The sequence below is a fragment of the Tenrec ecaudatus genome, chromosome 2, assembly GCF_050624435.1.
Source record: "Tenrec ecaudatus isolate mTenEca1 chromosome 2, mTenEca1.hap1, whole genome shotgun sequence".
NCBI lineage: Eukaryota > Metazoa > Chordata > Mammalia > Afrosoricida > Tenrecidae > Tenrec > Tenrec ecaudatus.
The window spans coordinates 52,716,485-52,842,058 of NC_134531.1; the positions used below are offsets into that span (position 1 = coordinate 52,716,485).

The 125,574-nt window shown below is 43.1% G+C and overlaps 1 protein-coding gene and 1 pseudogene across 1 annotated transcript; both read left to right on the top strand.

The window, feature by feature from the left end:
* Positions 1-30,487: 30,487 nt before the first annotated feature.
* Positions 30,488-112,762, top strand: MAP3K1 (mitogen-activated protein kinase kinase kinase 1). Its single transcript, XM_075541048.1, has 20 exons — positions 30,488-31,019; positions 75,845-75,995; positions 77,671-77,871; positions 80,179-80,379; positions 81,723-81,839; positions 82,218-82,366; positions 85,378-85,499; positions 86,558-86,639; positions 86,758-86,941; positions 91,564-91,842; positions 97,513-97,634; positions 99,504-99,595; positions 99,829-100,018; positions 100,169-101,450; positions 101,970-102,122; positions 102,756-102,918; positions 105,228-105,359; positions 106,161-106,303; positions 106,940-107,071; positions 110,134-112,762. The coding sequence occupies exons 1-20, from the start codon at positions 30,532-30,534 to the stop codon at positions 110,281-110,283; spliced, it is 4,533 nt and encodes a 1,510-aa protein (XP_075397163.1). The 5' UTR covers positions 30,488-30,531; the 3' UTR covers positions 110,284-112,762.
* Positions 88,148-89,585, top strand: LOC142440790 (DEP domain-containing mTOR-interacting protein pseudogene; annotated as a pseudogene).
* Positions 112,763-125,574: the final 12,812 nt, after the last annotated feature.

Here is a 125,574-nt window from a genome sequence, read left to right on the forward strand (position 1 = left end):
TATTATATACTTAATAATAGGGAAATAGACTTATGTACAAATATTTATATGTTAAGTATTAAGATAGCAGATGGACATTGGGCCTCTAGTCAAGTACTCCCTCAATGCAAGAACACTTTGTTCTAATAACCTGGCATTCCATGATGCTCACCTTCCGGACATGATCTCTGAAGACAAAGTGGGTGCATATGCAAATGTGGTAAAGAAAGCTGATGGTGCCCTGCTATCAAAAGATATAGCATCTGGAGTCTTAAAAGCTTATAGATAAACAAGCAGTCATCTAGCTGAGAAGCAACAAAGTCCGCATGGAAGAAGCACACCAGCCTGTGTGATCATGGGATCAGATATCAGGCATGAAAGATCCAGAACAAAAAATCATATGAATGAGGGGAAGGGAGTACAGAGTAGAGACGCAAAGTCCATCTGTAGACAATTGGACATCCCCTTACAGAAGGGTCACAAAGAAGAGAGTCAGGGTGCAGCATAGCACCAATGAAACACAACTTTCCTCTAGCTCTTTGATGCATTCTCCCCCTACTCATCCCCCCCACTATCATGACCCAAATTCTACCTTACAAATCTGGTTAGACAAGATAAGATCTGGAAACACAGGGAATCCAGGACAGATAAATCCCTCAGGACCAACAATGAGAGAAGTGACACCAGGAGGGGAAGGAGAAGGTGGGGCGAGAAAGGGGAACCGATCACAATTATCTACATATAACCCCCTCCCAGGGGGACAGACAACAAAAAAGTGGGTGAAGGGAGACATCAGTTAGTGTAAGATATGAAAAAAAATAATTTGTAAATTATCAAGGGTTCATGAGGGAAGGGGAATGACGGAGGGAGCGGAAAAATGAGGAGCTGATCCCAAGGGCTCAAGTAGAAAGACAATGTTTTGAAAACGATGATGGCAACAAATGTACAAGTGTGCTTGACACAATGGATGGATGCATGGATTGTGATAAGAGTTGTATGAGCTCACAATGAAATGATTTTGTTAAAAAAAAGCTTGAAGTTAAACAAGCAGCATCCAGCAGGAAGGAAAATAACCCTACATGGAGGAAACACACGAGCCTGTGTGATTATGAGGTGTTGATGGGATCAGGAATCAAAAGATCCAAAACAAACAACTATATTGATGCAAACAAGGGGGTTTGGAGTCGAGACCCATAGCCCATCTGTAGACAAATATGTACAAATGTGCTCGATACAATTGATATATGGAATGTTATAAGAGCTGTAAGAGCCCCCAATAAAATGATTTCTTAACAACTAAACAAAGATGCACAGTCAGAAGTCTTTGACACATTTGAGAGATCTCCTGCAAATCTACAGCCTTTCCTCAGTTAGCCACTGCTCCTCACTTGGCCCTTCTCTAAAACAGCACCTATCTTGTAGCACTGAAGAAGCCGAAATGAAGTCATAGTAGAGTGCCTTGTTCCTGGGGGAGCGCTGGGGGTGCAGTGGTTATGTATGGGGCTGTTAATGGCAAGAGCAACATTTCAAAACTACTAGCCACTCCAAGGGAGAAAAACAAGGTTTTCTGAAGTGTTAGTCTGGGAAACCCACAGGGTCAGTTCTACCCCGTCCTATCGAGTCACCATGAGTCTGAATCCACTCCATGGCAGAGCATTTCGTTTTGCGTAAGAACAACAAGGCTCTCTACTTGAGGCAGTGTCAAAACTCAACAGCAATTCCACCCCATCTACATAGGGTCTCACTATGAGTCAGAACTGACTCGATGGCAGCGCGAGTGTGCATGTGGTGGCGGGCTCAATGGGCTCGAACATGAGAACGGTGAGGAGGGCAGTCTAACTATGCACCCTCCACTCCCAGTGGGTCCCATGTTCTCATCTCACACTCTTTAGTTAGCTAAGTCAGGCGTTGGTGTTCTGCATCCACAACTAGACCATCATCTGGTCCCACTGTCACATGCATATGAAACCACTGAAAATACCATGGTTTGGGTCAGGTGCACCTTAGTCCTCAAAGTAATATTGCCGTTTCTCAATCATCTGAAAAGGGAACACTAGATCTGTTCAACTCACACAATCTAGGTAAAACAATATAAAATCAAGGTAAGCACAGGCCTACAGATAAGATACACAAAGGAGCATATGTGTGTCTGCGTGCAGGGTACACTGTTTCTGTCAGCGAAGGTAAAGTCAAAAAGAGGCGTTGACTCTACAGGAACGTGCTGTAGGGTTGGGAGAGAGACAGTTGATTGCCAGCCATATCTAGAAGCACAATCTTGGACATAGTTGGCTTTTGTTTGTTTTTAAGTAAAATTATTTACTACAGATTAGTAAGTAAGCATAAGGAAATTCATGCTTACCATGCTTAAATTGTCTGATTACCCTTTATTAGTGACCGAGTTCAGAAACTCAAGCAGTCACTCGTGGGGGTGGGGGACACACAGTGGGGTGGCCCTGAGTGCCTCAAAAGCAGTCACACTTTTGTATCACAGATATTTCCGACAGTGGACAGTAATTGTGTTAGGCTCCTGGGACACATTCCTAGGGAAATCAGCTCTATTTATCGATGGACATGAGAGTAAAGCCATCTTTCCTAGCAGAAAAAGGCTCATTCCCATGGAAAGGCAAAATTCAGCAGTGCAAGTCAATAGCGCTATCCCACTAAAACGCATGCAACCAAGAGCTAGAGCAGCGGTTCTCAACCTGTGGGTCATGACCCCTTTGGGGGTCGAACAACCCTTTCACAGGGTTGCCCAAGTCTTAACAGTAGCAAAATCACAGTTATGAAGTAGCAATGAAAATAATTTTATGGTTGAGGGTCACCACAACATGATGACCTGTATTAAAGGGTCACGGCATTAGAAAGGTTGAGAAAAACTGCTCTTGAGCTGAGCCCAGGAAGAAGCCACCCTTCTATTTCCACCACCCTCCATCATGCCTGCTCCCATATGCTGTGCAAGCTCATTTGCTGCCTTGAAATGTTCTTTTGCCCAGTTGTGAACCCTACACTAAACTCAATGTCTTGGTATTGATCAAGAGTTCACAAATAACTGAATTCACGTGAGTGAATCCCTTATTCCAGCAACATTAATACCTACCTCTGCTTATGGAACGGACATGAAAGAAGTGGTTAAATAGCCCCCAAATCACAAATACATCAATTAGTAGATAGATGTACATATAGGGAAGGTGTGTTAATAGAGCGTGCTAGCAACAAGGACAAATATGAACAGTTCCAGTTACAAACACTCTATTGAAACCAACTTCCTATTTCCCAGAGCAGTGGTTCCTAAACTGGAGCAAATCCTGGGATCATAAGCATCTGGAGCAGTGATTCTCAGCCTTCCTCATGCCGCGACCCTTTCATGCAGTTCCCAACCTCAACCATAAACTTATTTTCGTTGCTACTTCATAACTGTCATTTTGCTACTGTTATGAATTGGGTGACCCTGTGAAAGGGTCGTTTGACCCCCAAAGGGGTCGAGACCCACGGGTTGAGAACCACTGATCTAGAGTGAGCTGAGCCCCACTCCCATGGTTTCTGATCCAGTAGGTCTTAGAGACAGTCTAATGGTGTTTCCAGGTGCTGCTGCTGCTGCTACAGAAGCCATATTTTGAGAACCACTGTTCCACAGTATGTATCTACACATATCTAGTACATAAAAAAACAGGAGCCCTGGTGGTGCAGTGGTTACACAGTGGACTGCTAACCACAAGGTGCACAGTTTGAAACCACCAGCCAGCTGTTCTGAGGGAGAAAGATGGCCCTTTCTACTCCCGTAAAGAGTTGCAGTCTCAGAAACACACAGGGCGAGTCTACCCTGTCGTAGAGTGTCCCAGTGAGTAAGTGTTGACTCAATATGAGTGAGTTTGTGTTGATTTGGAGTATATAAAGATGCTCAAAGAGTAAATGTTGGATCTTTGACAGTAAGCTATTCACATCTCTCAGCAGTTCTAGAATTTTTTTAATTGCATATTAAAGAGAAATTAACTAACATTCTAAATTATCAAGGTATCATAAGGAAAGTAGCTAGTGTTGGGGATTAATTCTCCTAACTTTCTTTTGTTTTGTTCGGGGAAAAAGGAAAAATCTGGATCGTTGACAATATCAAAATTAACAAAGGCAAGCGAAGCCATGGTAATCCTCTTTTCCCTTCCTGACAGAGTCGCTTGGAGAGCATGTTGTATCCAGACTCGTATCATAAAGCCTTGTCTGCCAACTAGACATGCGAGGCAAAGCTGACATCATTAGCGAATTAGCTAGCATTTCACACCAATTGCTTTTCCTAAAAGGCCAGACCACATGGAAACAGAATCAAAAGGTGATGCTTGAAGTTTATTTATTGTCATTATAAAAATGCAATGTGTGTCCCAAATTATGTACACCATTATATTAAAGTCGTGATAATCAGTGCATTCCATCAGCATAAATGCTGCCATCTTGGGAGGCAGACATTATTATCGTTGCTTTGTAGATGGAGAAACTGAGGCAGAGAAAGTTCATGCTGCATGCATCCAAAGCGGGGCAGAAGCCGGTTCAAAATGCTGCATGACCCGTGTATAGGCTATCGCTTTGGATTTGGGGCTCTTCCACATCAAGAAACACAAAAGCACACCCCTGGACAAATACAGTAACATTTAGAAAAAAACAGGTTTTGTTCAACCGGAATAGCTTTATTGTTTTCTTGTTACCCCCGTCCCCCAAACTGAAAACAATTTCACAAACTAATCATTTGTATGCTCGTAGGGTTACCACTAATTACCACCACCTGCTCTGTGCTCTTTCCACAGTGAGAGGTTGATGAGGCCTCTCTTCGTAGGTTATATTCTTTGCTTTTAATGAGCAGGTTCGTATTTAACCCCATCTAAATATACAGTGAGCTTCTAGAATTCCTAACAAATGTGGCTTTCCTTCTGTTTACATAAATTGATAGTCAAATTCGCAGCAAAGGTTTAGGAAGCAGTTAAGTGGTCTAATCCTCCAGGCTTTCCCTAAATGGCATCAAAGGCGATACCAAGTGTGAACGTGTGCAGTCAAATCCTTCATGAATTTGTAAATTGTTTTAAATAAAGCCCTTCAATGAAGCCTTGCTAGGGAAGCTTGCTCTACCAATTTGTAGCAAAGCAGCTGTTGTTTGGTTTGCTTCATCAGCTTCTTTACACAAGAAAATCTGGAAATGAATCATGTAGACTGGAGAGACCAGATTGCTTGCTGGTAAATATTTTTGTATAATTATCTCATGCGAGATTTTAAATTTCAGAAAATGAAATGCTGTAAAAGATCACTCACTACAGAGAAAGGGGGAACCAATGTCAATGATCAACGTACAGCCACCACCACCCAGCCCCCAAGGTGGATGAACAATGGCAACCCGAGTAAAGGGAGACAGCAGATGGTGTAAAATATGAAAATAAAAATAATTTCTAGGGTTCACGAGGGTGGTACGGTGGGGGGGGGAGGGAAAGAAAGAGGAGCAGATACCAAGGGTTCAAGCTGAAAGAAAATGTTTTGAAAATGATGATGGCAACATATGTTTACCCAATATTACTCGATATCCTCTAGAACTTAAATGTCCTTTAAATAGAGACAGGAAGCTATTCTGTCAACAAAAATATTTCAAGACTTTCTTCTTACTGAGCTATGTCTCCATTATAAATACAGAGTGAGAAATAGATGAAGCTTTCCACACCTGTGAACAGTTACAGACTCAAAAACTCACAAGGGCAGTTCTTCCCGGTCCTGTAGAGTCAACAGGAGTCAGGATTGACTTGACAGCAGTTTGAGTTGTTTTTTATTTGAAACACAGAAACAACAACCTGATGATGCTGTGCAAACATCCTCAACTAGGAGACTTACAATCCTTTGACCCTGCAGAAACCAAAAAATTTAAAGATGAAAGAAAGGAGTTTGTTTATGAAAATTCTATCTCCTGGTATCCTTATCCATTGTTTCCTCTCCTGAAAAGACAGAAACAAAAAAGAAACTTCTTTTCCCTATGCCTTCCTGCTCTAGATTGTATATTACAAACTTAGCTGAAGTAATCCCTGAAAAAGATGGACGCGTGAATGGATGAAGGTTGGATTTGATTCTATGAGGTAAACATCCATGTCTTATTCCAGTCTGCGTGATTTACACATCCACGAGCAATATTCTTTGTCTCAACACGAGCTGGTAACGACATTTATGCTCATACCATGAGAGTCAATGCAGCTTCTTCTTGAGTGAGGTTAGCTAAGTTGTGAAAATTTTCCCTCCTGTATTGAAGCTGCACATATTTCAAGGCACTTTGACCGAAACACACATTCTAATAAAATGTGTCAATCTTTCATGCTGGTTATTTCTGTGGATAGCTTAAAAAATAAGTTAAGGGGGAAAAACCTGCATTCACGTCTATCCCAACTCACTGCAATCCTGTGGAACAATGTAGAAATGCCCCACAGGACTCCTGGATCATTCCAGAAGCAGGCTGACACATGTTTCTCTCAGAGCGTGATCGGTGGTTCCAATGGGAGACCTTTCAATTTGCGAGGAAATACCTAATCCCTGCACTGTGAGGGCTCCTTATGCATAGCTTAATGAGTCAAAACAATCGTTTCAGAACCACTTTAATAAATCAAATGATATACATGATGTCATGCTTTGGGATCATACTCAAGATGTCCTATTACTTTCTATTCTAGCAAATAAAAGATTTAGAAAAGATGAATTCTGAATTTCACTGTTAAAATTTTATGTCAAGGAGCTCTGATGGCCCAGGTAAAGCACTTGATTGCTAACCAAAAGGTCAATGGTTCAAGCCCACCAGCCACTCTTGGGGGAAATTTATGTCAGGCTGTACCCTTAACAATTACAGCCTTGGAAAGCTCATAAGGCAGTTCTACTCTGTCGTGTAGGGTCTCTATGATTCCCAATCAACTCAACAGCAATGGGTATAATTCTATTTGGTTCTTTTTACTTAGGATAATTAGAGTTGTTGAGACAGTTAAAGTTTATTGTGACAACCTGGCCAATAAGCATATGTGGGGCAGATGGATAAATGGCTCAGTAAGCCTCACCTTTCAAGTTCTCAGGTCTCTTGCTTTTGATGGTTGGACCAGGGTGCAGCTGCCTTAGTCAGTTCTGTGCTTTAGCTTGCAAGGCTCACTTCCTGCAAGACATGCCCAAGCCACATGGACCTACCCTGATGCAGCCATGGGTGCTGGAGCAGCCGTGTGGAGACCCCTGTCAGCGCTGAGATACTTACATGTTCACTGATTCGGCTTTCCTCCTGCAGTTGGCGTCATTGTGTGTATTTTGTGAGATCGAGGAGGACTTTATGGATTGGTGTCGAAAATATGGGTTAATGTTGAACCTGTGGGCTTGGGTAGCACTGAGTTGGGATGTTTTCTTGATGTGTACTTAACCTTTATATCTTATGCATGAGTTTCTGTGGATTTGTTTCTCTAAAGTACCCAAACTAACACAGTTTGTTCTAGGGATCTTTTTTTTGAGGGGGGGGATCTTTTTTTAAAAAAAATCAGATTAAAGTATCATTATTATATAGTATTCCCAAAGGAGTCCTACGTGGTGCAATTGTTAAGTCCTCCACTGCTAACCAAAAGGTCATCAATTCAAATTCACCAGGCAGTCTGTGGGTGAAAAGACTTGGGGATGGCCTGTAAAGATGGTTGTTTTGATAGGTACAATCAATTCTCTTCCCACTCATAATGATCTGTGTACAACAGAGCAAAATGACTCCTGGTCTTACATCAGTCTCACAATGGTTGCTAGGATTGAGTCCATCATTGCAGACTCTGGGTCAATCCATTTCATTGAGGATCTTCCTCTTTTTCACTGATGCTCTACTTTACCCAGCATGATGGCTCCAGGCATGGACCCTGACAACATGTCAAAAGCAAAGTAGGCAAAGTCTCACTAGCCTCCTTTCTAAGGAACCATCTGGCTGTGCTTATTCCAAGACAGGTTTGTATGTCTTCTGGCACTGCATAACATATCCAAGAAGTTGAGAGTATATGACACAAGGAGTGGAATTGCTGATGTCAGGGGAATCTTGGCTGAAACACAGAATACCAGAAAAGTGTCTATATTTTGTGACTATAGAAATGCATCCCACTGTGTGCATAAAAATAAATTATAGATGGAATTGCAAAGCATGGAAATTCCAGAATTTAATTGCTCTCATGAGATAACTATAAGGAGCTCAAGAGACAGTTTTTCTAATGGAACAAGAGGATAGTACTTAGGGAAAAAACAGGAAAACTACGCATCAAGGTCGGATGTTTTCACCATACTTATTCAAAGCTGAATGCCAAACATATAATCTGAGAAACTGAATTATGTGAAGAACTCAAATTTGATTGTTTTTTTCCGCAGTCCATGGTACTGTCAATATTCTTTGACACCATAGTTCACATGCATTGATTCTTCTTCTGTCTTCCTTATTCAATATTCAACTTTCACACACATAGGAGGACTGAGATGTGTCCGATCCTTGGCTTTGATCAGTCACCCCTTAGTCCTCAAAGTCACAACCTTGCCTTTCAACACTTTGCAAAGTCTTATGAGCAGATTTACCAAATGCAATTCATCTTTTGATCTCTTGACTGCTTCTTCCATGAGCATTGATTGCAACTCCAAATAAAATAAAATCCTTAGCAACTTCATTCTTTTCTCTATTTATCAGAATGTTACCCATTGGTCCAGTTATGAGGGTTTTGGGTTTCTTCACATCGAATTGTAACCCATACTACAGACTGTAGTCCTTGATCTTCATCTGCAAGTACTTCAAGTCCTCTTCACTTTCAGCAAGGAAGATTGTGTCATTTTCATGTTGCTGGTATTAATAAGCCTTCCTCCAATCCTGATGCCACATTCTTCTTCATATAATCTAGATTCTCTAAATATTTCCTCAGCATACAGATTAACTAAATATGGTGAGAGGATTCAACTCTGACACACACCTTTCCTTATTTTAAACCATGCAGTATTTTCTCATTCTGTTTGCACACCTATCTCTTGATCTATGTACAAGGTACACATGAGCACAATTAAGTATTCTGGAATTTCCATTTTTCTAAAAGCTATCCATAGTTTGATATAATCCACACAGTCAAATACATTTGCATAGTCAAGGAAATGCAATTAAACATCTTTCTGGTATTCTCTTTTCATCCAAGATCCCTCTGACATCAGCAATGATATTCTTTGTTCCATGTCCCCTTCTGAATCCAGCCTGAACCTCTAGCAGCTCCCTGTCAATCAACTACTACAAACTTTTTATATGATCTTCAGCAAAATTTTACTTACATGTTGTATAAATAACATTCTATAATTTGAGTACTCTGTTGTGTCATTCTTCATTGGAAGGGATACTGAACTAGACAGGGTTCTCTAGAGAAGCAAAACCAGGACACACACACACACACACACACACACACATATATATATATATATAAGATTATATAGTGCAAAGGAATTATGATAGCCAAGCAGCTCACACAGCCACACAGAAGGCTCAATCTGACTCACTTTCATGGGTCAATTCATATACTGAAGATCTTTCCCACTCCTGCAGACCCTACATCCAAAAGGTAAAGTAGCAGAAGGTAGGAAGGTGAGGTGGGGTGAAGTGGAGTGGAGGACAGTAGCCCAGTGTGGCAAAGCCAGTCACGATGGAATCTCACATCATGGCAATGCGAGGTGGCTGGCTGGTGGTGCAGTGTGTTGAGACAATACAAGGCAGCCCAAAGACAGCATGATGATGTGGGGCAAGGTCGCCCACAGGTGGCATGGCATGGCACAGTGAGGTGGCCCACAGGTGGTGCAGTGCATGTGGTGAGGTGAGGCAGCTGGATTGGGCTATGCACCCATCTGACCAGCAGGAAAGGGAAAAGGAGACCCACAAGGGACGCCACCAGGCTGTGACCTGAACAGCAGGCTAGCCTCCACCTTATCTTCTAACAGGTGTCATGCTGGCACAAAGAAAGACCCCAACCATCACAGGTATAAATGTGGCTCTCTTCCAGTCATTTGCCCAACTAGGCGTCTTTCAAATTTCCTTAGGAGAGTGAGTACTGCAGTGCTTCGTCAACTTGTGGAAACATCAATTCCTGGAGCCTTGTTTTTTGCTAACACTTTCAAGGCAGCTTGGACTTCTTCCTTCTGTAGCATTGATTCTTGCTCATATGCAACCTCTGAAAAGATGAAGTGCTGCCTAGTCTTTTTTGGTACAGTGACTGTTTTCTTTCCATCTTCATTTGATGCTTCCTGTGTCATTCAATATTTTGCCTGTGGAATATGTAACTCAAGGCTTGTATTTTTTTCCTGAGTACTTTCAGTGTAAGATATGCTGAGCATATTCTTCCTTTTTGGTTTTCTAATTCTAGGTCTTTACATATTTCATTATATTTTACTTTTTGTCTTCTCTCACTGCCTTTTGAAATTTTCTATTAAGCTCTTTTACTTCATCCTTTCTTCCACTTGCCTTAGCTAGTCTAAGATGAAGTGAGAATTTCAGAGTCTCTTCAGGCAGCATCTTTGATTTTTTCCTTTCTTTTCTGGACAGCTGTTTAGAGACCTTCTGCTTTTGTCATGCATGATGTTTGTATGTCATCTCATAGTTCATCAGGTCTTCTGCCATTCTTCTTAATACATCAAATCTGCTCCTGAGATATTCTCGAAATTTAGTTGTATGGGTTATACTTCAACATCAGGAAAACAAAAGTCCTACTACTTGAACCAATAAGCAACATCATGATGAACAGAGAAAAGATTGAAAGTGACAGGGGTTTTATTTTACTTGAACCCAAAATCGATTCCCATAGAAGTCATAATGTTGTTGTTCATAGGTGCCATCGAGTTGATTCCAACTCATAAGAAGCCTGTGCCAAACAGAAGGGAACATGTCCAGTCCTGCTCCACCCTCACACTTGTTGCTATGAGTGAGCCCATCCTTGCAGTCACCGTGTCAACCATTCTCCTTGAAGACCGTCCTCTTTTTCGCTGCCTCTCTCCTCTACTACACATAATATGCTTCTCCTGGGAATGGACTCTTTTCACAACCTGTCCAAAGTAAGTGAAACAAAGTCTTGCAATCCTTTGGCCTCTAAGCAACACTCTGGCCGTGTTTCTTCTGAGACAGGCAGTTTGTCCTTTTAGTAGTTAATGGTATTTTCAATATTCTTCTCCAGCACCATAACTCAAATGGATTCATTGTTCTTAAGGCTTCCTTTTTCAATGTCACATTTTCACATGTATAAGAGGCAATTGAAAATACCATGGATTGGGCCAGGCACACCTTATTCCTCAAAGTAACATCCTTGCTCTTTAGTACTCTAAAGAAGTCTTGGGTAGAGTCATTATGAGTCATTCCTCAACAACCTAGTGCTGGCTATCAAACTCATTATTTAACTGTCTGCTTGCTGTTTCCTGTTCTATCTTAAACACAACATTCTGAATAGGGTTGATAAACTTTACTAAATTGGATCACTATTAAGCTACTTCACAAAGTTAACATTTTCAAAGATTTTCACTTCAAGCAGTAGTGAAGGGAATAAAGTCTCTCCTTAAGTCATCAGCAGCAGCAGATCCAGGTCAGCATCAGTATCATCTGGGACTTCTTAGACATGTAGTCTTTGTTGTTATTGTTCCTTGCCGGTCTAGTTGAATTCCACCTTTAATGTGGATTTGAACCTGTTGAAGATGGTGTTAAAAAGCAGATTGTGATGCAGTATGTCTGAGATGGGTCCAAATGTTGACAGCTCAATCATCTCCAGGTGATGCCAACAGGCCAGTCTTCAGTGCACACTAGAGAAGAAGCACTTGCTTATACCTCTCTGCCAGGTCTTGATCAAAGTAAGTACAGTCAGTGCCCGAGTTACAAATGTCCCATGTAGGGACAACGCCTACTTGCCCTTTAATGCTATGTAAATCTGCCCTTCCTTGGAAATGCTTGAAGCCATCCTCTACACACTACAAATTCTTCATCACAATCTCCTTAGCTTGCTGAAGCTTTTGAATTATTGATGTGACTTTCTGGAACTAAAAAAAGGGTAATTGAGAACTGTATGTACTTGCTCTAAACGATCTACAAATTCTTAAAGATACAGTGATAAACTGGTCTTCTTCAGACATTAAGAACTGCTTGTAGTGGATGCATACCAATTTACTCCTTAGGATAACTAGTCGCTTGAGACCAAAAGAGCAGCACTTCTCCAAAGACAAAGTTCTGGAAGGCTAGGGAGGAAAAGAGGGATGAAAACAGGAACCACAGAGAAGAAGTGAGATAAATGATGCTACATTGCAAGTATTGCAATTATTAAAAATGAGATGAAACAAAATATATATGGATTATTGAATTAAAATCAACCTGTTCTCTAAACCTTTCAAATCAAAAGTAAATTAAAAATGGCCCATAAATTTATGAAAATGTTATTTTTTCTCATCAGCAATCAGGGAAAAAGCAAAATAAAGCAATAATAAAATGTTATTACATATCCCTAAAATTAATTTTTAAAAGGAAGTCAGGATGGCCACCAACAAGAGGGCTTGACACAGAAATACATCCGTTGGACATAGGGTCACTTTGCGTTGAAACCTAGACAATAGCACAAAACAAAAATAATACAAACAATAGAGGAGTCTGTCAGGAAGTGAGAACCCTAACTATAAATTGGTAAATTTTGACAATACATAGAAAAATGTTCAAGAGCTTCTATCTACAAACTAGCAATTCCACATGTAAGAATTGACCTAGAGAACAGGCTGACATCTTCACAGGAAAACAATACAAGGAGATATAAAATAGTATTCTTTGTCTTAGGGGGAAATTGGAGGTTATCCAAATGGTCACTGGAGGGCCAATAGCTAAACAAACTGAAGTCCATTATTAAAATGGAACACTGCAGCATCTTCAAATACATGAAGTAGTTTGTGTTAGACTGGGTTGACTAGAGAAGCAAATCCAGGCACCCTCATGTATGTATATGAAAGAGCTTTATATTAAAGAGCAATTGTATGTTGAGAAAACATCCCAGCCCAGTCCAGATCAAGTCCATAAGTCTGATATTAGCCCATATGTCCAATAATAATCCATAAATTCCTCTTTAGACTCACGAGACACATGCAAAAGTGCCCAGTGCAGGAAGGTCACAGGCCAGTGGTGGATCCAGTGGTGTTGGAAGCATCTCAGCCCTGATGGCGGGTCTCCGCATGGCCCCTCCAGCTCCAGGGCTCTGGCTGTCATCCGCTTGGCTCCATGTGGCTTGTCAACAGGAATGGATAGCAGAAAGAATGTGTGTCCTGTCTCCAGGGAGGAAGACAGTTCCCAGAATCCTCAGGAGAAGGCCATGCCCACACAGAGGCATCCTTGGCTATGACTTGATTGACAGGCTAGACTCCACCCCTTTGTTTAAGTTGACAGGGGATTATGTAACTGCTCCATAGTTCTACATTCATTAACGTAATTAAATCATTAAAAGACCATCTGAAAGTGGTGACTTTTGTTAGTAAATGCCATCAAGTTTGTTCCAATTTATATTTGTGCCAATTCATCTCAATGAAGGTTGTCCTTTTTAACTGACTCGCTACAGAGCATTATGTCCTTTCCTGGGACTGGTCTCTCCTGACAACACATCCAAAGTACCTAAGTACTCCTCATGTCTAAGGAGTATTCTAGCTATACTTCTTCCAAGACATATTTGTTTGTTCTTCTGAAAGCCCAGGATACTTTCAATAATTTTTGTGAACACCATGTTTCAAATATATTAATTTTTCTATGGCCTTCCTTATTCACTGTCCAGTTTTCACATGTACATGAGATGATTGAAAAGTTCATGTTGGGGAAAAGGGGGGAACCAATCACAATGACCGACACATAACCCCGACCCAAGGGGGACGAACTACAGAAAAGTGGATGAAGGAAGACAGGTTGGCATAAGACATGAAAAAAAATCATAAATTATCTAGGGTCCATGAGGGAGGGAGTGTGGGGGGTGTGGGGTAATGAGTGATGCCAAAGGCTCAAATAGAAAGAAAATATTTTGAAAATGATGAATGCAACCTATGTACAAAGGTGCTTGACAGGTGGATGTATGTATACATTGTGATAAGAGCTGTAAGAGCCCCCAGTAAAATGATTTTCAAAAAGAAAGAAGGAAAGCATGAAAATTCCATGTCTTGGGTCAGGCGCACTTTATCCTCAATGTGACTTCTTTGCTCTTTCTCTCACTGCTGTTGAGGCAATAGCAACCCCCTGTGGGTTCACCTTACTCTTTAATGCTTTAAAACGAACTTTTACCACAGATTTGTCCAGTACAGTACCATGTGTCCTCTGATTTCACAAATGCTGCTTCCCTAGTGGCCCTGAGGCTGAGGTGTGGGGCTGCTAACTGCCAGGCTGGCAGTTCAAATCCACTTCTGCTTTCATCTTCAATAAAGAGAGACAGGCTTGGAAACCCTCTATAGGGTTGCTATGCGTCAGAATCAACTCAATGACAGTCGGTGATTGTGGAGCCAAGTAAAATGAAATCCTTGACCGTGTCCACCTTTTCTCCATTTATTATGATGTTGCTTATTAGTCCAGTTATGAGGACTTTTGTTTTGTTTACAGTGCTATATTCCATACTGACAGTTCTATTCTTTGATCTCCATCAGTAAGTGCTTCCAGTCCCCTAGACTCTCAGTGAATAAGGTTGTGCCATCTCTCCTTCAATTCTGATGCTGAGCTCTTCTTCGTGGTCTACTTTCTCACAGTATGAGCTCAGCCTGCAGATCTGTAGACGGTACAAACTTGATGCATCGCTTTCCTGATTTGCACCGGTTGTATCCCTAGAATGACTGCCTCTTGGTCTGTGTACATATTCCCATGAGTGCTACTAAAGTGTTCTGGAATTATCATTCTTCACAAAGTTATACATAGTTTGCTTTGATTCACACAGTCAATGTCTCTTAATAGTCAATAAAACACAGGAAAACATCTTTCTGGTATTCTCTGCTTTTAGCTGATACCAGCAATGATATCCCTTGTTCCTCATTCTCTTCTGAATCCGACTTGAATTTCTGGTTCATAATGATGGGGTCCTGAATTCCTTTTTAATTACCTTCAGCAAAATTTTCCTTGCATATGCCATATCAATGTTTACAGACCATAAATAATATTGTATTTTGCTAATGAATACGAAAAGGAGTCCTGGTTGCATACTGGCTACTCATTCAATGGATAACTGCAAACTGAGCAATTCAAAACCACCAACCGGTTCATCAGAGAAAGACAGGGCTTTTTCCTGGCATAAAGAATTACAGTCTCAAGGTAAACTTAAAAAGCACAATGGGCATAGGGGAAATGCTACCAAATGCATAAATCCCCAGTGTGAGGTCCGGGCACTCTGGTACGGATCAGGCCCAACCCAGAAATGCATATGTCAGCCAACCAAAAAGGAGGGAAAAGAGAAGAAACAAAAGGCAAGGGTAGTGGGGTAACAGGGTACTAACTCACCCCCGGGGAGGGCGTTGTTTATGTCTCCACCAGAAAGGGAGAGCGGGACCACACCTCATCCCAGTGTTCCAAGTCTTGGGGCAACATGCCGGCATGGAAACTAACATACAGGACTGGGGGGTGACCGAAATCCCAGCTATGTTGACCCCTCTCCCCAGAAGAATTCACTGTCAGGGGAGCCAGCCCCTAACAAATCATCACAGGCCCAGCAGGCGCAATTATACAGCAATAATCTGTAAAGATTACAGTAAAGTTATAGAGAATAAGAGAGATCGAAGAGAGAGTAAAATGGAGTCAGACACATTTCATGGTAGCATGCTCACCTCAGCCCTGATTGGTGGTCCACATGGGGATGTGGAAGGTGGGAATGGCAGGGGAGAGAGCGAGAGCAATTTATTATTAACCAAGGTTTATATATCTTTGGGGGGCATGCAAGTCCCTTGATTATAGGTATAGACATATTTCATAGGAAGGGGTTGTACTATAGGCAATACAGTAATGAGAGGGGGACCATCTAGGGGTGTGCACACAATAGGAAGGGGAGGTATTGGGGACACATGTGACAAGATGGGCGGATCCCAGATTCAGGATGGAGCCTAACTTTGGATGTCACTGAGCAGGTTTAGCCTGTTCTAAGCTCTCCAGGGAAACAATCACTATCCTTATCAGTAGGGTGTGAGCCCTACCTACAATGGGCCAGACAGTAGTCTGACTGCTCTGGATAGCTGAATGCCTTCAGGGAGATTAGCTTCACAATCATTTACCATTCCTTGCAAGCAGTGTCCTAGGACTGACATATAGCTAGGGAGCAGTCTTTTTATAGCCCACAATACACTACAGAGGACAGAACTGACAATATAGGCGGGGGAGAGTGGCAGGTCTCCCCAAACCACATGGGAGTGAACTAAGAGGGAAAGAGAGAGTGGACCACATCCTGGCTCACGAAACCAGGAGGATGACATTCCTGCTTGGAACAGAGAGGAACTTAGGGCCGGCCCCACCACGGGACATAACATCTCCTCACTGACCCACAGTGCTATGGGGGACACAGCACTGGAGACACTGTGCAGGAATTGTGCCCCGTTGGACCTCCCACACACATGCCAGGGAGAAACACAAAGTGAGAGTGTGGTAGTTATATAACCTATTGTCAATTTGAGACTTAAAGAGTGAAGGGGTGGAATTTAGCCCATCAATCAGGTCGCGGCTTGATGACCTCATTTGGGGGCGCTAAGGGGATAAATAGCTTGCTGGAAGCAGAACACACGCTCACTCCTGAAAGACATACTTGCTGACAAGACACATGGACCTACACTAGAACCCTGAATCTAAAAGAACCACATGGAGACTCCTGTCAGAGCTGAGATGCCTCGACTGCCAGTGGATCCACAAGACTATCCACCCACTGGCCTGTGATCTTCCTGCATTTGGTGTCATTGCATGTGTTTCGTGAGTCTGAAAAGGACTTTAGAGATTGGTATCGAACATATCGGCTAATACCAGTCTTATGAACTTCATCTGGACTAGGCTGGGATGTTTTCTCAATATTCAATTGCTCTTGTATATATAGCTCTTTCTTATACAAATCAGCATGTTTATGAATTTGTTTCTCTAGTCTACCCAGACAAAGTGCAACAGAGCAACAAGGGCAAACAAAGCAATGAAGTCCTCAAGGAATCCCAAAAATAGACTTCTGACTCAGGGGGCAGAGTTTGGCACCTCAGCAGACGGGATCAGAAAACATTCATAAGGGTCAGCAGACAGACCTGGAACCATTTATAGGCTTCCCCCACCCCCACCCCCGTTTCTCTCTATATAAGATAGGCAGGATTGTTTATAATCCGGAGGAGAAAACAACAGGACCAATGGTTCCTGGGGGACATGGGAAAGAAGGAGGTGGGAGAAAGGGTGAAAAGAAACAGCAAACCCAGGGACATGGGATCAACAAGAGATCTAAAATTGATGGGGAGGAGGGTGTAGAACGCCTGGTGGGGTTTGATCAAGCGCATTGCAGCCGAGAGAAATTACTGACAGTCACATAACAGTTGATTTCACATGATAGTGGGATAGGAGGAAAGTAAAAGGAAATAGAGGAAAGAAATTGGAGGCAAAAGACATTTATAGAGGTATAAATATATGCACGTGCATATGTAAATATATTTATATATAACAATAGGAATATAAGTCTATGTAGATATATTTACAGGTTAAGTATTAAGGTAGCAGGCAGACATTGGGCCTCTAGTCAAGTACTCCCTCAATGCAAGAACACTTTGTTATAATAACCTGGCATTCTGTGATACTCACCTTCCCAACATGATCACGGAAGACAAAATGAGTGCCTAGGGAAATGTGGTGTGGAAAGCTGATGGTGCCTGACCATTACAAGACATAGCATCTTTGGTCTTAAAAGCTTGAAGTTAAACAAGCAGCCATCCATCAGGGAAGCAACAAAGCCCACATGGAAGAAGTCCATCAGCCTGTGTGATCACGAGGGGTCTATGGGATCAGGGATCAGGCATCAAGACCCCAAACAAACAATCATATCGATGAAAATGAGGGGGGTCAGAGTGGAAACCCAAAGCCCATTTGTGGACAAGTAAACTTACTCTCACAGAAGGCGAGACAAGGAAACATACTCTCACAGAATGGTCATACGGAAGAGATGAGTCAGCCACAGTGCAGTATAACACCACCGAAACACAACATTCCTCTAGTTCAGTGGTTCTCAACCTTCCTAAAGCTGCGACCCTTTAATACCGTTCCCCATGTGGTGGCGAAACCCCAACCATAAAATTATTTTTGTTGCTACTTCATAACTGTAATTTTGCTTGTGTAATGAATCATTATATAAATATCTGATATGCAGATGTATTTTCATTGTTAAGAATTGAACGTAATTAAAGCATAGTGATACAGCACAAAAAAAAGTATGTAATTATATATTGTGAATGTTTATTTCTAATTACAAATAAATGAAATTTTGTCTTGAAGCATGCTGTATGTAGCATGGGTTACAGTCTTCACAGTGGGTACTTTTGTATGTGGGCGTATCTGTATGTGGGTGGACCTCCCTGGAGATGGATAGAGGAGTGGTGTTTGGGTTCCTCAGATCATCAGAAATACGTGTTTTCTGATGGTCTTAGGTGACCCTTATGAAAGGGTCATTCCACCCCCAAAGGGGTCACAGCCCACAGGTTGAGAACTGCTGCTCTAGTTCTTTAATGCTTCTACCCCACTACTATCATAACCCCAATTCTACCTTGCAAATCCAGCTAAACTGGAGCATGTACATTGGTACAGATGTGAGCTCTCAACACACAGAATCCAGGACAGATAACCTCTCAGGTACAGGAATGGGAGTAGTGATACCATGAGGGTAGGGTGAAGATGGTGGGGAAAGAAGGAGAAAGGGGGAACCGACCGCAATAATCGACATACAACATCCCCCCAAGGGGGGGTGAACAACAGAAACATAGGTGAAGGAAGACAGCGGATGGTGTAAGATATGAAAATAATAATTTATAAATTATCAAGGGTTCACGAGGGTTGGAGGGTGGGGGAGGGAGGGGGAAAAAGAGGAGCTGATACGAAGGGCTTAAGTGGAAAAAATATTTTTGAAAATGATGACAACATGTGTACCAATGTGCTTGATACAATTGATGTGGATTGTTATCAGAGCTGTATGAGCCCCCAATAAAATGAGCTATAGGGAAAAAAAGAATTCTGGATTCCTAACATCCTTTTCAGTACTTGTTATTGCCTTTCTATTATAGTCACACTAGTGGGTGGAATGAGCAAATAATCAGAGAGCTGGCCTGCATGAAGGAGTGCGGCATCAGGATTGGAGGAAGGCTTATTAACAACCTGCGATAGCAGATGACACAACCTCGCTGGCTGAAAGTGAAGCAGACTTAAAGCTATTGCTGATGAAGATCAAGTATCGCAGCCTTCAGCATGCATTGCTACGCAACATAAAGATGGCCCAAATCCTCACAATAGGTAACCTCATGATAAACAGAGAAAAGATCGAAGTTGTCAAGGAGTTCATCTTGCTCGGACCCACAATCAATGCTTATGGAGACAGCAGTGAAGAGGTCAAATGATGCATTGCTATGGGTAAATCTACTGCGCAAAGGATGTTACTTTGAGAACTTGGGCATGCCTCGTATGCATGTGAAAGTTAGACATTGAATAAGGAAGTCCTGAGAATTATCTATTCATTTGAATTATGGTGTTGGTGAAGAATATTGAAAGTACCATGGACTTCCCAAAGAATCAACAGATGTGTCTTGGCAGAAGTACAGGCAGACTGCTCCTTAGAGGAAAGATTGGTGAGACTTGGCTTTAGATGCTTTGAGCTTGCTACCAGGAGAGACCAGTCCCTGGAGTGGGACATTTTGTTAGGCAGGGTTCTCTAGAGAAACAAAACTAGGACGCTTATGGATACACACACACACACACACACACACACACACATTTATCTAGTGAGAAGGAATACAACAGCTAATTAATCCAAACAGCAGTACCAAGGACTCAGTGCAACTCACTTCCCTAGGGCAGTTAATATTCTGAAGGTCCTTCCAACTCATGTGAGCTACTGGTCCAAGATCAAGGAGGCAACAATGGACTCAGTGCTGTGTTTCCAGGTGGGAGTGTTCCTTACTTTGGAAGTAGGACTTAGAGCAAAGTGACAGAGGTGCAGTGTCGACCTACAGGCAGCCGACAGGCAAGAGCAGGAAGGTGGAGCCTCAAGGCGTAGTCATGCGCAGCATGGTGACAGGGTCCATCATGCAGAGCAGCTAACTCAAGCAGCAGCGTGCTGGTGCAATCACCAGGGAGAAAGAGGATTGATCTCAATCACCCTCCAATCAAGCTGTGACCTGATGGGCAGGCTAAACTCCATCCACATGTTGCTATGGGAGCCATGTTGACCTTCAAGAAAAACTATCACAGGTATCATGCTTGGTAAAGTCAGGGGCAGTGTAAAAGAGGAAAACCTCAACAAGATGAATTAACAGTGGCCACAACAAGGGACTCACATATAAGAGCGACTGTGTAGATGGAGCGGGACAGGGCCATGTTTCCTTCAGCTGTACATAGAGTCACTACAAGTAAAAATCAACTCAAAAGGACCTAACAAAAACAGTGGGTGTGAAATGGTATTTCATTGTGATTTTGATTTGCATTTTAGAGGGTGAGCAAAAGAGACCCTCGATGCGATTCACCCTCGATGACACAGGCTGCAACAATGGACTCAAACATCATAAGGACTGTGAGCATATCCCAGGGTCAGACAATGCTACATTTTGTCGTACATAGGGTGGATTCAGAACCAACTCAACTACCTACCAATCATGGCTAATGTCATTGAGTATCTTTCCATGTGTTCATTGGGCTATCTATCGTCTTTAGACAAATCTCTATTCAGACCCGTAGCCCATTTTTTTAATGAAATGATTGGGCATTTTCTTAGTGAGTTGCAAGTCCCTTATCAAATAAATGATCCTGAAGGCTTTCTTCCCTTCTCTAGGTTGTCTTTTCATTTTCTTTCTTTCTTTTTTTAAAATCATTTTATTGGGGGTTCATACAACTCTTACCACAATCCATACATCCATCCATTGTGTGTCAGGCACATTTGTACATTTTTTGCCATCGTCATCCTTGAAAGATTTGCTTTCTACTTAAGCCCTTGGCATCAGCTCCTCATTTTTCCCCTCCCTCTATGCTCCCCCTTCCCCCATGACCCTTGATAACTTATAAATTATTATTTTGTCATATCTTGTACTGTCCGACGTCTCCCTTCACCCACTTTTCTGTTGTCTGCCCCCCAGGGAGGAGGTTATATGCAAATTCTTATAATCGGTTCCCCCTTTCTACCCCACCTTCGCTCCACCCTCCCGGTATCCCCACTCGCACTACTGGTCCTGAAGGGATCACCCATCCTGGATTCCGTTTCCAGTTCCTGTCTGCACCCGTGTACATCCTCTGGTCTAGCCAGATTTGTAAGGTATAATTGGGATCATGATAGTGGGGGTGGGGTGGGAGGAAGCATTTAAGAACTAGAGGAAAGTTGTATGTTCCATTATTGCTACACTGAACCCTGACTGGCTCGTCTCTTCCCCATGACTCTTCTCTAAGGGAATGTCCAGTTGCCTACAGATGAGCTTTGGGTCCCCAATCCGCACTCCCCTTAATTCACAATGATTTGTTTTGATTTTTTTTTTTCTTCGATGACTGATACCTGACCCTTTCGACACCTCATGATCGCACAGGCTGGTGTGTTTCTTCTGTGTGGACTTTGTTACTTCTCAGCTAGATGGCCGCTTGTTTACTTCAAGCCTTTATGACCCCAAACGCTATAACTTTTGATGGCTGGGCACCATCAGCTTTCTTCGCCATATTTGCTTATGCACCCATTTGTCTCCAACTATCTTTTTTGGGAAGGTGAGCATCCTGGAATGCCAGGTTAATAGAACAAAGTGTTCTTGCATTGAAGGAGTACTTAAGTGGCAGCCCAATGTCCATCTGCTACCTTAGTACTAAACCAATAAATATATGCACATAGATGTTTCCTTAGTTATATATAAATATATTTACATATGTACGTGCCTGTATTTAGACCTCTATAAATGCCCTTTGCCTCCTAGCTCGTTCCTCTCTTTCCTTTTACTTTCCTCTTGTCCCACTATCATGCTCAGCCTTCATTTGGGTTTCAGTAATTCCTCTCAGTTCCATTGCCCTTGATCAAGCCCTACCAGGCCTCTTATACCTTCCTTGCCACTGATTTTAGATCACTTGTTCCCTTATCCCTGGGTTGGTTAACACCACTTCCTTTCCCCTGCCTCCCCCTCGCCCATGTCCCCCTAGAACCATCGGTCCCATTGTTTTCTCCTCCATATTGTTTAATCCAGCCTATCTTATCTAGATAGACCTGCAGAAATAAAAATATGCACAAAAAACAAGACAGAGCAAAACAAAGTGACAAAAATAAACAAAACAACAACAAAACCTATGCCAAAAAACAAACAAACAAGAAACGCCTATATATTATTCAAGGTCCATTTGTTGACTTTTAAGAGGGTGTTCTGGTCGAGTCTGATGGGGTGCCATGCCCTGGCCCCAAAGTCTATTTTTGGTACTCCCTCCGGACTTCCTTGCTCTGCTCCCCTTGCAGTTCTGTTGCCTAGGTGTTGTGGGGTCAGATCGGGCGCAATTCCCACACTGTGTCTCCAGTGTGGTCCCCTGTAGGGCTATGGGTCAGTGAGGGATGTCATCGTGTCTCATAGTGGGGCCAGCCATAGGGTCCTCTCTGTGCATTGGCTGCTCTGAGCATGGATATTGCCTTCAAGGATTGGTGGGCCAGGATGAGTTCCACTCTCTCTTCCTTCCCCTTCATTTGCTCCCCTGTACTCTGATCAGACATGTCCCTCTCCCTGAGCTGCAGATTCAGTGCTGTCTTCTGCGGGGAGGGCTGGGTGTCTCAGACCTCTCCACTGGTTCCCTACGCCATACCGGTATGTCGCATTCACATCATGGAGCACCAGGTTGAAGTCTGGTCCCTCTGTCCCTGTGGAGATATAAACAATACCCTCCTCTTGGGTGGGTTAGTGCCCTGTGCCCATGCAACCCATTGCTCTTTGTTTTCCTTTGTTCCCCTCCTTTTTAGTTCGCTACCATATGTACCCTTCACACTCTCTTAATGGTGGCACACAACCGGTTTTTAATTTTGATTATGTCCAGTTTGCCTACCTTTTATTTTGCTGTGTATGTTTTCGGTATCATGTAGAAAAATTGCCTAACCAAATGTCAAGAAGATTTGCACCTATGTTTTTTGGTTCGGTTTGGTTTCTCGGAGAGTTTTCTACTTTTAGGGATTACATTTAGGACTTGAGCCATTGTTAATTCAGTTTTGTATATGGTGTAAGGTAGAGGTCTGATTTTACTCATTCACAAGTATCCATCCAGCCATCTCAACACCATGTGCTGAAAAGACTATTCCTCTCACTGAATTGTTCTGGCACCCCTCTAAACAATCAATTTTAATAAATGTGAATTCTCAATTCAATCCATGGATCTATATGTGTATCTTTATGCCAGTACAGTAATCTTGACTACTGTCGCATCACAGTAAGTTTTGAAATCAGGAAATCCAACTTTGTTCTTATTTTTCAAAACTGTTTTGGTGTACATATTTTTTAATTTGTCATTTATTTTGAAAGAGAGTCCTAGTGAAGAATATTACAACAATTGCATTTTCTTCTCTGTGAAGTTACACTGGCCAGTGTAGTCTTTGAGTTGCATAAATATTAAAGTACTTTTTGCTGGAACTAAGGCAATGCTGTGGAACAAAGCCCTTTCTGTGACGGTTGATGTTTCTTCCTTCTTCCTCAAAGCTTGTTCCTAGACCAGGTCTCTTCTTTTTGCCTCATGTTCCTGAACTCCTGACATCTTCAGGACAATCACGTTGTCTCAAATAATCTCAGTTGAACTGCTCTGCCGAAATGGGCTGGATGCCTTAAGAGTAAGTTTCCTTGGTAAATTTTGCAACAAGCAAATTTATAAAGGTGCAATTGCATACATACACTTTTTAATTTATTCCAAATGGTATCGTCTTATATGTGAGTAGGTCAGACTAGGGTCCCAGTTCAGACATGCCTGAGTTTATTCTAAATGAAAGCTCTTTGACATGTTCCTGAGACAGATAGCTGAAGAGAAGTTATCCCAGTAACATATCTGTCGTAACCTCTTTAGGCTGCCGTCCAAAAGAGGTCCCGTCAAAACTGTGGCTTCTGAGGGGAGATGCTGAGCCAGTTAAATTCAAGGCAGAGAGGTCGGCTCAGAAAGTTATTGAGACTATTCTGTAGCATTACAAAGGGGGTAATACTGATAGATTTTCTCAAAGTACACAAGATGTTTTGGGAGGGGGGGAGTTGTACTGACGACTTTATGAGAAAAAAGGCCGGGAAATGTGTGGCATGGATTTATTTTCTCCCACAGCAACGCACCTGCTCATTCTTTAAGGGCAGTACTAACTGACCTACAAGAATGTCACAAAGAAATCTGACCCCACCGACCCTATACCCGTGATCTTGCCACTTAATGCTCTCAGCTGTTGATGATATGCTACCTCTTAAAATGGTGGAAAGTCAACCAGTTCTGTTTGGTCCAGCGACTCTGTGCTATGCTGCCATCTCTTTTTGGTGCCTTGTGCATCGTTCGATATTTTGACCATCGAATCCTCCACTATTTGAATATTTTCTTCGGTTCTTTCAACTTGAGACGGCATGACCGTGTTCTCAGGTCTTCGCACCTATCGCTGTCTGACTTTGTTTTCTCCAGCTGCCCTTTGAAACTGTCTGGTCAGCTCTTTTGCCATCATTGCTTCCACTCACTTTATTTAAACTGGATTCTTTACTGTGAATTGGGGGGGGAGGGGTACATTTCACACCATCAATTCTACTATATCCACACCATCAAACCACATATCAATCTTCCATTCCCTTTAGCTTCTCAGTGTTCAACAGCAAGAGTCTGAATCTCTTCTGACAGCTACTTTCTTTTCTTTCTTTCCTGTCTTTTTTAATGACCTTTTGTTTTCTCCCATATGTTGTTTTTTATGCCATCCCACAATTTGCCTAGTCTTCAGTCCTTAGTGTTCTAGGGGTCAAATCTGTGTTTGACGTGGTTTCTAGATTCAGGTGGGATATATTTTAAGCCACATTTTGGTTTCGTGGGCTTGTAATCTTCTTCACCTCCAACCTGAAGTTTCATATGGGCAGTTTGTGGTCGGTTACACAATCAACCCTTTGTTGTGCTGATGATATTGAGCCTTTCCATTGTCTCTTACTGTGTTAAGAGACATTACAATGGTAATATAGTCAATTTCAAGTTGAAATATTGAAGGATACTATGATCAAAATATTGAGTATTCTTACCCCATCCACTCTATACCCATGATCTTGGTACGAATGCTCGGTGAAATTCTCTCAACATCAAAGAATGAGCCGGTACATTACTGTGATAGGAAAACTGTATTCCGTGTAGGGAAGGAGGTCCACAAGTGTAGTCTCCGTTTATGTTGTTAAAGGGGGGATATATTCCCAGAAAATCTATGAAGAAGTTGTGGGTCTTGCACAATTCTGTCGTGTGGTCTCCAGCATAATTTCTATCACTAAGACCTTATTTCCCAACTGCAGATTCTTCTTTGTTTCCAACTCCCTCATTCCAATCACCAGTAATTGCCAGTGCACCTTGATTATATACTTGATCAAATTCAGAATGAAAAGGTTAATGGAAGTGTCCATTTCTTCATCATTGGCTGTAGTGTGTACATTTGAATAGGAACATGCACACCATCACGGTAGGGCAGACAGACAAGTGGCAGCCCTGATTTGTAGCATTTGTCAATTACTGCAGTGTCAATACTTTCCACCATGCCCAATTTCAGTCTGCGAGGTGACTTCACTGACCTTGGAGATGGGCTCGCATTCCAAATTACAGGAAACCGCTACAAGTCTCATCTAGCACTGTCTAGAGATTATTCAATATAGGAGAGCAAGGCAGAGAACGGAGAAAATCTACTGATCTATTTCTGGAAAGCAGTCAATGAAAATCCTGTGGCCACCAACAGAAATTGTCTAATAGAGTGCAAACACACCAACAATCATGAAGAGAATGCTGGAGCAGGCAACATTTCATTTGATTATACACAAAGTCATAATTCAGAGAGCGCTCAATGGCAACTAACAATAAAAATCTGTGTACATGAATTACTTAACTGTATTGGTATAAAGTAAATGCGCAATAAATATTTATAATAATAAGTATTAACACACTTTGCTCCCTAGAAACTTTGGAGATCCTCATCCCCAAAACTTTCAGAAGTAGGACCTGGGGTAAACAGAAGTGGTCTAGCCCAAGCTCACCACTTGTGACCCACAAAGAAAGGGCTCTGAGCACCACGTTGAGATGTTGTGAGTCACTTGCTTAGGGCCTCATTAAGATTGAAAGTGGCCTCTAACACTTGCGCTCACCTTAACCCACCTGCCTAAGGTTGGCCTGAACTTGTGAGTAAATGGAGTTGCTGTCTTATCAAGATTGTACTTTCATCAAGACACAAAAGCCCAGCTTCTGAGAGAGGAATCAGATGGGTGTCCTCTAGCCCTGCCTGAACACAAGTACAAAGCTCAGAGATGCCTCCCTGCTGTTCCTGTTTCTGTGAAGACTAGGGAGAAGAAAAAGGTTTGCTGCAGAGGACATTAAAAGATTTCTGTGAACTCACTCAGGAAAGCACTGAGCGTCCAGTGGGAGGGGGACAGAGGGGGGGTTGGGGCACTTCCTGTCCTTGGACAGCAGGCCAACTCCATCTTTAAGTCTTTGCCACCAGGGTATTATGAAGACACCACCAGGAAGCAACCATGGGTTGGGGTGTTGGCTTTTTGTAAGCATTTCATGCTAGGGCCTCAGTCTTCTGAGTGTGGCTCTACTGTCCTCTTTCTCTTTCTCACAAGTTGCACTGTCGATTGTTTTCCTTTCTCTAAAGCAAAGTGAGAACGAATAGCTATGTGCCAAGTAAATTCTTGTAGAGTTGATGGCTCTCTCACCCCACTTTTCTTTTTACCATCATCACACCCACCACTAATGCAACAATTTTTTTGTCATTCTTTCAAAGCACTCAACTTAGTTTTTATTAGAATTGTCTTTTTGCTTGCATACACTCATGTTTTATTCATCTAATAATGCATTTCAAAATATTTGATTCAAGTTCTTAATGGCAGTTGTAAGAGGTGTGATGAGATTTGAGAATAAACACAACTGACCGCCCACAGGCAGGAGCAGAAGTGGGTAGGTGCACACAGGTCGTGGCTGCTGGCCATGCCCATGCATTGTGCGTGGCATCCCTTCCTGTGTCATGCATAGAGAATGACAAGCAACTGTTACTGATGAGTAGTAAGTATAGGCTCCTTGCAAAACTTTCTACTATAACGTCACCTACAGTGCTCTCAAAGTGGAATTATCCACAGATAGCTAAGTTTCTTGACTAGAACACCTGGAAACATCTGGCAATTGTAGGGCCAGGGAAGAACATAGAGAAACCACCTTCCAGCCCCAGCTTGCCTGCTCCCTAGTAGATATTTATAAAGCCCGACAGAACATCAGCTTGTGCCCTCGCTCAAGGCTGCATTCTTAATTTGCATAGGCAGCTAAGAAGTAGCTCTCACACACGTATGAATATATACACACATACACACGCAGATGGATCTTAAATTCTGTCAGCCCAATACCCAATAAACAAATACCTACTAAGAAGATTATTTGTTGACGGCAATATTTTCTTTCTTTCTTTGTAAATATGAAAATTCCTTGAGGGGAAGAAAATTCTTTGTATGAGAGTAATAGGTGCTTAGCAAATACGTATGAGATGCAGACTGAAAATACTTCTCCCAGTGCCTTCTCCCGTGAGTGATATGTGCACACCAAGAGGAAATGCACCCATGTCGGGCTTCCTCCAAGTGAATGTGATGTAGGAACTCAAGTGTGACTTAGGTGATTCCCAGAAGGACTGGGTGGAGGTGGTGATCTGTAAAGCACTACCAGAAAGGTTACAGAGATTGTTGGGGTGTAAATGAAACCCCTGTGAGATTTACATCCTCCAGTGCAGACATAAAAGAGCTTGGAAGTAGTAGCTGAGGTTCCCCGTTTTAAAAGCAACCTTTGAAGAGCCTCAAATCTACTTTTCTGCCATTACAAAAATCAGATTAAAGCATTTCGGAGTTCACATGTGGCTGCTAATTGACATTTATTTTTAGGCAGTATAAAAATATCAGGATTCAGAAGCACCAAAACCAGAGGCTGCAGCTTTCTTCAAATTTGAAACTTGCAGTTTCAAAGACTATATTAACATACCAAAGAACACCTTTGCGGTCAAGCATGTCCTTCCATTACTTTTCTCTTGAAAAAAAAAAGTTGACTGGTATGGAGGTGCATAGAGACAACCCAGATATTTACATAGAAGATGGAAAGAGTGACTCAACATGCCCCAACCAATCCCCACTCCTGTCTAGTGGCAGTGGATGGTGGCTAGCAGGGGTCAGAGATTGCAGCTGCCTGATGGTGCTGCCTGTGGCACTATTTCTCTTTGGTGCAGAGTTTCTGTGCCTAAATAACCCAATGTACAGGCTTGGCTGGAATCCTCTTTTACCTTAGCTACTCGGACCCAAATTCAAAATCGTTCCAATTTAGAAAGGTTCCTAGCTCCACCAGTTTTTCCCACATACAGGGATCCGACCGTGTGTGTGAACATAAAGTGTTTTTTTTTGTTTGTTTGTTTGCTTAAGATATAAATAGGAAGGTAGGAAGCTTACCCTTTTCCATTTAGCATTTAGTGCATGTGGCAATCCGGGAAGACCAGGGAAGTTAGTTTGGTTTGGATGATACATTTGGGTATCCTTACAAGAGCGTATAATTATAGGCTAAATGTAGGCTTAAAATGTGAACAGATTTATCTAAACTTTCACATTTTCTGCCATTAGATATAATTATCTAAAACTAGCTGATGGCAAGATGTTGTATAATATTCAAAGCATTAAATAGGGAACCAAGACCCCTAGAAACACCCTACAGTTTCCACTTGCTCTTCAGGAAACAGCTAGCCTTTAACTGTATCCCGGCTGTAGAAGTCAATGGAATTATTACATGGATAATTCCATTCCAGGTTTTGCCTAAATATCATGAAAATTGATGAGATGGCTCTCTGCGAGCCCCCACCCAATGAAACGAACATTATTTAAAGCTTTTCAAAATAAATCCAGGGACTCAGCTCCAGTCTTCTGGGAAATTTCCCAGCAGACAAACCAGCTAAGGAAAAGAAACACGTTACAACTCAGTTGAAAGGTCTAAAATCATTACTATGCAAATGGTTCACTTTCCATCTCAAAGCACCTTACAGCAGACTCTCCCCAGGGATTTACTTATTGTTGCTAGACCCTGCCACCAGCTCCCCAGATCAAGGAGTTCCAAATGGCCACGTTGGGCCACCAGGCACTGCAGGGGGTGGGAGGCGGAGTGCCTTGGGGCAGTCACCCGACCCAGACGGGAAGGACTGGCATCCAGAGGCCCCGGATTCCCGGAGAGCCAGGGCCAGAGCAAGGGTGAGTTTCAAAAGCACTTCCTGCACGGTGTTGGTTCCTGCCCCGGACGAGCCCTGCATCCTTTCCAAAGGCAAAAAGAAAGCGCCTCAAGACCGTACCTTTCTAACCAAGTGGTAGTGGTAGGATTGGGGGTAGTCTGAAAGCAGCGACTTCAGGATGCGGTTCCGTCAGGAAGCTCGGAAGGTTTGTTAGCTGTAGTACCAGGGGGTGGGGGCCAAGAGAGGAAGACGCTTTGAAGGAAAACCCCAAACACCGTATGTGTCAGGCAGCCCTTCGGCTGAACGTTGGACTGCTTTCATTTCGCAGCAGGCGACCCCCGCGGGTACCACCTGTGCTTCCCACCCGGAGCTGGGGGAAGAGGGGGCGGCCCCGGCGCCCCCCTCCACGCAACGCACACATGCACACCAACTAATGATTTCGGAAGCTGCACGTCCAGAAAGGCGAGCTAGCTCCCTGCAGGCCAGGCCGAGATTGCAGCGCAGAGGAAGCTGCACGAAGCAGTCGCCTAAGCTCCTCCTCCTCCTCCTCCTCCCCACCCCCGGCCGGTGCGGCCGGGACTACCTGGCCGCGCGGCGGGCGCAGCGCGCAGTCCCGGGAGCCGTGCGGCGGCAGCCACGTCCCAGCGCGGAGCACCGCCCCCCGCCCCTCGGAGCGCACAGCCCACTCCCAGCAACCTGCCGCGCCGCGCCCGCGCGGGCCCGCCCCCCGCCTGCGGACTAGCCCGCGCCCCGGCGGCCCGCCCGTCAGTCCGTGGTCCGGGGCCGCGCTCGGCGGGCCGCGCTCACGCAGTTGGCGCTGGCGGCCCTACGCTAGCGGCGCAGCGCCCGCTCGTCCGCCCGCCCCCTGCGCTCTGCCCGCCTCCTCCCTCCCTCGCAGGGGCCGAGCGAATGTAGCCCGCGAGAGAAAATGGCGGCGGCGGCGGGGAATCGCGCCTCGTCGTCGGGATTCCCAGGCTCCGGGGCGGCGAGCCCCGAGGCGGGCGGCAGCGGAGGGACCCCGAAGGCGAGCAGCGCGCCCGCGGCTGCCGCGGGGCTCCTGCGGGACGCGGGCAGCGGAGGCCGCGAGCGGGCGGACTGGCGGCGGCGGCAGTTGCGCAAAGTGCGGAGTGTGGAGCTGGACCAGCTGCCGGAGCCGCCGCTCTTCCTCGCCGCCTCGCCGCCGTCCTCCTCCTCCACGTCCCCGTCGCCGGAGCCCGCCGACGCGGCGGCGGCGGGCGGGAGCGGCTTCCAGCCGCCGGCGGGGCCGCCGCCCCACGGAGCCACGAGCCGCGGCGGCGCCCACCCTGCCGAGCCGGCCGGCGCTGCGGACAGCGGCGCCCCGAACGCCGCGGGGGCCGAGCCCGCGGAGAAGCGGGCGCCCGCCGCCGAGCCGTCTGCTGCAGCGGCCGCCACCGGGTGAGGAGCGCGGCCGGGGGCGCCGAGGGCACTTTGGAAGTGGGCGGAGGCCAATGAATGAAGTGCGGGCGCCGCGCACAGCGTCCTGGGGCTGCGTGCTGGCCGGGATCCGAGCCTCTGGGCACCCCCGGAGACGTGCACCCGGCGCCCCGGGCCGAGAGGTGCCGCGGAGTTTGTTATTGTTGGGGGGCCTGTGACAGGCGTGCCCACCGCGCGGCGGGACCCTTGGCGAAAGGCTGTGGGGGGCCCCGGCTGCCTCCACGGGGCTCTGGGCTTCGGGAGTCCCCGCGGTGCCTGCGCGCGACACCGCTGCGCTGCCCTCGGGGAAACTCGGGGCCGGACGGAGGGGGCGCCCCCCGGACGGGCGTCTAGAGGGGCGGGGTGGGTGCGGAGACCCGGGCAGAGGGCCGCAAAGAGCGACGACGGAGGTCCCTGCGGCCGTGACAGGCCGAGCCCCGCGCCCCGCCTGCAGCTCAGCCCCGAGGCAGGTACTGGGGGCCGCGCACGCCGGGCAGCGCGCCCCGAGCTCCGGCCGCGGCAACGCCTGTCAACGCGGCGAGGGGGCCCTTTTGGAATCTGGGGTTTTCTGGTGGCGTCGCCCCCGCCCCCGCCCCCGCCCCGGGCTTCCGAGAGTACGTGGGAATGCGAACGGCGAGACTTGAGAGACTTGGGTTTGGAGTTTGAATTGGGGCTTTGAAGTCGTGCGAGCGCCAGGACCGGATGTGTGAGCCGTTCCGTTGGGGAGCGGTGGAGCCGGCGCTCGCTAGGCGCCCGGGCGCGGTGCGGGGCGCGAGGTGCGGTGCTCCGCGCGGGGCAGCTGCGCCCGCCGCCCCGGATTCCAGGGCCCCGAGTGCGGGCGCCCGCGGGCGGCGCCCAGGGGACCTGGCTTGCTTAGGAAGTAAGACGCGTGGAACGCGACTCAGACGAGAGATCCAGGTCCTGACCTTTACCTTTTCTTTTTTGCAACTGGAACTTTTATGTAAAAAAAAATTCACGTAGGTGGGACAGGCATGATCTTTGTTGTGGTTTTAATATGACTCCTGTATGCAAAGCGCACAAAGTCTTCAGGGTTGCTCAAAATGTGTTCCGGCCAGTTAGTCTCCTTGGCCCTGTAGCTTCCTGACCCTTGTGTCCAGGTTTGTATTCCTTGTGAGACGAATTTGACAGCGGAAATCTTGGTTTTGCCTAATTCTCTGGGGTAATTTGGTGAGATTATTTGCTTAAAGCTACAGTGCGTTTATTACTTGCAAGACGACTCCTCCACGACCCCAAGTAAAATTTTAAACTAAAAAAAAAAATAGTGTTCTACCACAGCAATATTGAAATAAATGTAGATTGTGACCGTGGTAGTTTTGGGGTTTGTTGGGTGTTTCGGGGGTTTTTTGGGGTAATTTGTACATCTAACTTAGTGTTACAAGAGTTTGCTGCTCTGAGTTTCCTGTTTCTATGTAGATTGGACTAAAGCTTAACTGGAAAAAAAAATGTTTGAAAGGAAACTCTAGTCCAACTCTACATAAAAATTTTAGACCCAAAGGTGAGAAATTATGTTTAGCTGTCTTTATGATACATACCTTTGGGTACAGTAAGTGTCAACCTTCCGATCCTCTTTTTAAGCTGTGAATGTGGCATTGAGAAGCCAGCGCTCTAAAACTAAGCAGAGTTGCTTGGTGTGATTGCCTGACACTAAAGTGGAAGCAAACAGAATGAAGGACAGAGTAACATGCTCAACTTTTGTTTTATAACCTGGGTTTCTTTCCTTCCTTATTTAAGGGGTGGATTTTAAATTGCATGGTATGTGATGCAGTGGGCTAATCGGCATAATCAATTATTTTAAGAAATGAATTTTCATTATCCAGAATGCTTTTTATTTTACTCATTCTAAATATAATAAAAATATTTCATTTAGAGTAAAATGTTGATTCCCTTTTCTTTTAAAATACACTGCCACACACACCCCACACCCTGCCTTCCTTCTCAATTAGGTTTAAAAATCACTTCAATCTCTTGGTTGAAACACTGATTATAAGCAGTTGAATAAAATCAATCTCAATTGAACTTTATATCTCACAAACACAGGTAATTTAATACTTTTAGGAGAAAAAGTCTACCAGTGAGACTGAATTATCTTTATGGTAGAGTAGGAATAGTCTTGAGACCCCTTCTCTCTAAAGACCACGTTTAGTTGTTAATTTTTTTAAAGAATTGTGTGATCTTGATATGAGAAATTCCTTCAACTTCTGTTCTTGACTGTAGAACTTGAAAGTGTGGCAAGTACACTTGTGAGGTATAAATTATAAAAGTAATACTAATTTTAAAAACTGAAGATTTCAAATCTGGCCCACTTCTTCAGTTTCACAGTTGAAATCAGTGGAACTTTTGTTGCCTGCAAGTGGCGCCCGAGGGTTTTTCACTTTTCTTTATAAGTAGTACAGAATTAAGAGAGTGTTTTTCCTATTGACTGTCTTTGAAGAAAAATTACAGTGTTGCTCTTCATTGAACAGGCTATTGTGAGTTTAGTAGATATAATTACCCTAACCTATTTTGGTAACTTAAAAAGGCCAAACCATCAATTTGCTGGCCCCACGAAAGAACAAGATATGCTGTACTTGTTAATGTTAGTTGTGTTTAAAACTGAAGTTATTACACAGCCTGCTTTTATAACCTCATACCCCTCAGCTTTCCTTTCCTCTCAGAAGCTGCTAGGCTAAAAATACAATTCCTAGTGACCTTTTACCAACGGAGGTCTCGGGACATCACCTAAAAATAGGGTTTTTCAGAATTAAGTTGATATTTTAAAATAAATGAAGTGGTTACATAAATTAGTCTCACATGAACTTAAAAGTTTTATAGGTATGAATTGTCTCCAGGTCTTACTTTAAATCAAGTAAGAAACCAAATATATTCTTCAAAGATTAACTTGATTAAATATAATTCTGAAAGAGAAATGTCAGTTGGAATTGTTGCCAACTTTTGTTTTCGTTCCATATCTGGTTTTGGCAAGGGTGACTGGTTAACCAACATTCCTTAATACGTGACTCCCAGTACATTATAACGACGCCATTTTGTTACATACCCCCCAAAATGAGGAAGTTGCCCTGTTCCTTGATACTCTTTCATGTCTTCTATATCAAACATAATATATTGCACTTTTTGGAAATCCTCACTGACATGCAGGTTTGAAGATTCCAAAACAGGGAGGGAAAGGAGTGTTCTTTTGCTTTCAACACGAGCAAGGGAACCAGCTGCAGCTTGCCTGGGCTGTGCCTGCTGATCGGTTCTTGACACTGGCTGTGTGCATTCCGAGGAAGATAGGACAGGATGGCAAGTCAATGGGATTACCCAGAGGGAAAGAGCTCTGCGGCCGAAAGCACACTTGAATTCTGCAGCCCAGTATCAGTGGTCAAGCTCTCTGCTGCTAAGCCAAAGGGCTGGTGCTTTGAACTCACTATCTCTGCAGGAGAAAAACGTAGCAATCTGCCGCCATAAAGGTACAGTTTAGGAACCCTATGGGGCAGCTCTGTGTTCTCTAGGATCACTGAGTCAGAATTGACTAGATGGCAGCTGGTCAGTTTCTTGGGTTGGGGAAAATTTCTGGACAAAAGGAATAGAAAAATTTGCCGTGGAAATGAAATAGTCTCTCGAGGCTACTTAAGAACTGCAGCATAATGTACCTCTCACCTTAGAATGCTTTGCTTGTATCAGATACACGGAGTACATTCCTTAGATTTGGTCATTTCTCTCAGCCCTGGCCTCTTTCATATCTTAAGTCAAAAGTCAAAACCACCTTAAAAGGTAAATGTGTTGAAGGAAGGTATGAGGAAATTTATATGTGAACTTTAAAAAAATTTATGGAAAACAAATGAAAAGATAATGAGATTTTTCTACAAACTTTTTGAAGTCCCTTCACAGTTTTAGCAATAAGTTTCAAATTGTTTTCATTTAAGAGATATGTTTTTTAATATAAGTACCAACGAAATAGTAGAATTACTCATTGTAAAGCAGTGGGATTATTCAGGTGTGCTTTTCATATTGCAAAAATAGGAGAGGCTTTTGATTGTGTCTTCACGTGTGTTCCTCGAGCATACAGTTATGCTTAGGTGTTCTTTATAAAGTTAGCTCCATTGCCACCTGTGCGCCAGGCATGTCATGTACGTCAGCTCTTGTAATCATACTGCGGCACTCCGGGAAAGAGGCTGTAACTGCTGTTTTGTGCGGGAAGAAACTCAGCTGAGATTCTAAAGTCTTATCCAACTGCATGGCAGAGCTGGAGTCCCAAGCCAAGTCCATCTGAGCCCACGGCTCATTCTTTGTACTACTCTCAGTTGCCTCTATTTCTGTGTTCATATTAATTGATAGTTTTAAGGAGGAAGTTGTTTCTCAGGAGTCAAATAGCTCTCTCCTTTACTTCACTGCCAGTATACTTGCTACATGCAAATGCTGAGGCCCAGAAACCTTACCGAGCAGTTAGGGTCACAAATGAGGGTTGCTAGTGGTTTATATGCTGATGACTGGGAATTAACTGGAAGGCAGTGGATTGGATTTTTATTTGCTTAATTCTATAATACACGATTTTCTGTAACACAGGGGTGCTATAATTTGATCACCCCATCAAGTTAGATTCGGAATCTCTGTGGGGTAGTGGTTGTTTTTTTCCCCTCACATATATGAGTGCATGTTTATTAGAAGTTTAAGTGATTTAAAGGATATATAGCACATGATTTAAAGTTGCAGTTTTTTAAATGCATTTATTTAGCAATGTGGGGCTGCTAACCACAAAGTCAGCAGTTCAAAGCCACCAGCTGCTCTGAGGAGAAAGAGGAGGTTTTTACTCCCATAAAGAGATACAGCCTTGGAAACTCACTGTGGCTCAGAATCAACTTAGTGGCAGTGAGTTTTGAGATCATGTTAGAGAAAAAGGTAAAGGGTGAATTAGTTTGGAGTGTTTCTTAGATTTTTAGATATATGCCATGTTGAATCACATGAGAGAAAAAATAACAGGTAATAACATCACTCTGTTGATGAGCTCCACCTTTTTGTTTTGTCTTTTTTTAAGATTTCATATGAATCTCTACAAGTTGGTGGGCTAGGTGATAAGGCGGACAATCATCAAAACCCATTCTCTGTGCTTGGCGGTAGGTTAGTGTGCACATGTTTCATGATGTGAGCACGTTTAAGTGTTGTAAGAAAGAAGGTTGCAGAGAAGCAGTGTAGACTGGATGCTCAAAGTTCATCTCCAACATAGGGTCTCAAACTTATGTGGCCTACAGCCCCTTTTTCAGAGGGGGGGAAATCACTCAGTACCCTTAGTAAGTGTAATGCAGGACAAAGTGTCGATAGCCGCTACTGCAGCCCCACTCGGGCTGTCCCAGCAGCACCCAGGGCGCTTTCACCCACTTTGGGGAAACAGTGATCTACTGCGTCCCATCCGCTCTTAACCTGCCACAGTAAATGCGTGGGTGCCTTCCCAGCCTTGTGAGGACTTAATTGGCCTTCTTGGCTGGTGGTTTGGAGTGGGGGGCTTGGTCTACCTTCTGCTTGCACCTTTGGCTGTCAGTGTCCGGCTCCTTTGTCTCTGGGTTAGGTAGGGGAGGTTTCGGGTCACAGAATCCTAGTGAGAGAGGAGCTTTCACACACAGCCTGCAGTGGTAAGAGGAATATGTACACTACTGCAAGTTCAGGTGTGGGTTGTTGGGTTTTTTCTCCTCTCCCTTATAAGAAAATTCAAGTGGAGGTATAGGTGTGGGGAGCAAGAAATGGAATTATCTGCCAGTATGGATTGTAAAAGTCAATCTTTACTATTAGCAACTGCAACTCTGCTAAAAAAATAGCATAGGGAAATGTAAAATATGCTCTAGGCTGTAAAATGATCAAGCAGGTACCCTTGTCTTCATTTATTCTCTGCATGTCACAGTTGATGTCGGTGTGCCTGGTGTGGAAGGCAGTTGTGCGAGTGAATGAGGCGTCTGGGACACCCTGTTAGCTAGCTGGATTGAGTAAAGTGAGATGCTTCTTAGAGTACACTTCCATCACCTGGAAATTATTCATGGGACAAACAGACGTCTCTTAAAGCAGGAGTTAAGTCCCCGGAGCCACACTGTGGTGCAGTTTATGCAGTCCACTAGAAAAATTCATCACATGAAATTCAACATGATGCTGATGCGTGCGTGTGGACTGAGGACAGGGTGGACTGAATGGTGGGTTGACACTTTACCCTTGCCAAGTAGACAGTCATTACCTTTCTTTATTGGTAAAATAACTATTTAACTGATGTGTAACAAATAAGTTTCATACTGGTCTTACAGCATTTTGATGTTAAATATCAGTTGTTAAAAGATTAGGAGCTAATTTAGCTCCTAGGTTAGTGTCTGGTGCCCATGAGTATTGGGACTCTCATGAATACAAGGATGAGTTAATTTTTCTAAAGTGGTTATTTTTAGATTTGGGTGTCTGAAGATTGCAGTGACTTAATCAGGTGCAATCTTATCGAGGTTCAGCATAAGACAAGCTTTGAGACCACTTCCTGGATTTGGGAACAAGCAGTTGACAATATTGGCCACTGTTATATAATGTGAAACAGTAATTAGCTTATGCTTAGTAACTGGATGTGGGTTACAAAATAATTGTAGCCCTTTCAAACTGTCAAATAATGAGAAAACAGAGTTCCTGGCCTGTGAAAAGTCTGGTTATGTGGGTTGGTGGGAAACCCTTGAATGGGAGAACAAAGCCCTCTCTTGGGCTCAGGCCTTCTCTTATTCTATCTCCAGCATCCCCACTTCTGTTTTATTCGTGCCCTTAGATCAGTTATCAGCCATTAACCAAGGATTCCAGAGGCTACGTTTCCTTAGCCTTACTCTCTCCTAAACTCGTTATTAAATCTTACATAAAACTTCCACTCGGTTATCTAAAGCCACATTCACTACCTTCTGCTCTAAACACTGTCATTCTCTTAACATGTTACCATCTGCATCGGAAATAGCACTATACCGTACTCTGTCCTTGATACGTCCCACCTCCTCACGTTCGGTCCATCATCAAAACAACTTTCAAATGCTTTCCATTTATATAATGGCGGATATTCTTTACAGAGTCCCTGACTGGTCTGGTCCCTGCCTGCCTGGTTCATCTCCAATCACTCTGGCCCTTGTCTGTAGGATGGCTGCCTTTCAGTTCCTCAAACTGCTCGCCACAGTTTCCTCAAACTCCTGCCACAGCCAGTGCATACAGCACACTCCCTCTGCCAAGAAGCACACCCCTGCCACCCCCAAGTTAACCCCTCAGATCGTAGTCTGCCCATGCTTCCCCTAGCGCCCCAGCCTAGGCAGGTGCAGATTGTTGGCTTCAGTGGCCCAGTGTGTTGCTGGGTGTCACTGCTGTGGTCTACATTGAAGTGTTCTCATTTGAGGAAACTTGTCTTCCGTGTAAGAGTTGAGTGAGTAAGGCCCATGGCTGGGCAGGGACCAAGCACCCAGCGAAATGCTGGGCACAGAGTGGGTCCTCGGTAAATGTAGGCTGACTAGAAGAACACTACGGGGAATAACGGCCCGGCACGTTTGTGCTAGTGCAGTCACCTGCTGTCCCCTTTGGTCAGACACAGTCTCGGGTCCACTTGGGAGGGGGCTAAGCAGCAAAACTCTGGACTATTGATACATCAGATTTGTAGGTTTCTGATAAACTCATAGGGACGTTTAGGGACCTCCAGGAAAAAGGCAGCTTAATGTGGAATAGAGGAAATTGTTACTTTAAACTGATAATGTGTTATAGGTAGGACAAGTTTAGTATCTGTATGTAATTCCTTTTCAGCTACTAGGAAGTTGAAAACATATGTTTCTGGATAAATATATACATGATTGTCATGCATTAATATTGTTCCTTCCATTTTTTTTTTTACTTTTTCATGATGATTTTTAAGCTTAAGATGTTACTTTTAGGCTTCTTGTTCACTCCTCAATTTGAGATAATTTGGAGTTCACATTTGCTTTAAAAGATTTGCTAGGCAAACACAAGGCAAGACTTCAGGAGCCAGGAACCCATATCACAGGACACATTTCAAAGCCACCCGTGGAAACCGACCCAGCAGCCTCCCTTATCTAGAACATGATTTAGCACTAAGAAGGAGGCATTGAAGGCTCTGCTCAGCCAGCAGACTTGTAACAAAATCAGTCCTTTGAAGTTCCTTGATTTTACACCTCAGAAGTGTTCCATGGGCATTTGCTCAGGATTCCTTGACTTGATGAAAGACATTGTTCTTGCAACCTTGCCTCTTTGGGGCCCCTAACTTGTAGCAATTAAAAGCAGCCCATTAGAAGGGAGACCGGTGGGAGGCCTACAAGAGGCAGGTTCCAGGTCCAGGGGCTGCCTGAGGGAATGGAATGTTGCCATGGGGGAGGGTTGGGGGGGAGGGAGCATCTGTCTGTTGGGTAGATTAGTTCCACATACCTAGGTAATCCCTAAACTTGGAGATTTATTAAATTACAGCACTGTTCAATGTTACAGCACTGTTCAATTGAGTTTGATTAAGATTATAATTAATTTTACTTTATAATGGAAACTGGCTCATTAAAACATTGCCACGCCTCTATATAGTCAATGAATTGAAGTTAAAAAAACCTTTTATTTTAGGCAAATTCACATCCAAAAAAAAAATAGTTGCAGGAATATTTTAACCCTTTAAAGTGGTCAGCCTCTAAATCAGCAGTTCTCAATTTGTGTGTTGAGACACCTTTGGGGGTCTAACGACCCTTTCACAGGGGTCACCCGATTCATAACAGTAGCAAAATGACAGTGATGAAGTAGCAACGAAAATAATTTTATGGCTGAGGGGGGGTCACCACACCATGAGGAACTGTATTAAAGCGTCGGGGCATTAGGAAGGTTGAGAACCACAGCTTTAAATTATCTGTATAATGTAGTCACAGAGTACTGGTTAGATGGAGGTGTACTTCAGAGTTACATATAGTTGGATGCTGTGCATTAGAACTTATTAATGAGCTGTATGGAAAAATACATTTGCTATCTTTGTTGACCAGAGTCATTTTACATCCAAAAACTTCTTACAGGCAGTAACAAAACCCTTTCCAAGCTACTGATGTGTCCCCACCTTTCTGCTGGTTAGACTGTGAGTAGAGAGACGAACGCCAGACTGGGAGTCCGTGAGCTCCAGCTTTGTAAAACTGATCATGTTAGTACTTCAGCGTTTTTTGTGTATGTATCTAAGTAAGTACCTTTTCTAGAAGGTTCTAACAATAGTTGGCTGCTTATGAAAATAATCGAATGTCTAATGTTCTAACACATGTACCTGTATGTGAAAGAGCTAGTTCAGTGTCCTTTTCTTCCTTCAGAAGTAGTTTTGTCAAATACTTTTATTGTTTAATTTCTGGATTTTTCTTGGTACCCTTAAATCACAGGTTCCCAAATTTGCTTGACTGCCCAGCCTGTTTTCCGGGGTAGAAAGTTACTCAGCCCCACCTACCACCCACCACAACTAAAAACTTTTGTACTGTAGTGCATAATCCAGGATAAAGTATAAGTATCTGATTTTGCACACACACAGGCCCGTTGTTCCAGCACCTTCAGGGCATGGTAGTGCCCACTTAGGAAAATATTGCCTTAAATTCTCCTTAGTAGAAAAACATTATTTTCACTGAACCTTAGATTTTAGGAAGACATGACAAATTAATATAAATATTCCTTTAAAAGTTTTAATCTGATGTTATCTTGTATTTTTGTAAATATGTTTCAGTTATTGCTGTGCTCTAATACCGTAGGCTGTTATACTGTAATATGACAGGATCCTTGTGATAGGTCAGAGATCCAGAATCTACAGAGGTTAAACTTTAGTAGGAAAATGATTAGGGAGTCCACTTGAAAGTAACAGAAAAATTTATTTAAAACAGTAGATCTGTAGTTTGATAAAAGTTTTAACATTACTGTATTGTGCATAAACTATAACTCACTGCCATCACATTGATTCTGACTCATGGCAACCCTACAGGGCAAGTTAGAACTACCCCTGTAGGTATCTGAGGTTGTTCCTCTTTACAGGAATAGAAAGCTCCATCTTTCCCTTAATATTGTACATACTGCTGTTGAATTTGACTTTTTTTCATGTGCCTTGTTATCTTAAGAATAGACAGAGGGGTGTGGGTGGGGATGGGGATGGGGTGGAAAAAAAAAAGAATAGACAGAGATTTATCTTTTCAGTTAACGTAGTATTTCATGTGTCATAGACATTCATAGATGTCTCACTAATGAACTCTTTTTTCCTGTCTTAGTTGTTTGTTGTTAGTGTTGTTGAGTTGGCCCCCCGCTCAGAGACCCTATGTACAATAATAGAAGGACACACCGCCTCTGTCATGCACCATCCTCCCAATGGTTTTCATGCTGCCACCACTGTGTCATTCCATCTTGTTGAAGGCCTTCCTCTTTGTCACTGCCCTCACTCTACCAAGCATGATGTCCTTCTCCAGGGACTGGCCTCTTCGGAGTATGTTCAAAGTATGAGAGACAAAGTCTCACCATCCTTTGTTCTCGGGAGCATTCTGGTTGTACTTCTTCCAAGATAGCTGTGTTTGTTCTTTGGGCAGTCCTTGATACTTCCAATATTCTTTGCCAACATGATAATTCAAGTGCCTTTTTATAGACATTTATATGGTCTCATTTCTGTTGTCATATTAAACTTCAGTGATTAATCACCCTTGTATATGCATTTCATATAATACATTCAGTTCCTTAGTTTAAATGTTCACAAGTGGAATTGCTGAGTCAAAGAACATACGTGTTTGCAATTTTTATCTTACAGCCCAATTGCCCCCAAAATATGCCAGTTTACATTTACTTTAGCATATGTACCTCTTCCTGCCAACATTGGATGCCGTTACGCTTTCGTTTCTGCAAGTCCAGTAGATCGGTTTTGTAGTTTTTAGTGTCCGTGTATATCTTATTATGCTTAAAATTTCGTATTTTGTGTGTACATCTTTCTTTTGTGTACACCCAGTGATTCATCTTTTTCTTACTGATTTGCCAGTGCTTTTGTATCTTAAGAAGGAATTCTGGTGGTGCTGTCAGGTGAACGTTGGAGTGCTGCCCGGTCGGTGGTTCAAGCCCCTGGCTGTCCCATGGGAGGAAGCTGGACTGTCTGCTCCATAAAGAGTGGCAACGCCGAGGAACCCCAGGAGGAGTTACAGTTAGGAGTCAGAATTGACTCAACAGTGGTGGGTTTTGTTCTTGTGCGATCCAATATTAGCTCTGGTATTTGTTGCAAATTATTTTCTCCCCATTTGTTGTAGGTCTTTGATTATCGTATTTATCCATTGCAAACTCAGACTCGTGACCATCGAGTCAATTCTGACTCATGGTGGGTGACACTGTGAGATAGGGTAGCACTGCCCCTGTACGTTTGTGAGGCTGCAACTGTTTACGGGGAGCAGAAAGCCCCATCTTTCTCCTGTGGAGCTGCCTAGTTTTGTACTGCAGACCTTTTGGATCGCAGCCCAATGAGTAACTACTACGCCACCAGGGTTCCTCTTTTTTCATTGCATTTTAATTTTTTAATTAAGCTTAATTTTTTTTATTTGCAAATTTTTTCATTTGATAACCATTGTGTTCAGGTCCTATAGAAAGAGCCCATGGTGTGTGGGTTGCAACCTCTTGGGAGTAGAACAACCCTTTCACAGGGGTCACCTAAGACCATCGGAAAACACCTATTTCCGACGGTCTTAGGAACCGAGACACTGCTCCTCTATCTGTCTCCATGTGAGTCCGCCCACATACAAGTACCTGACGTGATGACATCATCGCGCCAAATACAGATAGATGTATGTGACAGGATCAGTACCATAGTGCGCTTAATGCAGACCAGTCACACGTGTTGAAAGCAGCTAATCTGTTAAAAGCAGCTACTCTGTTGAAAGCAGCTACTTTGCTGAAAGCAGCAGTATTGGAGCTAAAAGAACACTTAATGAATTATAATTACTGGGTAAATGTAAAATCATGTACTGTAAAATCATCAACTACTGCAAAAAATATCTGTGCCTTGGGAACTTAATCTGGATGTTGATTGGTCTTTTTATATTCAGCTGTGGTTATGTTCAATTTTTAACAATGAAAATACATCCTGCATATCAAGGTATTTATATTACGATTCTTAACAGTAGCAAAATTACAGTTATGAAGTAGCAATGAAAATACTTTTATGCTTGGGGGTCACCACCTCATGAGGAAGTGTATTTAAGCGTCACGGTATTAGGAAGGTTGAGAACCACTGTTCTAGATACTGATCTAAAGGCATAAGGAGCCCAAAGTGGCCAGGGAGCATTCTCAGCTGCCAGTTCAGTGGAATCAGTGCTGTACAGGGCTTCTGAGACTAAATATTTTATGGGATCGGGTAGCCTCATCTTTCTTTCATGGAGCACCTGGTAGGTTTGATCAGCTGACCTTGCAGGTACAGGTTTTCTATATACTAACATTTTAATTTGGAAGGTCACAAATATATTTCTTTGTTTCTAATCTTTTTCTAGCTCTTAAGTTCTAAATATATAAATAACCTATTTTAAGTTCTGTTCCAAGGTTATAAGAAAGCATGCCGTTGACTAGTGAGGAGAGTACATCAGAAGATTATCAGCTACATCTTTGCTGGCTTGCCTTTACTTTGGTGTCTAAAATGTCTTGGCCTCTCAGTGCCAGAACCCTGCATCCAGCTGCACCAGAACCAGTTCCTCCAGGCGGGGCAGCTCTGTTCTCTCAGGCACTGCAGACACCACGTGGCCAAACCAATTCTCTGCCTTCCCCAGCCTCCTACTCAGATCTGCGCAGATAAAGGTGTCCAGGCTCCCTAATTGCTGTGCTCTTGCTTCTCTGGCATTCTCACCCCGCACTGCATGTCAGTCGCCAGTCTAGTTGCCAGTTTCTGATCTGCTTAAAATCCACCTACATCTCTCCACTCCCACGACAGCTACCCAGGGTCAGGCCGCTGGGACTCTTCCCAGTTCTTGTGAAGCCTCCCTGCTCGCCAACTTCCTGCTTTGGGTTTTGTCCTCTTCCCTTTTCCTACATTGTATCAGGATGCATTCTTAAAATGCAGGTCTGATCTGGAGACAGCCTTCCATGAGACCAGTTCACTTTCTCCATCTCCTGGCCCTGGGGTCCAGCCAGTTAGCCACTTGCTCCAGTGAGTTACTTAACTCTCTGGAACCTGCATTTCCACCAGTTTGTCTGAAACGGGTAAGGGGTGGGGGTGACGTGGTGATGGTGGTGGTGATTAGGTAACAAAGCACTGTGCTTGACTCAGTCAATATCAGTGCTGTCTCGGACTATTCAGGAGGTCTGCTGTCAGAAAAGCTAAAAACACTCAGCTGCTAACTGAAGGTCAATGGTTCTAACCCACCCGCTCGCTGCCCCCTGGGAACATTGCTTCTGTCTGCCCTGCCCTATAGTGTTGCTGTGAGTCGGAATTGCCTCCATGGTACACAGCAGCAGCACTGTCGCAGTAACTTAAGATCTCCTGCTTTCAGTGTAGCCATAGGACTGGAATTTAGAAAACCTGCTTGTAGGCAATTGGGCATTCCCTTACAGAAGGGTCTCAGGGAGGAGATGAACCAGTCAGGGTGTGATGCAGCAACGTTGAAACATACAACTTTCCTCTAGTTCCTAAATGCTTCTCCCCCTCCCCACTATCATGATCCCAATTCTACCTTATAAATCTGGCTAGACCAGAGGATGTACACTGGTACAGATAGGAACTGGAAACACAGGGAATCCAGGGTGGATGATCCCTTCAGGACCAGTGGTGAGAGTGGCGATACTGAGAGGGTAGAGGGAGGGTGGGGTGGAAAGGGGGAACTGATTAAAAGGATCTACATCTAACCTCCTTCCTGGGGGGACAGACAACACAAAAGGGGTGAAGGGAGATGTTGGACAGTGCAAGATATGACAAAATAATAATTTATAAATTATCAAGGATTCATGAGAAAGGGGTAGCAGGCAGGGAGGAGAAAAATGAGGACCTGATGCCAAGACGGAGATCATATCTTTAAAATGACATTAGGTATGAGAACGTTTTCAAGTTTATAAGTATATGATTGGATATTATTTTACAAAATGTTATTAAGAGAGGAGCAGGATGTTTGTTAGCAATTATGTATTTTGAGAGGAGTTTTTCAATTAATTTCAATCTAATTTTGGTTCATTTTATTGTAAAAAGCTTCTCTGTTCCCATCTTGTATTAGAGACATTCCTGGAGGATAACCTCTAATGAGCAGTCTTTGGACATTGTCCTCTGCTATGAAAACCTTCCTCTGAATAGGGATCATTTGTGCTCCTTTTTTTTGCTTTTTAACTTTGGAAATGCTTTGCTCCTGATACTTAGTTCCATTGTTTCCTATGATATTTCATATTTAATTATATTTTGGGAGTTCTTTACACACAACTTGAACACAGCTGACAATTGCTCAAAAGTGTGAGTTTCACTATTAATACTTCTTTTAATTGGGTAATTTGGGGCTCAAGTTCTGGAAAACAATGACCTTCATTGATTTCATAGTTGTAATTGTATCCATTTGAAACACATTCACTATTGCTGTTCTTCATATACAGAATTAAGGCTGTTCATAATCTATTACTGCAGTAGTGGTTACGCTTTGTCTTCAGTTTCCGTAGGAAGAAACTGAAATCGGCCTCCTTCGGTCAAAACACATGAAGTTTCCTAGCTCTTGCTGTGGTGGTGTTATTCGGATAGACTACTTGGGGGGCACTTCATACACAAAACATGGTGGTGGATGCGTGGTTAGCAGTTCAAATCTACAGACTGCTCCTTGGGAGAAAGACGGCACTTCCTGCTCCCCTCGGTGGTTTGCAGCCTGGGAATCCAGGCAGGGTTGTTGTTGAGTCAGAATGGGCTTGACGGCAGTGAAGTTTGCATCTGCACGCTTTTCAGGACAGGCAAAATCCTTTCAAATCCTTGGTCTTGGACCTGTTAGCACTGCCCTCCAGCATATCGCGGCTGATTGTGATCATCAGGTTTTGTCACCAACACATAAGGCAGTAGATTGTCATCTGTGCGATGCACGCTTAAATCTTCCTACAGCTTTCTAAGTGGAGAAGAGATCATTTCCTCCAGCTGCCTGAAGATTTGCTGGGAGAGTTTTAAAGAGTGCCGAAGACACAGGAGAATAAAGCTTTCCCACGTAGGGCTCAGGTCCCTAAAGGCAGTTTTGACAACTCCGGAAAAGGTTTTGCTTACTAACTTTGTCATCTCCCTCTTACTTCCTAGGCCAAGTTTTGGTGAAATGATACAGACCCATTAATGTCTGAAGTCAGCTTATCTCTGAATTCAGCCACTTGCCAAAGAAATGTGCTCAGAATTACGTTGTGTAATATAATGTTCTTGTTGAAGATTCCCCCAAACACTGAGTGTCACTGATTTGAATTGCTAAAAGTAAATTAGCAGGCATTTGTGTTCCAAGTGGAGAATACGGTTAATCACAATGCACCAGAATGAAATGTTTTTACCAAGTCCGTTTGTGTTCCTTCCTTTCTTTGCTCTCTCTTCCAAGCACGCAGGAGGGGCTTCACGGGTTTTGTAGAAACATTCCATTATCTGTTAATTCCATTTTTCCATGAACCTTTTGAATCCCTCAAACACATCTACCACCCCATCCCCCACCTCGCCCCACCCCGACAGGCCTTGATGTAAAGTACTACCTTTTCACGGCTTGCTGCCTTCACTGAGGCATGCTGCCGCCCTGTCTGAGCTTGGGTGAGCTGCTCTAACTGACTCCCGTGCTGTTGCAGGAGTCAGTGTGCTGGCACCTGTTAACCCCCAGTTCCTCAATGCTTTTTTTTTTAGTTTCATTTTTACAGACTCTTTATTGAATTTTAATAGAGTTTGCCTTTGCAAGCAAATCTTGCGATCTACCTTATCCTCTATAGTACCCATACTGGACCTTTATTCTGTTCCCTGGTGTAGAGGCTGGTGGTTCTGATTGCCAGCTTCTCAGCCAGCAGCTGAGAGCTTAGCCACTCACTCACTGCCTGTACTACACTTTCATTCTTGGAGCTAATGTCCTTTGCTCATCCGATCAGGTTACCTCTGCCCCAACTACATCATTTCGTATGTATTCAGAGCATACATAACTAAACCCAGAGTTTAAAACACCATCACTAAAAGTTAGTCTCAAAATGTAGTGTTGTTAGTTACTGATTTTTTTATTACCTTATCTAGAATTGACTTTAAAATACATAGATATATAACTATATATATATACACACAATATATATATATATATATATACATACATATACACACCCTCTATGGGAAACCAAGCTGTGGTATTCTCTATTGTGTCATATATACGTGAAAGTTGGACATTGAATAAGGAAGACTGTAGAAAAATATATATTTAAATTGTACTGGAGAAGAGTATTCAAGGTATCATAGACTGCTAAAAGGACAAACAGACCTCTTTGGAAGAAGTAAGGCCAAGAGTGCTCTTCAGAGGCAAGATGGCAAGATCTTATCGTACATACTTTGAACATAGTGTCAGGAGAGACTGTCCCCTGGAGAAGGACACCATGTTTAGCAAAGTTGGAGGAGTGGCGGAAAAGAGGAAGGCCCTCAACAAGATGGATGGATTGACACAGCGGCTGCATCAGTGGCTTGTCAGGCATGGGAACAATTATGAGGATGGTGCGGACCGTGCAGTGTTTTCGTTCTGCTGTGCATAGGGTTGTCGTGGGTCAGAGCTGATTGGATGGCACCTAACAACAGCATGGGGACCCTAGTGCGCAGTGGTTTCTGTATTGGTCCGCTAACCAGAAGGTCAGGAGTGCGAAACCAGCAGCCACTTTGGCTTTCTGCTCTCACAGAGTTACAGTCTGGGAAACCCACAGGGGTAGGTCTACCCTGTTCCGTGAAGGCTGATATGAGTCAGCAGTGAGTTGTTCTGCTTTGGTTTGGATGGGAGATTGCCTGCCCTGATACAGCTTTAGCACTTAGGCTTTGTGAGAAGTCTCTGCTCAAGTAATATCTTTAAACTGTTAGTCTTTCTCATATTTTAGCCTCATATGCCAATCTTTAGAAATCCTGCCTTGTTTAATCTATTAGTCATTAAAATATCATTTTGACATTATAGCTTTCTTCTACAACTATTTTACCCATAAATAAAAAATGGGTTTAAATTGTATTTGTGTCAGTATTTGTGGGGTTCAGAGAGGGTGGTCACTGTGGAAACATGATGGTATCACTGATTTAAGACCTGGAAAAATTGAGAGTTGCCTGGACTGTGGAGGGACCAGACTTGGTGCGGTGGCTTCCACATCCTGCTGCTTGGCTCAGTCACTATTTTGGAGGCTCTGAACTGTGGGAAGTAGAAGCACCCCTGATCTCCTGGACCCTAGGCAGAAACAAATTGGCTCCGGGCTGCAGCAGAATCAAGGCAGAATCCCCAGCACTGATTGTTGAAGTATATCCTCTAAGAATTGTTTATCCTGCATAAGACTTCCCCTAAATGATGTTCACTTGCTAAAGCCTAGAAGCAGACAGTGATCCGGGGAGTGCAGTAGAGAGCAGACGTATTGGGGGGGATGAGGGGTGCAACAAGGGAACTGTAAAACCTAGTCAGGCACTTTGTTTTCAAAGAAGCTAGATTCTGACAGAGTCCCTTGGTGGTGCAAATGACTAAGTGCTCAAATGCTAGTTGGAAGACTAGCATTTGTTCTCACCCCAGGTGCCTCAGGAGATGGCAGGCTGCTTCTGAAAGGCCACAGCCTGGGGAACCTCGTGGAGCAGCTCTGCTCTGCACCCAGAAGCGCACTGTGAGTCAGAATCCACCCCATGGCAACCTCCAGCAGGTGCCAAGAGGGGGCAGGGGGATTGCAAAAGACCAAGACCCAAGTTTTCCTAACCCCAGATTAGGAGCATAATGTTTTCCCAGTTCATTTTATAACTGTTTAGGCAGTCCTAATAGTTGAGTATTTAAACTGCCATTTCAAAAAGTTGATAGCATGTTAACTTCTGCACGTATTAACTAATTCAGATTCATTGATTATAATTCTTCTCAAACTCTAACCTTTACACCAAAAACTAAACCCTTTCGAACATTCTGGACTAGTTCAAGATACCCATGATTACTTATGTAGGACTAATAAAAAAATTCAGAAACAAATGACTTCGGAGAATTCTTTGACCTTTTAAAAGTCAGAGTGCCCTACATTATGGGGAGGTGAGACAATACAAATAATCTTTTAGAAAACAAAACTATCCTGGTATAAATTTCTGGTTCCGTTTCCTGTTTAAATTTTTCCAGTTAAAAAAATTTAAAACCTAATCAAATTGCAACTCAAGCTCAAGAGATTGTGGCATTCCTTATGGACATAGTCGACGTAGCTAGTGGACAGAGACTGCCAGGTGTCTTTAGTTTGAAGATATTTACCCCTGTTCTGACTGATTGTTGTGGTGGATTAAAATGCGTTAGCATCTGAGTTAGGATTTTCAGACCTGTGCCCAGTACTCATACCTACATTGATGAAAGTTGCTTTTTAAGCTTTTGAGTTTGAAGGTTCTCATTTGTGAAATAAGAATGACACCTCACCTACTCCTAGAATTTGAGAAAATCAAATGAGATGATAATTAAGAACATGCTTTTAAAGGGGTACATATAAAATACTAAGATTACGGTCACAGCATTTTAGAATGATGAAGGACCACATCCTAACTGGATTAAGTGGAGAAAGCAGGCCTTAGAGAGGTTTCGCCGTTGCTGGAAGGTCCCCGGGGCAATGCCCGATCTGAAATGTCTCGAGTGGACAGTGGGGACTGGGTCCTCTGAGGGCTGGCATGGTGTTCTGGCATTCTTCTGCCCTGGTATTAGCTGAAATAGCCATGACCGTCACCATTGAGCAAGCACTTTCTCCATGCTTGGTCCACATACTGCCATTTAAACTGTCCACTGTCTTGGTGAAGTCAGCAGGAGCCAGCCCTCATGCTGTAGTGGGTCCCTCTACTAACCTGACGGTCGAAACCACCAGCCAGTGTGTGGGAAAAGAATGAGGATTTCTACTGCTCTAGCAACCCACAGAGGCAGTTCTACCCTGTGTCGTAGAGTTGCTATGGGTCAGAACTCTCTTGACACTGAGTTTGGGTTTGGTCAAGTGCTATTGTGTTCCCAAATGAGAACTCCGAGACTCAAGAAGCAAAGTAACTCTACAAGGCCGCAAGCAGTGCATCTTAGGTGGAAAAACCTGCATGTGAACCCAGACAGTTTGACTCATAGCCTTTATAATAGTCTTTTATACATGCTTTTGTATTTTTTTAATTAAGAGATGTGTTTGAATTCAAGTATAATTGTTTACTATAGGCATACCTCATTTTATGGCACTTCACAAATACTGACACACATACACACACACACACACACACACACACGAAGGCTTGTAGCAACTTTGCATTGGCCGAGTCTGTCAGTGCCAGTTTACTAATAGTGTGTGCTCAATTTGTGCCTCTTTCACATTTTGCTACTCACAATAGTTCACGTTATCTCATAATGCTGCTGCATATGCAGTAGACTACCTTATAGTATAAATATAACTCTTATATTCACTGGGAAACAACAAAAATCATGTGATTTGCTTTATAGCAATATCTGCTTCATTGCAATGCTTGGGAATCAAACCTGCTGTATATCTGAGCTTTCCGTTCCTGTCTTCCATGCTTTTTGTTGTGGCTTTTACTTGTTCTCCCTCACTTCATATAAGATGAAGTAAAAAAATCACTTTTAGAGATGTCTTTTTCAGTGATCTGTTTAGATTGTCCACAGATTCATGGATCCTTCTTGTCATTATGTGATTAAAAAAAATAATATTAGGTGCTGAAGATTATTTAAGTTAAAATAAATAAATCGATAAATAAATCAGTAGCATTAGGTATGTTGTGAACATCAGTAACTTTGGGCGTTGGTGTGTGTGCTGGAGCTCCTAGCTCCGGTACAGTTAGCTCTCCTTACGGCACACACGTTGGCCAGCAGGTGGGGAGGCACGCATGATGGACACTGCATTCACAGGGTGCTCTCACCTGTCACCCTGTTGGACCAGTCTCATCCTGTGCTACACCTGGGAGTGTACTCAGCTCAGGTGGCGTGACCAGCCACGTGAAGTTGTGTGAGGTAGAGTGACATCCTGACCCTCTGCTAGGCCGGACACACACTCCCTTCTCTACCGTTCCTCTGCTCACATGTGTCAGAGTGCATGTCCTGAAGAAGCTGGGTACTCAGGAAGTTTGAAACCTTAATCTCTGTACAACTGTATATCACTACTAGAGCTTAGACATGTATCTTTTTAAATCATTTTATTGGGGGCTCGTACAGCTTCTATCACAATCCATATGTACAATCCATGTGTCAAGTACATTTGTACATATGTTGCCATCATCAGTTTTAAAACATTTTCTTTTTGCTAAAAGTATCTTTAAATAATCTAGTTTTCATTTCCAGTCATTTTACATTCAGGTTCAAATCAGACTCCAGTTGGTATGTTTTCATTGCTGGTAATGCCTATTTACTAATCTGTGTATTATATTGATATCTAAGACCAGGGGTCAATATAAAGTTATACTAAATGGATTCAGATTGATTTATTCTCCTGTAATACGGGGATATATGTTAAGTGCTTGCCCTTCAAGTGTAGAACCTTTCATTCTGTGGTCAGCAGAGATAGTAACTAAAAAAGCTTAATGTTCCTGAAAGAAGTCTCTGAAGAGTCTTCCTGACCCTAAGCTTCCCCTACAAAGGCGAATATCTTTGAATTTACATTGGAGAAAGATCGCTCAGGTAAAACCATGATCTTCATCAACCAGAAAACCACCAAACTCACTGCCATTGAGCTGATTCCAACTCCCGGCAGCCCGAGAAAACAAGGTAGAACTATCTCTGGGTTTCTGAGAGTGTTACTTCACTGGAGTGGAAAACCCTATCTTGCTGACTGGTGGTTTCAAGCCGTTGACCTTACAGTTAATTGTTTCTTTTCTTTATTTTTTTTAAATCTCACATTCCATTATTTTGTGTTCTTTAACAAAAATGTGTTTTATGTAGTGCTGTAAACTTTAGGTCGGTGCTACTTACGGGAACTTACTCCATTACTTCAAGTCAGCTTCCTGATAAACTTGCTTTGTGTGTTTTAGGTGTTTACTGCTGAGTCATCTCTAGATAAAAGCTAAAGGGTAGAGAGAAGGAAGATATTTTGATTCATATATTCTCTAGCTAGTTGTTGGTTACTTATATAGCTCATTTTATGAGGAACTCTTAAAGAAAATGCCAGGGTGATTCCAAATTCCACCTGGAGTTGACAGCCTTAGTGGAAGTACTGGATTAGAAGACAGCTTGAGTAGCTCCCAGGAGAGAGATGAAGACAGAGACATTGCAGATCAGGATACGCAGACTATCCAGGAAGACTTTCCTAAGGAGATGATGGTCAGCAATAGTAGATTCAAATGCACCATGCATTAGCAACTGTCTCTCAGGGCTTTCCCGTGGATCTGGGAGGAGGGTCATTGAACTTTGGTGGGAAAGTGAGGGGGGAGAGAGGTGAAGCCAGAGGATTTGCAAAATATGTGTGTGGGGAGTTTGTTTAGTTGGTTTTTGTTTTAAGACCAAAAGAGTAAAGATTGCTTTAGAATGAGGAAGATGAGCAGAGAGAGGCAGCGGTGCTGTTACCCACTGTGAAGTAGAGAACAGGCTCTTGTGAAACAAACATCCGCTTCTCAAGACAGCTACTCGTAAGACACTCTGTGATGGAAAGTCAGAGGTTTGAAATACGTGAGCAGGAGTTTTCTTGTTCAAGTTGTGGCAACTAATGGTCTCACAAAGTTATTCTCTCAGTGAGTTCATTCAGAATTGACCACATGCCACATGGTATTCTAAGCACTAGAAATACCAGTAGTGTAAAAAAAATCTCTCAAAGATTCAGTCTAATGAAAACACAGCTCTAAGTATGCCCAGAATGCATCGCAGGGTCCACCTGCATTTTTCCCTCCATATTTTGTCTTGGGTATTATGGGAACATTTATTTTAAGGCTCTATTTCCTGTCCAACATACTCAGAGAATCCATTTCTGTCCGAGACCACTGGGTGTCCCCTGCATTCCTGCACCTTCTTCCTAATGGCCCCTTTGGGTTAGTTAACTCATAGAAATTCTGTCGTTACATGTGCCTTACCAATGTCCAGTCTGACAGCGGTGTTGAGCCACAGACCTGGTGAGGCAATCCAAAAGTACTTTCTTGGTAATGACGAAATGTCAGCGCTTCAGGTGATCAGTTGTTGTTGGGTTTCCTTGAGTCAGTCCTGACTCCGAGCAGCCCAGGTGACAGTTGTCTTGGCTGTGAACTGTACAGGAGCGAAGTGCCAGGCCTTTCTCCTGGAGTCACGGATGGGTTCTAAGCACTGGTCTTGCACTTAGCAGCTGAGTGTTTAACCATTGTCCCTCCAGGACTTCTTAGAGATAGGACGGATTCTTTGCAATTGTACGGTCCCTTGTAACTGCCTCAGGTAGGGAGTGACTTACTACTTGCATATGACTAATTTCTGTGGCATTGGTAAATTATTTCCCCTAACTTTTGAAGTTTTGTCAAGTCTAGTACACATGAACATAATGTGTTAGAAAACATTGTGGAGAACAGATGCTCTAGTTTGGAAGAGGAAGAGAGTGGAACACATCGTGGCCCACCAAATGCTGAGGACAGTATTCCCGCTCAGAGCAACCAAAGCACAGAGAACCTTAGGGCCAGCCCCACAACAAGACTCGATGTCTCTCACTGACCCATAGTGCTATGGGAGACAACACTGGAGACACAGTGTGGGAATTGCACTTGAGCTGACCCCACCACACTCAAGCGAACACTAAGGGTGTGCAACAAAACAGCAATGGGAACAGAGCAATGAAGTCCCCAGGGAAATACCAAAAATAGATGTTGCGCCCAGGGCGTGGCACCCCATTAGACTCCACTAGAAAACACTCCTAAAGGTCAACAAACATACCTTGAACTATTTACAGGCTTTTCTTTTTTGTGTGTCATTGGTTTTATTGTTTGGTTTTGCTGTCTTATTTTTATGTGCCCATTATTATCTCTGCACATCTGTCTAGATCAGATAGGCGGGATAAACAATCTGGAGGAGAAAACATGAGGACCGATAGGGGAAGGAAGTGAATGTTAAACCCAGGGGCAAGGGAACAAGTGATCTAAAATTGATGGCAAGGAGGGGTGTAGGAGGACTGGTAGGGCTTGATCAAGAGCAGTGTAACCCAGAGGAATTACTGAAACCCAAATGAAGGCTGAACATGATAGTGGGACAAGAGGAAAGTAAAAGGAAATAGAGGAAGGAACTAGGAGATGACATTTATAGAGGTCATAATATAGACCTGTACGTATATTTATATATAATGACGATGGGGAAATCTATGTGTATATATTTATAGGTTTAGTATTAAGGTAGCAGATGGACGTTGGCCTCCACTCAAGTACTCCCTCAATGCAAGAACACTTTGTTCTGTTAAACTGGCATTCCATGATACTCACCTTCCCGACATGGTTACTGAAGACAAATGGGTGCATAAGCAAATGTAAAGAAAGCTGATGGTGCCCGGCTATCAAAAGCTATAACGTCTGTGGTCTTAAAGGCTTGAAGATACACAAGCGACCATCTAGCTGAGAAGTAACAAAGCCCACACAGAAGAAGCGCACCAGCCTGTGTGATCACAAGGTGCCGATAGGATCAGGCATCACAGAACAAAAAAATCATTGTGAGTGAGGGGGAGTGTCAAGTAGAAACACAAAGCCCATCTGTAGGCAACTGGGCATACCCTAACAGAAGGGTGGTGAGGAGGAGACAAGCCAGTTAGTGTGTAGTATAGCATTGGTGAAACATACAACTTTCCTCTAGTTCTTTAATGCTCCCTCCCCTACACACACTATCATGACCCCAATTCTACCTTAAAAATCCGGCTAGACCAGAGGATGTACTCTGGTACAGATAGGAACTGGAAACACAGGGAATCCAGGACAGACAAATCCTACTGGACCAATAATGAGACTAGAGATACCAGGACAGTAAGGGGAAGTGGGGGAAGAAAGGTAGAACCAATCACAATAATCTACATATAACCCCCTCCCTGGGGAATGGACAATAGAAAAGTGGATGAAGGGAGACATTGAACAGTGTACAACATGGAAAAAAAATAATAATTTATAAATTATCAAGGATTCGGGGGGGTGGGATGAGCTGATACCAAGGGCTCAAGTAGAAAGAAAATGTTTTGAGAATGATGAGGGCAACAAATGTACAAATGTGCTTGACACGATGGATGGATGGATGGATGGTGAGTTGTAGGAGCCCTCAATAAAATGATTTATGGAAAAGAAAAGTTTGGCCCTCCACTTATTAAACTACCATCCTAGGAACACTTACTTTGGACAATGAACAAGATTGATTAGCTCTCAAGTCTCAGTCTTGAATTTTCTACTTCATCATGTTAAGCAGCATGGAGGCCATAACTGAGCTCCTCTGGCTCAGAGAAGAGAATCCAACTCCACACCAGCCCAAGGCCTGATGCCACAAGGCATCCTTTACCATATTCTGACACCAACTGTTCCTCCCAAGACAGGCTACTTTTACTGGGTAGCCCCTTTCCATGACAATACCCAAGATTGGGGGTTGAGGGTGGTATTAGCAAAGTTAACACCTACCACAAGTCAGAATCCGTGAACAGTTAGGATATAACCCTGGTTCACATCAGCACCTCTCCTCAGCCAAATCACCGCAGGTCCTCAGCCACTTAATTACAGTCTCTTTGACTCTGCCTCCATGAGCCAAGAAACCCGCCCACTGTGTTGCCTCAGTCTCATGGTCTTCATGGCCTGGCCTCAGCTCCACTACTTCCAACAGAGATCTCAAACACGCTCCATTGGTGTCTCTTATTCCAATGGTTCTGGAACTCGTTTTCCTGAGATGACTCTTAAATACCAAGAATGGCTTTAATGGAAGTATGGATTTTGTCTTTCAGCAGACTCTACCCCGGCAGAAACCAAGGGTGGTCACTAGGTTCAGACCCACTATTTTAGTAAGGTGGACTCAGACAGAATATGTTATCTCTTAACCCTGTCCACTGGCATAATAGAGAACTCCCGCTAAAAGAGGGCATAGGGACAAGAATTTACAGTACTCCACAAAAGGAATTATGGCTAGAAGGGCCACAAGTAATTGATTCTGTCCAGGCTCTAGTGCTGTGCCTTCCCCAAGGTCAACCTCGTGGCTGACCCCTCAGCTCGTCTGCTTCCAGGTTGCTTTTGTAATAGGATGCTATCCTATTGCTGCTTTTCCCTCCAAGGCATAAAAGAAACCTTTCCCCAAGGCTTTTTGTTCCTACTGGAAAATCAACAGGCATTAACAAAATTTTTGACATGGGAAAGTTTGTTTTATAAAATGTAAATGAGGCTGACCTCATGGCCCTTAGAACACCTAAGACCGGTGTTGTGAGTTGTCTCTCTGAGATGGTCATGGGAACTTCGTGGGATACATGGTGTCCCCCAAATCGTCAATGAGACTTGTTTACATCTTGGAAACTCAGGATGCTCAGTGTCCTGCCGGCTGTGGGGTGGCTCTCAGGTGGAAGGAAATACAAGGATGAGACTTTGCTCTCAAATAAAATGCCACCCAGGAGGAATGGTCAGTTCGTTCATTCATTTAGCACATATTCATGGGGTGGTTGGCTTTCTGGTAGTGTGTTTTGAAGTGTACACTAGGGTAAAGTATAAGACTTTTTGCCTTATAGTTAAAACAAGGGGGCTTCCTTAACTAAGTTACAGCTTTTGCTAGATTGAAAAGAAACGAGAATATTTCTGAAGAACTCTAGCATTCTCTTGGAATGAGGAAGAAGTGAATGATGCAGACTATATTTGGGACAGGATGTTGGCGTGAATGTGCCTTCCCTCTGAAGATGACATCTTTAATGTTAATATCAGCCCACGGAAAAGCCCATTTTTAAGGAAAGAGTGCCACCTACTGAGTGAAGGGCCTTTTGTTTGTGAATTTCCTGCATTTCATTATGGATTTGTGCTGCACAGTTTCTATTTGGATTTCTAGTTTCTCCAACACTGTGAAGCTTGTGGTTACCTCGCCAGGATAGCTTAGGCTAGACAGTGAAAAAGAAACTATGCCTAAGTGCTTGCTGATCCCATCTTCCCATGGATTCACGGGAGGGAGTCTGTGGCTCTGAAGTAGGTGTAGAAAGGAAGCATGGGCATAAACATGATTCAGCACTTTGCAAATTTCAGAACCTTATAATCTTTGAGAATATAATTTTTAATAATAAAGAAGGAAAATAATTTTAGCTTTTTAGTAATTGTTTTCCAATGAAGCTCTCAACCAGCTTGATTCGTTACCTGTTAACATTGTATCCCAGCTTTTCTCCATTTAGAAAAACCAAATTGATCTTTCTGTTACTTGGACACAGAATAATCATTTCTGAAATTAGCTCATGTATGAAAAAATGGTTGTAGAGAGTTCTGGGAGATAGAAATCTGATTGAGACATCAACAACCGGAACCGAGGCCTGCCCAGCCCAGGAGCTGCTAAGTCTCATTTCTGATTCTAGGCGACTAAGCATCTTTTGGAGTCCTAGCACTTAAATATGAAGAGGAAAAAAAAGTTTTAAGGAAGAGAAACTTGTGATTCATTTCTTTTAAAAAACAGACTAGACGTGTTCGTGTATTTAGTGCAAAACACTTAAAATTCGTGCTTTCTCTTTTCCTCAACTATTCATTAGGGTAGTTTAGATAAACGTGCTGAGAGTGTTGACAAAGTTCTGTGTACATAATGATCTCTCTTTAATAATTACGCTTGAATTGTTTTTATGATGGTAAATAAGCGTACTGAATCCAAGCTTCTGTTTCACTGTTTCTCAGTCTGGCTTATCACAAGGGTCTGTATATGTATGTTCATATGTATACCATAGAGATGAGGGCGGTGACAATAACAACTTTTTCCTCACGTTTGAAAAATTCTGGGAACCCCGCTACATTATAAGAGTGACAGTGTATTTTGTGGAAGTAAAATGTTGGAAGGTACTTCCCAATGTAGTAATTAAATTCCTACTGAACTTTTTTTTTATCCTATATTCCTTGACAGCTAGTGCTATATTTACATAATAAGGGTAGTAAATTAATATTAATCAAGAGTAAATAAATAAATGTTCAGCCCAGGCAGCCCTGAATGACTGTTTTGTACTCGGATGTCATCGTGTAGGTGAGGCTCTTAAACTCCAGAAAGACTGAATTACTTAGGATCTCCTAGCAGGTGAGTGATGCAGTCAGGACTGAACGAATTTCCAGGTGTCCTCTCATCATTTACTTTGGTTTACATGAAGCCTCCCATAATGTAGAGGGGAGTGTCATTTATTTTTAAATAACTGTTTCAAGCACACAACTTTATTTTCTAAGTGTTGATATTTTACCATGTTTGCTGCAGTTGGAGTGTGTGTGTGTGTGTGTGTGTGTGTGTGTGTGTGTGTGTATGTGTGTACAGGAACTGTACTGTTGAAAAGAACTGAGTATTAATCAAGTCCGTTCCTCCTCGAAGATGCTTCCTCCCAGAGCGGCTTCTCTCCTCCCCACCCCACAGACGTGGAAACTCCCATAGCCACTTTGTATTGCAGTCTTCACATTCCAGGTGTCTTGAGTCAACATTGTTACCAACTGAAACTAGAAGAAAGGGTTGTTTTCCAAGTAGCATGTTGTAAAGTGTGTGTGTATGCATATATACATACATACATGCATACTAGAAGACAGTTTAGTGGAAGAGGAGGGCAGGGCTTTGAAGGTTTTCAAACCCAGAGTTCCCATGTCCTTTGGATTCTTGAAGGAGTTGCTGATCTACGCAATGGGAAGGCTGAGACCTGCCCTGGATAGCCGCCCTGTGTGAGGCTCAGGCCACTGTAGGGAGAGCATATTACCTAGTACAGAGGAGGTGCTCCAGCCGCGACCCTTTAATACAGTTCCTCATGTTGTGGTGACCCCCAACCATAAATTGTTTTTATTGCTACTTCATCACTGTCATTTGGCTACTGTTATGAATTGAGCGACCTCTGTGAAAGGGTCGTTGGACTCCCAGGTTGAGAACTGCTGTTCTAGCAGAAGTTGCTAATCTATACAATGGGAATGCTGAGACCTGCCCTGGATAGCCCTGTGTGAGGCCCAGAGCCACTGTAGGGAGAGCATCTTCCCTGGTACATAAGAGGTGCTCCAGAAAGGTAAGCTTTAATGATAATACAGGTAAAGTTCACTCTCTGCTTCCGGGCACTTGACACGATTCTAAGTGTTTTGTGCATGTTATTCATTGAAAAGCTCTGATGTAAGAACTATATGCAAATAGTGTCCGACACATCGGAACTGCCCGCCTTGGTTATCTGGTGCTGCTGTTCACAGTAATACTACAAGTGGGTGACGTGAACATGCACGCTTATTTTCTCGCGGTTGAGAGGCTAGAAGTCTGGTTTCAGAGTGCTGGCTGGAGGGAAGGCTCTCTTTCTGTCTGCTCTGGGGGAGCCTCTGCCTTATTTCTTCAGCCTTTGGTTCCTTAGAGATAGGTCGCCATGTTGCTTGGCGCACCCTATCTCACCCTTTCCTTGAATCCATATCTCAAAGGAGCATGGCATGATGTACCTTACTGTCATCCTCTTCATTAACATAACCAACAGTGCAGTCCCAAACGGGATTTTAACCACATGCAGAGGGTTGGGATTTGTAACACATATTGGTGAGGGACATGAATCCAGCCTGTAATCATCATAAATATTGGCTATTATTATTATCTCTTTTTTACAAAAGAAACTAATAGGCTCTCAGGGAAGCTTTCTATACACTTTGCATAGATAATGTTGATGTTTCGTGTGTTCGAGTTCGTTTTCAACTCAGAGTGACCCCGGCGACAGTTGAGAAGCACCGCGTGGTCCCTGCATGAGCAGATAAGCAGGTCTTTCTCAGAGAGCCACCAGGTGGGTTAGCAGCAGAGTGCTTATTAACTCATTAATTACAGTAGGCACTATTATCTCCCAGCTTAAAATGGGAAAGCTGAGGCACAGACAGCTTAAATAACATGGACCTACGACATACAGTTAGCCATTATCAAACCTTGCATGTGAACCCAGGCAAGCTCCAGAGCTGATGCCCAAACCCACAGTGAGTAATGATGGGGAGAATGGTGCAGGACGAGGCAGGGGTGCATTCTGTTGCATGTGGGGTTGCTCTGTATAGCAACTAACCAGAACTTCGATTTTGCTAGTAGAGGTGACTGACGGTGGCCCTGTTTACCTGAATACCTCCCTCCACCTCCATTCTTCCTAAACTACCTAGTGTGAGTTTTATATTCTCCCAAGTAGTTTGGGGTGGGTCTGCATGTCTTGGTGCTCCAGATTTTGGGTAGGGCCCAACTTTGCTTTCTAAGCTCCTTACATGACTTTGGTTTAACAAGAATGGCTGTTGCTTTGGGGCATTTTCAAAGCCCCCTTTTAACAATATCTATTCAAATATAGTGAGCTTACAAAGTTTCTAATCACTGTCCTCAGTATTCATTTCTATCACATGTGTTTTAGAACACTAGACAAGAAAAAGCAAAATTCATAATACAGTTAGCTAAACTCATAATCCTAAACCCAGAATCCATTTAAAACACTGATGTTCGATTTTCTCTTCTCCGTTCACACTGGCCCATTCATATACCTGTACCCTTAAGCCTCTGACAGGGTGAATCCAGCAGGCCCTGGGCCTCCTTCCTAATAGTCACTGGGTTTACACAACCTGGCTTTTGTCTCAGGCAGTAACTCCAGAACCAAGTCCCTTCAACATTCCTTTCAGCCTTTATAGGTCAGTACAACCAAAGAAACCATTTGCTCAAAGGATTTCCTTCCAAAACCCCTTATGGCTTTTTTCTTTCTTTTTTAAAATCATTTTATTGGGGCTCATACAGCTCTTATCACAACCCATACATCCATCCATTGTGCCAAGCACATTTGTACATTTGTTGCCATCATCATTCTCAAAACATTTTCTTTCTACTTGAGCCCTTGGTATCAGCTCCTCATTTTTACCCTTCCTCCCCACCCTTCCTCTCTCATGAACCCTTGATAGGACTTTTTTCTTGTAAGACCCCATGCTACCATGAGTCTAGAGCAGGGGTCCTCAAACTTTTTAAACAGGGGGCCAGTTCACTGTCCCTCAGACCCGCTGGAGGGCCAGACTATAGTTTTTTTAAAGAAGCTATGAACAAATTCCTATGCACACTATACATATCTTATTTTGAAGTGAAAAACAAAACGGGGTAAAAACACCTGGTGGGCCAGATAAATGTCCTCTATACGTAGTTTGAGGACCCCTGGTCTAGAGCTTTTGCAACAAAATTCTGATAACACTGAGGAAATGGCAGAGGGGCCCTATCTGCCTCCTCTGGCTTCTGTGGGGAAAAGGAGTTATCACAGGACAGAGCTCGGACATGCCACTACCCTCCATCCTTCTTAACCATTCCTCCATGACACACTACCCTGCTGGGTTTGGTAATCTGTTCCAGGAACCACCAGAATTCACAGGACTCAAGATTATGGGGTTGTATTCGAGAAGTTACCTACAAGCCAAGGTCAGAAAGCATGAAGGACACAATTTTTGGTCCACAGCAACACCTCTCATCAGCTAGCAACCACCTCTTCTCTGGTCCTCAGGCTCTCAATCATGTGCCCTTGGCCACTGTCTGGGCCAAGAAGCCCCTCCTGCTCTCTCTCACTGCCGCATGATCTTGGCAGCGTGGCTCCCTTTGGGTGCCTCTTCTGCCTTTTACGTGTCAGTCAGGAATCTCTCACGGGTCCTCCGGTGGCTCTTCGTTCTCTGCTGTCATGGGAATCTGTTCCTTTCTGAGGCTGCTCTGATACCCACAAGAATGGCGAAACCAGCCAGTCCCTGAGTTAGAGTCCTCTGCACCTTATTTGAGTGGTCCCACCCATTTAGTGGGAACTACAGAGAAATAATAGAAGAGTCGTAAGTAATTTATGTCCCTTCACTGCACACTCCTGCTGGGCACGGACACTTCTTTGGTCCTGACCTGCCCACCTGCAGTGCACTTCCCGAGCAGAAGACGCAGAAGTGTCCCACTCGGTCAGACCTCGGAACCTGTACGTGAAGGGAGGGGCTCTAATCCAGGCCTCTTTTTATTTTGTATTTTGAAGCTTTCCAAATCCCTAACTGTCTGGGGTTTTGAGAGACAGTAGCCTGTGTAATGCTTTCCCTTCGAGACTTGTCTTCCCTCCAGGCCAGAGTCCTTGGTGAGTGGACTTGGCCAGAGACAAACCTTAGTGACAGGCTTCAGCCGCTCATAAGAGCTAGATTGGGCCGCACTTGAATAACGGGTAACCACTTGCCTTAGAATTGGGCTCTTACCACTTTCCTGTTTCTCTAGCTGTCATCAAAGATTTTTTTCCCTCCCTTTTATTGAATCCTCTGCTTGGCCCCTTAGTGGCTGGCAGTAAACACATGCTGAATTTTGTGAGAAGTTGAGTAGTTTTATATTAAGCCAGCTGGTGTCGGTTTCGGACTTACTGCAGCCAGAAGAGACTTCAGAGATAATCCAGTACAGATTCCTCTCTGTCTATTCCAAGGAACTTCGTGCCAAGTAATTGTGGGGAAAGCTGCATGCCTTCATTGTATCCTTGGAAAGTCATGATACCCATCGGGCTTCAGTAGAGGCCCTGAGAAGTCGTACAATAAGTAAACCCATTAAACTCTATCTGCTATTTCCTAAACAGCAAAATCATTAAATGGTTGGTGATTTCTAGAGCATTATTTTCAGCAAAATTTTATCTTCTGTCTGGAATATCAGGTCTCACCAACTACATGCCTGCCAGTCTTTTTCTTTTAAAATTCTTTTAAAATTATGCAGGCATCACCTCCTTTCCAGGACTTCGCTGGATGGATAAAATTAAGAATGGCTATCACTCCATACTTGCAACTACTTATGATACACAAACCCTTCTATTATGGCATAGATTGGTGCTTTCTGTGTCCTGGCTCTCTCTCTCTTCCCTCTGCAGGATAGGGAGTCTCGTTGTCTTTTTCTTCTTTCTTTCTTTAATTCCACGTTGTATTTGTATCACTGTTGCCTAGCGTACACCTAGTAGGCGTGCCAACATTCATTGAACCGAGTAGCTTCCTAGCAATCGAGGCACCGAAAGGAAAAGCAGCATTTGTCAGGAAGTTGTTCCTCCGCCTTGTAAGCATCGCAGTTAACAGGCCCTTCCACCAGCTAGAAGGAAGTACGATAGAAATAGTACTGGTTGTTCACCGAGTTTGAAAGAAATCATTCTCCTAGCAAAGACTGCACTGTGCACTCATGAGAGGGCTTTGTGTTCTAATTTGGTTGCTATAAACTCTTCTCAGTTAATTTGGAAACACTAAAAGGAATCCAAAGGATTTTATTAACATACCCGAGCCTCGCCCAACATATTTTGATTTTAACTTTACACTGCTTTTTGAAAATTTGGGGAAGGGACTATGTATAGTATCAGACAAATTTCCCAACACTGGTCTTGTGCTTCTGATCTTAAGATAATTCTAAAATTGAGCCATCACAATCCTACAAAGATCGTTGATTTAATAGAAATGTAGTCACAGCCCATTTGGAAAGTTTCTAGAGAAAATCATATATAAGGAGCTTACACGTCATTTGTCTTTTAGACATCCCAGACCCTAGATTTGTTAAGTAGTACAAAAGGGGAATTCTTCAAAGGAAATACACACTTTGCCAAATACTGTTTTTAAAAAAAGTTATATCCTTTTCCTTGCTCACCGATCAACATTCAACAATCAAGGAAGAGAGAGGATGCGCTCAGTGTCCCACTTATTGTCAAAGGTTTCTAAAGGGCCTACGAACAAGGACACAACAAAGGAAGGAATAAACAGTGGAATTTTTAGCACAGAATATATAAATAATGCAAACCTACAGAATTGAAAGCATTTGTGGAGGAGGAGGAGGGAGGGAAAACGAAGGGGAAGGAAGCAAAAAAAAAAAAAGCAACCCGACACACAAAGAAGTGTTTTTGTACTTTTAGGAATTGTTTGCTTCCATAAAACCTTTACTGCTGTATGTATGGCTTTACAGTGAAGACAAGGGGACAGAAGACTTGCAGGAGGGATGCTTCTTCTGGCAAGCATCAGAGGAGTGGGCAAGTGTTCCTGGACCACAGTCTGGGCTGGGCCAGAGGACTCTGAGGGCTGGGAAACTGGTGAGGTGCGAGGGAGGGGTGAGGCTGGGGAAGCTGGTTAGCTGGAAGGAGGGGGGAGCAGATTGAAAGTATATGGAGGCTTTTGTGGAATTTTGAGGGAAAAGAACTAGTTTGCATTTAAAGCCTGATAGGTTGTCAGAGTTCCTGGATGAGAAGAATAAGATGGTGGGCAGAAGAATAGTGGTATTTAGAAGAACCCTTAAAAAAGTGATTATCTTGATGAGTGTGAAAACTTATTGTTAAAGAATGTTAGGTGATAAACATTTCAGTAACCTGTAATGCATCAACTTTGTTTTGTTTGTTATGGAGTGCATAATGTTGTTACTAGGTGACTTCTCATTGATCCCAGCTCCGAGCCAACCCTTTGTACAACAGAATAAGACGCTGCCAGTCTGCTGCCCTCTCAATCGCTGTGGTTGAGTCCTCTGTTGCAGGCACTGCGTCTAGCCAACGCCTTCATTCAGGGTCTTATTTTTTGCTGACACTCTGTTACCCAGTGAGATGTGTCTGTTCTAGAAACTGGTGGTCCCTTCTGAGAACTTGTCCAAAAGTCTGTTCCTGTGGCTGTCATCCCATTTTGGAGGATGTTTTCTATTATACTAATGGACAAGATTAAGGTAGTATTAAGATGTAATTTTAATAATAATAAAAAGTAGGAACCACGTCACATTCTTTATTTCCTTGGGGACATCTTTAGAATCGGCCTCAGTCGTTGTTCTTAGGTTCCAACTCATAGCAACCCTATGGGTAAAAGCAACCGAAACCCTGCCCAGTTCTGCGCTGACACCCTCACAATTGTATTATATTTGAGCCTATTGTTGCAGCCAGTATCAGTTCATCTTTATGGTCTCTTTTTGCTGACTCCGGCTTTACCAAGTATGATGTCTTTGAGCTATAATTATCTGTATAATTGTAAATAAATTGCTTTTATGTATCATTACCACCACCACCCAAGTTTCTTTACCACATTCTTCATTTCAGAAGCCTGTAATTATTGCTGAGAATAATTTTAATTTTTAAACTAAGATGGATTGGTATTTTACTAGAGACTTATCCATCCATGCTATCAGGTAATCTGTGTTTAGTATGTGACAACTGAGGTGGTATTGAACTGCTTGTATTCGTCTTCATAATTTTTGACTTCCATATACTATATGAATTAACTTTGGATGCAGTTAATCAGAACATGAGCTTTTGGAAGGTGAGTTCTGATTCTCTGTCCCTCAAAAGGACTAAGTAGAGAGGTTTCCAACAAGCACTGTAAGTAGTTTTATTTTCCCTAGGAGCTTCCTGACAGAGATTCAACAGATTATAAAAGTACTTATCCCATGACCATAATCCATTTGAGGAAATCAACAGTTCCCTTTGTTATGCTGAAGAAAAGGGATTTATATGGGGAAAGAGAACTAGTGATCTATTTCTTATTATAAATGAATAGGAGTTGTATCACCTTGAGGTTCTCAGTCAAGCATTACTATGCATAAATTGGAACTTCAAGATTCACCACCCATCAAGTTGGTTCTGACTCATATCCTCAACCCTTAAGAGATTTGTCAGGTCTTTACAGGAGCAGATACCCTCCACATTCTCTCATGGGACAGCTGGTGGGTTTGAACCACCAACCTTGCAGTAAATAGTCTGATGCTTACCTGACACAGCCACCAAGATTATATCTCCTTAATTTCTAGAAAGGTTTAATATACACCTGTTCTAGTGAAGTGTTCTAATGAATAGAATTGGTATGTTCTCATAATATTAATTACTATACAAATATGTAAAATTTCTTTGTGTTCTCATCAAATAGGTATCAGCATAGATGTCTGGATCTTAATTGTTAAAAAGACAAAATCTGAGTTGGCAGTAATCGCCTTTAGAAACAAAGAGCCCTGGCCCCGCTGCTTACTCATTGACTGTCATGAAACCCAACCTGCCCAAACCTGAAATTGTAAAGATCTCACAGGGCTGTTAAGGCAAAGTAAGGTCGTGCATACAGAGCACCGAGTGGCTAGCTGCTAGCTAGATGCGTGTAAAACGTTTGTTTGTCATGACATGGGCAGCTATTTTCCCATGTCACATTTATTGACTGCCATGACATTTCTGTGCTAAAGATGACGCATTTAAGAAATACTTTTAAAAATGTAGTATAGTTCAGCAGACAGTTAAGCATTTAACTCGGAGCCAAATGTTGATGGTTAGAATCCACCCACAGTGCCTTGGCAGATAGAGCTGGCCAACTGTGGGTGAGGGGTGGGTTCAGATGTATAAAGCCATATATCCGAAGCACTGGGCACCCTCCTCAGCAGAGGACTTCCTGGGAGAGGGCAGCGTGGCAAGCACCTTTTGTGGCCTGTTGAAAACATGGCATTGCCAGTAGACAGTAAGATGTAGATTCTTGCTCCAGAAGAGATCCCAGTGTTGTAAGGAGGAGAGAGGTACTTAAATAAATACTCTATTTTGAGGCTTTCCTAAGTGAGGCGTGACAATAAACACTCTGTTTTATGCTGCATTTTAATGAACGCTTAGCATGTTGAGAAGGAGTGACTAGCTGTCTTTGAATGGCGATAGAAAGTTATTTACTGAATGCTTATCAGAGGGCAGAGGATTCTTGGAAGGAAACGGAGTCGTCTGCAAAAACATGTGGACTGTCTTAGTGTGCTCAGGGGGTGTTTCAGTGCCACGCAAAGATGGAGTGGTCTACATTGTTAAGGAACTCCAAGAAGAGGGCTTGTTTTGTTCCTGTTGAGGCTGAGCAAGGAATGGGCAGAACTAGGAAAAAACATTTCTTAGAAGCCAAGAGTAGCGGCTACAAGAGGGGCGTGCTAAGAACAATGGCATCACAGTGGGTCCGATAAACGAAAGACTTGACTTGCTCCATCGAGAAGGGGCCATGGAAGCATCAAGTTTTTTAAGAAGGGAAATTCTGTCAGTTCAGAGAGAAACTATCACTAGAAACCTAACCTTGACAGAAAAAGTCCTTGAAATGCTAGGTCAATTACAAATCCTTTCCAGGGAAATGACTTAGAAACCAAAAAAAGCAAAGAACTTTGTATTTTCTGAATAAGCAAGAAAGGAAGATAAAGCCTCATCTGTAATAATATTTAAATTTCTCACATTTACTTGACTAGATTTTTTTTTCCATTTTAGCTCTCCATAGTTGTCTCCCAAAACATGTCCGTTGTTAAAAAAGAAACGTGCACACACATACACATATTTTTTAAAGTCAGAAATACACAAGGTGTTATCTTAGTTAAAATAGCAGGTATGTTCCTGGGTCATTAAAAACAAAGACTGGTTCATGGCATCCCTGTGTGTGAAAGAACAGGACTGCATGTCCGCTGTTTGGGTTGTGAACTGTGAACGGGCTTTCATGGCTGTGTCCTTTTGGAAGTCTATCACCAGACCTTTTGTTCTGAAACATTTCTAGGTGGGTTTGAACTGTCAACCTTTGGGTTAGTAGTCAAGCACATAATATAATCAAAACCTAAACTTACTGCCATCAAGCCGATGCCTATCCACAGCAACCCTGTAGGACAAGCTAGAACTGCCCCAGGAGTTTCCCAGCCTGTAACTATTAACCGCAGTAGAAAGCCTTCTCTTTCTTGAGCTGATGGTGATTTCTGAACTTATAGATTGCAGCCCAATGCATAAAAACAACCATGTCACCAGGGCTCCTACATAATATAATAGAAATGGCAAAAATAGCTTCCCCAAATCAGACAATGCCTGGCTATTAGAAAGATTGCCTTTAAAGTCCTAAAGGCGTGTCCTCAAACAAGCAGCAGCTATTTAAATGTGTTCACTAAATCCACATGGAAGAAACACATCAGCCTATGTGATCCAAGGATTATAAATAATAAAATCCAAAGGAAAGAATAATGTCAGAGCTTAAGTTGGGAACACCTGGTTTGCAGAAGGCTGTGGGTCCATTTGCAGGCTCCCCACATGGATCAAGCCTCCCGTGAATGCCCTCGGCCATAGTTGAGGGGTGTGACACTGTCCTTGCTGTCAGACAGAGCACTGTGAAGTTAGTTGATCGTGGCAGACGTACTCCCTGCTATGGCGCCTACACCAACCAGCTCCTTGCGATGCTGTAGGACAGGACAGGACAGAACTGCCCCTGTGAGTTTCCAAGACTATGCCTGTTTTCTGGGAGTAGCAATAGAAAGCCCCATCTCCTGAGAGTGACTGAGGGTTTGGAACTACTGACCTTACAGTTAACAGCTCAAATGTAATACCTTATCCTTTTTTCTCTCTGTTTGACCCATTTTAAAGTTGTTTCCATTTTTAATATTTTCTGCTTACTTTTTTATGAAGGTTTTCTTCTGTTTGGGTTTGTCATTGTCACTGGGGTGGTTTTTTTGTTTTGTTTGTTTGGTTGGTTGGTTGTATTTCTCATTTTTTTATTTACGATTTTCTGTAATCCAGAGTAGGTAGCTCTATAGAGTTAGTAACAGGATTAATAATAGCAGGGGAGCCTGGAGGGAAAAGGGGAGCTGACAACAATGAGTCGGAGAAAGAAGCAAATGTTCTGAAATTGATTGTGGTGACAATTGCACAACTCTTCATATGATTGAACTATTAAATTGTATGACATATTACCACTAATTATATGCCAATATATCTATTAAATAAAAAGTAGCTTCCCAAAACATTTATTTTTAACCAATATGGATTGAAGTTAGCTCATCTCCAATGACTCCAAGTATCTATTCATGGTAACTTTGGGGGGAAAAAAGAACAGATTGTTATTTTTGTAGCTCTGGTCTTAAGTGAGTTAGTACCAGCAAGCTGATGAAGACGCACTGGCGGCACTCACTTGTCTATGCCAGGAAATTTGGAAGACTGCTACTTGGCAAACTGACTTGAAGAAATTCATATTGGTATTTAATCCAAAGAAAGGTGACCCAACAGGATACTCAAATTAAAGAACAAATATTATTGATGCCACATGCAAGTGGTTGCAGCAGAACATTAAGGATCAGGCTGGATTTAGAAGAAGACATAGAACAAAGGATATGGTTGCTAATGTCAGGTCAATAGATCTTGACTGCTGTAAACAGAGAATTCCAGAAAAATGTTTACTTGTGTTTTATTGACTATTCAGAGGCTTTCGACTGTGTGGATTATAACAAAGTATGGATAACATTAAGAAGAATGGGTATTACAGAACACCTAATTGTACTTACACAGAACCTGTACATGAACCAGAACAGGGGACTATGACGTGGTTTAAAATCAGGAGAAGTGTACATTAGAGTGATCCCCTCTCACCATACTCATTTAATCTGTGTGCTGAGCAAATCATCAGAGAAGCTGGATTATATTGACGAATGGGACATCGGAGGGATCTTCTAGAATTAATGTGATGAGTGTATATTTCTTGATATCATTAAACTAATTGTATGGTATGTAAATTATGTGCCATTAAAACTGATATTAAGGGAAAAAAGAATGTGGCATTACGATTAGAGGAAGGCTTATTAAAAACCTGAGATGTGCACATGACATAGCCTTGTTTGCTGAAAGTGAGGAGGAATTGAAACGCCATCGACAGTCAAGGATTGTAGCCTTCAGGATGGATTATAACTCAAAGCAAAGAAGACCAAGATCCTCACAACGGCACCAATAGGTAACATCGTGATAAACGGAGAAAAGATGGAAGCTGTCAAGGATTTCACTGGCTTGACTCCACCATCACTGCTCATGGAAACAGCAGTTAAGAGACCAGAAAATGCATTGCATTTAGCAACTGCTGCACAAGACTTTAAGCAGTGGTTCTCAACCTGTGGGTCACAACCCCTTTGGGGGTCGAACAACCCTTTCACAGGGGTCGCCCGATTCATAGCAGTCGTATGATCATTACAGTTACGAAGTAGCAACAAAAATAATTTTATGGTTGGGGGTGTCACCACCACATGAGGAACTGTATTAAAAGGTCACGGCATTAGGAAGGTTGAGAATCACTGCTTTAGAGCCTTGAAATGCAAAGAAATTACTTTGCATACTAAAGTACACCTGCTCCAAGCCATGGTATTGTTCATTCACCTCATATGCATGTGAAAGTTGGACATGGAAGAGGAATGCATGCATTTGAATTGTGCTGGAGAGGAATGTGGAAAGTGCCACAGACAGCTAAAAGGACACACTGATCCGTCCTAGAAGAAGCACAGCCAGAGTGCTCCTTAGAGGCCAGGATGGCGAGACTTCATCTCACATACTTTGGACAATGCAGCCCATGGAGAAGGGCATCAGACTTGGAAAAGTCGAGGGGCAGAGCTGCAAGGAGGTGGATTGACGCAGTGGCTGGTAAGAGTAGGCTCAAGCACAGCAGCAACTGTGAGGATGGCACAGGACAAGCAGTGTTTGTTTCTACTGTCCACCACCACACAACAAGGAACCCTGGTGGCATAGGTAGCAGGTAAAGGCTCTATTGATTGTAACTTATACCCTCACTTTACAGACCTGATAAACAGAGGGTGGGGCTGCCAACTAAATTACAACAGCATTTGGTTGTAAAATAATTCCAAGATATAAAAATGGGGAAGAAGAGACTAGGAAGAATACTGGTATGTATTTGCAATTTTAACTTAGAAGTGAAAATGGTTCTGTTGCATTTTATTTAAATTATAGATTATCATTTTTTTTAAATCGTTTTATTTGGGGTTCATACAACTCTTACCACAGTCCATACATACATCAATTGTGTAAAAAAGCGCATTTGTACATTCATTGCCCTCATCATTCTCAAAACATTTGCTCTCCACTTAAGCCCCTGGTAGCAGCTCCTTATCAGATTGTGTCTTAATTAAAGGAAAAAATATTATTAAAAAACTCACTGCTATCAAGTCAATACTGACCCACAGTGACCCTCTGGGCCAAGTTAAATCACCTCTGTAGGTTTCTGAGACGAGCTGTTGACAGGACTAGAAAGCCCCATCTTTCTCTCACAGAGCAGCTGGTGGTTTCAAGCTGCGTACCTTGTGGATCGAGAAGTCCTTAGGGGACAGCTAAAGATGTTACTAGCTGATCATTCACTTTTTGTATTTTTCTTCTTTGCCTAGCATGATAGTTCTTGTATCAGGCTGCTAACCCCAAGGTCACCAGTTTGAAACCACCAGTCGCTCTGCAGCAGAAAGGTGGGGCTTTCCGTTCCTGTGAAGGGTTTCTGCAAGTTGGAACCAACTCCGTGGAGTGAGTTTGGTTTGGGATTTTGAGCCAGGCATTGTTCGATACTGGGTTTGTAGTAGTGGTTAAAGTACCTGATCCTGCTTTGTCGCTTTGTCAACACGGAGTTTTTGTTTTACAAGAGGCAGGAAAGATACTCGGACAACAAACAATGAGTGTGCGTTTAAATCCCAAGAGTAAAGAAGTTCAAGTGCTGGAATAGAGCTGCGGGGAGTTACTGATTGAGATTGGGAAGCTCTCTGTGGTGGTGAGTTCAACAGAAACTACAAGAATGGGAAGAAATGAAAGCGCCTGTGCAGACGCCTTGAGCAGGGAAGCTTTGAAGTTCTTAAGACTGTGACAGAAACCGGAATGTAGGGTGGAGGACAGGGTGGTGTGCAGGACTACTTCAGAAGGCCATATCAAATGTGTTGCGTGTAGGCTAAGCCAGGGAACCAGCCCCTGGAAGTGCCTCTGAAACCTGGGTTGGATAGCAGGCAGTGCTGATTTGGACCAAATTGGGTGACTCCTTCTGGGGTTTAAGATGAAAGATAAACTTACTTGAGAATAATTTGCTAGTATTATTTTAAATTTTTCTTTGCATACATTTTGACCCAGCAATTCCATTTCTGGGCATTTATTCTAAAGAAATCATATTGAATGTGTCAAAAGTTCAACCACTAGAATCACAACCCCATATTACTTACAATAAGAGGTTTAAAAGGTTTTAGGGTCTTTTAAAAAAATAGAAAGGAAAAGAGCAACTAGTGTAGACTTTAAGAATACATCATCCAGGAAAAGATATGTTTAAACAGGGGAAGGGGTTCGTCTGTGGGCGGGGGCGGGGGCCTGGAGAGAGACAGCGGCGGAACCACGGACTGGAGAGGAGATGCTCTTGAAGCACTGGTGGGGTGTAGAGCCCTCTGGGTATCACTAGAGTGCAGGAGCTGCTGGTCCAAAGTTACCATCAGTTTCATCCTACTTATGTCTACAGTCAACACTCATAGAAGCAGCAGTCACTTAAGAAATCCAACAACACATAGCATTGACAAATTGCTGCACAAGCTCTCTAAATGAAGTGTAAACATGCAAAGATGTCACTCTGCAGACTAAGGTGTACCTGACGGAAGCCATGGCATTTTCCGTTACCTCATATGTGTGTGAGAGCTGAATGAAGAACAAGGAAGACCTAAGACTTGATGCCTTTGTATTATGGTGTTGGTGAAGAGTATGGAACTTAATAACTGCTGGAAGAACAACCTTTTTTTTAAAAAAATCTGTTTCAGAGACTGTATAGCCAGTATGCTTCTTAGACTTGAGGATGGAATGGCTTTGTCTCTTGTACTTTAGACTTATTATCAGGAAGGGTGAGTCCCTGAAGAAGGACATCGAGCTTGGTGAGAGGGTCAGCAAAACGAGGGAAACCCGCCATGACACACACATTGGCACCGAGAATGCAGCGGTGCTTTCAGACAGAGCTGGGAGGAGTGGGCCGGCTTGGGCAGTGTTTCATTCTGTGTAGGAAGGGTTGCTATGGGTGGGAACGGACTCCAGGCCCCCAACAGCAACATCTGGAAACCTAACCACACCCTACAACAGTGTTACTGGAGGGGAAACCATTTGCCTTTAAAATGAATACTTCTAGGTGAATTTTGTTATGCTGAAAAAGCCTGTAAACCTGAGCGTCTCTTTGTATTGATGAACACACAAGTTTATGAGAAAACAATTCTTTCTTTCTGCCCCCCTCCATTTCCATCACCTCCTCTTGCCTCCATCTTTTCCTTCCTCCCTCCCTCCTCTTTCTGCCTCTCTCACCTCTGTTCCTTCTCATCCCTCACTTCCCTCGTATTCGCTCTCCTATCTTTGCCCTCTACTGCTTCCCTTTCCTCCTGTGTACACACAAAACACACAGCATTTGTTTTTTAGAGTAAGCTGTATGACAGATTTTTATATTTGTGTAATACAAATATTTTCATGCATATTATGCCCACTTGCAAGTTTTAAATTGTACAAAACACTGTGTGCTGTTTGCATTCCTGACACTATCTAGACCCGTCTCTGACACAGAGGTACTTAGCGTACAGGTCTCCGAGCCTTCTGGACACTGATGCTGCAGGAAACGCAGTTAACCATTTCCTTCCTGGGGCCCTGCTGAAGATGTGTTTCACGAGTGTGATTGGTGGAAAATCCCTAGAAGAGTTTGAATTTGACGTTAGGAAATGTGAGGTTATCATCATTGGCATTTCCTGGATTCTTTCCTTTTCCTACCACTATAGAAAAGTCTTAGTTCTATGATTTTGTAGACTTTTTACAACGTTGTTATTGAAAGGAGTTTTTTTAATTGTTGCTTATCCCAATGTATAGTTTGTTTAATGCTGAAAAGTTACTAGTTTAGAGATGATTTTGTTCTACTAATACCACACAGTGCTATAGAGTATTGTTCAGAATATTTGTACCAGATAATTTTTCCACTTTGGAAATGGAGGACCTCAAGTATTTGTGTCATGAAATGTTCTCTGAGAATATAATTTAATTGCTCTGACTTTGAAAAATACTTCAAGTAGTGGTTAGTTTTCACTTAATTCATTTCAGAAAGTGAACATATCCTCTTTATCCTGTTTATAGTGACTTAAATTCTTCGTAATTCTGGGGCTAACCCCAAACCAAACCCGCTGCCATGGACTCAGTTCCAGCTCATGGCATCCCTACAGCACAGCACAGCTTCTCCATGGGGTTTCCAAGGCCAGACATCTTTTTTCCCCCCAGATCATTTTATTGGGGGCTCTTAACAGCTCTTAAAACAATCCATGCATCAGTTGTATCAAGCACATTTGCACATATGTTGCCATCGTCATTTCCAAAACTTCTTCTTGCTACAGGGCAAAGATCTTCATAGGAGCCATCCTCCACCTCATTCTCCCATGCTAGAACAGAGTCGTAAATACCATTCTAAGTATAATTTCTGAGCGTTAAAATAACAACAATAAGCCCACATTGCTGTCCACTTGGTTCAGCATGTTAAAACAAAACAATAATAACAGAAACCACATTGCTATTGACTTGGTTCTGACCCATAGTGACCCTGTAGGGCAGAGTAGAACTGCCACCCCCCTCCCTCCCCCAACCAGGGTTCCCAAGGCTTTAATTCTTTATGGAAGCTGACGGCCACATCTCTCTCTCCCAGATAAAATTAGAAAAATGTCACATTCATTAGTTGTTTTTATTAATGCTGTTTTTGACGTCCAACGATCCATTTTGTTAACTACCTGGAGGAAAGAAGGGGGTGGGCCAGGATTTCCATCTAGTTGACTCTGACTCCTTACATGTTACAAAGCAGAGCCGCTCCATAGTTTACTTTGTATTATCTTTTTTTAATTTATTTTTTGCTTTATAATACTTTTTTAACAGTTTCATAGACATATACTTTCACATACCATACAGTGCTGAAGGTACATTTAAAAGTTGTGCAGTCATCAACAGAACCAATTTTAGATCTTCCCTGCGAGCTGGAGAGAAGCAAAGCATTGGTGCCCGGCGCCACTGGGCGGGCTCAAGTCTTCACCTGTTAGCTTAGTGGTTGCTCACAACTATGTGCATCATTCCTATTGCTTGCAAGGCCAGCACCTGCTAAAGTGAACCTTTCTTTTTAAGGCATTATTAAACTCGTGGCATCAGGCAGTATCCTCCATGTTTAAGATTCAGCAGTAGAATATCATTAGCCTTTACTTAAATTTGCTAATTTGGGGGTTTAAATTTTTTTTTTTTTTAATGAAACATAACATGCCATTCCGTTCTTCCCTGGGCCAGAGTTGACATTGTCAGCTTCCGGGAAGTTGGCCCCCTGACTCATGGCAGCACAACAAACAACAGAACAAACTGTTGCCTGGCCGGCCCTGTGTCAGCCCAGTGATTGGAGGGTGGGGGTCCACTGGGTTCTCACTGGCCAGCTCTGACTCCAGTCTGCCTTGAGCTGGAAGTGCTAGTGCAACCTGTGGATGACGCAGGGCTCAAGCCTCCCTGACAGACTGCTGTTGAGGAAGTCTCTGTCTCCGTGCACATCCTTTGTAGTGCGTGTAAGTGGGTCATAGCATATTAGCCTTTTGTGTCTAGCGTATCTCAGCAGGATATTTTCAGGGTTCAGCTGTGTTGTGACGTGTGCCAGAGTTGCCTTTCTCTGCCGCGATGTGATACAGCACCCATCAGTTGATAGGCAGGCAGTTGGCTCCTTTTCCACCTTTTCGGCTGTCATGAAGCAGCTTTCATTTTAGTTACGTGCCGGATGGAAAAGTGAGATAAAAGCATTCTGTTCTTAGAAATTATTTTTCACATATAAAATGTCTCTCCCTTACCCCCCCTCATTTCAGACGAGAGATGGAGACTAAAGAAACTCTCAAGGGGTTGCACAAGATGGAGGACCGCCCAGAGGAACGAATGATCAGGGAGAAGCTGAAGGCCACCTGCATGCCCGCCTGGAAGCATGAGTGGCTGGAAAGGAGAAACCGGAGAGGCCCCGTGGTGAGTGGCTGGGGTCCCAGCAGAGGAGTGTGCGTAGCACATCCGCATAGGCGTCTCTTCATTGTACAGGCAGTGGTTTCGTTTGCTCCACATGCTGACCCCTTGTATTCAAACATAGCTGAAACTGTGCATTAGACCCCGGAGTAGAGCTGATCCAGGGAGCTAAAGCAACACTGCCCTCTGCTGTCCGTTTCTAAAATCCTTTCTTTAGAGTGCATTTTGTACTGCTTGCTAATTTAAGGAGCCTGGTGGCAGAGTGATTACATGCTAGGCTGCTAATCACAGGCTCAGCAGGTGGAAACCACTAGCCTCTCCTCCGGAGAAAAGATAAGATTTTCTATTTCTGCAAGAATTACAATCCAGAGACCTGCAGGGCAGTTCTACTCGGCCCTATAGAGTCACTGTGAGTCCGAATTGACTCCGTGGCAGTGAGTTTGGTTTGGGGTTTTGGTTTTTCTAATTTAGAAAGATATTTCTGTTGAAACCTCTTATAGAAAGTGACAATCAATCCATGGAACAAATTCCTTTGTTACTGAGAGAAGAAGAATCTGAACAGCAGAGCCGTTGGAAGTCCATGCTGCTGTCTGGGCCCCCAGGTTATGGAGGGCCAGGTTTTTGTGTTCTCGCTGTTTGATTCCTGAGTACACTCACAGTGAAAATACTTGTATCTAATCCCTATGCAGGCCAGGGAAGACATGTATGGAGTAAGACACAGGCAAGAGATTACAGGCTACCTGGGAAGTCTAATTTTGTTGTCTGTATGTGTGTTTTTATCATGTTCTCTGTAACCGATGCCCAAATGGTTCTCAAAACTTAAGCTAAACCGAGATCGCTCAGGGCGGGGGGGAATTTTTCAGCAAAATAAATGAAAGTAACACACAAAATAGCACCAAGCATCTTATGGCAGTAAGTCGAGTACAGAGCAAGAGTAGCAGGTTGGGACCAGTGGGGCACTCTCCTGAGCTCTGACTACAAACTGTGGGTCATGGTTGGATTAGGTCTAAGAGTCCTTATTATTCAATAACAGCACTGAAGAGTGGCACATTGGTTTTTAAACTTCAGACCTCAATTTGTTGTTTCTGAGGTACATGTGTATACTATCTATTGTAATGAAATATTGAGGAAAACCAAATGACTTCATAGTCATCGATTTGATTATTTCTGAGCATTTGAAATTATGCTATTTTTCCCTAAGGTTATGCTTTTAAAAATTATAGGTGACAAGGAAAGCACCTACTTTTATCTATGTGAGTACCATCTATACTCGAGTATAAGTCGACCCAAATACCAGCCAAGGAACCTAATTTTACCACAAAAACTGCATTTAAAATGTGCTGAAAAAAACCTGACTTACACATGAGTATATACAGATGCATTGACTGTAAGCTTCATGGTACTTGTTTCTCACAGTTGTTTTCTAACATTGGTTGATTTTGAAAGAAAAACGGGCGCATTGTCTTATAAAATATAATGCCAATTATAAAATTATAAATGATAACCTGTTAGTGTTACAGCCAATGCACCTGGACCAGATGAAAGTTGATAGGTTATCCAGTTTATTTTTATTGGAGTTCATAATAAAAATGTATTGAGTTCATTTCTTAGTCTGTTGTGCTCTAACTTACTTTTTGTGTGTATTTTTAAGTAATTGGAACATTGGGATATTTTGGTGCAGGTGGTGAAACCGCTCCCTGTTAAAGGAGATGGATCTGAAATTAGTGGCTCGGCAGCCGAGCCCCACGCAGAGGGCCAGGCGAGCGCCACATCGCCGGGCCCCAAAGGCCGCCGCAGCCCTTCTCCTGGCAGCTCCCCGTCAGGCCGCTCAGTCAAGGCGGAATCACCCGGAGTCCGGAGAAAGCGGGCCTCCCCAGTTCCTGTAAGTTACACCCCAACAAATGCCAATACTTTTCACTCTTTACAAAGCATCGAGGACTGGCCAGCTATCAATTAAGAACTCTGGTCCTGGACGAGGGCAACTTGAGGCCATTTCTGCAGGTCCATAAAGCAGAAATGTCTGCCTTTTGTTTACTGATGTTCAAAATTGTGTTCTTCCCTATCAAGTACTGGCTGTTAAAGAACCAAAGCAAACCCATTTCACTTAAGACTGCCTTTGAGACCAACGAAAGACAGTATTGAGGACAAGGGGGTCGGAGCAGAGGCACAAGACCCATTTGTAGACATTGGGACATGCCCTCACAGAAGGGTCACAAAGAAGGATGAGTCAATCAGGCCACAGTAGAGCCCCGATGAAACACACAGTACTCCTCTGGTTCCTTGAGGCTTCTTCAGCCTGTGAGTATCAGGACCCCAGTGCTGCCTCTCACTGAGGGCTAGACCAGAGCATGTGCACAGACACAGATAAAAGCTCATGACACAGAGAATCCAGGTCAGATAAACCCCTCAGGAACAGAAATGGAAGTAGCAATAGCAGGAGGGTAGGGGGAAAGCGTTGAAGGAGTTAAAGGTGTTAAATCCTTTAACAGGGATTAGGTAGAAGAGGAGAGGAAGGGGGAACCAATCACAATAACACATAACCACCAACACTCTCCCCCCTACACACACACACACACACACACACACACACACACACACCAGGGGGTGGTGAACAAAAGAAACTGGGGGAAGGGAGACAGCGGTTAGTGTAAGATATGAAAATAATCATTTATAATTTATCGAGGGATCACAAGGCAGGGGGAGGGAAAAAAGAGGAATTGATACCGAGGGCTTAATAAGTAAATGTTTAGAAAATAATGATGGCAATATATGAACAAATGTACTTGATATAATTGATATATGGATTGTTGTAAGAGCCCCCAGTAAAATGATCTTTCAAAAAGCGTGCCTTTGAGGAAGCAGCAGGAACTTGTTCTTAGGTGCAGTCGAATTGGTTCCAACTCACAGTGACCCTATGTGCAACAGAACGAAACTGTGCCCACCTCACACCTGGTGCCACGTGGAAGCCCATTGCTGCCACCACTGAGTCAGTCCAGCTCGCTGAGGACCATCCTCTTCTTGGTTGACCCTCTGTTTTACCAGCACGATAGCCTTCTCCAGGGACCGGTCTTGATACATACCTTATTGAATATCTTTGTGTTGAAATGGGAAGCCTTCTTAAAGCATTCTGGTGCATACCACGTACAACAGCCATCACAAGGGAAAGCATTGGGTATGATCGTCAGAGTTACAAACTGAACTCGTTGCTTCTTTATGGAGTACAATTTTTATCTGAAAGAACATCTTTCCTAGAAATGCATTAAGTGAGACTATCATTCGAAGGTTGACAAGCGACAGTAGTTTTCCCTGTTGATAACATGGAAAATTGCTGGCTGAGTACAATTTTTGGAAAATGTATGTGTATGTTGAATAATTGAATACAATAGAAAAACACTTAGATTTTTCTGTTGACATTGGTGGTGGTATCAAATGTGAGGCTTTTGGTTTTGTTGGTCTAACATTGTACACTGAAGTATGTCAACATTTGGAATGATGTGCATCAGTCAGCAAGCCAGTAATGCACAGGTAGTTTGAAAGAGCAAAATACACCACCTGGATTTTGATAACAGAGGAGGAAAAATAGTTGATACGGTTTCAGTTTCCAAATGGCTGCTGCCTTTAAGAAACCACTTGTCGAGATTTGGTGTGATACTAAAGAATGTTTGTCATTATCTGACAAGGCTGTTACAGTGCTCCTCCTCCCCTTTCCAGCCTGGATCTGTGTGTGCTCGCTCTCTGCAGAGTGCACCAGGGCGGAACTCCATAAGCCTGTGCTGAAATTGCCAGTTGCAGGCACATACATATGCAGTAAAAAGCCAGGAGCTGGGTGTGTCGTTTTTACCATCAGACACAGTCATTCTGCTTGCTTGTGATGTATCTATTTAAAGCTTCGTTTTGGATTCTACAATCTTTTTCAAAGAACTCAAGTGTTTACAGGATAATTTTTTAAGTTGCCACATGGTGTGTCTTCTCAGCCAAAGACTTAGCAACAATTTATAGTGATGATTGAGATCATACAAAAACATTTTGCCCAATTCTATCTGTACTGTATGTAATGAGTCATTTCTGCAGAATACCATCTATTATATAGCTATCTAGTGTGTCTTGGGCACGGGGTGAGGTAGGTGTCAAATTCTTTCATGTACAAGTGAGACATTAATGGCATTTTAGAAATACGAATGTTTTAAAGTTTCAGAGCGGAAGAATCACACCGCCCCGAAGAGCCCCTTCGCCAGATGGCTTTTCCCCATACAGCCCTGAAGAGACCAGCCGCCGCGTCAGCAAAGTGATGCGGGCCCGCCTCTACTTACTGCAGCAGATAGGCCCCAACTCTTTCCTGATCGGCGGGGACAGCCCAGACAATAAGTACAGAGTGTTTATCGGGCCTCAGGTAGGGTTTTCAGTTTTTCACAAGTATCTGCTTGTTGCTATTGGTTGGTGCCCTCCGGTTGGTTCCGAGTCAGCAGCACCCTTTTGTACAACCGGAGAAAACGCTGCCTAAGCATGCAGCGTCCTCAGAATTGTTGCTGTGGTGACGCCTGTTGGTGCAGCCACTGTGTCAGTCCATCTCACTGCGCGCCCGCAGCCTTGTGGCTGGTGCTCTGCTTTACCAAGCATGATGTCTTTCTCCAGAGAGGCGTCTCTGTTGATAACATGTGCCAAGGGTCAATCGAGTCTCACCATCCTTGCTTCTGAGGAGCGTTCTGACTGTACTCCCAGCACACATTTGTTCATTCTGCTGGAAGTCCGTGGAGTATTCTGTGTTCTTTGCCAACACCACAACTCAGATGCACCAATTCTTTGGTCTTCTTTATTGTCCAGGTTTTGCATGCATATGAAGCAATTGAAAACGTGACCTGCATTGTGTTGTTAGGTGTCTGAGTCGGTTCTAGTTCACAGTGATCCACTGTACACAGAATGAAACTCTTCCCGGTTCTGCACCACCCTTGCAGTTGCTCTTGTTTGTGCCCATCAATGCGCCACTGTGTCTGCATCTTCTCATCCTTCGTTTTCACTGCCCCTCGATTGACCAAGCACGGTGGCTTGAATTAGACAGCATCTGACTCCTTAAAGTGACATCTTCGCCTTTTATGACTTTAGAAGTCTTTTGCAGCAGATTTGCTCCAGTAAATCCTTAACAACTTCAGTCTTTTTTTCTTTTTCTTTTTTGCTTTTATGGTATTACTTACTGGTCCAGTTTTGAGTATTTTTTAATGTTGGCATAGTATCTATTACTCAAATTTCTACACTACATCTTTCTAAACTTTAGATCAATTAATTACTTAGAGCAAACAAACACTGCCGTTCAGTCAATTCTGACTCATTGACCTTATAGAACCGAGTAGAACTGCCTCTTTGAATTTTCAAAGCTGTAAATCTTTAAGGCAGGAAAAACTCATCTTTTTCCTGTGGAGCTGCTGGTGGCTAGCAGCTCACCACATCACCCACGGCGCCACCAGTGGGCTCAAAATGTAATTGCAAGAAAAAAACTTCATTTGATACAGTTTGCAGATTCTTACTGTGTTGTGATATACTTTAGAACACAATTTTAATCACTTCCATGAAAAGACTAATTCATGGATATGACTAGACTTTTGCATTATTAAGATAATAAAGGATTTAACTTAATTGAAGATTTGTCATCATAAACTAGGAAACACACAGATGTGGTGAATAGAAGTTCTGGTAGAGCCGCGGATTTATTTAACCATGGCTTCTCTTTTCGCCTTTTAGAACTGCAGCTGTGGACGTGGAACATTTTGTATTCATCTGTTATTTGTTATGCTCCGGGTTTTTCAACTAGAACCTTCGGATCCAATGTTGTGGAGAAAAACATTAAAGAATTTTGAGGTATTTTTTAATATATATACAAATCCTTTATCATTAAATTGCCAGCACATTTTAATTTATTCCTGAAAATTTGCCATGTGCACTATATTTAAATAAATGAATAGCCATTTTCAAGGTATGGAGGCATATAAGAATTCGGTGGTTGTAAACAGTTCTCTTCTGATCCAATGGCTAGTCAAATTTTTTATTCTAAACTAAAAACAAAATAAAAATGAAAGTTTTCCTGTAATAAAAATGTTGCCCATTCGTAAGCTGTGTGTATTATTTTTTGAAGCAGTTATATAAGCTTTGTGGAAAATGATAAATACAACCCCTAGCACGCTTTCCTGTGTGTGAGTGTGGCACAGTGTCATTGTTCCTGTCTTTTCTCGATGTTAGGTTGAGAGCCTGTTCCAGAAATATCACAGTAGGCGTAGCTCAAGGATCAAAGCTCCATCCCGTAACACCATCCAGAAGTTTGTTTCTCGCATGTCAAATTCTCATACGTTGTCATCATCTAGTACTTCTACATCTAGTTCAGAAAACAGGTTAGTACTTTTTAGGAATTAAAGCAGTAGTCCAGTGTTGCTTTTTTATGCAGGGGTATTTTTACATAAAATTATTTAATTATTGGATCTTGCTTTTCTAGTTAAAAAGGTGCAGAGTATTAAAGATCACCTGAGACTAAATATGACGGTTTTATCCTGAAAGTTATGTTTAATGTGAGAAGACACTGAGTGTCCATTTTTATCATAATTCATAAGGAAAAGTCAAATCGCGAGGATAAAAACATTCCTGGTCGTAATAAGTGGCTGCCAATTTTCAGTCTACTGTGTGCCAGGCACCTGCTGTGTTGTCTGCTTCTGTTCTGACAGCGTCTTCCTTGGGTAGGCTCCGTGCACTGGAAGGCGATGTCCATGGTTTTCTTCAACTTAGAGAAAGTGATGCCAAAAGTCACCTTTTAGTACAGGCGTTAGTACTGAGTGACAGTGCTGCATCTTTCAGGGCGTTCTCACCACGGGCTACCACGCCTGTGAGATGTAAGCTTCTCATTTAAACACACCGTCCCCATCAGTGGTAATTAGAGGTCCATTTGCCATTAATCGTATTAATTGCCCAGTGCTTCTCAAACGTTTGCACTGCTTACTTGCTGATCGAGTGAATTGATAACTCTGAGGGATCTGAGAGGAAGCCTGTAATGGCAGAAGAAAAATTATTTTCGAGTCTGTAGTATTGTCATAAAGAACCGTGCATTTTCTTTCTCTCTTGTAGTACTTGTTTGATTGCTTTCTACCAACAGGGAAGGTTGGCATTCCAGGAAGGAGAGTGGCTTGTCTTAGAAGGGCTCCTCCTGGGCTGTTCCCATGTTTGAGAAGCACTGGTTTAAGGATTAAGCTCCATCTTTATCCCATCGATGTTTTAATTATTAGAACTCTCAGAATTCTTGAAGATTAGAGAGCTGATGATACCATAACAGGGACGGGGTGAGGAAAGGCATAAGAGAGTCTTATTCATGTGTGACTCTTTTTATTTTAATTTTTAAGGGTTCTACAATTTTTTGTATTATTATTAACCATTGTTATTGGGAACCTCTTAAAAATGCGACAACCATTCATTCAGTTGTATTAAATACACGTGTGCATATGTTGCCATCAACATTTCCAAAACATTTTCTTTCTACTTGAGCCCCTGGTATCAGCTCCTCTTTTTCTCCCTCCCAAATGAATTTATTCTAGAATGGTAACATGTTCTGGGTTGTTTTGGACATTAGAAAATGTCTTTGCCTTCCCTCTTAGCAGAACTCACACTAAAAACCTGAGCATTTCTGTCATCAATATTTTTATTGTACATTATTGTAGGAATCGTTTCTAGCCTATTACTGTCAGTTTCCCCATTGATGCCTGCATTTCGACAGCTTCCGCACTGCACAGTTTCAGGCTATACATAAAAGAGGCCGCTAACAGCTGGAGGGAGAGACACTGGGAGGAGTGGCTTCCTCAGAATCAGCAGTGCATGCCTTTGCTGACCTCTTTGCTCAGACTTTCTGGAGAGTGTTTTGTGCACTGGAAAAACTGGCTCTTTTGCTGTCGGTCACTCAGACTTGTTTTTCGGGAATTTTAACTGAGTAGTAGAATTGCAGCACCGTGCCCTGTGGGGAGAGGGGCTGAGCAGTCTGGGCTCGGGAAGGGTAGGGAGGCTATGGGCTATGTCTGCTTACACAGAAGTCAGTAGTGCTGCCACAAGCTGACTGCTAACAATGCTGGGCCTGCTGGTCAACACCACGGGCTGGTCCTGGTGCTTGAATACTGTTAACGGCCTAGAAAGCATTCATCTCACGATGAAAGCTCAAACTAGCAAAACCTGTCAAAAGAGTGTAAAAGCCCTCTCCACTCTAGCACCACAAAGAATACTACTTTTCATAGTTTTAATAATGTTTTTAAAAATTATATCAAACAACAAAATAAAACTTTCTGCACAGACATTATCGTTCTTGCGATTTTTCAGACAAGCAGAGAGCCATGCCATATTTTGATCTGTGACTTGATGGGGTTTTTAAAATATAATGCGTGAAAAATGTTTTCCCAACCAAACACCGAAATATAAGTTCCTTTCTTTTCATGACTATATAAAATTATGTTGATGTACCCCAATTTATTTTGCATTTTTAATGAGCAAACATTCAGGATGTCTCTAATTTTGTTGTTTGGAAGTTATATACTATAAATTTTCAGTTTTAAATTTTAGATATTTATGTAAGAAACTATTGTAGAAATGGGAAACTATTGTAGAAATAGAGTTTTCAGTTAACAGCTCTGTACATTTAATATATGAAGAAAACTAGCAAATTCCCTTCTCGGATTTGCTTGGCGCCCATGAGCTCTGCCTGTGGGAGAGAACCTGCTTTCTTCCGCCACCGTCGGTGCCAGATGGGGCCCGGCTGTTGAATGTTTGTCAGCCAGATGATCTGAAACTGTAAAATTCATTAAAGGAAGTGGTGTAAGATAGGAGCCCATTAGTCATGACTGTCTCGGGGCGTAGCTTCGGGGTTCATCTTCTACTCCGGGCGTCTAGAACTAAGGTCTATGATCATTTGGAAGGCTCTTCTGCGTTGCTGCCCTCTTGACCAGTAGTCTTCTGTGGACTCGCTAAGCAAAATGTTCCTTAATGCTAGCCAGGAACCATCCGGCTCTGACAAAGGAGGCAGTTGCTCACAGGGGCAGTTGGTAACAGGAAAGTGTTTTGCAATACCACACTTGTCCTGTAAGCGCAAGATAAATGGCTCTCTATTGAATGTTATTCAGAGTAAGAACAGGTTAGCTCATACCCATAATGTGTTAAATACACAGGGAAATTAAATCTCATTTAGAATTACTATAGAATGAATGGAGGAATAAGTAAAATTACTGTATATTGTTAGAAGAAAAGAAGCATCTCAAATATGTGAAGTTTTTGGTTAATTTGTACATATTATAAGCAAGCAGGAATGTTTTCCCATATGGCATTAATTCATGTGTTCTTGCTACTGTGTGCTTAGAGCGCCCTGTCTCCTTCCCTGCAGTGTGAAAGATGAGGAAGAGCAGATGTGCCCTATTTGCTTGCTGGGCATGCTCGATGAAGAAAGCCTGACCGTGTGTGAAGACGGCTGCAGGAACAAGCTGCACCACCACTGCATGTCCATTTGTACGTGCCTCGTTTTCTCCCCGGGCCTATTTGCCATGGTTTCTCTGTGAGCTTGCTGTAGGTGAAAAGTTTGAACATGGCTTGTGGGGCGGTTCATGATGGAAGAAAAGAATGCATGTAGACCCTAAGTGATGTCATCAGCAAACTGATTGCTCAGGGTCTGTTCAAAGATGGTGTGTTAGTCTGGGTACTTTAGAAAAACAAATCCAGAGAAACCCATGTCTAAGAGAGAGTTTCATATAAAGGGTAAGATGTGCATCAAGAAGGCAACCCAACCCAGTGCTGCCCAAGCCCACAAGTCCAACATTAGCCCATATGTCCCACACCAATCCACAAAGTCCTCCATCTCACAAAACACACACAATGACGCCGACTGCAGGAGGAAAGCTGAGTCAGTGAATGTGTAAACTTCTCAATGCTGGCAGGGGTCTCCTCACGGCTGCTCCAGCACCCAGGGCTGCATCGGGATAGGTTCATGTGCTTCTTCTCAGGGGTGTCTTGCAGGAAGTCAGCCATACCAGCTAAAGCAGGGAAATGGCTAAGGCACCTGCACCCTGGTCCGACCATCACAAAGAGAGACCCGAGAACTAGAAAGGCAAGGCTCACCAAGCCATTTATCGCTCCACCCTTCAATTAACCCCACATGTGTTTATTGGCCAGGTTGGCACAATAAACTAAACTATCTCAGATGGTGTGTTCTAAGCGAAGACGTGCAAGACACTGTGGCACATGGTAGTAGAAGGAACCCCTGGTGTAACTCTGGTGTTCATGTTGGAAAGCACATGGAAGAAGCTTGGGGCAGAGGCACTGAGGGCCACACCCAAGCAAGGCTTGGAATGGCATTGCCTACATGAGACATACAACTTATCACCATACCTTAAAAAACGGTGGTCACAAAAGGTACAGGCATTAGAACAATTTAACCTGTTGTCTTTGCCTGTGTTGAAGTTACTTTGAGCATTATAAAACCTACGTTAGCCATCATGTGTTAATACGTAGAAGTACCCAGTAGTAAGCATTTGCATTTTCTAAGTTTTCTATTTTTATACTTCTTTCAGGGGCAGAAGAATGTAGACGAAATAGAGAGCCTCTAATATGTCCCCTCTGTAGGTCTAAGTGGCGATCCCATGATTTCTACAGGTAATAATTTTAAATTGATGATTTGTATATGTGTTTAACAAAAGATTAAAAAGTTCTCCGAGTGTTATTTAAACTTGTTGATTTTCTTGGCAAATTTGGTTGGTTGGTTTTGTTTTAGCCACGAGTTGTCAAGCCCTGTGGATTCCCCCTCTTCTCTCCGAGCTGCACAGCAGCCAACCGTACAACAGTCGCCTGTCGCCGGGTCACAACGAAGGAACCAAGAGAGCAATGTCAACCCGACTCACTATGGAACCCAGCACATTCCGCCTGCTTACGAAGACTTAGCTGAGCCGTGGGTTCAGGTAGCTCTTCCTTTTGCCTTTCTCAAGGACAGTTGTCGTCTCCCTCCCGACCCCCATTTATTTACAACTTTAAAAAAATGCTCTCCTGTGTCATGACTCTTACTCCACTGACAATTTTTCATCTTTTGGTGTTAATTGTAACTTACTATAGAGCTTAAAGTAAATACATCTCAAAAACTTCTTTTTAATATAACTTCCCAACCCTAGAAACATCTTTTCTTAAGCTACCAGACTGAAAGCTAATATATTTTTTTGCCATTTTTCATATTTGCTGCCATTTGAACTCAGTTTCTCTCTCTCTCTCTCTCTCTCTCTCTCTCTCTCACACACACACACACACACACACACACACTATCCTGCACCCCTTGGTGTTTATGGCTATAAATATTTATGGGAGCAGAAAGCTTTTCGTTATCATGGAACAGCTTCAGGGTTTGAACCACCGAACTTGCGGTTAGTGAAATAAAATAATTATTTTGAGAGTCTTGCTTACTAATACTAAACTTATAAGTAGTCACTCATTAGACTTGTGTATCACTAACATTTGTTTCCTTTTTCTTCTTATGACAATTGAGTTCTTTTTTAAGGGAAGAGTGTAATTGAGCCCATTTCGACTTGTAGCCAACCCTAGGGCCAAGTAGAACTGCCCCCATTGAGTTTCCAAGCTCTCATCTACAGAAGCAGACTGCCACATCTGTCTCCCTCAGATGGGCTGGTGCCTTCACACTTTTGACGTTTTGGTTATTAGCCAGCCACTTTAACCACTGTACTACCAAGGCTCCATTGTCATCTTGACAGTTACTTATATTAATATTAGTCTGGATTTTTAAGGCATTGTAATTTCCTAGCATATTAATAACTCAAATATAAAATCTGAAAGTTTATAAATGCATCTGATTTCTTAAGTTCTTATCATTAATACCTCCGAGCCTTGCCTTTTCCTTCATGGGACCTCATAATAAGGATTATAAAGCTGACACTGAGTTATTGGACGCTGCTCTTTAAGACAGTATTCCAGCTTGATTTGCTTATACACTTGTTTGAGTAGTGTTATATTAAGAATCTTATGGGACCCAGATAACCCCCGGGGATTCCCTCATCAGCCAATCGCATCGGAGCAACAGGTGTGCCCCTAACAAAGATGGCGAGTGAGGCCGCGAGAAGGCAGGTTGAACGGAGCCCTGAACCCGTGGCGGGCGCACAGCAGAGCCCATGGCCCCGGCAGCCCCAGCCATGGAGGAGGGCGGCAGCGGCGACCTGCAGCAAAGGAAACTGGAGCACAGGGCTGAGGTCCTGGTCACCCGGGAGCAAGTGTGGCGCAGGCTCCATGAAGAAGTGATCAAAGACAGACAGCATCATCTGAAAACCTACCCCACCTGCTTGATGCCAAAGAGCTGATCAGCTGGCTGCTTGAGCACAGGAGGCTGCCAACAGAGAAATGGTCGTTAAACTCACGCAGAAATGAGCAGGCCGGGCCATTAGTCATCGTGTGTGTGATGAACATAGGGATTCAAAGATGTCAAACTCTTCTCCCGCGTGGGAAAGGATGATGGCACCGCCCTTGAGACGACGAAGTGAAGGCCTGCGTAAGAGGACAGAGGCTCTAGGAGAAGCTCATGAGCCCTGAGAACACACTTCTGCAGCCCAGGGAGGAGGACGGAGTCGAGTCTGAGCGCCCCTCCGTGGCATCGGAATTCCTGGACTGGCTGGTTCAGGAAGGCGAGGCCACTACTAGGAAGGAGGCGGAGCAGCTTTGCAACATCGTCCAGCGTGAGTCCAGCAAGCACCCATTTGTGGACAGCAGTCCTCTCTACCAGTGCAGAATGAACCTCCGGCGGTGGGAATGCTGATGGATGGAGCTGCTCAGTGAAAAGGCCCTCTCCCCTCAGGAAGCTCACGACAGTCCCTTCTGCCCGAGGACACCCCAGTCATGACATTCGGAGACCCACCGGCTTTGTGTCAGTCAGCCCCAGCGAGGAGATCAGGATCGTGTCTGCGGTGCGGAGGAGCAGCCCCCCTGTGCTCTGTAACCCCAAGTTTGTTAGAGACGCGTCACTGCCGAGGAGTTCCTTACTCCTGGGGCTCCATACGCTTTGTGGTTCGAGGAAGCAAGCCCTGCCACATCCAGGCCGTGGGCCCCAGTGGCCCCGCAGCCGCCGCAGGAATGAAGGTCTGTCCATGGACTCAATGTGCTGCGCGTAGACTACCGACGTGAGCAATCTGATCCTGGCAGCCCTGGACAATCGTCATGGAAGTCATGGAGGAGCCAGAGTGCTGAGCAAGTCAACCTTCCGCCCTCTCGCTGGGTCCTGTGGGCGGCCGAAGCCAGAGCGGTGCAAACTAATGCAATGACAAGACTTCATGAATTGACGGCTTTGGCCATGTTTGCTGCATACATTCCCATCTTCATTTGAGTTTCACATTCTGTTTGGTTTGTGGAAGAACCAGGTAACGTGTCTTAAACAAAACAAAATGAAACGAAACAAACTGGTATGCCAGTGTGGCAGAATATTGGGAAAAAGAGTTTTCCTACATAATAGAATTGCCTTACTAGATTTCTACTTGTACTTCTCATTCATTGGTTTTTATCTTAATTAATTTGAGGAGCATTGTTAGAATGCTGTCTTAGCCCAAACAACAACATGGTAAACAGTCCTCTTTGCGAAGTCGATAGAGTAATTTTCAGACTCCCAGTTGTATTCTTTCCAGAAGTCAGCATGGAATTGCCTATTGATCTAGAGTAACTGCAAATCAAAGCAGCACCCATAGGTTGTTTACTAGCACCTTGGAGAAAGTTCAAGTGCTAAAAAAGCCATCTGAAAATTATTTTTCTTAAATTCTGCCTTTAGTAACAACTTTTTACTAAGCATATGTCTGTAACGGGCGTTTGTTGATAAGAAGGGAAACAAACCAAGGCCTGGGATGTTCGTGGGGGAAGGTGCATCAGGGGATACGGCTTTGGACCGTGCTGCCCTCCTTTTCTTTGCCTCTCTCTGCGCCTATTGGTTTACCTAGAAATCAGCAGCCACGCTTTCAAAAGTTAGTTCCCAAACGTGTTGAATGTCAGAGCAGACATTTGTAGGGGTGCAGTTCCAAAATCAAGCCTGTTAGCAGGGATTCCCTAGAGGGTGTCCCCCTTTCTAAGTGACGGATTCTAGAACTTGGCCCAAACAGTAAGGTCTTGAACTGGAAATTGCCTTCTCGGCTTGAGGTTCTACGAGCTTTCTAGTGTAACTAGTTTTAGCAACATGATGTGCTGCTTTTTGGGGGGAAATGATTTTTCACCCAACTCTCCAGATGATGTTGTAGTTTCTCAACTCACGTGTGTCTCTCCATGCTTCCCATTGTTTGGTCTAGAAAAGAATGAATTGGGGAGCTTAGTGTATTCAGGGAATTCCTCACAGTGCCATATTAAGGAGTCAGAAAACCAAATTTTTGTTAAGCACATGTAAGGAATTCTGAATGACCAGGTTGCTTTCTCACCACACATTTTCAAATTAAACACCAAATCTCTTACCGCAAAAATAAAAGTATTATGAAAGACAAAATTTAGGCATAAATAGTGAACTGCAACTTAAAGTGTCAGGCAGTAGAGCAGCGGTTCTCAACCTGTCACGACGCCTTTGGGGGCCAAATGGCTCTTTCACAGGGGTCGCCCAATTAATAAATAACAGCAAATTTACAGTTATGAAGTACCAACGAAAACAATTTTATGGTTGGGGGTCACAACAAAAGGAACTGTATTAAAGGGTCTCAGAATTAGGAAGATTGAGAACCACTGCATTAGAGTATTCTAGCAAATATATTCTCTTTACTATTTCTTGATAACAGAAAGCATAACTAGACCATACTTTGTTTTCTCCAAAATTTTGCTGCTTTTATCTATAGTCCTAATTTAGAAGTTTTTTCAGGTGGTAACTTATTCAAGCTCATTGGTCTGTAATGTCAAGGTTACAGACGCTTTCCTCTCGCCAGACTCTGACTTCCCAGGCCTGGTGGTGATGACTAGCCACACGCACACTAGTCACACAGTTCCCCTTCTGCTGGCCTGGACACAAGCGTGTTTCCTTTAGTCTCCCGGGGTTTCCACTCCGTTTCTAATCTCCAATGTTTGCGTGTCAGTTTTGGTATTGTTATTGTTGTTTGTTTTTTACCTTGGAGGTTCGAGACAAATCGCTGAGCATCTTTGACCCCCCCTGCTGTCATCTCTAAGAGAAGTATTCTATACATTTTGAAAGCTCTCGTTATTTTCTTGTCTTTTCTAGATTTTTGCTCTTCTCTGCACTTGGTCCAGTTTTTTCTCAGTCAGCTACTGTAATAGGAATACAAAGATGTGGTTCTTCACAATTGTGATTTTGTAAGCAAGAAAGTACAGGCAGCAGTTAGCTAGGCATTAAAATGTATGTGTCGCCGTCTGATTACTTAACATGGTTCACTGTTAATTTTACTTAGGCTAGTAAGTATTGGTAACTTTTGAGAGTTACCTGTGCGACTTTGTATATAATTCTTCCTTATAAGCAATGCCAAATGTCTCTTTAGTAATTAAAAACTCAAGTGTAACTCACAGCACTAGGTTCATGCCTTGTTCTTCATGTTGAATTTGTTGTGTTTCTTTGACACAGGTGTTTGGAATGGAACTCGTCGGCTGCTTGTTTTCTAGAAACTGGAACGTAAGAGAGATGGCCCTCCGGCGTCTCTCCCATGATGTCAGTGGAGCCCTGCTGTTGGCGAATGGGGAGAGCACTGGAAATTCCGGGGGCAGCAGTGGGAGCAGCTCAAGTGCCGGGGCTGCAAGCGGGTCTTCTCAGACCAGTATCTCAGGAGAAGTGGTGGAGGCGTGCTGCAACATTTTGTCAATGGTCTGTGCCGACCCAGTCTACAAAGTGTACGTTGCTGCTTTAGTAAGTAACTTCATTCCTACCCGCAATGCTGTGAGATCCCATGATCGTTGGGCTTTCCTCCAGTGTTTTCTAGATGCTGTTTTTAACTAGAAAAGTCCAAATATTCTTTGGATTCTGTGTTGTTCCTTGCTTTTGAGCCAGCTGAGACTCTTCACAGTCTTATATGTATCAGAACAAAACATAGCCCAGGCCTGCTTCATGTTCTGATCATGGTCTACTCAGATCCATGGTGGAGGCTACTTTGTATTTTGAGTGCTTTCCAAGATAGAGGCCTCATCATCCTGCACTGTTATTGGACAATAGCCTCTTCATACACAGGTGTCCATTGGCTCATTTTCACTTGTGTTACATTCTTCCTGAGATGTTTTAGCCGGAAGCTTTGTGGAAGCCTGTCAGTGATGGGTAACCCTGTGGGATTTACGATGCTGGTGACATAGCTTCCAACAGGATAGCAACACATAAGCCACCACAATGACTTATGAGTGATGGATTTTCATTCTCTAAACTTAGAAGTAATATTTTTTCCATTTAATATTTTCATTTGAATTTTTCTGGTTTTATTCAGTACAAATTTCCTTTTTAAAATTTGTATTTGTTGTTAAGAATACGATATGAAAGAATAATAATATATAACTTATCAAGGATTCACAAGGGTGGGAGAGAGAGGGGGAAAAAGGAGCTTATACCAAGGGCTCAAATAGAAAATGTTTTAGAAATTGTGATGGTAACATATGTACAAATATGCTTGATACACTTGGGGTATGTAATGTTATAAGAGCTATAAGAGCCCCCAGTAAAATGATTAAAAAGAAAAACAAAACATACACAGCAAAACTTAAGCCAATTCATCATTTCTTACATGCAGAATTCAGTGACATTGATTATATTCTTTGAGTTGTGTATCTATGTGTACCTTCCTTTGCTAAGGTGTTCCTCTCCTACCCACAAAAAACCATTGCCCCCCCCTTTAGACTCCTGTGTAATAGTTCCAGTTGCTGTTATCCACTTGACCCCCTATAGTTCTTAGTACCAGGATATTTGGGGCATAAGGTTTAAAAATTAACTTGGCAGTAATTTCGGGGGTTCATCCAACCTTTATGGTTCCAATAGAGTCTGGAGTTCACCAAAATGTTAAATTATGTTCTGCGTCCACCACCACCTCACCCCTGTTGAGGATTCCTCCAGAGATTCCTTGTTTATATTGTTCAGTCTGCAAATTTTCTTATATGCAGGCTGTCCCTGATGAGGCACCTGATAGGGTTCCTTTTCAATGCGTGACCAGTCTGTCGTAAATCGGTTCTGGTACAAGTTATATACCTCATTTTATTTATAGTTTTCATTTTCCTTTTTGGAGATTGGTATGGGAATAATAGCCAAATTATATGTTACCACATAAAACATACCTAAAAAAGTACCTTTCAAGAGTGCTTTTCCCTGTGACGTAACATACGTTGTAAGTTGTAGACCCCTGTACATACGTACTTTTCTCCCCTTGAGTAGCCGTGTTTTGCTCTTTTGTTACATTTACCCTGAACAAATAACATAGATAACTAAGTTTAAAAAGTGCTTTATGAAATAATACTTTCAGGATTTTGTGACATGATTGCTGTCTTATTTTTGTGGCTTAGCATGTCAGATGTCTTCCATTAATTATGATGAAATAGTGAAGACACTTCTGTTTGTCACTTCAGATGCTAATTTTGCTTCTTACTGAGAAGATTGCTCCTTCAAGAGGAGTTTCTCATGCATGCATTACGGACATTGGACCAGGTTATTATTTGTCTGAGGTGGAGGGACACGGTCCTGTGCAACATCCTTGATCTCTGCTTACTAGAGTCTAATTGTAGCCCCATGAGTCACAACAAATCAGAATGTCTCCAGGCATTACCACCTGTGGGGGGAGGGGGGAGACGACGGCATGACAAAAGTGCACAAACACTGCTTTAGAAGAATTATTTCCTACACTCCTGAAAACTCATTGGTTTCTCTACTTTCACTCTTTTCGACCTTTTTTTTTTTTTAATCTTTTTATTGGGGCTCATAAGGCTCTTATCACAATCTGTACATACATCAAATGAGCAAAGCACCCTTATACATTCGTTGCACTCGTCACTCTCATAATTCACCTTCCACTTGGGTTTCTTTCGGTCTTTTTAACAATTGTGCCCAATGAATATTCTTGAGAAGTGTGGTACAATAATTATAGATTTAACATTAAAACCCATGTCCTTAGCATTGATCTTCCGAGCAGGGACCCATGAATCATCTGCTGGTTAAACTACGACCGGTCCAGGCAGTTGGTGTATGATCCAGATTGTGGAGCCATTGATTGATATTCTGCTCCTGTTTGCTAATAGTGTGACCTTCCAAGAGCTACTTTTCCTATTATACTTTCCACACCTAATAACATAATTTAAATATTGGGTTTGAAATGAGAGAGTGTAAAAATCCTCCATACTGTCTGGCAGATCGTAAGACCATTGACTGTACAGTAGCCATTATTTCCCAAAAGCCCTGAATGTTAACATCTTACTTGGCCACAGTACAGTTACTCTAAGTAGCAGGAAATTAGTGTTGCTCTGGTACAATAGTCTAATTTATAGATTACATTGTGTCCTTCTGATGTGCCTTTTCTGATCAAGCATAAACCAGAATAACTTAATCACTTTTAATTGCCATGTCTCCTGGTCTTCCATTGGGGATTGTTCCTCAGTCTGTCTTTTGTCTTTAATGAACTGGATTTTTTTAACACGATATTTTTTGAAGAGTACTAGCCAGCGTCATCGAATCGCCGTCCGTGTGGGTCTTTGTGCTGCGTCCTCCTGATTAAACTTGGGATGTGTGTATTTGGGAAGGAATACCGCGACATTGATGTAGTGTCCTCCTCGGTACATCAGACCGGGAACCAGGAGACACAGGAGATGACTTGCTCCATCTTGTTCTGATCATTGCTTAAAAATGGGTTTTTTTCCCGGTGCACCAAGATGTGAATGCAACATGCCGGCATGGAGTAGTGAACCAGTGGAGAGGTTTGAGGGGCTGGCCCCCAATCCCAACTACGTGGACACCTGCCTCTCCCCCCAGAAAATTTATTTCAGAAGATGGCACTGAAGCTGCAGCTCAGGGAGAGGGACATGTCTGATCAGAGCACATGGGAGCAGATGAAGGGGAAGAGAGTGGAGCACACCGTTGTCCACCAAGCCTTGACGACGATATTGCCGCTCAGAGCAGCCAATCCAGAGAGGACCATATGGCCGGGCCCACTATGAGACACAGCCTCCCTCACTGACACATAGCCATTACAGGAGACAACATTGGAGACACAGTGTGGGAACTGCACCTGATCTGATCCCACCACACCACAGCAAAACGCTAAGTGCGTGCAACAGAACAACAAGGGGAACAGAGCAACGAAGTCCCCAAGAAATACCAGAAATAGACTTTGGGGCCAGCGCTTGGCACCCCATCAGACTAGACTGGAAAACACTCCTAAAGGCCAACAAACAGTCCTTAAACTAACAACAAGCTTTTCTTTTTTGTTGTTGTGTTGTGTGTTTTTGCTTTGGTGTGTCATTGGCTTTTTGTTGTTTTGTTGCTTGGTTTTGCTCTTATTGTTGTGCATGGTACTGTCTCTGCAGGTCTGTCTAAATAAGATAGGCTGGATGAGCAATCTGGAGGAGAAAACAATGAGACCGACAGTTCCAGAGGGACATGAGAAAGGAGGTGGGAGGAAAGGAAGTAGTGTTAACAAACCCAAGGGCAAAGAAACAAGTGATCTAAGTCAGTGGTGAGGAAGGTGTAGGAGGCCTGGTAGGGTATGATCAAGGGTAATGTAACCGAGAGGAATTACTGAAACCCTAATGAAGGCTGATCATGATAGTGGGACAAAAGGAAATATAGGAAAGAGCTAGAAGGCAAAGGGCATTTATAAAGGTCTAAATAAAGGCATATACATATGTAAATAAATTTATGACGATGGGAAAATAGATTTATGTGCATATATTTATAGGTTTAGTATTAAGGTAGCAGATGGACATTGGTCCTCCACTCAAGTACTCCCTCAATGCAAGAATACTTTGTTCTATTAAACTGGCATTCCATGATGCTCACAACTGCTAAAGACAAAGCGGGTGCATAAGCAATTGTGGTGAAGAAAGCTAATGGAGCCCTGCTATCAAAAGATAGAGCATCTAGAGTCTTAAAAGACTTGAAGGTAAATAAGCGGCCATCTAGCTCAGAAGCAACAAAGCCCACGTGGACAAAGCAACCAGCATGTGTGATCACAAATTGCCGAAGGGATCGGGTATCAGGCATCAAAGAACAAGAAATCATATTGTGTGCTCACCTTCCTTATACGATAACTGAAGACAAATGGGTGCATAAACAAATGTGGTGAAGAAAGCTGATGGTGCCCGGCTATCAAAAGATAAAGTGTCTGGGGTCTTAAAGGCTTGAAGGTAAACAAGTGGCCATATAGCTCGGAACCAACAATGCCTACATGGAAGAAGCACACCAGCCTGTGTGATCACGAGATGATGAAGGGATGAGGTAACAGACAACAAAGAACAAAAAACCATATTGTGAATGAGACGGAATGCGGAGTGGGGACCCAAAGCCCATTTATATGCATCTGGACATCCCCTTGCAGAGGGGTTGCACGGAGGAGACGAGCCGGTCAGGGTGCAGTGTAGCAACGATGAGACTTTCCTCTAGCTCCTAAATGCTTCCTCCCTCCCCCCCCACCCCCAACCCCAATATCATGATCCCAGTTCTACCTTATAAATCTGGCTAGACCAAAGAATGGACACTGGTACAGATAGGACCTGGAAACACAGGGAATCCAGAGCGGATGATCCCTTCAGGACCAGTGGTAAGAGTGGCGATACCGGGATAGTGGGTTGTAAAAGGGGAACCAATTACAAGGATCTACATATAACCTCCCCCCTGGGGGATGGACAACAGGAAAGTGAGTGAAGGGAGACGTCGGACAGTGGAAGATATGACAAAATAACAATGTATAAATTATCAAGGGTTCATGAGGGAATGGGGATGGAGGGGAAAATGAGCTGATGCCAGAGGCTTAAGTGGAGAGCAAATGTTTTGAGAATGATGAGGGCAATGAGTGTACAAATGTGCTTTACATGATTTATGTATGTATGGATTGTGATGAGTTGTATGAGCCCCTAATAAAATTATTAAAAGGAAAATAATGGGGTTTTTTTTCACTGTAACATTTATTTTCCCTTGTAAGACTGTTTCGTGGGGAGATAATTTGAAACTAATGTCACCATAAACTTTCCCAGTGGTTTCAGCATCCATTTCTGATTGTCTTGTCACAAACAGTTATGACTGAATTTCTGTGCCAGATGATTTTAGATTTTTCTTAATTTCATCTATAACTTATCAATTGGAATTCTATTTGGGGGTGGAAATAACTGTATGCCATTCATTTTTTAAGGGACTTCAAAAATTATAGAAAATTGGAATTAAGGGTCAGTGGCATTCTTCCATGAACTTTTTGAAGCCAACTTGTATTTATTTGTTCAGTTTTCTTTTTATGTCATGTTTTATTCTATGGACTTTAGTCTGTTCTTATTGTTTTTGTTGCTCAGATTCTCCCATGCTTTTTAAATGTAGTTACAGCTAACTGTCGATTTTTTTTCTCACCAGAAAACGTTACGAGCCATGCTGGTATATACTCCTTGCCACAGTTTGGCAGAAAGAATCAAACTCCAGAGACTTCTCCGACCCGTTGTAGACACCATTCTAGTCAAGTGTGCAGATGCCAACAGGTAGGACTTACTGCTGAGCTGCTTCCAGCCATCTGGTTTGAGAGGTGTCCAGCGTGGACCCTCACGCTGAATGTGACCTGTATTTAATGAGAGAGTGTCTGAGTATTGTTTTCTAATGTGACATTTCAAATAGTGATTCTTTGAAAAAAACAATCTTAACGAGTAAGAGAGAAGAAACGATGACAAGTAAAAGTCACAAGAGCAAACTTCAGAGACCTGCACGCTGTTCCTCTACTGTGATCGAGCCAGCCCTTCCTGTGTTAAAGTAATATTCTTTATCCGAGGGCCAGTTGATAAGAGTGGTAACTTAGAACATGAGATCACTCAAGCTAGAAATCAGGGAGATAAATCATTGTGTTTATTAGTATACCTTATATTTTCTGGATCTGCACAGAAAGGAAAATAAGCCCTATTCACATTCAAAATTTCCCTAAAACCTGATCAAAAACAGTAACTAACTGAGGGGTGGGGGGATTTGTGACTTTGCTATGCTTTTATTTGCCTACCTGTGGTTCTCTCATTTTCCCCTAACAAAATCTAGGAAACATTTCATTTATAAGCATAATCATTAACAGCCAAAAGGTAGGAACAACCAATAAATGAGTAAACAAAGGGTGGTGTGCACATATAATGGAATAGTGTTCAACCGTAAAGAAACGCTTGATGCACCTACGGATGACCTGAAAGCATGGTCAGTAAAATAAGCGGAAGATTAATGTTGTATAATCCTGCTTATGTGAAATACCTAAAATAAGACAAAAGTAAATTCGTTACAGGATTGGGGGGAAACAAGTGGGCGTTTTTATTGGGTAGAGGGGCAGATCACAAAACATGAAACAAAAATATAGACTCACTGAAAACTCTAAAGGAGCTCTAGTGGCGCTCTGAATTAGACACGGCCAGCGAACTGCAAGGGCAGCAGTTCAAACCCACCAGCTGCTCCTTGGGAGGAAGGTGATGTAACTGCTCCCATAAAGATATAAAGTCTTGGAAACCCTTCACAGGCTCGCTCTGAGTCAGAATCCGCTCGCTGGCAGCGGGTTTGGCTTGCTTTGTGGTTAGGAACCACTATAAGGCCAATCAAAGCAAATACTTGTCGTCACATATTGGGGTGGGGGGAGAAGCACAACCCCAACAAACAGTTGATGGGCATGTGTGTGTCTACATCCCAGCAGTTCTCGGTTGGTGAGAAGAGCCAAACCCCTCAGGGCTGGCCTCTGCCACTGCACCATTCGGACCTCTCCAGCCCCTGCCTCTCTTCCTCCCCACACCCGATTAGACCTGTTAGAGGTATCATTATCACAACACACATGGAAAACTTAGCAGAATGCATAGGAGGAAAAGTCACGCCATTTTTCATTGTTAGAGAATGTACTTTTCTGTGAAACCCTGAAGTAGTTTAGTTGTTTACCTGGTCACTTGAGTAACTGAACAAGTAAGAAATACTCTTAAGAGCTTATGATATTTGGAACTCACTCTGGCTGTATAGAAGAGTGGAAGGGTTTTGAATGGAAAGGTTCTAATATAAGAGATTGTTGGTGAAATTCAGAAAGCAAAATATCTGAATTTGATTCTTTTCTACATGCTATGTATGGAGAGAGGGAGGAAAATAAGCTTTTTTTTTTCATCTGGTTTGATATTTTAATCAATACTTGCTGTCAAAGAATCAGTAAGTTAAACTTTTTCAAATAAGACCTAATGTATTAATATAATGAGTGGCATATTAATGTGATTTTCGTGGTAGGAAAGGAAACTGTCCTGAAAAGATTGAACCTGATCCTATCACAAGGTCATCCCATTCCTACCCTCCAGCTGCTGTGTATTCTGTCCTGGATGCGGAATTAATGTTTTGTTTCCCCTCATTTTCAGCCGCACCAGTCAGCTGTCCATATCAACACTGCTGGAATTATGCAAAGGCCAAGCAGGAGAACTGGCAGTTGGTAGAGAAATACTCAAATCTGGTAATGGCTTTTTACCTAAAATGAATCTAGCATGTTTTAGTGTTTGACCTGCTTATCTTTTAATTGACAGAATTTTTAAATAATTTTATAAGTTGACTCAAATCATTTAATGTTGCAAATGTGAATTATTCTGAGACAGAAACTCAAAATCAATACAGATTATTTTTGCTTAGTCACATCTTAAGTTTAGATTTTAATGTCATTTTTAATGACTTGTACTTCCCTTTTTGCAGGATCCCTTGGTATTGGCGGTGTTGATTATGTCTTAAGTTGTATTCTTGGAAACCAGACTGAGTCAAATAATTGGCAAGACCTCCTGGGCCGCCTTTGTCTTGTAGATAGGCTGTTATTGGAATTTCCTGCTGAATTTTACCCTCATATTGTCAGTACTGATGTTTCACAAGCTGAGCCTGTTGAAATCAGGTAACTTTTCTTCTGAACATTTTATTGCTTGTCTTTACCTACCTCTAACCCCCTTCTTATTTCCATTTTGGTGGTTCTGTATTATTTCCAAATGCTTTACAGTCATTTGAACTTACGTAGTCCTTGACTGTGGTTTCTTTTTTCTTGCAGGTATAAGAAGCTGCTGTCCCTCCTAACCTTTGCTCTGCAGTCCATTGATAATTCTCACTCAATGGTTGGTAAACTCTCCCGAAGGATATTTTTGAGTTCTGCGAGAATGGTTACTGCAGTTCCCCGGGTGTTTTCAAAGCTCTTAGACATGGTGAGCGGTTCCGGCTGCGCGCACTTCGCCAGGATGCGCCGCCGTCTCCTGGCCATTGCCGACGAGGTGGAGATTGCTGAAGCCATCCAGCCCGGCATAGAAGAGACTTCGGAGGGTCGCCATGACTGCTCTTTGCAAGCATCTGTCTCTGCCAGCCTCCCAGAACCCCCAGAGAACGGTCCCCTTGAGCGCACAGTCCACGTAGAGAAAACTGGAAAGGGACTGTGTGCTACCAAGTTGAGCGCCAGTTCCGAGGACATTTCTGAGAGACTGGCCGGCGTGTCAGTGGGACTGCCCAGTTCAGCAACACCCGAGCAACCGAAGCCACTGGTTCAAACGAAAGGCAGGCCCCACAGTCAGTGTTTGAACTCATCTCCCTTGTCTCTCCATTCCCAGCTAATGTTTCCATCCCTGTCCACCCCTTCTTCATCTGCCCCCTCTGTACCAGCTGGCTCTGTACCAGATGGCTCTCCGCATAGACCTCAGGGATTCGCTCCCTGTAAAATACCTTCTGCGTCGCCGCAAACCCGGCGCAAGTTTTCTCTGCAGTTCCAGAGAAACTGCTCCGAAAACAAAGACCCAGACAAACTCTCCCCGATCTTCACTCAGTCAAGACCCGTGCCCTCCAGTGATATACACAGGCCAAAGCCATCCCGCCCCACCCCAGGCAGTACAGCTCAACAGGGAGATGCTTCCAAGAATAGCATGACGCTTGATCTGAGCGTTTCTACTCAGAAATGTGGTGACAGCTTGGGCAGTAGCAGCGGTAGCAATGCTGTTATACCCAGTGATGAGACGGTCTTCACTCCGGTCGAGGAGAAATGCAGACTAGATGTCAATACCGAGCTGAACTCCAGCATGGAGGACCTTCTGGAAGCATCCTTGCCTTCAAATGACACCACGGTAACTTTCAAATCTGAAGTGGCTGTCCTGTCGCCTGAAAAGGCTGAAAATGATGATACGTACAAAGATGATGTAAGTCATAATCAGAAGTGCAAAGAAAAGATGGAGGCTGAAGAAGAAGAAGCTTTAGCAATCGCCATGGCAATGTCAGCATCTCAGGACGCCCTCCCCATAGTTCCTCAACTGCAGATTGAAAATGGAGAGGATGTTATCATCATTCAGCCAGACGTAAGTATAGAGTCTAAACGATTACAGAGTTGTCGTGGACCATGCTAAATCTGATTCAGAAAATGCTACTTTGCACACGAATTCTCGGTTGCAAACAGGCTTTGTTTGCACGGTGAATTACTAATTGTATAAAAGATGCCTGGTGGCATCGTTAGGCATTGGGTCAGGTGTTGGACTGTAACCACAAGATTGGCGATTCAGACCCCCCAGCTGCTGCTGCCCCGTACACAGATAAGGTGGTCTGTTCCCATCAGCTTGTACCATCCGGGAAACTTTAAGGAGCAGCTCTACGCTGTGAGTCGGAATCAAGCTGCGGGCAGTGAGTGTGCTTTGTGTCACTGAGTAGAAATTCTCCTTGGGAATTGTGAAGACATGTTGGATTGTGTAATGGTGATCACATCTGCCTTGGGCATTGGTCACCAACACTGTCTATTCAGAGGACAAGTTTGGCAGTGGTTTGGGAAACTAGACTGAAGTTACTTTTCGCCAGTAAAAATATTGCTTCCTTCTAACATGCAGACACCAGAGACGCTGCCAGGACATACCAAAGCGAAACAGCCGTATAGAGAAGACACGGAGTGGCTAAAAGGCCAGCAGATAGGCCTGGGAGCATTTTCTTCTTGTTACCAGGCTCAAGATGTGGGAACTGGAACTTTAATGGCTGTCAAACAGGTAACCATTTAGGCTGCATATAGGTGAAATGAGGTGAAATGCTTAGAATTATAAAATGAGACATGAGCAAGTAAGACGCTTTCTATATACTGCAATTCTGTAAATGCTAAGAAATCTGAACTTTGACATAAGAATTAACGGTGATCCCACGTCACCTTGAGTTGTCCTGTTATTAAAAGTGAAAGCATGATTATTGTAAGATGGGCCTGTGAAGCGTGGAGTTCTCTTTTTAATTAGAGGTGGGCTTCCATATGGGGATTTCTGTAGTTCTTTTTTATACTGAGCACAAGTATGAGAATGATAAGGCTTCCATTTTCAAATCATGGTTGTTTTTCTATAGTTAGGCTTTTCTTATTTTGTACTCCTCTGCAGACAGTTGGAATATTGGCTCTGTCTCAGGATTTTTGGTCATTTTTCTGGCGTGTCACGGCTTCCTAACCTAGTTCCTAATCAAAAGAGCCTGATAACTTGACTTATGAGGTACCGACCCTTCAGCCATGAGCATAAACACTGTCTGCTAATTCATGTACAGGCTGATTTAGATTTTGTCCAGCTTAGACCTGATAATGAAAATTGTAAGTAGGAACTCAACAAAATTCAAAACATTTCTGTAAACATATATGTTCAAAACAGGTGACCTATGTCAGAAACACATCATCTGAGCAAGAGGAGGTGGTGGAAGCATTGAGAGAAGAGATTAGGATGATGAGTCATCTGAATCACCCCAACATCATCAGGATGTTGGGCGCCACGTGTGAGAAGAGCAATTACAATCTCTTCATCGAATGGATGGCAGGTGTGTCCATGTGATAAATTATAAATAATAGTTTTATGGATTTAATTTTTTGTTTGATACTCAATTTAGAAGAACTGTTTAATTAACACTTATTTTGTTTTTATCAAACACTAGAGGCTTCTAAAGGCACGTGGCCCCAACATGCTAATAAGAACTTTAAGGTGCCATACATATGCTTTGTCCTTCATTTAACTATAAAACCATCTACCTTTCAATCCAAACCCCCCACCCCCAGTGGTTCTTTTAAAGTGACTGTATAGCATTGTTGCATGGGGATAATTACTGTTTCAAGCCCATGCATACACCCAGGAGCCCTGGTGGTACAGCAGTTAAGCAAATGATTGGCAGCTTGAACCCACCTGCCTCTGCTGGGGAAAAATGTAGCAGTGTGCTCCCGAAGATTCCAGCTGTGGAAGCCCTGGCGGCAGCTTGCTCTGTCCATAGTGATAGCTCCTGGTGAGTAAGTCAGCAGAGTCCATGTGTAAGACCTGTACTTCCAGGGGGTTATCAGTAATCAGATTTGTTGCATTTTTTTAATGAGGCAGTATAAAAATAAAATTATTTTAAAATAAAATTATTGAAGTATAAGCCGGAGAAGCATTACAAGTAAACTAGCAGTAAAGCACAGGGCAAAATCATGGTTGGGTTTCTGTTTGTATCCTGGAACCCAGTGAATGAATGATTGGCATGTGGTGAAAAAGTTAAGTCCTTGCTTTACCGTCATGACTTGTGCGTGTTTAGAGAATGCATTTCTGCGAACCCAGCAGCTGCTCACTATGTTACCTGATGCCGGTTCCCATACGGACATGGGGGTGGCCAGGCTCAGTGTTACACCCATTTCAGCTGAGGCTGTTGAGGGTGGGACTTGGATCCCAACAGGAGCCAGCAGGCATCCAGTCACTCCCAGAGCGTACTATCAAGTCGTCTGGCTCCCTCCCCAGGCGCTTGGCTTCGGCTCGGTCACACGCACTGGCACTGTAGACTGCAGTCCTCACGCATGTGTGTACTTTGGTTGAAAAGTCAGGTGAATGACACATTTCAAAAAGAATTCCATATATAATTGATCTTTGGGGTTTTTTTTTAATCACTTTATTGGGGACTCATACAGCTCTTATCACAATCCATACATCCATTGTGTCAAGCACATTTGTACATATGTTACTATCATCATTTTCAAACCATTTCTTTCTACTTGAGCCCGTGGTATCAGCTTCCCCCCCACCCCAACCAACGCCAAACTTCCCTCATTCATGAACCCTGGATAATTTTTCTTTCATGTGTTACCCCGACGGCTGTCTCCCTGCACCCACTTTTCTGTTGTTCGTCCCCCTGGAAAGGGGTTATATGTTGATCAGAATTGATCATTTTTAAGGCTTTCTGGAGTCATAGAGTTCTAGAAAAGCATGTCTCTGAGGATTTTGTGAAAATGTTGCCCAGTTTCTGTGTTTTGGAGATGATATCGAGATGTGTTTGTTTTTAATTTAAAACTAATTCATCTAAATTACTTTTATGTGTGTGTGTGTGATCCAAGTGAGTTTGTTTTGTTGTGTGTGTGGTTTTTTTTTAACTTGGCACTTTTTTTTAAAACATTTTATTAGGGGCTCATACAACTCTTATCACAATCCATGCATATACATACATCAATTGTATAAAGCACATCCCTACATTCTTTTCCCTAATCACTCTCAAAGCATTTGCTCTCCACTTAAGCCCTCTGTATCAGGTCCTCTTTTTTTTTTCCCCTCCCTCCCCGCTCCCCCCTCCCTCATGAGCTCATACAACTCTTATCACAATCCATACATACATTAATTGTGTAAAGCATATTCGTTCATTCATTGCCCTCATCGTTTTCAAACCATTTGCTCACCACTTAAGCCCCTGGCATCAGGTCATCAGTTTTCCCCTCCCTCCCTGCTCCCCCTTCCCTCATGAGCCCGTAATAATTTATAGATTATTATTTTGTCATATCTTGCCCTGTCCGACATCTCCCTTCACCCACTTTTCCACTGTCCATCCCCTAGGGAGGAGGTCACATGTAGATCCTTGTAATCAGTTTTCCCCTTTCCAACCCACCCTCCCTCTATGCTCCCAGTATTGCCACTCACACCACTGGTCCTGAAGGGATCATCCGCCCTGGATTCCCTGTGTTTCCAGAATCTAATTTACTTTTGAAGTAGAATATAGTTCTAACATTTCAAAAGTGAATGCGATCTTCCACGCAATGTAGACCTAACGAGCCAAAATGTGACAAACTCTTACTTGTGGCTTAAGTTTATTTTAATGATGTCTTTTTCTGCTCTGTCCTGTAGGCGGGTCTGTGGCTCATTTGCTGAGTAAATATGGAGCCTTCAAGGAATCGGTGGTTATTAATTACACTGAACAGTTACTTCGTGGCCTTTCGTATCTCCATGAAAACCAGATCATTCACAGAGATGTCAAAGGTAGGGTGTCTTCCCATTGCAACCTATGGCAAGAAGAAAAGGGGTGCGGTGTGGGATCTTTGCTGGCAGTCTCCAGCTGGAGATGAGCGGTGGGACTGGCTCTCCTGGCTAGCTTAAGGACGAGAGGAGAAGGGTCTTGAATCCCCAAGCGACCGGGCCTGCGAGTTGACACAAAGTCATTTTTCAAGCCCGGTTTCTCGATCCTTATGCCTCGTGCCACCAAGAAAGTTCCCACTGCCAGTTTTACTTTGAATAAATTGAGATATCCCTGAAAAATACAGGGAAAACATTTTAATAATCTTACGCAATTTCCACTTTTATCAAGAACGATTTTAGTTTCCTGTCATAAATCTCATTAGCTCAGGTTTGATGTGCTGCATTCAATTAATTTTAGAAAGTTATTCCTTAACCTGGCTATAATTATAAATTGCATATACATAGTTTGAACGGGCCTATGTGAGTACGTTTCCACAGAACTTTATCGTAAAACACAAACGATGACCAAATTCAGACTTGGGAAAGAAATTACATTGGGAATGAATCTTGAAGTTTCGCTTATGCCTTGGTACTTAATGCATTGTTCAGAGTTTCCCTCTGAGATTTTCGGTACTGTTTGTACTGTAAGGACCTTGTTCCTTTAGCAGGAAGGGAGTGGAGTGAAATAGACACTTCCTTTGTCTGGACCTGACAAGCCGCACGCTTCTTTCTTCCACGGTCTCACTTGCTTTGGAGTATTTCCCCGAGTGGGAGTCTGTCAGAATGGTTGTTCACAGGCAACATCATCTGCTGTTTTGTTGACAGGTGCTAACTTGCTAATCGACAGCACAGGTCAGAGGCTTAGAATTGCAGATTTTGGAGCTGCAGCCAGGTTGGCGTCAAAAGGAACTGGTGCCGGAGAGTTTCAGGGACAGTTACTGGGGACAATTGCATTTATGGCACCTGAGGTAAGAGCAGCTTTGACTGTGATAGGACAAAATGTTTTTGGAGTTCTGCATGACAGAATCATACCCTTTTTTTGCATTGCTATCTATTACATGCGTATACGTCAGAAAGCAGCCTGGGGTTAAATGCCGGGCTGCTGAGTACAAGAGCAGTAGTTCATGTCCATCCGCTGGCTCACAGGAGGAGGGTGTAGCTCTCTGCTTCTGGGAAAGATTCACAGCCTTGGGCGCCCGGTGGTGGGACAGATCCACTCTGTCCTGTGGGGTCCCTGTGTTGTTTTTAATTAGAAGGTTATCTTTGTCCAAAGAGAGAGGTGCACACAGAAGCAGCTCCCATCAGCAGGGAATGCCGCTCTGAGCCTCCTGTTCCTACCCAGTGATCGTTGTGGCCACCTTTCCCTTTAGTTCACCAAGAGCAGCTGTGCTGCTTTGCGACTCAGTGACGTGACTGACTCTTCAAAATCGCACAATCCTCCGGGGTCTCTCTGTCACGTAAACAGAGTTGTTGGCAAGCTCAAGCAGCAGCAGGTGGCCCGTGTGATTGCGGAGGCAGGGGCATAGCTGTCTGTCACTCGTGGCCTGAGTTAAACTCCTGGAATCCGTCCTCCCACAGGGCTTTCACCGTCTGCCTTCTTTCAGGTTCTAAGAGGCCAGCAGTATGGACGGAGTTGTGACGTGTGGAGTGTTGGCTGTGCCGTCATCGAAATGGCTTGTGCCAAACCCCCTTGGAATGCCGAGAAACACTCCAATCATCTTGCTCTGATATTTAAGGTACTGGTGAGATAAAGATGCCTCTCCCAGTTTCCCTTTTCACTCTCCACATCGTGAGAAGGTTGTGTTCCTTGAAATCCTATCTGTTGACCTCTCCGGGAATTTATATGGTGCGGTGAACCTTGGTGGCGTGCAGCATAATAGCAATAGCACTTTCGTATCTGTCTTTTTGAACGTCAGAGTTTTCTACTTCACTTTCTATTAAAAACTTAAAATCTGAAGTCCTTCATGTAGATAATACAAACATGGGCTTTTTAAACTCCGAGTTACCCTTTTCTTTATTTCAAGAATCCACGCCCACACCACTTCCAGGAGCTGTCTATTCTACCTTTGAGTCGGACATGTGGCTCCAGCATGGGTGCTGGAGTCGAATCTGCTAGGTTCAAATCCTGCCTCCATCCTTACTGGCCACATGTCTGTACCAAAATGATTATCTGTGCTCTGTGTTCTCACTGGTCAAATAATGGCACTGCTTCATGGATTAGGAGGGGAGTAAACAAAATCGCCCGTGAGCTTCGCTCAGAGTCCCAGATCTGGCCACTGGGTCAGTGCTGGTGCTCTGATGGAGACCCCATGCTCTCCCTCCTGCTGTAGCCTCTTCCATCCGATGTCTGACCGCCGTCCTCAGCCGCCTCTGACCAGACCACTGTCCCTCCAGGCTGCCATGCTCCCGGCCCTGTTTCTGTGTAGTTCCCACTCTGCACCTCCTTGAGCCCACAGCAGCCTCTTCCTGCAGGCTGACTTTGCTCGCAGCCGCCCCGCCCCCCAGCGCGCCCTGTGTGCTGGCCTCGTGGCCCTGGGTCCCTGTGTTCCTTCCAGCTGCCTTTCGCGACTCCTGCACTGCTGCTCCTTGCGCAGTCTTGTACCGAAGTTGCTCAGTAGGTAACTTCTGAATAGAATCCATTTGAAAGTTTGCTGTGCTTTTCAATTGTGGTGAAACCACAAGTGGATAGAAAGCTAGCTTTTTTGAAACACCTACTATTGGTAGTAAATTGTCTTTAAGAGGAAACTCTGGCATCATCTGCCAAAATGTAAAATGTGCTTATTTTAAAAAATCATTTTATTGGGGGCGCGTCTAGCTCTTAGCGCAACCCACCCATCCACCAATTGTGTGTCAGGCACATTTGTACATATGTTGTCATCCTCATTCTGAAAACATTTTCTTTCTACTTGAGTCCTTGGGCTCAGCTCATTTCCCCCTCCTGCATGTGTTACACCAACCACTGTCGCCCTTCACCCCCTTTTCTGTTGCCCGTCCCCCACAGAGGGGGTTAGATGTAGATCATTGGGATTAGTTCCCCTTTGTTCCCCCTCCTTCTTCTTACCTTCCTGATATCGGTACTCTCATTATTGGTCCTGAGGGGGTTATCTGTCCTGGATTCCCCGTGTTTCCAGCTTTTATCTGTACCCATGTACAGGCTCTGGTCCAGCCAGTTTTATAAGGTAGAATTGGAGATCATGATAGTGGGGTGAGGAAGCGTTAAAGAACTAGAGGAAAGTTGTATGTGTCATCGGTGCTGTGCTGTCCCGACTGGCTCGCCTCTTCCTGGTGACCCTTCTGTGAGGGGATGTCCAGTGGTCTACAGATGGGCTTTGGGTCTCCACGCCACCCTCCCTCTCATTCTCATCAACAGGATTTTTTGGTCTGGGTCTTTGAGGTCTGATACCTGATCCCATCAACACCTCATGCTTATTCTTTGATATAGCTGTGCTAATTTTTAGGAATTTCTAGATTTATCAATATGATTTTGCCAAGTTCAAGGATAGCCAAAGACCTGAACTACCTGGTATCCACTGATAGAATAGTGGATAAAAGAGCCCCCAATGGAAGCTATGCAGACGGTAAAGTAGTGTAAAGGCATTAGTACTGGCTTAGCACGTGGATTTTGTGAACATTTATGAAGAAAATCTAATGCAGGCTCCACGTTGTTTCCTGTTTACAACATACTCAGGTTACATTGTTCTCCCTTCCTTCTCGGGGCCACAGCTTGCTCGTGACCTATGCTGCGCACGCCACTGCGGCCCATCGCTGACTGGCACTGTTCTCACATGCAATGTGTCCAGCCTCGGAAGACAAAACTCAGACTTACAAAGACACTAGCAGTAAGAGGCAATGATGATGAAAACTAAACCGCACCAAAGAACAGATGTAATCAGCTTGTATCAGAATTAACTTAGAACCAGGCTGTGTGGGTCGTCTACACACACACACACACACACACACACACACACACACACACACCACACCACACCACACCACACCACACCACCACCCCCGGAGGGTTTCACTTTTTGTTTTGTAGTTTTTCTTTGTGTGTGGCTGTGTAGGAATCAGCTGAGTGTATCTTGGTATAGGATCATGGTGGGGTTTTTTTTTAATATATATTCCTGTTTTCACTATTTTAACCCAAACCTTTTAGAAAATTACTGGGATAAAGGGAATAGAGAACTTACCTTGACATTAGGAAGATGTACAGGTGGGTGGAAATTTAGATTTATTCTTCACTTATTTGCAAAATCAGTTTTCCTAGTGTTTGATGCTAAGAATGAGTATTTATCCAACAAGAAGAAAAATCCCCAGTGCAGCTGTTTCCCTGGTCTGTTAAATTGGCTGGCTCATCGGGCTTTACTCTGAGTAGCACTGTAAACTAGGAAGATAGAAAGCACGCTGTGAAGCTAAGAGAACAAGCCCAGAGCCCAAAAAGCAGAATTCATTTGAGTAAACACTTCCCTGACTGATCATTTTGATGTACTGAGCTGTCTTTATTTGAGACAATAAAGAAAATTGTAGACGCAGCTATGGGCGTGTTTGATAAAAAGGAATCTCTCATACAGTGATGAGTTTTCCCATAGACACTCTGGTTACTGAATATTCTGCTTCTGCTTTAATTCCAAAAAAGGGAAAGGGGGGAGAGAAATGAAAAGATAATGAAATTTTTCCATGAACTCTTTAAAGCCCTTTGACAGAGGTAAAAGCTATGAAATACACGCATGTGTACTTCAAAATACCGAGAGTCCCAACTGTGGAAAACTTACAGCCCTCTCTTCTCTGTCTCTTACAGATTGCTAGTGCAACTACTGCTCCATCGATCCCTTCACATCTGTCCCCTGGCTTGCGAGACGTGGCTCTTCGTTGTTTAGAACTTCAACCTCAGGACAGACCTCCATCGAGAGAGCTGCTGAAGCATCCAGTCTTCCGAACTACGTGGTAGCCAATCGTCCAAATAAACTGTAACGGAGACAGGATGCTCAACCGGAGAATGAAAACTGTTGTGGGGGACCACAGTGATAATCGGATGGCCTTCGTACCGCTGAACAGCTACGAGCGAGGCCAGTGGGGAGCCCTTACCTAAGTATGTGATTGACAAATCATGATCTGTACCTAAGCTCAGTATGCAAAGTCCACAACCTGTGCAGAAACTGTAAACCGTGCCTTTCCGAGAACTGGCCCTAGGAGAGCAGTGACGTTTGCATGACTAAGTAACAGAAGCATCACTTTTTCTTCTTTGGGAGCACTTTTTCAGCAATATTAGTGGCTGAGGGGCTCAGGATCTGTATTACTGTTTCAGTTACTGTCCAATTTCATATCAGGAGCAGGGGGTTCTGCAATTTTTTTGTCACTGGTTAAAAAATTGATATCTGCCTCTTTTAGGTCAGAGTATGTCATGTGTAGCAGTAAAGACATGTGTTTTTAAAAGTTGATCACTTTTTTATGACCCGCCATTGACCTTTTTTATTTTTTAAAAATGTCTCTGCAGTTGTGGTTCATTGTGCATCTTACTGTTGGCCCATTCATTTTGTTTTTAGAAATTATGGCTCTGTATTTTCATCACACCGTCATTTTTGTTTAACATTCAGGGAAAGGTGATCTTTTCAAACCAGAAAAAAAATAATAGAACTACCTTGGAATTAGAGGTTCATTAAATATCTTGCTGTTGCAAGAGCTATTTTTACAGATGATTTAATTTTGTTTTGTTTTTTAAATTGGAACACAATTAAATACTACCTTCATTGAGTCAGCCACTGCCCTTACTGGGCAGGTTAAATGTAAATGCAGTGAAAGCAGCTCTTTTCTGTGATGCAGCTTGCAATCAAGATTCAGCTAGATTTATTTGAGCTTTTGAGATGTGTTCGTTGCTTTGTCAAACTGTAGGACATGTCCCACTCTCAGGCGACAGGTGTAGGTCTTACTCTGTAACAGTTCACTCTTACTCTTCACCATCACTGCTGATGGCACCGTGTAACCTGCTGTTTTCCTTCCGCCAAGCATTGCCTCTGCAGTACACCTGGCTGATCGATAAGATGAAATTAACAAAATCATTCACCTACCAAGGAGGGAATAGTGTTTTTAATCAAAAAAATTCTTTTGAGCTTAGACAAGTTGTTCAGAAAAATAAATGAATTTAAATTTCATTTTACACACTACTTCCTTGGATTTGCACAATTATCTAATGGTTTTAGTCTAGAGTTGACTTCAGATGCATGGAATCCTGAAGGAAAATGGCAGCTCTTTTTATTCTTTGCGCGCACGCGCGTGTGTATGTGTGTGTCTTTTAAATCAAGTACTGATTAAGTATTTAATACAACTTTTAAGATGTTAAGTTTTAACTCTTCAGAAGCCAGTTGAATTGTTGCAGAGTGAAATAGAATTGGTTATTCTCAAAGACTCAGGATAAACTACATAAGCTATACAGAGTGCATTTAAAATGTACAACAAATTGGAAATAAAATAAGTTAACAAGATAAGTTTACAGGGATATAGTGCTATCATATTTTAATGGCAGGCCTTTTTTTGTTTTGTTTCATTTTTCTTATGTGAATGTAGTGAAATTTTACATTCCTTTGTTTTGAAAGATTGGCAATATTTGAAGAGTTAAAAAAGAAAAATAGTACCGAAATGTGAAGTTTGGTAGCTCTTACGGTATTGTACTTGAGAACACATTGTCCTTCTCTTCTGTGGTTTCCTCTTTTTTTTTGACTACTTAGAATTTTCACAGTTCTAATAAGATTGTTTCCAACTCTCATGTGCAAGCTTTAAAGGATGCACTCTTGCCATTTTGTGTACTGGAAGATCATTTGTCAGCATAGTGCTGTGTCTGACAGAAACGTAACTGTATAAACTGAGGAACCTCAGCTCATCAGTGTTACTCTCGGTCACCGTGCCCACCACATTTCAAACTCAAACTGCCTCTGGATGCCACAGTCCATTGGGTTTGAGTTTGCAGTTCCCTCAGCTTGCTGGTAATTGTGGTGTTTTGTTTTGTTTTTTGTTGGTCTTTTTTTTAATGCAAATGTGATGTAATATTCTTATTTTCTTTGGATCAAAGCTGGACTGAAAATTGTATTGTGTAATTATTTTTTTGTGTTCTTAATGTTATTTGGTACTCAAGTTGTAAATAACGTCTACTGCTGTTTATTCCAATTTCTACTACCTCAGGTGTCCTATAGATTTTTCTTCTACCAAAGTTCACTTTCACAATGAAATTATATTTCCTGTGTGACTATGATTCCTAAGACTTCCAGGGCTTAAGGGCTAACTTCTATTAGCACCTTACTGTGTAAGCAAATGTGTAAAAAAAAAAAAAATCTCTGGGTTAAGAAAATTTGGCTTAAATGTATCCTTTGTTATTTTAAATATATCAAGATATTTTAATTAAAATTTTTACCCCAATTGAACCAATTTTATAGTATTTGTACCTATTTTGGTGTTTTGTCTTTATAGTAAATAAAAGTTTTTGAACAAAGGTGATTTGTTATCTTACTTATTTTGAAAGCATTTCAAACTTGCATCTTGGTTGTCATCATTCATGATTCCTGTTCAATCCAGAACTGTTCCCCAGTCCTTCCTTGACCTTCTTAGCCCTAATATTTTTTAAGATTACAGGTAATATTTTCAGAGACAGTCCTCTGTGTGAGTGAGTGTAAGTCAGTGTGTCTGCTGCTGCTTCATGTTTCAATCCAATAGCTGCATCTTGGGCAAGAATAACACTATTATTTGCAAACACCAGAATTCAGATGCATTGATTCTTCTGTCCAACTTTCATATGCATATGAGGCAACTGAAGATATCATGGCTTGGGGGTGCATAAGCAAATGTGAAGAAAGCTGATGGTGCCCGGCTATCAAAAGATATAGTGTCTGGGGTCTTAAAGGCTTGAAGGTAAACAAGCGGCCAGCTAGCACAGAAGCAACAAAGCTCACATAGAAGAAGCGCACCAGCCTGCGTGATCAAGAGGTGCAGAAGGGATCAGTTATCAGGCATCAAAGAACAAAAAATCATATCATTGTGTCCTCACCTCCCTGATATGATCGCTGAGTGGCAATACTGGAAGGGTGGAGGGAGGGTGGGTTGGAAGGGGGGAACTGATTACAAGGATCTACATATAACCACCTCCCTTGGGGACAGACAACAGAAAAGTGGGTGAAGGGAGATGTTGGACAGTACAAGATATGGCAAAATAATAATTTGTAAATTATCAAGGGTTCATGAGGGAGGCGGGAGCTAGGAGGGAGGGGAAAAAATGAGCTGATGCCAGGGGCTTGGGTGGAAAGTGGATGTTTTGAGAATGATGAAGGCAGTGAATGTACAAATAAGCTTTACACAATTAATGTATGTATGGATTGTGATGAGTTGCATGAGCCCCTAATAAAACAAATTATAATGGCTTGGATCAGTCACACCTAGTCCTCAAAGTGGTATCTTTGCCTTTCAGTATTTTAATGAGGTCTTGTGCAGCAGATTGACCGAATGTAATATGTCTTTTGATCTCTTTGCTGCTTTCATGAGCATTGATTACAGATCCAAGTAAGACAAAATCTGTGGCAACTTCACCCTGTTCTCTATGTTATCTAATGGTCCAGTTGTGAGGATTTATATTTTCTTTACATTGAATTATAATTCATAGTAAAGGCTGCAGTTCTTAATCTTCTGATGTGCTTCATATCCTAATTTCCAGCAAGCAAAATTGGGTCATCTGCATATCACAGGCTATTAATAAGCAGGTCAGTTAATAGCCACCTCTATAATAAGTGTTCTGTGGGATTAATATTTTGAGACTACATAAATCCCTTGTTCCACATCCAACCTTAGCTCTCTGCTGTTAGTCGTCTTGCGCTGAATGACTTCTGGTAATTTCCTCCTTTCTATATTGTCATTTTACTATTAGAGCTTGTTATTCTCCCACTTACTACTTAACAGTAGATTTGTGAATTCCTATTCAACAAGATACATTCCACTCTTCTCATCACCTCTGGCCAGAGGGCGCTCTTTGCTATCTATCTTCTCTTGAGCTGTCTTTATGCTTGGAACACTTTGTCTCTTACCTTCTGATCCCTGGAATTAACCATTTTTCCAAAGAGTCCTGATTTCTTTGATGCAGACTGGCACTTAAAACTCCTAGATCTGGGTGCTAGTTAGCTCATTGGTCGGGTATCCTGCCTAGGCCCTCAGTAGAAGTCAAGAAAATATTATTGTGTTATTCCGGGTAGATTAGAGAAACATAATTGAGAGTTTTATGTAAAGGGTAATTGTACATTAAGAAAGCATCCTGACCCAGTCCAGTCCAAGCCCATAAATCTGATATTAGCCCATATGTCGGATATACCGATCTATAAAGCCCTCTTCAGACTCATGAAACGCGTACAATGACACCAAATATAGGTCAATCACAGGCCAGTGGGTAGAAAGTGTTTGGATCCAGTAGCAGTGTAAGCATCTCAATGCTGGCAGGGTCCTCCACGTGGCTTCTCCAGCACCCAGGGCTGCATCAGGGTATAGGTCCATGTGGCTTCTCAGGGATGCCTCGCAGGGAGTCAGCCTTGTCAGTAAAAAGTTTCCTAGGGAGTGAACTGAGAGAAGTGTCTTCCACCTCCAAGGAGGAAAATACAGGAGTTCCCAGAATTCTCAGGGGAAGACCATGCCTACACAGAGGCCTCATTGGCTATAACCTGATTGACAGACTAGACTCCACCCCCATCACTCTTAATCCTCTCAAGACTCCACCCCCATCACTCTTAATCCTCTCAAGTTGATGCCAGATTATGTAACTACCACATGTATGTATGTATGTATGTGGGTGTGGGTGGGTATGTGTAACATACAAACCATGAGCTCGTGAGTCTTGTAACCCAATATAACACCACTGGGTTCATTCTATTTTTGTAAGTTCCTTCACTGATAGAAAACTGGCTCCCATCATCTTCAGTATTGACTCATCTGTTCAATTCCCACATAAGTAGCCTGTCTGAAAGTGTACCTGGCAGGGCTCAGGGCATATCCGAGAGGTCATGGTAAGTTCGTGCTCAGAGGGGCCTTGGTTACCATATGTAGATGGTCGCCAATGTTGCCAAACCCTCAACTTTTTTAGAGTAGCTTGGAATACATTTTTTAAGTTCAACTTCAAGATGTTTAAACTTGGGCAACTAATTTTTTAAAATTTAGTAAGAACTAGATCAAGCAAAACTCTGGGCTCACTCAGTATGGATTGTGTGTATCTCACCATGTTTTGACCTCTGACCTAAGTTCAAACTTACAGAAAAAATGGAGGATAGACAACTGAAAGGGAATCTCAGCTTAGAGAAACTCCAAAGATGTGTGAGGAAGGGAAAGTGGAGACGCTAATTATAAATGCCAGAGGACTAATCTAAAGAAAAAATTCATGTCTGAAGACAACTGCTTACTACTAAAGCAGAAGTATCATATCGCAAATTCTGGATAGACAGCATTCAAGTGTGCCATCACTGTGTTACAGTGCACTTCGTGAATGTTACTTGATTACCATAGACAACTCAGTGATCTGGGACTAAAAACACAACATTCCTCTAGTTCAGCTGTTCTCAACCTGTGGGTCACGACCCCTTTGGCGGTCAACCGCCCCTTTCACAGGGGTCGCCCAATTCATCACAGTAGCAAAATGACAGTGATGAAGTAGCAACAAAAATAATTTGATGGTTGGGGGGGTCATCACAACATGATGAACTGTATTAAAGGGTTGCAGCATTAGGAAGGTTGAGAACCACTGCTCTAGTTTAATGCTTCCACCGCCCCACTATCAGGACCCCAGTTATACCTTACATATATTGGCAAAACCAGAGCATATACACTGGTACAGATAAGAGCTCTCGACACATGGAATCCAGGACAGATAAACCCCTCAGGAATGGTAATGGGAGTAGCAATACCATGAGGGTAGGGGAAGGTATGGGGAGAAAAGGGGAACCGATCTCAATGATGCACATATTAACACCCCCACCCCAGTTTGACATACAACAGAAACATGGGTAGAGGGAGACAGTGGACAGTGTAAGATATGAAAATAATTTTTAAGGGTTGCGGGGCGGGGGATGGAGAGATAAGAGCTGATTGATACCAAGGACTCAAGTAGAAAGAAAACATTTTGAAAATGATGATGGCAACATGTGTTAATGTGCTTAATACAATTGATGTATGGATTGTTTAAAGAGCTGTAAGGGCCCCCAATGAAGTGATTTAGCAGCCATCTAGCTCAGAAGCAAAAAAGCCCACATGGAAGAAGCACACCGGCCAGTGCGATCACGTGCCAAGGGACCAGGTATAAGGCATAATGCAAAAAAAAAAAAAAAAAAGATATGTGTGTATGTATATGTGTGTATGTGTATAGGTGTGTATATGTATATATATATACCACATTAAATGAAGGGGGAAGTGCAGAGTGGAGACCCAAGGCCCAAGTGTCGGCCAATGGAGATCCCCTCATAGAGGGGTTTAGGAGAGGAGATGGGTTAATTAGGGTGCGAGGTAGTACCGATGAAGAACACAGCTTTCCCCCAGATCCTGGATGCTTCCTCCCCCCAACTACCATGATCCGAATTCTACCTTGCAGGGCTGGATAGGGCAGAGGTTGTACACTGGTACATATGAGGGCTGGAGGCACAGGGAATCCGGGGTGGATGATACCTTCAGGACCAAGGGTGTGAGGGGCGATGCTGGGAGAGTGGAGGGTGAGTGGGTTGGAAAGGGGGAACTGATTACAAGGATCCACATGTGACCTCTTCCCTGGGAGAGGGACGGCAGAGAAGGGGGGGAAGGGAGATTCCGGATAGGGCAAGATATGATGAAATAACGATGTATAAATTACCAAGGGCACATGAGGGAGGGGGGAGAGGGGAGGGAGGGGAAAAAAAAGAGGACCTGATGCAAAGGGCTTAAGTGGAGAGCAAATGCCTTGAGAATGATTGGGGCAGGGAATGTATGGATGTGCTTTATACAACTGATGTATGTATAAGTATGGATTGTGATAAGAGTTGTATGAGTCCCTAATAAAATGTAAAAAAAGAAAAGAGGAGAAAAAAATGATTAGGGCAAAGAATGTACAGATGTGCTTTATACAATTGATGTATGTATATGTATGGACTGTGATAAGAGTTGTATGAGCCCCTAATAAATTGTTAAAAAAAATAAATAAGTCTTTGGCAGGGCGTTGCAGGATCTTATCTGTACTTGAACTAGCTCCCTCTGGCAGCAATTTGAAGAATCCAAAGAGGCGATACAAAAGGCAGAGGGAGAGGTCTGCACAGTCCAGTGTAAATTAGGAGAGCCTAAGGGCAGAGAGAAAGGGGGAGATTATTGAAGAGATGCACTGACACAGTAGCTGCAACAATGGACACCTAATTGTTAAGGGTGGCGTAGGACTGGGCGGTCTTTCCTTGTGTTGTACAGAGGGTCACTGAGTTGGAACTGACTCAATAGCACCCAACAAGTGAAGGAAGGCAGGGGACAGTGATGGTTCAATGGCAGAATCGCACCTTCCATGTAGGAGGCCTGGGCTCAATCTCCAGCCAATGCGCTCCTTGTCCCGCCATCAACAGAAGCTTGTGTGTAGTTTCAAGACTAAGATGAAGTAGAGGGGAAATCAGCCCATGAAAAACCTGTTCATCACGAGAAGTGGGTGACGGGAGACAGTGAATGATAGAAAATATGAAAATAACACTTTAAAGTTATCAAGGGTATGTGAGGGGGAGGAGACAATGAGATGATATTAAGGGCTCAAGTAGAAAAAAATATTTTGAAAATTATGATGGCAACATATGTACAGAAGTGCTTCACACGATGGATGGATGAATGGATGGACTGTGATAAGAACTGTAAGAACCCCCAATAAAATTTTATTTTTAAAAGAGCAACCTGCTGATCTCAACACTCATAAGTGCTGCGATGGGGGGATGCAGCCCCATAGGATGTTCCTCCACTGTACCGTGAAAAAAACAATAGGTCCCTGGGCTAGACGTAGGGACCACTGGTACTTGCCCTTTAATGCTATGTAAATTTGCTCCAAATTGAATGAACCAAGCCCCTGTGGCAACTCCACCTCACAATTATCTTCACTTGCTGCATATGCAGCTTTTAAATCACTGAAAGTCTCCAAAGCTTTCGTTGTACTAAGACTAAATGAGAACTGTGTGCACCTGTTCCTACTGACCTAAAAAATGGACTTCATCTAGATTGGGTTGGGACATTTTCTTAACATACAATTACTTTTTGATATACAGCGCTTCTTATATATATATAATGATTGTCTCTGGATTTGTTTCTGTAGTTCACCCGGCCTAACACAACCCCCAATCTAATAACAGATCCAAACAAGGAACATAAGGGATGCTGAAATCGTTGAGTGAAATGTTGGGAAACAGGATATCCCCATGGTCACAAAGCATCACTTTACTTAATTATTAAGATTATGTAATAATTACACAGCGGAGCAAATACCATTCACTGGAAATTAGTTAGCAACCACTTTAAGAAAGTGCCTACCTTCAGCATCACTTACATGCAACACTCAGAAGAGGCATGGGTGTAACTATGGTACTGAAACAGGTTTCAGCAGAACTTCCAGACTAAGACAGAGAAGATGAAAGGCTTGGATATCAACCTCTGAAAATCAGCCAATGGGAACCCGGTAATTCTCAAGGCATTTCCCAATGGTCTGATCCCCAACTTAGCATGGGGATGGTGCAGAGACAACATTTCATTCTGCTGGGCATGGAATCACCGTGAGTCTAGGGCCCACTTGACGTCTGCAAAAATAAAGGAAGACCTTCAGTGAGATGGACCAACACAGTGGCTGTCACTATGAGCACAAACACAGGAGAAAGTGTGAGGTTGGTGCCGGACAGTTAGAATGGATTCAATAGCAACAACCAAGCACGTGTGCATATGCAAAATGTTACCAACTGGTGGGCCTGGATCAAAGAGGACACCTAGCAACAACACATATTTGTACATTCTGTAGATTGGAAATTTTCTAAAGAAACGTGGGAAGAATATTTGCAATTTTGCACAACTGTGGATTTGGCTTCATTTCATTTTGTGTTGCACCTTGCTTTCCTTTCATTGCTGTCAAGCTCCTCTGAGTCAGCGACACTAACTGACCACCAGGGCAAGAATGAAGTAGGCCATTACGCAGTGTCCATAAGAGGGCAGCAGAGTAAAACTTTCCTTTAAGGACCATCTTGGTGCGTGGCCATGTCCAGTTATCTGAAAATCAAACTTTGTCTCATGGTTTTAGTTAATATCTCTGTGCGCTCCTCTGGGAGAATTAATGACATTCAAAGCAGTCCAGGCAAATTCCACTTTCCAGTTTCAAACCTACATTCTATGTTTATCCATTCATAATACAGCATTCCCACTCTCCCTTCCCTGTCTGACAATCACAACCCAGGAGAGACGCTCAGAACTCCTATTCTCAGGACCACTCTGCTCCCTGGCTATCTGTCCATCCACCGTGCACCCCGCCAACCCCTGCTCCTGCAATATCCTAAACCCTATTTCGACATTCTACATGCTAGTCCACTGGTTAAGGAGCCCTGCTGGCATAGTGGTTAGGCACTGCGTTGCTAACTACAAGGTCAGCAGGTCAAAACCACTAGCTGCACCACGGGAGAAAGATGAACCTTCTACTCCCCTAAAGAGTTACAGTCGTGGAACCCACAGGCACAGGTTACCCAGTCCTACAGGGTCGCCACGAGTCAGAATCGACAAGGTGGTCGTGGGTTTTGTTTCAGTGTGTGTGTAAACAGTCTGTTTACAAACCTGCAATGCCTATTGTACATCTGGTCGTGGGTTTTGTTTCAGTGTGTGTGTAAACAGTCTGTTTACAAACCTTCAATGCCTATTGTCCCTCTCTTACCTCAAATCTCAAGGTTTCCCAACAGTCTGCCCTTACTCTGACTAAAAATTTTTATTTTCTCCAGGTACAGTCTCAGAAATCCACAGGGGCAGTGCTACTCTGTCCTAGAGGGTCGCCACGAGTCAGAATTGATTGGATGCCACTGAGTTTGGGATCTTGGTTATTCCTGATGCATGATTTCTCCTCTTCTGGAATCATCACACTCTTGCTCTTGGAACCCACTGTGTTTGATCCCATCTTTACACCTTTGCACCTGCCAGTGGTTCTCAGACGTTATGATCACATAAGTGGTTGAGAGCAGCTGTCCTAGAATCTTCTAGTTAGCATTCAGGCCTCTCACAACCAGTTTTTACTACACCCCATTTGCCGCATCGCTAGCCTTTGGCGTCCTTATAGATGTATCCATTTATTACAAGTATTGTCCAGTAGATGGCAGTAAAGTGGCTACAGAAAGAAGCGGCTCTTGTATATTTACACATAGATGAGCAAAGGCTTCCCCCCTCCATTTTTTAAATGCAGTTTTACGTTCTGCAGACTAAAATAACTTCAAATTAATATGCAATGCTGCTGTTGTTAGGGACCATCGAGTCGCTTCTGACTCAAAGCGACCCTGTGTACAACGGAGTGAAGCACAGCCTGGTCCTGCACCATCCTCAGAACTGGTATGTCCAAACTCCTTGTTGCAGCCACTGTGTCCATCTTCTTGTTCGGGGACTTCCTCTTTTTTGATGCCCCTCTGCTTTACCAATCATGATCTCCTTCTCCAAAGATTGGTCTCTCTTGATAACATGTCCAAAGTATGTGAAACGGAGTCTGGCCATTGCCTCCAAAGAGCAGTCTGGCCGTACTTCTTCTAAGACAGGTCTGTCCGTTCTTTTGGCAGTCGACGTGACTTTCAATATTCTTCAGAAATACTATAGTTCAAATGCACCGATTCTTCTCTGGGGTTCCTTAGTCAATGTTCAACTTGCACATGCATATGAGATATTGAAAATACCATGGTTTGAGTCAGACATGTTTTAGCAAAATAATATGTATTTTGTATGGAAACATACATACGTAGTTAATGTACAGAAGCAACACTGATTGAAAATACATCAACCTGGTAACTTTTGAGGAAAAGAAACAAAGATCAAAATTGGTGGGTGTACAGGATAGAAGAGAGTTTAGCTTTCTCTACTATGCTTCTGTTGGTTACAAGGAGAATGTGGCTATTCATTACTTAAAGCAAATAGAGAGCAACTTAGGAGACCACAAACAAACAAAAGCTACTGTCATCGAGTTGATTCCAATGGAGAGCGACCCTATAGGACAAAGCAGAGCTGCCCCTTTGAGTTCCCGATACTTTAAATCATGACAGGAGCAGACAGAAAGAGCTTTCTCTGGCAGATCAAGTAGAAGGTTCAAACTCCTGCCCCTTGCAATTCAGTGCGTAACCCGCTAACCACCGGAGCTCGCGGAGCCTAATGCATGGCATAGATATGCGATCAAACAGAGCTAAAGATGCACAGACATGAGAGGCAAAACTAGATGACCGGGCACTCCTAAAACTAAACATTTACATGCATCCAAAGAGTTCAGCAAGAGAGGGAAAACAGAACCTGCAGCCTGGGGAAAACACTTTTTTGGCAATGACTTATCAGATAAGGATTGATTTCTAAAATTTATAGAAAATTTCAGCATATCAACAACTATAAGACATGAATAGCTACTTCATCAAAGAAGACATTCAAGTGGCCAGAAAAGATTAGGCATTAGAGATCCAAATCAGAGCAACAAGAGATATTGTCTCACTCCAGCATTAATTATAAAGTTCAAAAAAAATAAAAGAAAACAATACACTGCTAGTGCGAATTTAAAGTGGTACAATCACTGTGGGAAATGGTATGGAGCTTCTTTTAAAATTTGTCAGTAGAAATACCATATGATTCCATGATGCTCACCTTCCCAACACGATCACTGCATCAGCAAATGTGGTGAAGAAAGTTGATGGTGGCTGGCTATCAAAAGATAACGTCTGGGGTCTTAAAGGCTTGAAGGTAAACAGGCGGCCATTTAGCTCAGATCCAACAAAGCCCACATGGAAAAAGCATACCAGCATACCAGCCTGTGTGATCCAAGGATTGTTAGTAACAAAATCCAAGACTGGAGGGGGGGAACTGTACTAGAGCTTATATTCTGAGCACCTGGTTTGCAGAAGGCTATGGATGACAATGAAAGCCCCAAATTCACTTGCAGGGTTCCCACATGGATTAAGCTCTGGAGAATCCACTCTGACCACTGACAACACATATGAATACCCTTTCTTTTGTACAGAGTACATTGAAAAGTGTATTAATGCAGATGTAGTTAGCTTAAAATTAACACCTTATCTTTTGTTCTCCCTTTGACCCATTGTTAATTTGCTCTAGCTTTTATTATTTTCTTTTTGACTGAGGTTTCCCTCTGATTTATCATTGTTTGAGTTTGCTGTTTGTATGTTGCTCTTTATATTAAATCCAGGATAGGTTAATCTATAAAGACAATAGCTGGATTAATAGTTCCTTCGGATTATGGGAAGTGAGTTTATGGGGAAATGGAGAGCTAATAATGAGTACGCGAATGAATAAAATGTTCTAAAATTGATTATGTTGATTGCATGATATCCTTTAATATGTTTACACCATTGAACTGTATGTGAATTATATGTCAAGAGAACTTTTTAAAAAGGATATATGCAATGTGACAAGACAGCTCTATTACACGTTGAGCTGCTGCCATGGCAGCAATCTGAACCCACGAGCCATTCCATGGGAGAAAGATGAAGTTTTCTGCTCCCATAATGATTTACACTCTTGGAAACCCAGCGGGGCAGCTCTCCCCTATCTTATAGAGCTGCTATGAGTGGGAATCAGCTTGAGGGCAGTGAGTCTGGTTTCGATTTGGTGACTAGTGACTGGGGTTTTCTGAGTGTGTGAGCAGTCATCTAAGGTGCCACTTGTGCGGGCAAAGCCTCCAGCATTTGGCAAATCCTATATGATGTTGGAGTGAAATAGACTGTGGCAGGTAGTCTTTCCCTCGATCCAACTTTGGCACAGAAACCAAGGTCTCACCTGTCTTAGTCTTTAAGTTAGGATTCACCCTCACCTTCAGGAAAAGATTAGGGAAACAGATTTTCTCAGGCCAAGGAAATGGCCAATCCATTCAATTCTTAATAAAAAATACTTCCTGATTTGAAGACAGCTGAGGGGTTCTGGTCTGTAAACCACAAGGTGGCCTTCTTGAGCCCACAGCTGCTCTGCAGGAACAAGATAAGTCTGTGGTGCCAATAAAGATTTACAGCCGGAGAAACCCCATCTAGGGGCCATTATGAGGCAGACTTGTCTGGAGGGCAGTGAATTTGGTTTGGGTTTGGAGGGATTCTTATAGTTTATCCCCTTAAATCTGAGCTTTGTCCAAATATGTGCATGTGTGTTTGCGCTGCAAAACACCCCTCATCAAATCCGTTCAAAACCCCCTGTGGCAGGACTATTTCCTCCCTTAGCCTAGCAGCCAGGAAAGCCATAGCCCATGCCATTATGGACACTGGTGCAAAACTTTTAAACATTGTTTTGCAAGTTAGGTCCAACTATATTAAAATATATGACCAAATGAACTCATCACGACAGAAAACAGGTCAATGGTTCCTTAGGGACTAGGGGCTCAAGGAGGGAGGGGGCAGTGACACATGGTGATAACAGCACTCTCTTGATTGTGGTGATAGGCTTGCAGGTGTATTTATGTCAAAATATATCCATTTGCATACTTTAAGTATGCACAATTTATTGTATGCCAAGTATATACCTCAAGATAGCTCTTAAAATTTTTTTCCCTACCTATATAGATTTGCCTTTGGGCTTTTCGGAGAAAGAAGAGAGCAACAAACAGAGTGTCATCCCATTTTGTTCTTTTATATTGTGTCGATGTGTTTGTGCCATCACTGTCAGTGTGCTGTGCTGTGGTGGCTTACATGTCGCTGTGATGCTAGCAGCTGTCACCGGTATTTCAAATCCCAGCAGGGTCACCTGAGGTGAAGAGGCTTCAGTGGAGCTTCCAGACTAAGAACAGAATACTGAAATGGAATAGGCTGTCCACTCTGAGGGACTAATCACTGAAAACAGTGGTTCTCAACCTTCCTAATGCCATGGCCCTTTACTACAGGCAAATCTGCTGCACAAGACCTCTTTAGAGTATTGAAGAGCAAGGATGTTACTTTGAAGCCTCGGGTATGCCTGACCCAAGCCATGGTGTTCCTCATTGCATCACATGTATGTGAAAATTGAACATTGAATAGGAAGACCCTAGAATTGATGCATTTGAATTGTGGTGCTGGAGAAGAACATCGAAAGTACCATGGACTTGGCAACCTATGTACAAATATGCTTGATACAACTGATGTATGGAGTGGCATAAGAGCTGTAAAAGCCCCCAATAAAATGATTTTTAAAAAGAAAGAAAGAAAAAGTACCATGGACTGCTAAGAGGACAAACCAATCTGTCTTGGAAGAAGTCACGCCAGAGTGCTCCTTAGAGACAAGGATGGCAAGACTTCATCTTACATACTTTGGACATGCTGTCAGAGGAGACCAGTCCCTGGAGTAGGACGGCATTTTTGGTCAAGTGGAGGAGCTGTGAAACAGAGGAAGGCCCCTGATGCCATGGAGCGACACAGTGAGTGCATCAGTGGGCTCAGGCTTGGAAACGCTGGCGATGGTGGTGCAGGACTGTGTGGTCGCTGTGAACGGACAGGAACTCGATGGCACCTAACAACAGCACTAAAGCTGATGAAGAAACGGAAGTACTCTCTGTGGTTCAGTCTGAAATTTAGCCAGCTTGCAACCATCAAGCATTTTTGGCAAATGGGGGGCAAAAGTTGTGGACAAAGAGTAAGAAACAGTAATTAGAAAAATTGGCCTTGGTGATCAATATAAATGAAGCTGTTGATACACGTAGACTGTACACACGGACCTTGCCAGATGGCATACTTAGGAGTCATATGTACCGTGGCTGTGGGAAGAGATGAGGGGGAAGTTCAACCGCAGTGGTGAAAACGAGGCAGGGCCGATCGGAAAAGATGTTCCACTGCTGGCGGGTATCATGTTGAAGTGGATGAACATGAAAACATGTCCACAAGAGCCAAAATACGGTCTTGAATGCATTCCACCCGAGTTTCAAGACTACCTCAAAAGAGCAGAGCAGACTTGTTGAACACGGGGACCTGATGAGATGTGAGGAGGAAGGAGGAGACCTACTCCAAAGCAGAGGACGGTGCCGGAAATAGATGCAACCAGTAACTGGGTAACCGAAGGCCTGGGACAGCTG

Coding starts and splice junctions, on each gene's coding strand:
- MAP3K1 (XM_075541048.1), top strand. CDS start 30,532: ATGGCGGCGGCGGCGGGGAATCGCGCCTCGTCGTCGGGATTCCCAGGC. Junction 99,596..99,828: donor TAGAGAAATACTCAAATCTG/GTAATGGCTTTT, acceptor CCCTTTTTGCAG/GATCCCTTGGTATTGGCGGT. Junction 102,919..105,227: donor CTTCATCGAATGGATGGCAG/GTGTGTCCATGT, acceptor TCTGTCCTGTAG/GCGGGTCTGTGGCTCATTTG.